Source organism: Chiloscyllium punctatum, chromosome 46 (assembly GCF_047496795.1).
Source record: "Chiloscyllium punctatum isolate Juve2018m chromosome 46, sChiPun1.3, whole genome shotgun sequence".
Taxonomy (NCBI): domain Eukaryota; kingdom Metazoa; phylum Chordata; class Chondrichthyes; order Orectolobiformes; family Hemiscylliidae; genus Chiloscyllium; species Chiloscyllium punctatum.
Genome location: NC_092784.1, coordinates 61799223 through 61943401, shown reverse-complemented (window position 1 = coordinate 61943401; position 144179 = coordinate 61799223). Strand labels below are relative to the sequence as shown.

The 144179-nt window shown below is 43.2% G+C and overlaps 3 protein-coding genes and 1 pseudogene across 5 annotated transcripts; 3 read left to right on the top strand and 1 right to left on the bottom strand.

Annotated features, from left to right (window-relative positions):
* Positions 1-8683: 8683 nt before the first annotated feature.
* LOC140468205 (sphingosine 1-phosphate receptor 1-like) lies at positions 8684-14696 on the top strand. The gene is made up of 2 exons (XM_072564445.1): positions 8684-8896; positions 9191-14696. The coding sequence occupies exon 2, from the start codon at positions 9700-9702 to the stop codon at positions 10825-10827; it is 1128 nt and encodes a 375-aa protein (XP_072420546.1). The 5' UTR covers positions 8684-8896; positions 9191-9699; the 3' UTR covers positions 10828-14696.
* Positions 14697-29642: 14946 nt separating this feature from the next.
* Positions 29643-30491, top strand: LOC140468109 (protein FAM200C-like; annotated as a pseudogene).
* Positions 29688-53688, bottom strand: LOC140468203 (kinetochore protein Spc24-like). Of its 2 annotated transcripts, XM_072564444.1 has the most exons (7): positions 53600-53688; positions 46357-46521; positions 45450-45594; positions 40953-41057; positions 37477-37553; positions 35230-35365; positions 29688-30627 (listed from the first exon to the last, which is right to left on the bottom strand). In XM_072564444.1, exons 2-6 carry the CDS (start codon positions 46517-46519, stop codon positions 35259-35261), a joined length of 597 nt encoding a protein of 198 aa, XP_072420545.1. In that variant the 5' UTR covers positions 46520-46521; positions 53600-53688; the 3' UTR covers positions 29688-30627; positions 35230-35258. The 2 variants fall into 2 exon arrangements, with proteins under 2 accessions (XP_072420545.1, XP_072420544.1); XM_072564443.1 differs by lacking the exon at positions 29688-30627 and having other exon boundaries at positions 34500-35365.
* A 22898-nt stretch (positions 53689-76586) lies between these two features.
* dennd1c (DENN domain containing 1C) lies at positions 76587-143955 on the top strand. 2 transcript variants are annotated; one of them, XM_072564441.1, is made up of 23 exons: positions 76587-76753; positions 95924-95988; positions 102989-103032; positions 106192-106241; positions 108061-108180; positions 111091-111160; positions 111500-111580; positions 112875-112949; positions 114119-114172; positions 115909-116019; positions 116786-116886; positions 117030-117075; positions 117999-118100; positions 121931-122056; positions 123154-123255; positions 124153-124243; positions 124374-124405; positions 129768-129839; positions 133926-133982; positions 138123-138257; positions 139114-139181; positions 139924-140134; positions 141105-143955. In XM_072564441.1, exons 1-23 carry the CDS (start codon positions 76737-76739, stop codon positions 142224-142226), a joined length of 2952 nt encoding a protein of 983 aa, XP_072420542.1. In that variant the 5' UTR covers positions 76587-76736; the 3' UTR covers positions 142227-143955. The 2 variants fall into 2 exon arrangements, with proteins under 2 accessions (XP_072420542.1, XP_072420543.1); XM_072564442.1 differs by lacking the exon at positions 112875-112949.
* Positions 143956-144179: the final 224 nt, after the last annotated feature.

Genomic DNA, 144179 nt, shown 5'->3' with positions numbered 1-144179 from the left:
AACACACCTCTTGAACCTGGGCTTCTCAGTCCAGGAGTAGGGACACTACCACTGTATTACAAGAGAATCCCTCAAGGTATAATGTCATTTTTTATATTTTTTCTTAACAATCCATTTGGTATTCAAAGTTTTGGAGAAGATTTGTAGCTCGGGTGCTCGTTGTTGTGGTTCTGTTCGCCGAGCTGGGAATTTGTCTTGCAAACGTTTCGTCCCCTGTCTAGGTGACATCCTCAGTGCTTGGGAGCCTCCTGTGAAGCGCTTTTGTGCTGTTTCCTCCGGCATTTATAGTGGCCTGTCTCTGCTGCTTCCGGCTGTCAGTTCCAGCTGTCCGCTGTAGTGGCCGGTATATTGGGTCCAGGTCGATGTGGTTGTTGATAGAGTCTGTGGATGAGTGCCATGCCTCTAGGAATTCCCTGGCTGTTCTCTGTTTGGCTTGCCCTATAATGGTAGCGTTGTCCCAGTCGAATTCATGTTGCTTGTCATCTGTGTGTGTGGCTACTAAGGAGAGCTGGTCGTGTCGTTTCGTGGCTAGTTGGTGTTCATGGATACGGATCGTTAGCTGTCTTCCTGTTTGTCCTATGTAGTGTTTTGTGCAATCCTTGCATGGGATTTTGTACACTACATTGGTTTTGCTCATGTTGGGTATCAGGTCCTTCGTTCTGGTGAGTTGTTGTCTGAGAGTGGCTGTTGGTTTGTGTGCTGTTATGAGTCCTAGTGGTCGCAGTAGTCTGGCTGTCTGTTTGGAAATGCTCCTGATCTACGGTAGTGTGGCTAGTCCTTTGGGTTGCGGCATGTCCTCGTTCCGTTGTCTTTCCCTTAGGCATCTGTTGATGAAATTGCGGGGATATCTGTTTTTGGCGAATACATTGTACAGGTGTTCCTCTTCCTCGAACGGAGAATTCACCACAAAGGTTTACAGGAAAGCCACACACACAGACCAATTCCTAAACTATGAAAGCAACCACCCCAACACACACAAACAAAGTTGCATCGAGACACTATTCAAAAGGGCCACAACACACTGCAGTCCACCAGAACTGCAAAAAGAGGAAGAGGAACACCTATACAAGGTATTCGCCAAAAACGGATCCCCTCGCAATTTCATCAACAGATGCCTAAGGGAAAGACAATGGAATGAGGACATGCCGCAACCCAAAGGACTACCCACACTACCATACATCAAGTGCATTTCCGAACTGACAGCCAGACTACTGCGACCACTAGGACTCATAACAGCACACAAACCAACAGCCACTCTCAGACAACAACTCACCAGAACGAAGGACCCAATACCCAACATGAGCAAAACCAATGTAGTGTACAAAATCCCATGCAAGGACTGCACAAAACACTACATAGGACAAACAGGAAGACAGCTAACGATCCGTATCCATGAACACCAACTAGCCACGAAACGACACGACCAGCTATCCTTAGTAGCCACACACAGATGACAAGCAACATGAATTCGACTGGGACAACACTACCATTATAGGGCAAGCCAAACAGAGAACAGCCAGGGAATTCCTAGAGGCATGGCACTCATCCACAGACTCTATCAACAAACACATCGACCTGGACCCAATATACCGGCCACTACAGCGGACAGCTGGAACTGACAGCCGGAAGCAGCAGAGACAAGCCACTATAAATGCCGGAGGAAACAGCACAGAAGCGCTTCACAGGAGGCTCCCAAGCACTGAGGATGTCACCTAGACAGGGGACGAAACGTTTGCAAGACAAATTCCCAGCTCGGCAAACAGAACCACAACAATGTATTTGGTAATATGATTACACACCTGCTGGAGCATGTGGGACTCAAATCTAGGGTCTCCCACTTCAAAGGTGGTGACACTACCACTACACCACAGAACTGTCCATCAGGATACATTATATATGCCTTTACCTAATGACTAACATGTGCTGCATCACCTACTGTTTTGATTTGGTTTTGAACTAGCTTATTGTTATACACTTACTTTCCAATCTTAACTGAATTGGTCATAAAGAAGAGTGTAAACAGGCTTTTCCCACAGTGGCAGCAAAATTTAATCATGAGCAAGTCACCTTTGAAAAATAGAGAAGAAACTGGTTCAATCAAGGCTTCAGGCACAGTATTATTTCTAATTGATAGTCAGGAAAGTAACACCATCTTAACCCAGTTAAAAATCACACATCACCAGGTTATAGTCCAACACGTTTATTTGGAAGCACTGGCTTTCGGAGCACTGCTCATTCATCAGATAGCTCTGAAAGCTAGTGCTTCCAAATAAACTTGTTGGATTATAATCTGGTGTTGTGTGATTTTTAACTTTGTCCACCCCAGTCCAACACCAGCCTGTCCACATCATACCTTAACCCAGATATTTTGAAGTAAAGAAGCACATTGTTAAGGTGATTGAAAAAGATCCAGAAAGACAATTTGAAAATATCTTTCAGGTTTACAATACAAAAAGACATTAGATTTAATAACTACTGATCAGTGGTAATTTACAAATGTAGTTCTAAGCTCTCAATGGCTCACAACTGCAACTGCCTGTCCTACCATTATTACTCCACCTTCTTACACCAACTTCACGACAAAGTTCATGAACAGTAGAGGTAATTTTGAGTATGTTCCAGTAGCACAGAGCATCTCAGACTGAGTTCAACAGGAAGGCATTTTAATAAGACTATCAGAAAAAAGGAACACGATTAGGCTGTCCAGCGTCTCAAGCCGACTCCACCATTCAATAGGATCATGGCTGATCCGACATTCCTCACATCCATTTTCCTGCCCTTGATTTCCTGATTGATCAAGAATCTATCTAACTCAGCCTTATAAATATATACAATACTCTGTCAACGCATCTCTCTGCGGCAAGGAGTTCCAGAGATTCACAATACTCTGAGGAAGAAATTCCTCCTCAAGTCAGCCTGCAATTGGTGCCTCTTTAGTTTGAAACTGTGCAATCTGTTCCTAGACCTGCTCATGAGGGGAAACATCCTTTCAGAATTTACTTTGTCAAATCCCTTAAGATTACTTCTCATTCTTTTAAATTCCAATAATTAAAGTCCTATTGATTTAACAAGGCGGCACAGTGGGCGGCACAGTGGCATAGTGGTTAGCACTGCTGCCGCACAGCGCCAGAGACCCGGGTTCAATTCCCGCCTCAGGAGACTTACTGTGCAGAGTTTGCACATTCTCCCCGTGTCTGCGTGGGTTTCCTCCGGGTGCTCCGGTTTCCTCCCACAATCCAAAGATGTGCAGGTCAGGTGAACTGGCTATGCTAAATTGCCCACAGTGTTAGGGTAAATGTAGGGAAATGGGTCTGGGTAGATTGTGCTTTGGCAGGTCGGTGTGGACTTGTTGGGCTGAAGGGCCGGTTTCTACACTGTAAGTAATCTAATCAAGACAATCCCTATGTACCAGGGGCTAACCCAGTTAAATTTCTCTGAACTGTCTCCAATGACATAATATCTTTGCTTAAGAAAGGAGACCAAAACTGCTGTCAGTACTCCAGATGGTCTCTCCAGCACCTTGTACAGTTGCAGTAAGACCTCCCTGTTTTTATACTCCAACCCCCTTGAAATAAGGGCAAATATTCCATTAGCTTTATGATTATCATTCTGTACTTTGTGCACAAATACCCCCAAGTCCCTTTGGTTGCAGCTTTCCACTGTTTTCCTTCATTTAAATAATACACTATTCTTTTGTTCTCCTTTCAAAACAGTGCTACTGGGAAGGTACATTCTGTATTATCAGTTTGTATTCCTAAAAAGTGCAAAGCAGGATTTATTGTTAAAGATATGTCAAAAATTGTATCTACTTTCTCTGTAAATACAACATTTAAGAATTCCTTGCAATGTTATGTGTTTTAGTGCCACTTATGAAGTTCAATAATGTAGCAATTAAGGGCATGTAGGAGCATATGCATAAATGGTGAAAGGTTGCGTCCATACGTGAATATGTAGAGTTTAAGTACTGAATTCTGAGCATTGTAAGTACTTTCACCATAAACATTACATTAACAATTTCTATAAGAATAAAGCCATTTTAAGAAAGAAGAATATCCTGAAAAATATCAGCATGTGAAATGCTATTTGTGAATTCCTTTTGTTTCTTTGAGTAAATGCTAGCCAGCCCTGCAGTGTTTTCCAGCATTTTGTGTTGTTTTTATGTCAGATTTCTAGCATCTACTATTTTGTTACTTTTATTTTAACCTTCTTCAGCATTTGCTCCTATGGCTTCTGGATAGAGGGAGATAATATCCCTGCTTTCAATTACCTCTTCCTTCCATTCACTGGAGACAGTTGTATTATGAGGGAGATAGCACTTCGTAATGTTAACTCAAAGTATGCAACTTCAATAGGTGCCGGCCTGTTTGCCTCTTTTCACTTCCCTTTTATCAGGGAATTCTTGTGCTGATAATGGCCGTTCAGCTCTCCTTTTAACACGGTAAAAACAATGACTGCAGATGCTGAAAACCAAATACTGGATTAGTGGTGCTGGAAGAGTACAGTAGTTCAGGCAGCATCCAACGAGCAGCGAAATCGACGTTTCGGGCAAAAGCCCTTCATCAGGAATAAAGGCAGTGAGCCTGGAGCGTGGAGAGATAAGCTAGAGGAGGGTGGGAGGGGGGAGAAAGCAGCAGAGAGTACAATAGGTGAGTGGGGGAGGAGATGAAGGTGATAGGTCAAGGAGGAGAGGGTGGAGTGGATAGGTGGAAAAGAAGATAGGCAGGTCAGACAAGTCCGGACAAGTCAAGGAGACAGTTACTGAGCTGGAAGTTTGAAACTAGGATGAGGTGGGGGAAGGGGAAATGAGGAAGCTGTTGAAGTCCACATTGATGCCCTGGGGTTGAAGTGTTCCGAGGCGGAAGATGAGGCGTTCTTCCTCCAGGCGTCTGGTGGTGAGGGAGCGGCGGTGAAGGAGGCCCAGGACCTCCATGTCCTCGGCAGAGTGGGAGGGGGAGTTGAAATGTTGGGCCACGGGGCGGTTTGGTTGATTGGTGCGGGTGTCTCGGAGATGTTCCCTAAAGCGCTCTGTTAAGAGGCACCCAGCCTCCCCAATGTAGAGGAGACCACATCGGGAGCAACGGATACAATAAATGATATTAGTGGATGTGCAGGTGAAACTTTGATGGATGTGGAAGGCTCCTTTAGGGCCTTGGATAGAGGTGAGGGAGGAGGTGTGGGCACAGGTTTTACAGTTCCTGCGGTGGCAGGGGAAAGTGCCAGAATGGGAGGGTGGGTCGTAGGGGGGTGTGGACCTGACCAGGTAGTCACGGAGGGAATGGTCTTTGCGGAAGGCGGAAAGGGGTGGGGAGGGAAATATATCCCTGGTGGTGGGGTCTTTTTGGAGGTGGCGGAAATGTCGGTGGATGATTTGGTTTATGCGAAGGTTGGTAGGGTGGAAGGTGAGAACCAGGGACGTTCTGTCCTTTATACGGTTGGAGGGGTGGGGTCTGAGGGCGGAGGTGCAGGATGTGGACGAGATGCGTTGGAGGGCATCTTTAACCACGTGGGAAGGGAAATTGCGGTCTCTAAAGAAGGAGGCCATCTGGTGTGTTCTATGGTGGAACTGGTCCTCCTGGGAGCAGATACGGCGGAGGCGGAGAAATTGGGAATACGGGATAGCATTTTTGCAAGAGATAGGGTGGGAAGAGGTGTAATCCAGGTACTTATGGGAGTAGGTGGGTTTGCAAAAAAATGTCAGTGTCAAGTCAGTTGTCACTAATGGAGATGGAGAGGTCCAGGAAGGGGAGCAAGGTGTCAGAGATAGTCCAGGTAAATTTAAGGTCAGGGTGGAATGTGTTGGTGAAGTTGATGAATTGCTCAACCTCCTGCGGGAGCATGAGGTGGCGCCAATGCAGTCAGCAATATAGCGGAGGAAGAGGTGGGGAGTGGTGCCGGTGTAATTACGGAAGATCAACTGTTCTACATAGCCAACAAAGAGACAGGCATAGCTGGGGCCCATACGTGTGCCCATGGCTACGCCTTTGGTCTGGAGGAAGTGGGAGGATTCAAAGGAGAAATTGTTAAGGGTGAGGACCAGTTCGGCCAAACGAATGAGAGTGTCAGTGGAAGGGTACTGTTGGGGATGTCTGGAGAGGAAAAAACGGACGGCTTGGAGGCCCTGGTCATGGCGAATGGAGGTGTAGAGGGAATGGATATCCATGGTGAAGATAAGGCGTTGGGGGCCAGGGAAACGGAAGTCTTGGAGCCCGGTTCTACCCCCTTCCCAAGATCCACAAGCCTGACCACCCTGGCTGACCCATTGTCTCAGCATGCTGCTGCCCCACTGAACTCATCTCTACCTACCTTGACACTGTCCTATCCCCCCTAGTCCAGGAACTCCCCACATACGTTCGAGACACCACCCACGCCCTCCACCTCCTCCAAGACTTCCGTTTCCCCGGCCCCCAATGCCTTATCTCCACCATGGATATCCAATCCCTCTACACCTCCATCCGCCAAGACCAGGGCCTCCAAGCCCTCCGTTTTTTCCTCTCCAGACGTCCCCAACAGTACCCTTCCACTGACACTCTCATTCGTTTGGCCGAACTGGTCCTCACCCTTAACAATTTCTCCTTTGAATCCTCCCACTTCCTCCAGACCAAAGGCGTAGCCATGGGCACACATATGGGCCCCAGCTATGCCTGTCTCTTTGTTGGCTATGTAGAACAGTTGATCTTCCGTAATTACACCGGCACCACTCCCCACCTCTTCCTCCGCTACATTGATGACTGCATTGGCGCCACCTCGTGCTCCCGCGAGGAGGTTGAGCAATTCATCAACTTCACCAACACATTCCACCCTGACCTTAAATTTACCTGGACTATCTCTGACACCTTGCTCCCCTTCCTGGACCTCTCCATCTCCATTAGTGACGATCGACTTGACACTGACATTTTTTACAAACCCACCGACTCCCATAAGTATCTGGATTACACCTCTTCCCACCCTATCTCTTGCAAAAATGCTATCCCGTATTCCCAATTTCTCCGCCTCCGCCGTATCTGCTCCCAGGAGGACCAGTTCCACCATAGAACACACCAGATGGCCTCCTTCTTTAGAGACCGCAATTTCCCTTCCCACATGGTTAAAGATGCCCTCCAATGCATCTCGTCCACATCCCGCACCTCCGCCCTCAGACCCCACCCCTCCAACCGTAACAAGGACAGAACGCCCCTGGTGCTCACCTTCCACCCTACAAACCTTCGCATCAACCAAATCATCCGCCGACATTTCTGCCACCTCCAAAAAGACCCCACCACCAGGGATATATTTCCCTCCCCACCCCTTTCCGCCTTCCGCAAAGACCATTCCCTCCGTGACTACCTGGTCAGGTCCACACCCCCCTACGACCCACCCTCCCATTCTGGCACTTTCCCCTGCCACCGCAGGAACTGTAAAACCTGTGCCCACACCTCCTCCCTCACCTCTATCCAAGGCCCTAAAGGAGCCTTCCACATCCATCAAAGTTTCACCTGCACATCCACTAATATCATTTATTGTATCCGTGGCTCCCGATGTGGTCTCCTCTACACTGGGGAGACTGGGTGCCTCCTAACAGAGCGCTTTAGGGAACATCTCCGAGACACCCGCACCAATCAACCAAACCGCCCCGTGGCCCAACATTTCAACTCCCCCTCCCACTCTGCCGAGGACATGGAGGTCCTGGGCCTCCTTCACCGCCGCTCCCTCACCACCAGACGCCTGGAGGAAGAACGCCTCATCTTCCGCCTCGGAACACTTCAACCCCAGGGCATCAATGTGGACTTCAACAGCTTCCTCATTTCCCCTTCCCCCACCTCATCCTAGTTTCAAACTTCCAGCTCAGTAACTGTCTCCTTGACTTGTCCGGACTTGTCTGACCTGCCTATCTTCTTTTCCACCTATCCACTCCACCCTCTCCTCCTTGACCTATCACCTTCATCTCCTCCCCCCCTCACCCATTGTACTCTATCCTACTCTCTCCCTACCCCCACCCTCCTCTAGCTTATCTCTCCATGCTCTCGGCTCACTGCCTTTATTCCTGATGAAGGGCTTTTGCCCGAAACGTCAATTTCGCTTGTCGTTGGATGCTGCCTGAACTGCTGTGCTCTTCCAGCACCACTAATCCAGTATCTCCTTTTAACGCCAATACCCAGCCAGCTACTGTGGGACAGGATATGCGAATATCCTGTAACCAGCCCAAACTGCACAAGGAGTTTGCTGGTCAAACCTTAAATGGCTTCCTCTCACATTCTGCATTGAACGCTGTCGGCAAAGCGATAGCTATTTACTCACGTTCACAATTCCCCACCCTCCCTTCTGGGAATGTTTGCTACCTTATTAACCTTCACTTTTTTTTTCTCTGCAACCGGAATTAACTTTAGCATAGTTTTTGATCCTTTACAGCTCCAGTCTGGAAACAACTTGTCTGCAACTTGACGAACTCCCTCTGAAGAATTGCTTTTACTTGCGCAATTCTCTTCCTGTCTCTTTCGACCTCTTCTATCAATGGACTCCCACCAATCCCCGATAACAAATCTAACCTGTGGTCAAAGTTAAAAATCTCACATCAGGCTATCGTCCAACAGGTTTGGTAGCACACTAGCTTCCAATTAAACCTATTGGACTATAACCTGGTGTTGTGTGATTTTTAACTTTGTACACCCCAGTCTGGTCTGCATTCTAAAGGCTTTTTTGTGCCCCCCCCCGGTGCTGGTCGAGTTACTGCTCGTGCTTATTCTCAGTTCAGGCGGTAACAAAAGCGAACTTGTCCCGCCCAGAAAGTTCGTCGGGCTCGATCCGGCCCATCACTTTAAACTCTGCCAGCTGTTAGCAGCGGCCAGTCCGTGCAGAACGGCTCACACTGAGCTCTCAAGATCAAGGGTTCTGTAACTGCTGTTATAGTTCCTCTTCGATAGTAAGTGTTTTCTAATTGCGATTTTTTTTCCAATATTCAATTGTCGGTGTTTACTGTGCTACTAGAAGTGTCTGTAAATTGGGCTGGAGTTAATTCAGTAACTTTTCAGATTTTCCTACCAGGTCGCATAGTCCGTCTACCACAGAAAAGCTCACTTTCCTCCTGAAATATATTAAATTTGAAATTTTAGAGACTTTCTTTACTTTGTGTAAACCCTTTCAGATTATAAAAACACAGATATTTGATGAGATTTGGTATTAACGACAAGTGTTTTAACTGTTTCTTTTCTCCTAGAATTAGGGCTCTTGCTGATTTTCGGTTGTGGTCGGGAACATGTAATCCACATTATTCCTGGTGATTTTTGTGAACTCCTGCGACATCCTGAACCCTTTACTAACACCTGGTGAATCTATCAAAAGTGCATCGACAATCCTGCACCATACAGGATACTCCACCCATCTCCTCTTTCGCCGGCTCCCTTACCCTGGGATCGCTGCATTCAATGTAAACTGCGGCATCAACTGACCCAAAGGAACAGCCAATCATCAGTCACCCATTCATCAGTTGAACTCCATGAATTTACTCGGGACCATGTCCAGGTGTGTTCTGACCGGCTAGACGTTCTGAGATTCTAAGAAGGACAAGGTTGAAACTTTATCTTACAATCTTATTCCCCACAACCACCTGATGAAGGAGTAGCGCTCAGAAAACTGGTGCTTCCAAATAAACCTGTTGGGCTATAACCTGGTGTGTGATTTTTGACAAGGTTGAAGAAGTAAACATCGGTGACAAGACTACGCAAAATGGATGTAGGGCACACAGCACTTGACACTATACTGAGCCCCAGGTTCAGCGAATACTATAGCAATGAGACAGTTGCCTTGCACTATAATTACACTGGGAAACTGACTTCGAGCAGATACCACACAGGGTTGAGGGTCCATGCGATCGTGTTTATAATAGTTTGTCTTTTTATAATATTGGAGAATTTGCTGGTTCTCATTGCCATCTGGAAGAATAGCAAGTTCCACAAGCCTATGTACTATTTGCTGGCCAACCTGACTCTATCTGATATGTTGGCAGGAGTCGCTTACATGGTCAACATCTTGCTGTCCGGTGCCAACACACTGAAGTTGACCCCGGTCTTGTGGTTCTTGAGAGAGGGGGGTGTTTTTATCACGCTCACAGCCTCCGTTTTCAGTCTCCTGGCCATCGCGGTGGAGAGGCATGTCACTATGGTGAGAATGCAACTATACCATACAGATAAGAAGTGCCGGACACGTCTCTTTGTGGCTGCAGACTGGATTATCTCTGTGTTCCTTGGAAGTCTGCCAATCATGGGGTGGAATTGTATTAGGAACTTGTCAGAATGCTCCACAGTGCTGCCACTGTACTCCAAGAACTATATTCTGGTTTGCATCCTGATCTTAATATTAATCTTGTTTGCAATCGTTATATTATACGTTCGGATTTATCGTTTAGTGAAATGCAACAGCCCCATGGGAGGCACATCGAGAAACATGGTATCCAGAAGTCAGAAATATATGGCGTTACTCAAAACTGTTACCATTGTGGTGGGCACCTTCATCGCCTGCTGGCTGCCGCTCTTCATCGTGCTACTTCTGGATGTTTCATGCGCAGTGGGGACTTGCAGGATTCTTTATAAGGCTGATTATTTCCTCGGGCTGGCCATGATTAATTCAGCACTGAATCCAATCATTTACACTCTGACCAGCAGAGACATGCGCCGGGCCATTGTGCGCCTGTTGTGCCTGACCAAAGACGGAGAACAGGCTAGGTGCTGCGGAATCCTGGTCTCTGAGTGCAGCACCAGTCAGATGGACAGGTCATCTCACAGGCATGAGCCCCTCCATACAACTCTGTCCTCTGGCAACGGACCTCAATCACCTACTCGAACCTCAGTCGCCTGACTTGAATAGCTGCAGTGTCCAGGTTAACACTGATCTCAAACGGGTAGCACCTGTTTGCAGGGGAAACTGCACTCACTTTCTGCGTCTTGCGTTTTAGGGATGACCGGAACTAAATCACCTGCCTGGTGCCCAATTAAGAGAGTGCTGATGCTGTGGCAGGAACAGGAAAAAAAGGACAATTGTGGGCAGCCTGATACCATAAACTGGTTTCCAGTTGCCATTGAAAAACTTTCGCAGGTTTTAACACAGCCTAGAATTTCTAAGAGTTGATGTAACATATCTCCAAAATTGCACTCATGCAGTTTGCTTGGTTTGAAATTTTAAGTAGCTTTTAAAAGAGCAACGTGAGGCTATTTAAAAGCTTTTAATATCAGCAGCAAATAACTCCGCCTACACCTGCGATAATTTAGCCTGGCAACTGGTTCCATGAAATAGAAGGAACCAATTAGGCGCACACATTCAAGAAAAATCCAATTTTAAAAACATAAAAGGAAGTTCATGTGACTCCACCCTCGTGTTGCAAGATACGAAGTTGCATAATAAGTATGGTAAATGCTGAACACAGAATTAGTGCTGGAAGCATAACTTTGTTTTCTGATGTAACCTGCTTTGTTGGAATCCAGTTAGCTCTGCTAAAACAGCACTTTATTCTGAAATATAATCTCCTCCTGATGACAGTTGGAGCCCCGCAGTAAACGCACCACGGGAATTCAGCTCGACTCCAGAATACAGTCTTCGAAGACTGTAACCGAAAGAGGCCTAAACCGATTAAATTTTAAAGGCAACAGCAAGTATTAAACATTTCTGGTAACTGCAGAATAAAGTTGCATTTAACTAACTGGGAAATAATATGCATTGAATGTATTTAAACAGAGATTATGAGTAAATCCTAGTATGGTTCTATTATTGCATTGGCAATGCCATTTGAAATGCTATAGACCTAAACAGTGAAAACAAAATTAACTGCTATGCGCTCAGTACATTGCTAAGCATGTTCTTTAGTAAAAGAAAAGGATTGTGCCAGAGTGTCGCAGTTAAACACACGCACCTGCAAAGTCAAGACAGGCCTTAAATGTGTCACTGCCCTTGCTTCCTCATCACAGATGAAAAGTTCCTGCTGTTTCACACATTTCCACTTTGAACTGTTAAGTCTTTTCCAGGGTTCACCTGGCTGCTGTACTAAAATAGCTGGTTAACAGTAAATCCTGGCTGGTTCTTGGAGTCCCAGAATGTCATCACAAAGTTGTTACCGCAAATATAAGTGGGACTGGAGGAGCACTTCAAGAAATAGCCAGTGCTATCCTGGACTAAAGTATCTTCCCACTGGACCTCTCAGCTTGGTGCAGATGATCTGGGGAAAGTTTCAGTTTCAAATAATTTAAATACATCAGAACTGATCAAGTACCTCTCTTTTTACAGCTAGTTAATTCAAGCAGCAACAAATAGACACCGGTGTAGTTCTTGTCAGATTGCTCTCGAGGAAACTAAGGATAGGTAATAAATTATAGCCCACCTGGTGATGCTCACATTCCAAATTAACTTTAAAAATTACATTAAGCTCCTGTATAATCGAATTAGCTTTATTGTCACATGTATTCAAATGAGTGCAGTGAAAAGCTCATAAGTTGCCACTTATAAACCGCTGAGGGGCAGCACAGTAGCTCAGTGGTTAGCACCGCTATCTCACAGCAGCAGGGACTCGGGCGACTCTCTGTGTAGAGTTTGCACATTCTCTCCGAGCCTGTATGGGTACCCTCCAGGTGTTCCGGTTTCCTCCCACAATCCAAACATGTGCAGGTCAGGTGAATTGGCCATGCTAAATTGCCCATAATATTAGGTGCATTAGTCAGGAGTAAATATAAGGTAGGGGAATAGGTCTGGGTGGGTTACTCTTTGGAGGATCAGTGCAGAATTGTTGAACTTAAGGGCCTGTTTCCATATTGTAGGGAATCTTATTTAACCTTACACTGCCATCTTAGGTACAAAGGTATTCCTTAGAATAGAGAAATGAAGAAAAAACAGGCAGTTTGTGGTACAGAAATGAATTCACCAACTTAAACCTCAACAGTTGGACATGGAGGGTCTGCAAAAAAGATAATTTTTTTGTCACATTACTGTATTGCTGATGTTGATATTTTTGCACTGTATGTTTTTATCCTACTTTGCACTGGCTTCTCCCCTGAAGGTGCTGACTACTTGATGGTTTGGGTCAATGGGTACTGAGAATCCTCCAATAACTCATCCTAAACTTCATTTCTCTTAATGAGTATAGGCAGGTCATTCAATGGCATGAAACATCACAGCCAGCCAATCTCTATCCTTATTTCTACATATATATACTTTTCCGCAGAGATCAGTGGACTGTAATCAGGTTACATGTGTTTCCTTGTAACCAACTTTAGCCTACTTCCAATTGTTCCCCACTCACCCCTCTCCCATCATTCCTTCATCCAACTTTCCATCATCTCCTTTTCTTTTCCCCTTTAACCAACACAGACCAGTAACTGATGATATCTTTCATTTTAGCTGGAATTGCACAAAGTACAGCTTTTCTTTTGCTAATACAATGCATAGCCTGAGATCTTTCCACTTTGAGCATGTTGCACAAGGTACAAAATTACAGGGACATTCTATTGTAGAGTCTGAGAGACAGAATAAAATGTTATTAATGTTGGCCCCTCTAACATTGTGTGCCCCTTGCCTGAACTGGTAGCAATTGAACTTCCCAGACACTCCTGATTGGTCAGGCCAAGCTACTGCGTTAGTGAATCCTTCACATCATCCTACTTATAGTGTAGAAGAGGTTGTTCGATCATAATTGTGTCTCGCACCTTTTTGCTCACTGACAGAAGCAATCCAGCTGGACCAACCAGTAGTATAAACTGGAGATCTGAAAGAGTGAAGGTCAATGACATTGCCCACCCCAAACCCTTTTTGAAATTTTTAAAGGTGTCCAGTTAGGTCCAGTCCACTAATTATTTTCCACTTCGTTTCAACGCTTATCTAAGTAGCACAAACTTCAAGGCAAAAACTAAACATGGTATTCAGGAAGATTGTCTAATGCAGTATATCCACATGGAGCAATGGTTGGATGCAGGGTATGTGGATCAGCTGTGAATTATGCTCCAAGCAACTTATCTAAAGAAAAATTATCTGGAAAAGAAAATCTGAGAAGCAAAGACATTTGCCCCACCTCCCCTTCCAATTTGAAATTAAAATTAGTCTGCAACTTGTGACTTATCTAGATTAGATGGATTTCTAAAATCAACCCATAATTTGGGAGACTATAGACTATATTAATTGTTTGCGACAAGGAGAATCTTGCATACAAATTGACAAAGGCCAAGATACTCTGTGACAAGAACGTTCACAGCTTCAAGGTCATAATTGATTCTTCTACATCTTTGGACTGTGGCTTGAGCCTTGCGTATTCACCTGCAAAAGTCTGAAGGAAAATGTCAAACTCCTCCCATCCCCATCAGGAGTATTAATCATGAAAAACTCATGCTTACAAAATCTCATGTAAATTCAGTTTCCTGAATTTTCCCCTTTGACCATTTACTGGTTAAATTTTAGTAATAACCTAGAATTCATGCAAGAATGATTCTAAGTGGTCTCCCATCTATTGCCCTACACATTAAAGAGCAACTACTAGTAAGCAAATTAAATTCATAAGGACTGGGTACATGGGAAGACCAAGAACTGACTTTCAATCCAGCCTACAAAAATGTAGGGAATATACTGTATAACATGATTTCTGTATAACTGTCCAAGAAAGAATGAACAATTTGAAATTTTCTAAAGCTAATCCTAAATCAAACATGATCAGAGTAATTGAACAGCTATTAGCATTATTTGAGCTGTGAGATTTGTGGATGAAACTGTTTAATTTAAATGCATTGTTCTGAAAGTTTGAATAAAGTTTTATTGTTCAAAAAAAATGTTATTTTCTGCACAATAACATAATAAATATTGAATGTAACAAAGCAATGCAAAGAGAGTCTTGACCATAAAACGTCAGCCATGATTTTCTTCTGCAAATGTAGATCAAGTCATCTACAAACTGAAGGAGAAATTTTACAGACAGGAGAGGCAACAGGTAAGACAGCAATGATTCAATTTTATTTAAAAGTAAAATACTGCTGGGAAAAAACTCAGCAGATCTGGCAGTATCTGTGGCGGGGGAAGAGAGAGACAGTGAGTTAATGTTTCAAGTCTGATATGTGTTTTTCAGATAATTACTTTTAGTACCACAAGCAAACAAGAGGGGAAAAAATCATCCATGAAATCTGCACCACAACAGTATTGAGTGATTCCTGCTGGGAAGTCCCACTATGTTGGTTACAAGTGAGGATACGATCAAGGTTGGGTGTGATGCTCCCTCTTCTAAATCAGCCAGCTGAGATCCACTGTTCAAATTTACACATAAAGGACAATTGTTTTTGAGAAATACTGGCTAGAACCAAACTGTTATATCCATAAGACACGTAAACAGGAAAGGAGAAGTAAGTGGTAGCAAAGGAGAGCAATCACGTTATCATATTTTCAACAAGAAAAAGTACTGATCCAACATCATACTTTGCTTAGTTAAATCAAGACTAAGAATCAAATACAATATGACAAAATTCTTTCTCATAAAAGTTTAAAGAAGCAATAGCTACAACCGGTAGTCCAGGGAATCTGCAGAGAATTTGGTTTCCTTCACTTCAGTTCTCCCCCCCCTAAAATGCATTCCCAATGCAGCTGGAAAACCCTGAGAGATTTTCTCAAGTTGAGTGAATGCCAACTTCCATACTCTTTTACTCTTCACCACGCCATGTCACAAACTCCAGTCTGGCACGTTTCATGTTTTTCAAGGGTTTATTTCTGTCCCAACTGTTACACTGAAATCACCAAGGAAAATCACTTTTGTACATAGTTTAGTGATCACCCAAGGCTGGAATAGAATTCCTCTTTGGTCTCATCCATTGCTTCCACATTTGGGGCATACACATGATGAACGTGATGTACTATTTCTGGAGTCAGCATAAGCCAAAGGAATATGAGGTGATTTCTCACCTATAGAGGGACTCATTGAAGTAATCAACTAGCTTGCTTCCAATGACATAGCCAACCCTATGGAGCTTGTGTTCTACCTCAGATTTTCCCTGATAGACGATGGTGCTACTGCCACCTTAATGAGCTGATCTTCTCCTCTCTAACATGTCTCACACAGGACATCATTGTCAATTTCATCATGCGAGAGTTCCTGAGCTATTACAACAATGCAAAGTTTAGTTCTGTTGCTGGTATGGCTGTCCATGACAGCCCTGATATTTCAAGTCCCAAACTTCATATTGAGGGGGTCGAAGATAGCATTCTGACTACTACATGATCCTGATAAAGCATAATTATTATTAAACAACAGCCTAGACCCACAAACTGTAATGAAATAAATTGTAACATCATGTTTTTAGCCATGCAAGTTGAGAGATAAATATTAACCAGAATTGTGAGAACTCCCCTCCTCTTTTATGGAAATCTTTTACATCCACTGGGCGAAGTCAGTACCTCTGACATTACAACACTCCTTCACTCAATTGTCAGTAGGATGTTTAATGTGAAACTAGAACCCATAGCACTGTACTAAGGTTGGCATTTACTGATGAGAGCACACTCTTCCGGCTACGTATAGTCACAGTGCAAATGTCACCTTCTCCTCCAGTTAATATTTGCAGCAAAAGACTAAACATATTCTCTTTGTGCATATCGTCTTGCTATACAGTCAGCTGAGTGCTTCCTCTCCCGTGCTAGCCATGAACATAAGAATAAATCTGAAAATATTAGAAATAAAAATTTTGGCAGGGGAGCCATTAAATTTTCACAAAATTAATTCCACTGACACATTTAATTTACCTGGGTTGACCGTAGCAATAATGTACAAACAACTGCATTTTTAAACACATTCTGTGCATAGCGATTTTTGAGAAGATTTGTAGCTCAGGTTGATGATAAATATGTAAGTTAGCTCGCTGAGCGGGAAGATTTGTTTTCAGGCATTTTGTCACCATACTAGGTAACATCATCAGCAGTGAACCGGGACTCGCACTGATGATGTTACCTAGTACGGTGACAAAACATCTGAAAACAAATCTTACAGCGAGCTAACTTACAATCATTCTGTGCACAATCTGCTAACATTTTATACATTAATCTGCTTTAATTTTAAAAATGCCAGAGTAAGAAACAAACCCAAGAGTCAAACCTATCAATTCCAAATAATCGTAAGCATTTTGGAAGATATTCTTGCCAACAGCTTTATCTCAAACACAGTTTCATGTTTCTAAATGCTCCTGCAACAACAAACAACAGGTCTGACAGGAATTTGACATTTTCGAAGATATACTGCCAAATAAACTTTACAATATTTGGGTTCTGTTGAAACAAAGGGAATTGTAAATTATTTTAATTGTTTTCCTGATTTACGCCAGCAGGCAAACTCTGCAACTAGACACATGGTGGACATCTCTCATCATTCTTGCCAGGTTTTGAGTAGCTTTGCGGATACAGGGGTTACTGAGCAAGATACCATTTTTAAATATTGGTGTCCCAATTTTAGCTATAAAGTTGGGGAACTGACATCACCAGTGGGTGGCCCAGTACTGCATCAAAGACATTCATCCCACCAACAAAATCCACTGAAATTCTTTGTCCCTCAAGATAAATATAATTTAAAAAACCACAGCAGGGTATAAGAAAACAGTAATTAAACTAATATGTAATCCATCTCAAATCAACATTACCGCACTGCAGTAAATCCCTTACAGCTCCCCTCCCAATTGGCTCAGTGGGTTCATACAACTTGTGGTGTGGCATTGTGCCATATAGACCATAAATGTCCATTCTGAATCTTTGACTGGGCTCAATTCACCAATCTTATATGAGCAGGCTTAGGCTCAACAACCTGGGCGGAGAAATGTCATAGAGTTATAGAGCTGTATAGCATGGAAATAGATCCATCGGTTCAACTCATCCATGCCAACCAGATATCCTAAATTAATCTAGTTCCATTTGCCAGCATTTGGCATATCACTTTAAACCTTTCCTGTTCATACACCCATCCAGGTGCCTTTTAAATGTTGTAACTGTACCAGCCTCCACCCACTTCTTCTGGCAGCTCATTCCATATACGCAGAACACTCTGTGTGAAAAGGTTGCCCCTTAGGTCCTTTTAAACCTTTCCCCTCTCACCTTAAACCTCTGCTCTCTAATTCTGAATTCTGCCACCCCAGGGAAAAGACCTTGGCTATTCACCCTATCCATGCCCCTCATGATTTTATAAACCTCCATAAGGTAACCCCTTAGCCTCTGACACTGCAGGGAAAATATCCCCAGCCCACTAGCCTCTCCCTATAGCTCAAACCCTCCAAACGTGGCAACATCCTTGTAAATCTTTTCTGAACCCTTTCAAGTTTTACAACAACCTTCCTATAGCTACAAGACCAGAACCAAACACAATATTCTACAAGTAGCCTGGTCAATGTCCTGTACAGTCGCAACATGACTTCCCAACTCCTATACTCAAGTACTGATCAATAAAGGCAAACATACTAAATGCCTTCTTCATGATCCTGTCTACCTGTGACTCCACTTTCAAGGAACTATGAACCTGCACTCCAAGGTCTCTTTGTTCAGCAATGTTCCCCAGGGCCTTACCATTATGTACTGCCCTGATTTGTCTTTCCAAAATGCAGTACCTCCCATTTACATAAATTAAACTATTTGCTATTCCTCAGCCCACAAACCCATCTGACAAAGGTCCAATTGTCCTCTGAGGTAACCTTTTTCGCCGTCCACTACACCTCCAATTTTGGTGTCACCTGCAAACTTACCTATGAATATTACTTCCAATCAACTTTTGAAAGTTCTTGCCTAATACTGTCAGAATTGGCCTTCCTCCAATTTAGAACTTTAACTTTCAGATCTGGTCTATCCTTTTCCATCACTATTTTAAAACTAGTAGAATTATGGTCGCTGGCCACAAGCTGCTGCCCAACTGACACCTCAGTCACCTGCCCGGCCTTGTTTTCCAAAAGTACATCAAGTTCAGCTCCTTCTCTAGTAGATATATCCACATACTTGAATCAGATAATTTTCTTGTACACTCCTCTCCATCCAAGCCCTGAACAGTATGACAGTTCCAGTCTATGTTTGGACATTTAAAAGCCCCTACCATTACCACTCTATTATTCTTACAGATAACTGAGATCTCCTTACAAATTTGCTTCTCAATTTCCCGTTGACTGCTGGGGGGAATCTTTCATACAACCCAATAAGGTGATCCTCCCATTCTTATTTCTCAGTTCCAACCACATAACCTCCGTGACCATACTCCCAGGAATATCCTCCCTAATTACAGCCGTAATGTTATCCATAATTTGCTACTCCTGATCATTAATGCCATTCTTTATTCTTATAGTACATTAGCTTAATGCAAAATATCTTTGATATTGGGCCACCTTGATGAATAAGCAGAGTTGTAAACACCTATTCAATTCTACCTTTACACAAGTCACTGTCTTCAGAGTAGTAAGGAAAGAAATGGAAATTAAGAAATCACATGAGCTAATACATATCAGTAACCTATACTGTAAACCTGCATGAGATTGAGATTCTAAGGAAATAATGACAAAATCATGGCATATGCAAAATTCTGCCATTCTGCCCACAAAAGATTTTCAGACAGGGTTATTCTCCCCCAAAACGCATGTCACACTGTACTGCCTTCGTTGCCCAGACACAGTTAAGTCCAAATAGGAGAGAACTGTGGATTTACTAAATCACCAAGTTTTATAATATTCACTTAGGATTCATTTCTTCACTGTCAGCTTGGAACTACATTTAATGTAGAATTGCTAGAAACATTACGGACAAATATTGAAAAAACAATGTAAAGTAATAATATCAGTTACATCTTTAAAAAGGGGGGACTTATTTTGCCTTTTAAGATGTTTGGTATTTTCCTTCCATTAACCTTTGTATTAGTTTCTCTGAATTATGGATTATTAATGGGCAAAACTTGTTAACTCTACAACTGGGTGACCAACCATCCCATATTTTATGTCATTGTCCTGCAATTTAGTTGATTATTCCACATTCCTGTACCTCTTCCTCCTGGGATGCCATTTGTCCCATATTTCTGTGGAAGTGTTTCAGCGACTACCTGATGAGCCATCTTACGTTACTGCCAGCCTAGTATGCGAAATTTCGCTGCTGTGAGGTCAGCCTACTTGGACACAACTCAGGAAGAGATTGCCTGGCGTTCTACAAGTAGGTCACTCAAGCCATTAGGCCTGCTTTGTTATTTAATTCGACCCTAGCTGATCTGAACATGGCCTCTTTTCCACTTTCTGGTTTGCCTGCATCACTCTTAATTTCCTCACTAATAAAGACTATCAAATTCACCCTTGAAAATATTCAATGACTAGCCTCAAATGAATTCCATTAGCTAAATTTTCACAGAAAAGTCAAGGAGTTAAGTGAAGTGGATGTCCAGATAGCCCTGAACTCTGGGGGAATAATTCTCAAGCAGAGAATCCATCAGGAGGCCCAGATGTCAGGTAGGGTATCAAGCAGCCTGACCCCCAAGTGGGGTGGGACAGTTTCATACCTGAAGTGATTGTAATGAGGTCAGCTAGCACAGTATGAGTTCCCTGATTAGAACAGACTAACAGCCCTAATCAGGGAGACCTGGCTGACATAAAAGGATGAATTTCAAAGATATTAAGCCACTGGAATGTCTGACTCTGTGAGAGGCAGGGCTATTATCAAAGGCTATGCATTTGTAAATAAAGGATGATTGATGATGGGATGTCAGCTTCTGAAGAGCTATTTCAGTGGTCATAAGAGCAAAGCATGATCCTGAAGAAACTTGCTCACAGTCATTTTGAAGTTTGGATAAGCATTTTCTTACATAATGTTTCTGTTTGGGAAGGTTGACTATTTCACACCTAACTTTGAGGACTGGGTCCTGTATGTGGAAAGAATGCTTTATTTTTTTCGAGGCAAATGACAATTTCACATATGAAAAATGAGCAATTCTCCTGACCGCCTGTGGAACTGCAGCTTTTTCTGTCATTAGAAGCCTTACTTTTTCTGAGGCACCAGATTCTAAAGTTTTTCAAGAATTGATTGACATGATGCCCAAGCCTTCTTTAATTCTGGGATGCTATTGCTTTTACCCTGCAATTCAAGAACTGGGAAATCCATCTTCAGGGTGGTATTAACTCACAGGTGGCCCACTGGATAGGAATACCCAATAGCTATGCATCCAAGATTTTGGCAAACGTAGAGCATAAATATGCCCAACTAGAAACAGAAGGATTGGTGGTTATATTTAGAGTCAGAAAGTTTCACCTATACCTATATGGACAAAAATTAGTGATAAACTTTGTCATCAACTACAAACCCAACTTGGTCTGCTTAAACAGGAGAAGGGAGTTTTTCAGGTAATGTTTGAGTGGGTTCTAATAATGAGTGCCTATAATTACAAATTAGAACATTGAGTGGGAGGCCGAGTAGTGAATGCGGACGCATTGAGCCACCTTCCATTAGCAGATATACTACCTGTGGTACCCCCAATGGAAGAATTTGTCATGATATTGAATTTTCTGGATACACAACTAGTCACAGCTAACAATATCAGATTTTGGACTTAGAAAAATCCAATCCTTTCCAAACTCAAATAATTGATATTAAGTGAGGGGGAAATGAAAGAGCTGTCATAAACAGAATTAAATCCGTTCTGGGCAGAACAGACTAGCTCGTGGTAGAGGACAATATTTGTTATGGGGAGCGAGAGTGATTGCCCCGAACAAATATTGGCTGAACTCCAATAGGGTCATCCAGGTGTCTCCAAAATGAAGGTGTTGGTGAGAAGTTATGTCTGCCAGCCAGGCTTGGATGCAGACACAGCCACGTTTGTGGGACAGTGCTCAGAGTGTCAACAAGGACAAAAATTACTGCCAGCAGGTTCTCCACATATGTAGGAATGACTGGATAAACCTTGCACTTGGTTGAATGTCAACTATGCAGGTCCTTCCATGGCTTCAATACTTTTTAGTCATTGTGGACACCCAATCAAAGTGGTGGGATGTGCCCATAATCCACTTGTCAAACACTGGAGAGATGAGAGAACAATTGCGTGCTTTTTTTGCAACACATGGAGTCCCGGAGGTATTGGTCACAGATAATGGGTGATCGTTTACCAGCAAGGATTTTAGTTACTTCTTAAAGTTGAATCGGTTTCAGCATAGTAGTTCCATACTACCCCATCATTCAAAGGCCTGGCAGAAAGAGCTGTCCAATTTTTGAAGGCTGGACTGAAGAAATAGCCCATATTCTCACTTGATACCAAATTGTCACAGTTCTTTGTTTGATTACAGGACCAGTCCACTTGCAATTATAGGTATAGCACCAGCAGAGCTGTTTATGGATAAAAGATTCCACACCAAGCTAAGTCTGATCTTCACAGACCTGAAGGGAGGGTGAAACAGCATCAGGAACTCCAATGCCAAAATCAAAGACTGCACAGGAGCTGAACTTGCTCTGCACCTCAAAGCCTTCAGAAATATTTCAGGGACCTGTTGATTCATCCTCTCCATCAAACATTGTTGAATCGCTTGAATCAGAGAGGGACATGATAGAAGTTGCTGCTTCAATGCCTCCGGAAGAAGGAAGTGAAACTCAAATGAAGCACTCAAAACACAACAGGCAAGCTCCCATTCATTTCACACCTCCCATGTTGGATTCAGAGTTCGATGACCCTGACCCAGTGTTAAAAAGCTCGAGGAGGCTCTCAAAGGAATTGGACCACCCAGAGTCCTTGGACTCCGGGGGGAGGGATGTGCTCATTGTAATAAAGTCAGCCAGCTGGACCTCATACAATCGGAGTTTCCTGATTGGACCAGAATACAGCCCCAATCAGGCAGACTCGAAGAGATAAAATGTCAGGGATATGGAGTCCTAGGAATGCCTAACTCAGTAAGAGGAAGAGCTATTGTCAAAGGATGTGCATTTGCCAATTAAGGAGTGATTGGTGATGGCATGCTGGCCTCTGAAGAATTATTTCACCTCTTTTGGAATAGGGAATGAGGATTCTGGCCTGTGGAGAGGTTTCCCCTTCATATTAGTAACTCAGGAGTTGTGACCATTTTTTCATTTTAAGTTATTTAAAATTGCTGATAGGCTTCCAATAGGATGGAATTGCATCCTCTCTTCACTACCTACAATAACAGGCACCTTCAGTGCTAGCTTCCCATTAGACCTTTGGACTTGATTTAATTTGTTGTTATCACATGTACCTAAGTAGTGTAAAGTTTTGTTTTGTGAGCATAACATACAAGGACATACAGATCAGAGAGTGCTTAGATAAGAGAGACATATAACGTCAAAAATAGATTTTAAATTTGAGAGATTCATTCAACATCGAAAAGTGTGGCATTGAAAAAGCACAGCAAGTCAGGCAGCATCCAAGGAGCAGGAGAATCAACATTTCGGGCATAAGCAGATTCTCCTGCTTCTCGAATGCTGCCTGACTTGCTGTGCTTTTCCACTGCCACACATTTTGACTCTGATCTCAAGCATCTGCAGTCCTCACTTTCTCCTAAGTCCATTCAACAGTCTAATAACAGCAGGTCTGTTCTTGAACTCACCGGCACGTGTTCAAGCTTCTATATCTTTCTGCCTGACGGAACAGACTTTAACAGCCACCTTATCCTTAATTGCATGGCAAACACACCCTCCAGTTGATAAATAGTTAATCACAGTAAAATTGCTTTTGATATTCTTTCCCTCCCTCTGGATCAGGAGGCCTGAGTTAAAGTCCCACCTGCTCCAGAGTTGTATAACATCTCTGAACAAGTTGAATAAAAGAAAAATGGACTCCTGTGACCCAGTGGTAGTATCCCTATATCTGAGCCAGGAGTGTGTGATAACATCTCTTTTGTGGTTGACATGTTATTTTAAAACCCAATGGTTGGATGCCTGTTCCCAATACAGTGAAGGATCAGTACTCAACCCAAAAGATAAAATCTTGCCTTATGACTATAGCAACTTTTGTAATGACTGCATCATGCCAAAGTTGGAACAATCAGTACTTCTAGGGCGTAACACCAGGCATGAGATTTGCTTACATTACAATGCAAATGCTGATTAAGGTCACATTCAAGTCAAAACTTTTGTATTAAGGAATAACTGCCATCTGAGTCACATTTTGCACAGTTCCACAACTATTCATATATAAAATACTATAATGTATAATGTAATACTACAACATAGTGGACATGCACACAATCATTGAGTTCCAGGGGTGAATGTTTACTCAAACATTATCATGCTGACTCAATGTGTATTCCTATCATTTTCTGTTTCTTTTATAATACTCTTTCCACTTCTGGGATCTCAAACTCAGTTCTTGTTTATGGTGTGAGTCTCCTCATTCTGCTGATTGTAAAGATCCCAAATTACATAGAAGAAATTCAGCGTAGAACCAGGCCACTTACTGAAATCATCCCACGCTCCACAGGAACCTTTCAGTTAACTTCAGCTATTCTTTCAACAAGCCCTTCAATTTCATTCTCCTTCTTGCACCTATTTAACATTCCCTTAAACTAATCTACAATAAATACAAAGCAACAACTTAGTAAAATATTTTCAATTCTAAATTCTCAACATCACGGAGAATGGTCTTAAAACATGAATAACAAAGTGAATATGCTAGGTTAATGTAGTTAGAATGCTCTTATCAGGTTGAAATTAAAGAATATTGCTAGTACAGAGTAAAGAGTTCCTTAATCTTTATCTGTGCTGCATCTGACCTTGGGTAATAGAGCAGTCAGGTTAAATCATACTCTGCAGCCAACTACTGTTGTGCCTGACATAGAATACATGGAGGCAGACAAGAGCCACAAATGAATCTGGTCTTTTACCTGGGAAATTAAAATTAGAATTCTTATTTGATAGGGTGAGGCTTGTTTATTGTGAGCTTGTGCTGGTAAAGTTGATTCTGATCAGTTTCTGAAGAACTTGTACCAGAAAGTGGTGAGGGCGGAGAACTTAGTGGGTTACTTTAAAGATAATTTTAACCTTATAATAATCTAACTTATGGCTGCTGAATGAGCCAGACCACTTAGAGCTGGTAGGAATAACTGCTAAGTAAACAGTTTTATATTTGAGTGAAATATTATTACCCTATACTTTACTTCTGGAACAGTGTCATGTTTAAGGGAGTGAAGCCAACTAACTTAGGCTTCAGCACAGCCAAGGCGGTGCAGTCAACTTTACTAACCAAGCTCCCATGTGAACATTTTAAGATTCAGTTCAGTGATGCTGGCCAGGAACAGTATATTTGGAAAAGGCATGTTGAAAAGGAGAGAGTGGGGAGCAAAACAGAAAGAAAACTTGAGAAAAAGAATTATTAATGTACAAAAAACAGCAGACTTAAACCATTAATGTGTAGAATGGAGACTCCTGGTGGTGTGAAAAGAGAAGAGCATACAAGGCACTAAAACACCCAAAGGTGCTTCATCCATAGAATCTCTACAATGTGGAAGCAAGTTATTCGACCCATTGAGTCCACATCGACCCCTCCAAAGAGCATTCCACCCAGGCCCACATCACTACGTTATCCCTGTAACCAGGGCAAAACAAATGATGCACCAAAGGAGGATATATTAGGAAGGATGACTAAAATAAGCTGGCCAGACACCTAAATGAAACAGGAATGAAAACAGGACGTGGTCAAGGCTGAAGAGGGATTAGAGAATCATAGTTTAATAGGGAAGGGATGGATAAAACAACTGAACAGATAATGTATATCTTGGTATCTTGTTTTACTTGATGCCATTTACCTGTGGTATCTCCATATCTTTAAGATCCAAAAATCTGTTTTGAATGTACTCAACAACTAGGCTTCCACAGTCCTCTGGGATAGGAACAATTCTGATGTTGTAGGTAGTTCAAATGCAGTGCTGCTGGGAAAAGTTTCAGAAGTTTGAGTGGCGATGCCAAAGGAATAGCAATATAGTTCCAGGTCATGTTGTGGGACTTGGACAGAAACTTACAAGTGCCAGTGTTCCCATTCGTCTCCTGCCTTTCTCTTTCTGGGTGCAGAGGTCGTGGATTTGTAAAGTGCGTTAAAGAAGCCTTGATAGGTTGCTGTAATGCACCTAATACGTGGTATGCTTAGCTGCTACTGTGTATCAGAAGAAGTAAATGTTGTTGGATGGGGTGCCAAGCAAGCAGGCTGCTCTCTCCTGGATAGTGCCAAGCTTCTCGTGTTTTTGGAGCTGCACTCATCCAGGCAAGTGGAGAGTATTCCTTCATACTCCTAGCGTGAGACTTTCAAATGGCAGACAGGATTTGTTGAGACAGGAGATGAGTTACTTGACCCAGAATTCCTAATCTTATGGCCACTGTTTCTATTTGTTTAGATCAATTCAGTTTTTGACAATGCCAGAATGTTGACAGTGGTGGATTCAATGATAGTAAAGCCATGAAATGTCAAGGTTAAATTCTCTCTTGCTAGAGATGGCACAAATATTATTTGGTACTCATCATCTCAGGTCTTGCTGCATCTGGACAGAGTGCTTCAGTGTCAGAGGAGTTGCAAATTGTTCTGCTCATTGCACAGTGAACCCAATTCTAACTTTACTTTGGAGGGAAGGTCACCAATGAAACAACTGAACATAGTTGGGCATCAGAACTAGCCTGAGGAACCTATGCAGTGATGTCTTGGGACTAAGAAGATTGACCTTCAAGGAACCTCCATTGCTTTACTTATGATTGCAACCAGTGGAGTTTAGGAGCAAATGCTGGAATCTGAATACAAAAACAAAAAATGCTCGAGATCAGCGGAAGAGTCATCTAGACTCAAAATGTTAGCTTCCTTTCTCTCCATGGATCCTGCCTGACCGGCTGTGATCTCCATCACGTTTTGTTTTCAGTGGAGAGTTGTGATAGGGCTCCTTGAGTTCACGTACAATCAAATGATGTCTTAACATCAAAGATTCTCACCTTACCTCTAGATTTCAGCTCCTATTCCATTGTTTAGAATAAGGCTGAAATGAAGTCAGTGTCTGAATGGTTGTGATTAAACCCAAACCAAGCTTCAATGAACAGATTGTTGTAGATCAAGCACTATTTATAGCACAGTTGACATCCCCTTCCAATACTGTGCTGATGATCATGAATAGACTGACGAGTCAGCAATCAGCTTAGTCCTGCTTTTTGCAGACATACCAGGGCAATTTTCCATATTGTTGAATAGGTGTGAGCAGTTGATGTATTGGAACAGCTTGGATAGAGGCACAGTTAGTTATGGAGAATAAGTCTTGAGCACTAGTGCTAGAATGTTGCCAGGGCCCATGGCTTTGCAGAGCGCAGTGTTGTCACACATTTTTTGATTAGATGGAGTGAATCAAATTAGTTGAAGAACAGAATTGGATTTGCTGGGAACCTCTGTGCTATGCAGACATAGAGTATTCAATAAGCTGAGTCAGTAGTGGTGCTATCTAACCACTTGGTCAAGACATTGAAGTCTTCCATCCAGCATACAGGTGCCTCAGTGCTTCTTCCACTTCTTTTTTAAACATGGAAAAGTGCTGATTTGTCAGCTGAGGACAGTATGCAATGATCAGCAGGAGGTTCCCTTGCCCATGTCTGATAATGTCGTGAGACCTCAATGTTCAGGACTCCCAAGGCAACTTTCATCAAACTGCATTGTACTGTCCTTCTGACATTGGTAGGTCTGTCCTAGGAGGGGACCCAAAGTATATCCAGGATGGTGACAGTGGTGTCTAGGACATAGACATATTCATGGAATCACATTTCAGAGGTAATGTTGAGTTCAACTGGTCTGAGAGACTGCTTTAAGAATTTTGGCACAAGCATTCATCTCCATAAGAAAGCATTTGCAGGATTGTTAACAGAGAAGTGCAACATCAATGTTGGGTGATCCACATTCGTTCCTTTTATATTTTGCAGCAGTTTTAATAGCTTGCTGGGCCATTTCAGAAAACATTCAATGCTCACCATCTAGGTCTGAAGTTGTCTGTAGGCTAAATCAGGTAAGGATGGCAGATTTCCTTCCCTAAAGTACATTAGTAAACCAACAGTTTTATTTTAAACAGCAGTCTATTGGTGACTATGAAACGATTGTTGACTGCCTTCTAATTCCAGATTTATTATTTGAACTTACATTTAATTTAGCACTTGCTGTGGTGGGATTTCAGTGGCTCAGTGGTTAGCAGTCTTGCCTCACAGTGCCAGGGACCCGGGTTCAATTCGAGCCTCAGGCGACTGTCTGTGTGGAGTTTGCACATTCTCCATGAGTCTGTGTGGATTTCCTCCGGGTGCTCCAGTTTCCTCCCACAGTCCAAAGATATGCAGTTTAGGTGAATTGGCCATTCTAAATTGTCCATAATGTTCAGGGATGTGTAGGTTAAGTGCATTAGTCAGGGTAAATATAAGGTAGGTGAATGGGTCTGGGTGGATTACTTTCAGAGGGTCTATGTGGATTTTCTGGGCTGAAGGACCTGTAGGGATTCATACAGATTATAGGGATTCTGATTGGGACTCATACCACAGAGGAATAGCATGGGCTAGGTACAGCTCTAGTGACATTAGCAGTACATTACCACCTGTATTGAACAAAATAAAACAAGAGGCCACATTTAATTGCCAGTGTTTGTGTCATTATTCATTCTCATTTGTGGTAACAGTTGACCACCAGTGCCCCTGGAGTGAGAAGTGAAAATAGGATGGTCTCATTATTAACACTGCACGTACATTTCTCTCAGTAGTCTCCTCCCGTTACTTGGATCTGTCACTGATTCCACAGACCCAGTTTCAAAATCTTGTCCATATTTAAGCAATGCTACTTCATCCTTCAAGATGAAAATTACTTGCACTTATAGGATATATGTTGGCCTCAGGATATCCAAAACCGTGTAATACTTAACTGTGATTCTGTAGGCAAACATTCAGACCCACTTTACATACATAGGCCCATAAATATCAGGTGAACAAATGGACACACAAAGTGGTATTCCTGCCTCTTTGAGGAATGCAACATAATCATTTACCTCCATTTAGACTTTCTCAACATTATCAAGTATTTTAAGATGCTCGACTAAAAATAGAATTGTATTGCTACTTATCGAGGCTTTGCTGTGGATAAAGTGTATGCTACATGGAATTGTGACAGCATAACGAATAAACTTTAACACACTTTTGCATCATGATCTTGAAAATAAATGCCAAGTGATCTAAAAATACCTTTGTTATGAAAAGCAATTGTGTAGATCAGTGTTTCTCAACAGGGGCGGAAGCGCCCCCTGAGGAGCGTTTGCCTTCTTCAGTGGGCGTTGAAGTCAAAGGGGGCACTGAATGACTTTGTAGAGAGCTTACCAATTACCTTGAAGGACATTGCTGTGTGCAGATGGATAGTCGCAAAACACGAGTCTGTTATTTTCCCTGCACCCATGGAGGCACTCTGATTGGTTGCTGCGCTATTGTTGATAGTCTTCTCTGTGAATGGCAAACCATTTGAACTCGTTCGTAGTTGGCATTGATTCTACTGCCGAGATCAATATCACCTAACTTGTGTCGCATCTAAGAAGACGAAATGCAGCTTTTCAACTGTTCTACCAGGTGGCAGAATGAATACACATTACAGCTATTAGCCAATCAAATTTTGCCACTTGCCTGAGAATCTTAAAATTATTGTGATAAGGTAATACTATTGATTTCATCAGGGTATTCGAGCGAGTATAAAAATGGCCTCATTGAGTAAGAAAAAGTGCAGGCAGTATAGCATGGACTATTTGCGATATGGCTTTATTCAATCCCCATCTAATAAGCAGTTACCACTGTGCTTGTTTTGTGAACAAAGGTTTTCCAACGAGGCCATGAAGCCTTCCCGTATTATTAAACATTTGGAAAAGAAACACAGTGACAAAAAGGACAAAGATTTGGCATATTTTCAAACATTAAAGAAGAAATTCAATCAGCGACCGATTTCCACTGCTTTTTCAAAGATGGGAGCCACAAATGTGGATAGCCTTGTGGCATCATACAACATAGCAAAGCTAATTGCAAAATGTAGTAAACCTCATTCAGTGGGTGAATCGTTGGTCCTTCCAGCTATTGCCGAAGTATTATCAACCATGCTACATCAGGAACCATCGATGACTGAAAAGCGGATTCCTCTTAGCAATGATTCCCTTACAAATTGATGAAAATACTATATGCGGAAATCAAGCTTTACTTTTGGGGTGTGTACGTTTCATCGACAAAAATGAAATACGAGAAGAATTACTTTTTGCTCTGGATCTACCGACAGATCCAAAGGTAAGACTATCTTCGACTGCATCAAGGATTATTTTGATAAAAAGTCTGTTCCCCTCAAAAACATTGTTGCTTGTGCTACGGATGGCGCGCATGCTATGATTGGCCAACATCAGTGATTTGTCGCATTATTAAAGAGAGAAGTGCCACATGTTTTCACAGTACACTGCATTATCCATCAGCAGCATCTGACTGCAAAAACACTTAGTGAAGCTCTCAACCATTCTCTACAAGTGGTGATAGATGTGGTAAATTATATAGAGACATGCTCTGAATGAACGACTTCTCCGCCAATTCTGTAAAGATAATGAAGGTGAATTTCTGCAATTACTGCTACACACAGAAGTGAGATGGCTCTTGAAAGGAAAATGCCTCAATCGTTTCCATGAACTGTTCGCTTCTATCATCGAATTCCTACACAGAAATGAAAACCTTTGTATGAAAGCCGAAACTGTAAAACACGACTGTGCATATCTCGCGGATATATTCGATAAGTGCAATTCGCTGATCATGCAGATACAAGGAGGTAATGTGAGTTTCATAAAAGCAAGGAATGCTGTTACATCTTTTATTACAAAACTTGATCTCTTTCATCGGAGTATCAGTCGCCGTGAGTTTTACCAGTTCCAGAGTTTAAACAATATCGCGGAGGATGTTACTGATGATCAATTACTTATCTACTCAGCTCACACTCGTGTACTGCAGGATGATATGAAAATACGATTTGCAGATCTTATCGAGATGGAGATCCCTACATGGCTGACTGATCCGTTTATCTCATGCACAGAAGAAATGGATATTCGCCTTCAGGAAGAAATGATAGAGCTCCAAAATGACACTGCAATGAAAATTTGGTTTTCACAAATGGGTGAGCCCCTTTTTTGGATTCAAGATGCCACCCGATGTCGTTTCCCTTTAAGCGAAGAGGCAAAGTGGTTTGCACTATCATTTCCTACCTCTTATTTGGTTGAGAAAGGACTCAGTGCTGTTGTCAGAATACAAGATAAGACCCGCAATCACATGGATGCTGTTCAGCGTGGTGACCTGAGATTGCTTTTGACAAAAATTGAACCAGATGTATCTGATTTAGCAAGACAACATGAATCACAAGGATCACATTGACTATTTTGCTATCACAGACTAAACTTTCTACAGTGAGCCAAAAGTAGGTGGACAGTAAGAACAGTAAGAAATGATAATTTATTTTTTGTTGTATATAAAACATATTTTACAAAAAAATTCCGTTTCCAGCACTGCAGTGTATTGCAGTTATATGTGCAAAAACAGACTGGTAATTTGGGGGTGTTGCATGATTTCAAGGATAAGAAGGGGGCATTGAATACGGAAAAGTTGAGAAACACTGGTATAGATCAAATGGTTTGATAGATAGAAAGAGCTAAGTTCAATATCAGTGAGAAAGCCAATAGGGAGTTCAGAAGAACATTCTTTATCCAGGGAGTGGTCAGAACGTGTACTTACTACTATGAGTAGTGGAATGGATAGGATAGATGAATTTAAACGGAGACAAGATAAAGATATGAGGAAGAAATGAATAGTTATGCTGACAGACAAATGAGGCCAAAGGAAGTTCAAGTGCAGCACAAAATGCGGTATGTACTTAATTAGGTTAGATGATGCAACAGTATCTGGTGTCATTTAATACATGGAGAATAAAAGACTACTATGCTTTCTGAATGTTGTTTTTCATGTGACACGAGCATGATTGGGAAGGACAACATTTACTGCTCACTTCTAATTGCCCTAGAGATAGTGTCAAGTTCCTACCTTCTTGAATAACTGCAGTCCATGTAATCGAGACACATGCACAGTGCTATTAGAGTGCAAGTTCCAGAAAGCTGCACTGAAGTGGACATTGCATGCAATGCAGTATTTCAAAAAGCAGGAACGGTAGGTGATGTAGGCTGTGATGTCTACATACATCCATTTCTGTTATTCTTCTAGATGATACAAGTTGTAAATTTGTGTAGCCCTGTTGAAGAAGCTTGGCAAGTTGCACTGTATCACCAAAACATTTTTCAATTAATGAAGTTAGCAATAATTACCAATAAGGACTGATTGGTTCAAATAGCCTATTGCCAAGAAGCCGTTGAGTAAAGTAAAACATAAAATCAAAGAATACATTTTTAATATTTGATATCAGATGAATTGTTCACCCCGTAAAAGTGTAACAATACCAAATCAATTATACAAACACCCAATTTTCTATTAATTTCAAGGTTTCTCACCCAAGATGCAAAATGCATCTTCTGAATAATCAGACAAGGCTAAGAACTTGTCCATTGCTCATTAAGAATCTCTGGCAGATTGTACCATCTTGCATTTTAATACTATTACTCTCCAACTTTAACTGCCTTCAGTATGGGGTCAGTCTCAGGACATAACTCTTAGTAGAGAATCTTTGCTAAATGAAACTGGTATTTATATCCTGAATTGTAATATTTCATGAAAAAACGGCCAAATATAAGTTAATTGTGTCTGTACAATTTAATTTGCCTTATGTACTCACATTTGACCAGTTCGTTTCCTCCAGAAGTCTTATCGTTTACTACATTTCCAAGTTTTCCATCATCTGCAATCTTTGAAATTATGTTCCATATAATCAAGTCCAAGTCACTACTATCAAGAAAAATAATGGTCCTAGAACCAAACCCTACTGCCACTCTATACGTCTCCCTAAACTGAAAAGCAACAATTCATTATTACTTTGTTTGTAGTCCATTAACAAGTTTTGTGTCTCTCCTTTTGTTCCTATGACTTTAACTTTGATAACAAATGTAATTGATCAAATATTTATTTAGTGCAAGTCTACATATGCAACAAATTGCACTGCTCCCAGCAACTCTACTGTAAAGAAAATGTTATAACACAAGTAAACCTTCTCAGATTTAACTAAAGAACACTCTTTTAAATTGTATTTCAAAGAACTATTAAATAGAAATGCAATTGAAATTCTATCAAAAATACATAAATTTTTAATACACTTTGGAATACTGCTGCCATGTAATTTTACATCTCTCCCACTTTATTAAATACTAATGTAGCGTTTTCTGTGTAACACTGTAGTCAGGGTTAAATATTAATGTGCTATCAGAGGATGGGAGATTAGAGTACTTTAATTGCAACAATATGTGCCTATTGCATAGTCATGGCAAGCAACAGAAATGTGGGTGAGAGAATTAAAACTGTATACAGTTCGATTGTAATAGTTGCTGCGTGGAAATGTTTACTTCATTGTTTAAGACCCTTATGTTTTTAAAGCTTTAACTGTTATCCGCCTCCCATTACACTCCAGTTATAACTTTTTCATACCTGCCTCATGAGTGTCTCTTTTTTGCCAGCTTCTATTTGAGCAATTGCCGGGCCTCTCAAGAAATATGTTTGCATCTACTGGTTTTCAATTCTTGTAATAAAACATGCAGGCTAAGCTGAATTCAGTAGGCACAGCAGCTGGAGTTACATGGACTGTATTTTGTCATGGGCTGAAAGATTACTACTGACTGATGTAGTTATGACCCAAGCACTTGCAGTAAGCAGCATAGTCCCACTTTAGACAGACAACCTCTTGTAATGGTTATACCTACTTTCCCTTTGCATAGCAAAATATATTAGATTAGACTGGAATGGATAGGTTTTCTTAGCAATTTGCAGCTGTTCCTGTTATGAAATAATCAAGTTAGTTTATGTACCAATCTAGCTGATGGTTGAACAGATTGTGATGTTCTAATAGATTAGATTCCCTACAGTGTGGGAATGGGCCCTTCAACCCAACCAGTCCACACCGACCCTCCGAAGAGCAACCCACCCAGACCCATTTCCCTCTGACTAATGCACCTAACAGTATGGGCAATATAGCATAGCCAATTCATCTGACCTGCACATCTTTGGACTGTGGGAGGAAACCAGAGCACCCAGAGGAAACCCATGCAGACACGGGGAGAATGTGCAAACTCCACACAGACAGTCACCCAAGGCTGGAATCGAACCTGGGACCCTGGTGCTGTGAGACAGCAGTGCTAACCACTGAGCCACTGTGCCAAATAGGAAGCTATTACCTTATTCATTTCTATTTAATAGTGACTGTTATTGATATAATTGCAGTAAAAGTTAAGGGGCAGCATCTCAATCACAGGTGAAAAGTTTGCACCTTGGTAGAACACACCAATTCCAGTCTTCTTTGCTGATGCAAGGTTCCAACTGTTCAACAAACATTGGTTGCCTACAGTTGTCAAATTGAAGTCCAGAGAAGCAAAAGATTATTCCCACAATTATTAAGGGAATAAACCACTTTATTAGAACTGAAAAATATAACTGAGGTAAGCATAGAAACCAGCTTAGAAAAAGGGGGATACAGTTGCAAATATCACACGCTGAGAGATAAATAGCAGAGTCTCAATATGAGCCATGGTTGCTTATACATGTCACAGTTCTGAAATCAGACATGCACACTTCTAGTGTACTGCATCCAGTTTTTTCAATTTGCTGCACACAATTTTCAGGAAGCCAGCTGTAGTAAAACCTAATATGATCATTTGATGCTTACTAATCTACAATATTACTAAAGAACAGATAATATTTATCCAAAACAAATGAAGAATGAGATTCAAGTGCGCAGTAAACTGGACTCATGAATCAATGCTAGACAAAACAAATGGACCAATCATTTAAATGTTTTTGTAAAAGTTCATATAAACATACTTATTTTGAAAAAAAAAGGAATATAATTTTACAGTATTCTATGATATGGAGTGGTGGCACACAGGTTTATGCTGCAAGTTCTCAAAAGGAACGAATTTCCAGTTTCAGCAATATCATTACTAAAAGCACTGCACATGTTGCCACATGCAAGTCACTCAGGTGATTAGCCTATATTTTGTCAAACACTGCACACTCATGAGTCCACCAGTCAGACTTCCTAAATTACATTTTTCTAGATTGAAGCCATTACTTCAAAAATGTTAGATGTACAAAAACAGCAATTCAAAATGAACAGTTCACCTGTTCTCCATACTTGCTCAGAGAACAATTTACCAATCCGTGCTCAACAGGTTCCACAGATAATCACAGATGAAACTCTCAGAGTGCTTGGTAGAGTCTATGTTAATGGGATGTGCTATATCTGTCCCAAAATGAACTGACATAAATAGTTAAGGAAACCATTGCAAACAAAACAATCTCAACAAATAACATACCACTTTCTTCTACCTGGACAGAGTTTAATAAAAAGGTGGTTTGTGGGTTAAACACAACATCACTTGATGCATTCTGTTTATTACAATCCATCTCAATTTCTGTTACCTCCAACTAAACAAATAATTTTAAATGTCTTGGCTCAATCTAACTATATGATTTTCAGCACTTTCAGTTTTAATCACAGATCAAATTGCTTTTGTGACATTGGTGATTCTTTTCCCATCATTACGAACTATTGCTTTTCACTGATGTGACACTTCTTTCAAATGCTCTCATATCAATATTGTATTTCCACTAAGACTGAAGTAATTAAATTCAATTAATCATCCATGGTTGGAAATAAAGTAGCAAAGGTTTCAGCAGACAAGACAGCCGGTTTGTCAGAATTATTTTACATTTTCATTCCTTCGCTGGCATTTTTGCATTCAATTTAAAGTAAATTCCCACATTTCCTCCACAAAAAGAGAAACTAGGAAATTATAGACCTGTTTATTTAGCATTTGTTACAGGGAAGCTACTGGAATCTATAATTAAGGACAAAGCAACCAAGCACTAGTCTGAGTTGACCAAACAGACAAACAATGGTCTTTAATAAGCAGATATTAAAATGAATTGAGACAGAGTGTAACCAAAGCAGTGGACAGAATACAAATCACATGCACTTCCAGAAGGCATTTGCTAATTCTCCAGGAAAGTGAATGTTAGTTAAAATTAACATTATGGATTAGAGGCAAATTACTGACATGATGAACAGATTGGTCAGACAGAAGGTAGTAGAGATAAAGAATATGTACTCAAAAATAAAGAAAGTGTCTAGAGGTGTTCCACAGGGATCTGATGATTTGGAGATGCCGGTGTTGGACTGGGGTGTACAAAGTTAAAAAAAATCACACAACACCAGGTTATAGTCCAACAGGTTTAATTGGAAGCACACTTGCTTTCGGAGCGACGCTCCTTCATCAGGTGATTGTGGAGGGCTTGATCGTAACACAGAATTTATAGCAAAAATTTGCAGTGTGATGTAACTGAAATTATACATTGAAAAATTGATTGTATAATTTCAGTTACATCACACTGCAAATTTTTGCTATAAATTCTGTGTTACGATCGAGCCCTCCACAATCACCTGATGAAGGAGCATCGCTCTGAAAGCTAGTGTACTTCTAATTAAACCTGTTGGACTATAACCTGGTGTTGTGTGATTTTTAACTATGTACACAGGGATCTGGACTGCGATTTCAACTATTTACTATACTAACAGAGAACCATGAGTAATTCTCATTTGCCAATGCGGAAAATTGGTGGCATAGTAAGTAATGCAAACAGATGTTTTAAATAATGTTGAGATAATAGATTAACCGAAAGTGGCACTGTGTATTAGCCACTTAAAACACCTGTCTAGTAAACGGGGCATCATGAGTTCAAAGTCCAGCAGTGCCTTTGCTCTACCATAGCCTTTCAGTTAGAGCTCTCTTAGGTACAGAGATAGTAATCCTACTCCAGAACCAAGAGACCTGGGTTCAAGCCCCATCTGCTCCAAAGGTGCGTAACTGATTAGAAAAATAAACGTTACTGCTAATGAAGGAACCTAAGAATTGACAACCTTAACACTCAGGAGTGAGATAAGGAAACAAATTATGGGAGAAATATCTAAAAATAGATGTTACTTAATTTTAAATCAGACAATAATTTTTTTTAAAGATAAGCATATTAGGGTATTAGGGAGCTGAGGCAGGTGGACAGAGACAGTCAACATGTGAAAAGGAGCCAGGGAACTGACTTAAGACTGACCATTCAAATCATGTTCCTATAACTCAGCTAACTCCAAGAAACTCTCTCACTTTTGTGCCAAATGCTTTTCCCTCACAGCATTTTACTTTATTGAATTCAAGATTCCTTATACATCATACTTTCAGAGGCTTTATAAAATGAGATTCAACAGTCTTTACATTCATGAAAAGCATGATAATATTAGCTGATTCATCTATCTCTAGTACTAAAGATATTTGAGTTTTCTCTACTTTAATTTCAAAGTCAAAAATCAAAGGATACCACCTTTCACAAGAGATGGATCGCTGTCATAGTCCCAAATGATCTTAGTGACCTTATGGAAAATGTGAGCCAAGTACCTGCATGAAATCATATTTGAATAAAACCAATTTACACAAGTCATGACATGATGCTAATTGACATAAAACAATTTAAATGAGAGTAGCTCAATTGAGGAATGAAGCAGTACACTTTATAACATGTTATATCTTGATTTGATTTGTTATTGTCACAAGTACCATGATACAGTGAAGAGTATTGCTTTCCATACTAACCAAACAAATCATAACTTACATAAGTATGTCAGGGTAATAGAACAGAATACAGAATATAGTGTTACAGCTACAGAGCAGGTGCAGAGAAAGCTCAAACCTATGAGAGGTCAGTCATAAGTCTGATTACAATGGGGAAGAAACTGTTCGCAAATATGTTGATACATGTTTTTCAACTTTTGCATCTGCTGTCCAATGAAAAGGGAGTGGATTCTGGTTTAGTGGCGCTGGAAGAGCATAGCAGTTCAGGCAGCATCCAAGGAGCTTCGAAATCAACGTTTCAGGCAAAAGCCCTTCATCAGGAATAAAGGCAGTGAGCCTGAAGCGTGGAGAGATAAGCTAGAGGAGGGTGGGGTGGGGAAAAAGTAGCATAGAGTACAATGGGTGAGTGGGGGAGGGGATGAAGGTGATAGGTCAGGGAGGAGAGGGTGGAGTGGATAGGTGGAAAAGGAGATAGGCAGGTAGGACAAGTCCGGACAAGTCATGGGGACAGTGCTGAGCTGGAAGTTTAGAACTAGGGTGAGGTGGGGGAAGGGGAAATGAGGAAACTGTTGAAGTCCACATTGATGAAGCAAATGTGACTGTGGTAGCAAGTTTGTTTCACGACATGGTTGAAGAGCTTCAGGGCAGAGGAAATAACCTGGGAGTTGCAGTGGGAGAGAGACTCCCTGAGATTCGAGTGGAAGAGTATAACTGAGGAGGAGGGAGGACTCTTTGATTTTGTTGGCTGCTTTCTTAAGGCAATGTGAGTGTTGACTGAGTCAATGGAGGAAGGCTGGTTGTCGTGATGAACTGGGCTGCGTTCACAACTCTTTGTAATTTCTTGCAGTCTTGGGCAGAGCAGTTGCCAAACCAAGCTGTGATGCTTCCAGATAGGATGCACCATCTTCTATGGTGCATCTATAAAAACTGGTAGGAGTTATTGTGAACATGCCAAATTTCCTTAGCCCTCTAAAGGAAGTAGAGGCTTTGGGACCCTTTTTTGACGTAGTGTCAATGTGGATGAACCAGGTTAGATTTATGGCGATATTTACTCCTAGGAACTTGAAGCTTGTGATTACCTCTACCTCAGTGCCACTGATACAAACAGAGGTGTGTTCTCCACTCCACTTCCTGAAGAATATCAACTCCTTCATTTTGCTGACATTGAAGGAGAGATTGTTGCCCTTACACCATGCCACTAAGCTATCTATCTGCTTCATACACTCAGTCTCATCATTTGAGATCCTGAAAGTTTTGTGTTATAAGGAGAGGCTGGATAGGCTGGGACTTTTTCCCTGGAGCATCAGAGGTTGAGGGGGTGACCTTGTAGAGGTTTATAAAATCTGAGGGACACAGATAAGGTGAACAGCAAAGGACTTTTCCGTTGGGTAGGGGAGTTCAAAACTAAAAAATATTTTTTTCAAGGTGAGAGATGACAAATTTAAAAAGGATTTGAGGGGTAACCTTTTCAAATAGAGGGTGGTTCATATATGGAATGGACTGCCAGACGAGGCAATAGATGCAGGTATAATTACAACATTTAAAAGTCATTTGGACAGGTACATGAATAGTAAAAGATATACAGGGATATGGGCTAAACGCAGGCAAGTGGATCTAGCTTAGTTTGGGAAACTTGGCCGGTACGGACAAATTGGATTGAAGGGTCAGTTTCCATGCTGTATGACTCTGACCCAGTACAGTGATATCATCAGCAAATTTGTAAATGGAGTTAGAGCTGAATCTGACCACACAGTCATAAGCATATAAGGAGTATCGTAAGGGGCTGAGTATACAGTCTTGCGGGGCACTGACTTAATGGATTATTGTGAAGGTAGTGTTGTCACTTAATCTTACCAATTGGGGCCAGCAGGTCAGGGAGTCAATAATCCAGTTGCAAAGTGTGGGGGTGGGGTGGAGCACAGTCCTAGGTCTCAGAGTTTGGAGAAGACTTTTGTTGGAACTATGGTGCTGGAGGGGAAGCTAAAGTCAATAAATAGGAGTCTGAAGTAAATTTCCTTGTTATCCAGATGTTCCGGAGTGAGTGTAGGGCCAGGGATATGGCATCTGCCAAGAACTTATTGTGACAAGAGGCGAATTGAAATGGATCAAGGCAATCTGGGAGCCTGGAGTTGATGTGTACCATTACTAACCTCGCAAAGCACTTCATAATGATGGATGTCAGAACCAGTGGGCGGTAATCATTAAGGCACATCACCTTAATTTTTCTTTGGTACTGGGACAATAGTGGTCTTCTTGAAGCAAGTGGGAACCTTACATAGTAAGGAGAGGTTAAAGACATATGCAAATAATCTCGTCAGCTGGTTCTAGGATCAGAGTGCACAGCCGGGGATTCAATCCAGGCTAGTCGCTTTCTCACAGTGGAATAGGAGAAAATGTATTATCCCATAACAGCAATGTTAGCAAAATAGGTTTTTCTTCTAGATCAGTTTTGTTTTCCAAGCATCAGATGTACCATTGTTCCCTGGGCCAACATTTATTGCCCATGCCCAATTTCCGCTTGGACTCACTGGATTGCCAAAGCCATTTCAGAGGCCAGTTAACACAATTGCTGTGGGTCTGGAATTACATGCAGACCAGATTAGGTAAGGGCAACAAATTTCTTTCCCTTACAAGACATTAGTGAGCCTAACAGGTTTTTACAACAATCAACAATAGTTACATGGTTGCATTAGACTAATTTTTCTTTTTAAAAAATATCAGACTTTGATTAATTTAAATTTCATATGTGCCATGGTGGGACTTGAACCTATGTCTCTAGAGCATTAGTCTGAGTCTCTGAATTGCTAGTCCAGTGATAATGCCACACCAGCAAACAATTCTACATTTCTGCCATCAGTTTCTATGACCCACAATCATAGTGAATGATTTAAGAGCAAGTAGCTTTTCACCTTATCAGTTGCATAGAAGTCATAGACTCAACTGTACAGTACGGAAATAGACACTTAGGTCCAACTCATCCATGGTGACCAGATATCCTCACCTCATCTAGTCTCATTTGGCTCATATCCTTCTAAACCCTTCTTATTCATATACCCATCCAGATGTCTTAAATGTTGGAGGATAATTTTTCCAAATTGCGATGGAGTGAATTCATCTATGCCAAGAAATATCCTGAGAATTCAAGCATTTGATTTTCTACATACAGATTCAGTGTAACAAAACATGAATATTTTAAGTAAACTTATGCATTACTTCAAAGCTTACTTGGTAGAAGGAATAATTACTGTTGTGTCTTCAGCTACCTCTTCCTCTATTTTGGTTATTTCTTTCTCAGTCCTTTCAAGCTCCTCCAGATCTTGCTGTAAAAGTGTGACTTTTGTTTGTTAAGAAAAGAAGCAGTATATAACTGGTTATTATAACAATGCACATGTATGAGCTAGGTACAAAATGTTCCACAAAGGTGAAGGTAAAATTGAGACAATGGATTCACATGGTGGTTCAAGCAACATCAAAATCTGTAAAGCACTTGAGAATTACATTTATATTACAATGGCTTAAATAGGCACAAATTATTCAGAGCAGCAATATGCAACAAACTGATTTTGGATGATAGCTTATCAGAACAATGACACACCACTAACATGTTCAATGCAAATACCAAAATGTTTTGAGCAACAACCTGTAGTGGATAATATTTACTTCAATGTCCAAGTGAAGTTACTCTATTCTGAAACAAACATTATAAACATTACTCTCCAGCAACGAGTTTAATAAAGCAAAGTTGTTTATAGCACAGCGCTTGAGGATTGCTGAAAAAAGACAGATATGCTGTGAAGCTTTTTGTCTTGCACTCATGGACAATTTCAAGTATACCAAATGTCAAAGAAAGCACAATTTATACTGAAAGAGACAAGGGTGCTGATGGATTCGTCGAGCTTTATCAGAGAACACACCAGGTAACAGGGATCTCCCATGTTTTTGTCTAATTTAAGAAGGTGTAATAAGAACGCTTGTGATGCAGCAGTAGTATCACTATCTCTGACGCAGGAGGCCTGGGTTCAAGTTCCACCTGCTCCAGAGGTATGCAATACCATAACTAAGCAGGTTAACCCGGAAACAATCTAAAATGATGCAACAGAGCTCGTGATGCAGTAATAATGTCCTTACCTCTGAACTAGGAGGCCCATATTCAAGTCCTATCTGCTTCAGTGGTCTCTTTATTACATTGTTGAACACGTTAATTAAAAACAACTAATTTTATAAAGAGGTGTAATTTCCTGCCAACATCATTTTGATTTAGGTGATTTGGTAGTGGGAAAAGTTGTGTGAAATAGTACTTCTGGAAATACAAAAGGTTTAAAAAGAGGGATAGGGCTGTTGTGGTGCATTGGTAGTATTCCTACCTATGAGCCAGGCAGCCTGGGTTTCAAGTCCCAATAGTCTGGAAGTGCCTAATAATATCTCTGAAGACTTACTACCTAATTGGTTGTTTCTCAGCCCAACAGTCTTAATTTTCTTGTGATGCATATGAAAGTGTCCCTGCCTCTAAGCCTAGAAGCCCAGGTTCAAGTCCCATTTACTCCAGAGGTGTGTAAAAATTAGTCTGAACAGGTTAATTACATAAGATATTTAAAAATATGCAAATCCTCCGCATGTTCTATTTGCAGAGAATGCATTCACATATATAATTTCTAGCAAGCCCACTGATAACTCTAAATTATCTTAATGCAACATAAGAGAGTGAGGGTCAGTGTGTGACCCTGGGAATGTCAGAGTGTGAAGGACAGTATGTGACCCTGGGAATTGTCAGGGTGTGTGAAGGTCAGTGTGTGACCCTGGCAGTGGTCAGAGAGTGAGGACCAGTGTGTGACCCTAGGAATGTCAGTGTGAAAGTCAGTGCGTGAGGGTCAGTGTGTGACTCTGGGAATTGTCAGAGTGAGGGTCAGTGTGTGACCCTGAGAATTGTCAGTGTGTGTGAAGGTCAGTGGGTGACCCTGGGAGTGGTCAGAGAGTGAGAGTCAGTGTGTGCCCCTGGGAATGTCAGTGTGAAGGTCAGTGTGTGACCCTGGGAGAGGTCAGAGTGAGGGTCAGTCACTGACCCTGAGAATGGTCAGAGAGTGAGGGTCAATGACTGATCCTGGGAGTAGTCAGAGTGTGAGTGTATGTCACTGACCCTGGGATTGGTCAGAGTGAGGGTCAGTCACTGAGGGTCAGTGTGTGACCCTGGGAATGGTCAGAGAGTGAGGGTCAGTGTGTGACCTTGGGAATGGTCAGAGAGTGCGGGTCAGTATGTGACCCTGGGAACGGTCAGAGAGTGAGGGTATGTCACTGACCCCAGGAATGGTCAGATTGAGGGTCAGAGTCCGACCCTGGGAATGGTGAGAGAGTGAGGGTCAGTGTGTGAGCCTGGGAATGGTGAGAGAGTGAGGGTCAGTGACTGACCCTGGGAATGGTCAGAGTGTGTGGGTTAGTCACTGACCCTGGGAATGGTCAGAGAGTGAGGGTCACTGACTGACCCTGGGAATGGTCAGAGAGTGAGGGTTAGTCACTGACCCTGGGAATGGTCAGAGTGTGAGGGTCAGTCACTGACCCTGAAGACTGAGCAGAATGAATACCAGCCACTTACCTTGGCATTGTCACTGAATGGTGACTGGTTACTAATTGGAGCCAGTTACTCATTTGATTATTCAATTGCTTGACTCCGATTGTTCATCTCCAATACGTTTAAGATTTTCCGAACACTTCTGACTCTCTCCAAGCTTCCACCAACTCCCATTTACTTGTTGTCAGATGCTTGGTATATATTCAACCTCCTCTGGCAACCTGTCCGTTTTCCAATTCATCTCCTTCCATGACCACACCATCATAATCTCTGTAATCTCGGCCAAGCCTACAACTCTCATAAGACCTCAGTATTCCTTCATTTCTGCCTCCCTCGCATCCTCAATTTTCATCATAAGCTCAAATAGTCTGATTAAAAACATCTATAAGTACAGGGATATTGCTCAATATACTTAAAGGGTTCTTTGGTTAATTTCAAAGGCATTTTCTAACTGAAAAGAACAACTCTTCTTATTCACTAGCAAAGCCAATCTAATCCATTGTCTGCTGTGACAAAATGCAAACGTGAATACAAGTATGAAAAGTTACTGCTGTTTTTATTAGTGCGAGGGACTTTAGGAGATAATTTAAAGATTAAAAGGATGACACAGAGCTTTTAGAGTTTTGGGGAGTCATGGACCAGGAAACGTATGTTTAAAATTAAATATGAGTTTCTGACTGACAGAAGTATTTTTACATCAAGGGTTTTGAGACTGTGGAAAATACTACCAGAAATTAAAACAGAGATCATTTTGACATTTACAAATAGGTTGAAGGAGGGGAGAGTTATAAACTTATTATCTGACGTTTTTTCTCTACGATGGAAAATTTTAACGTCTTAAACTTTAAGTGAAATAAAAATATTGTGTTTGGAGTACGATTCATTTTGAAGATTTACGCTAACACAGACTGATGAGGTTGAACTGGCTGTTTCCATCCCTTTGGATGTGACGTAATTCTTTTCTCAATCTGATCTTCGTCAGCGTCACGGTGTCTCAGTGGTTTATACTGCAGCCTCACAGCGCCAGGGACCCGGGTTTCATCCCAGCCTCAGGTAACTGTCTGTGCGGAGTTTGCACATTCTCCCCATGTCTGCGTGGGTTTCCCCTGGGTGCTCTGGATTCCCCCCACATTCCAAAGATGTGCAGGTTAGGTGAATTAGCCATGTTAAAATTGCTCATAGTGTTCAGGAATGCATAGGTTAGGTGCATTGGTCAAGGGTAAATAAAGGGTAGGGTAATGGGTTTGGCTGGGTTACTCTTTGGAGGGTTGGTGTGGACTTGTTGGGCTGAAGGACCTGTTTCCATACTGTAGGGATTCTATGATTTCTGAAAACCTTCAAACCATAGACATTTAAAAAAAATATTGAGATAATATTAACTACATGCTTAAATTTACAGCAATATAAGCAGCCAATTGCACTTTCCTTATGTGTATACAATTAATTAATTCAAATGAAGCAGGCTCAAAACTGTGCAATAAAAAAATTATCTATCTTTGTATCACAATTGTTTCCAAAAATTGTAGAACATTGGTAGAACAAAGACATTAGTTAGGCCACTGTTGGAATATTGTATACAATTCTGGTCTCTTTCCTATCAGAAAGATGTTGTGAAACTTGAAAGGTTCAGAAAAGCTTTACAAGGATGTTGCCAGACTTGGAGGATTTCAGCTACAGGGAGAGGTTGAATAGGCTAGGACTGTTTTCCCTGGAGTGTCGGAGGTGGAAGTGTGACCTTATAGAGGTTTACAAAATCATGAAGGGGATGGATAGGATAAAAAGATGAAGTCTTTTCACTGGGATGTGGGAGTCCAGAACTAGAGGACATAGGTTTAGGGTGAGAGGAGAAAGATATAAGAGATCTAAGGGGCAGCTTTTTCACACAGAGGGTGGTACATGTATGGAATGAGCTGCCAAAGGAAGTGGTAGAGGCTGGTACAATTGCAACATTTAAGAGGCATTTGAGGGTTTGGAGGGATATAGGCCAGGTGTTGGCAGTGGGACTAGATTGGGTTGGGATATCTGGTCAGCATGGACGGGTTGGACCGAAGAATCTGTTTCCTTGCTGTACATCTATATGACTCTATGAATCGCTTGCAAAGCCCATTCCTCCCTAATCTAAATAGGCACTTAAAATAAATTTCAGTAGCAAAGGATATTTTAATTCTGCTTCTTTCTGAATGTACTGCTGTTGACTATTTTTCCACTGTTCCTGAATCTTCTGCACCTCCAGAAAGCTTTTCTGTTGTTCTTCTCCAATCTCTATAACTTTCAGTGCCACCTTCTCCCGTGTCTGTTGTATTTCTGAAATCAACATCATGTAATTCTCAAAGGACCTGTATTAGACACAGATGCTTTCAAAAGCTTGTGATTTCTAGCCATTAACATTTTCAAGCAACAGGGAGTTGATTCAAAACTAATTTTAAAGAAGCACAGATCATTCACTGCAAACCCATTAGGTTACTTCGAAAAAAAATTGAATTTGAAACAATCAGCAAAGGTAGACAAACTATGCAGTATAAGTTTGCTCAGCGATAAAGATTCGATTAATGTCTTTTTTTTCAAATCGACCTGTACTCGGGATTTCATTTTCAAGGTACGATTATGAATTCTGCACAAGATGGTTTGACTTCACAGAACCATTAGTGTTGTTTCTTGTTCAGACACCACAGATTGTCGGTGTGCTACCCTCATAGCATCTCTAGTGCTGGAATAATGGTAAAATACTGCGGATGCTGGAAATCTGAACTAAAAGCAGGAAATGCTGGAGAAGCTCAGCACGCCAGGCAGCATAAGGAGAGAGAAATAGTTTCTATTTCAAGTCCAAAACTATTATTTGAAACATGCTAGTTTCCAGAGTCATTTTGCACTCAAAACAATAACTGATTTTCTCTCCAGATGCTGCCAGACTTGTTGAATTTCCACAGATTATTGTGTTTTTATCTTTACTATAATTGCCATTCATATCATCACAGCAGTGTCAGTTTGCAATGTCTTTTTAAATCATCTATGCCAATTTTACAAATGTATGCTCATTCACCCAATTTCTGAATTGTCACATCTTACCTGTAAGCAGTTGCTTCACTGATCTTTCAAATTCCAGGTATCTATTCAAAGTTTTTGCTTTATTCATCATGGCTTTCTGCAACAGCACTTCCCCATGAGAGCCTGAGAGGATAATCGACATTTCTCCAGCTAACGCCTTAAATTCTTGCATCTGGGCCTCCATCTCTATAAGGGGTAAGAAAAACAGAAAATATACACTTTAATTTCTTGTTCCATCATTCAATGAAAAGATGTGCAGTCAATCAGATATCAAGTGTTACAATCCGAGGGAATAAGAGAGGAGATAATTTAAGTTAATGACTGATTTTTGAAGGGGATTCTCAAGTTTTCTATCTCACTCTTGTCTGAATTCACTCGTTCCCACCATTTTTGTTTTACCTCTCTTTTCTACAGGGGTTTATCTCTCACCTTGAATATTCCTCATTTTTTTCTCTCTGTTTCGGTTGTTTTTATCTCTCCTCCCTGAGCTTTTTCTCATTTCACTTTTTCTCTCCTCTCCAGGTCCTGTAATTTCTCCTCTTCACGTTCTTCTTCTGGTGTTTTTCTCTCTAACACTCCTCTCCAAGTGTTTTTATCTCTCTCCCCACTCCAGGTCTTTTTCTTTCTGTCTGTCTCACTACTCCGGGTATTTTTATCTCTGTCTCACTCTCCATTCCAGGTGTTTTTATCTCTCTCTTTCTCTCCTCTGAGTGTTATTATCTCTGTCTCTCTCTCTCATCTCCGGGTGTTTTTATCTCTCTCCCCCCTCTCCAGGTGTTTTTATCCCTCTCTCCCCCCTCTCCGGGTGTTTTTATCTCTCTCTCTCCCCTCTCTCCGGGTGTTTTTATCTCTCTCTCTCCCCTCTCTCCGGGTGTTTTTATCCCTCTCTCCCCCTCTCCGGGTGTTTTTATCTCTCACCCCCCTCTCCGGGTGTTTTTATTCCTCTCTCTCCCCCTCTCCGGGTGTTTTTATCCCTCTCTCTCCCCCCTCTCCGGGTGTTTTTATCTCTCTCTCTCCCCCCTCTCCGGGTGTTTTTATCCCTCTCCTCCCCCCCTCTCCGGGTGTTTTTATCTCTCTCCGGGTGTTTTTATCTCTCTCCAGTGTTTTTATCCCTCTCTCCCCCTTCTCCGGGTGTTTTTATCTCTCTCTCTCTCCCCCCTCTCCCGGTGTTTTTATCCCTCTTCCCCCCCCCGGGTGTTTTTATCTCTCTCTCTCCCCCCTCTCCGGGTGTTTTTATCCCTCTCTCCCCCCTCTCCGGGTGTTTTTATCTCTCTCTCCCGGATGTTTTTATCCCTCTCTCTCCCCCTCTTCGGGTGTTTGTATCCCCCTCTCCGGGTGTTTTATCTCTCTCTCTCTCCCCCCTCTCCGGGTGTTTTTATCTCTCTCTCTCCCCTCTCCGGGTGTTTTTATCTCTCTCTCTCCCCCCTCTCCGGGTGTTTTTATCCCTCTCTCTCCCCCCTCTCCGGGTGTTTTTATCCCTCTCTCTCCCCCCCTCTCCGGGTGTTTTTATCCCTCTCTCTTCCCCCCCCCAGCCGGGTGTTTTTAACTCTCTCTCTCCCCCCTCTCCGGGTGTTTTTATCCCTCTCTCTCCCCCCTCTCCGGGTGTTTTTATCTCTCTCTCTCCCCCCTCTCCAGGTGTTTTTATCCCTCTCTCCCCCCTCTCCGGGTGTTTTTATCTCTCTCTCCCGGATGTTTTTATCCCTCTCTCTCCCCCTCTTCGGGTGTTTGTATCCCCCTCTCCGGGTGTTTTATCTCTCTCTCTCTCCCCCCTCTCCGGGTGTTTTTATCTCTCTCTCTCCCCTCTCCGGGTGTTTTTATATCTCTCTCTCCCCCCTCTCCGGGTGTTTTTATCTCTCTCTCTCCCCTCTCCGGGTGTTTTTATCTCTCTCTCTCTCCCCCCTCTCCGGGTGATTTTATCCCCCTCTCCGGGTGTTTTTATCCCTCTCTCTCCCCCCTCTCCGGGTGTTTTTATCTCTCTCTCTCCCCCCTCTCCAGGTGTTTTTATCCCTCTCTCCCCCCTCTCCGGGTGTTTTTATCTCTCTCTCCCGGATGTTTTTATCCCTCTCTCTCCCCCTCTTCGGGTGTTTGTATCCCCCTCTCCGGGTGTTTTATCTCTCTCTCTCTCCCCCCTCTCCGGGTGTTTTTATCTCTCTCTCTCCCCTCTCCGGGTGTTTTTATATCTCTCTCTCTCCCCTCTCCGGGTATTTTTATCTCTCTCTCTCTCCCCCCTCTCCGGGTGTTTTTATCCCCCTCTCCGGGTGTTTTATCTCTCTCTCTCTCCCCCCTCTCCGGGTGTTTTTATCCCTCTCTCTCCCCTCTCCGGGTGTTTTTATCCCTCTCCCCCCCCCCCCGGGTGTTTTTATCTCTCTCTCTCTCCCCCCTCTCCGGGTGTTTTTATCCCCCTCTCCGGGTGTTTTATCTCTCTCTCTCTCTCTCCCCCCTCTCCGGGTGTTTTTATCTCTCTCTCCCCCCTCTCCGGGTGTTTTTATCCCTCTCTCACCCCCCTCTCCGGGTGTTTTTATCCCTCTCTCTCCCCCCTCTCCGGGTGTTTTTATCCCTCTCTCTCCCCCCTCTCCGGGTGTTTTTATCCCTCTCTCTCCCCCCTCTCCGGGTGTTTTTATCCCTCTCTCTCCCCCCATCTCCGGGTGTTTTTATCCCTCTCTCTCCCCCCCTCTCCGGGTGTTTTTATCCCTCTCTCTCCCCCCCTCTCCGGGTGTTTTTATCCCTCTCTCTCCCCCCCTCTCCGGGTGTTTTTATCCCTCTCTCTCCCCCCTCTCCCGGTGTTTTTATCCCTCTCTCTCCCCCCTCTCCCGGTGTTTTTATCCCTCTTCCCCCCCCCCGGGTGTTTTTATCCCTCTCTCTCCCCCCTCTCCGGGTGTTTTTATCCCTCTCTCTCCCCCCTCTCCAGGTGTTTTTATCCCTCTCTCTCCCCCCTCTCCAGGTGTTTTTATCCCTCTCTCCCCCCCCCCCCTCTCCGGGTGTTTTTATCTCTCTCTCTCCCCCCTCTCCGGGTGTTTTTATCCCTCTCTTCCCCCTCTCCGGGTGTTTTTATCTCTCTCTCCCGGTGTTTTTATCCCTCTCTCTCCCCTCACCGGGTGTTTTTATCTCTCTCTCTCTCCCCACCCCTCTCCGGGTGTTTTTATCTCCCTCTCCGGGTGTTTTATCTCTCTCTCCCCCCCCCTCTCCCGGTGTTTTTATCCCTCTCTCTCCCCTCTCCGGGTGTTTTTATCCCTCTCTCCCCCCCCCCCGGGTGTTTTTAACTCTCTCTCTCCCACCTCTCCGGGTGTTTTTATCCCTCTCTCTCCCCCCTCTCCGGGTGTTTTTATCTCTCTCTCTCCCCCCTCTCCGGGTGTTTTTATCCCTCTCTCCCCCCTCTCCGGGTGTTTTTATCTCTCTCTCCCGGATGTTTTTATCCCTCTCTCTCCCCCTCTTCGGGTGTTTGTATCCCCCTCTCCGGGTGTTTTATCTCTCTCTCTCTCCCCCCTCTCCGGGTGTTTTTATCTCTCTCTCTCCCCTCTCCGAATGTTTTTATCTCTCTCTCTCCCCCCTCTCCGGGTGTTTTTATCTCTCTCTCTCCCCTCTCCGGGTGTTTTTATCTCTCTCTCTCTCCCCCCTCTCCGGGTGTTTTTATCCCCCTCTCCGGGTGTTTTATCTCTCTCTCTCTCCCCCCTCTCCGGGTGTTTTTATCCCTCTCTCTCCCCTCTCCGGGTGTTTTTATCCCTCTCTCCCCCCCCCTCCCCGGGTGTTTTTAACTCTCTCTCTCCCCCCTCTCCGGGTGTTTTTATCCCTCTCTCTCCCCCCTCTCCGGGTGTTTTTATCTCTCTCTCTCCCCCCTCTCCGGGTGTTTTTATTCCTCTCTCCCCCCTCTCCGGGTGTTTTTATCCCCCTCTCCGGGTGTTTTATCTCTCTCTCTCTCCCCCCTCTCCGGGTGTTTTTATCCCTCTCTCTCCCCTCTCCGGGTGTTTTTATCCCTCTCTCCCCCCCCCCTCCCCGGGTGTTTTTAACTCTCTCTCCCCCCTCTCCGGGTGTTTTTATCCCTCTCTCCCCCCTCTCCGGGTGTTTTTATCTCTCTCTCCCGGATGTTTTTATCCCTCTCTCTCCCCCTCTTCGGGTGTTTGTATCCCCCTCTCCGGGTGTTTTATCTCTCTCTCTCTCCCCCCTCTCCGGGTGTTTTTATCTCTCTCTCTCCCCTCTCCGAATGTTTTTATCTCTCTCTCTCCCCCCTCTCCGGGTGTTTTTATCTCTCTCTCTCCCCTCTCCGGGTGTTTTTATCTCTCTCTCTCTCCCCCCTCTCCGGGTGTTTTTATCCCCCTCTCCGGGTGTTTTATCTCTCTCTCTCTCCCCCCTCTCCGGGTGTTTTTATCCCTCTCTCTCCCCTCTCCGGGTGTTTTTATCCCTCTCTCCCCCCCCCTCCCCGGGTGTTTTTAACTCTCTCTCTCCCCCCTCTCCGGGTGTTTTTATCCCTCTCTCTCCCCCCTCTCCGGGTGTTTTTATCTCTCTCTCTCCCCCCTCTCCGGGTGTTTTTATTCCTCTCTCCCCCCTCTCCGGGTGTTTGTATCCCCCTCTCCGGGTGTTTTATCTCTCTCTCTCTCCCCCCTCTCCGGGTGTTTTTATCTCTCTCTCTCCCCTCTCCGAATGTTTTTATCTCTCTCTCTCCCCCCTCTCCGGGTGTTTTTATCTCTCTCTCTCCCCTCTCCGGGTGTTTTTATCTCTCTCTCTCTCCCCCCTCTCCGGGTGTTTTTATCCCCCTCTCCGGGTGTTTTATCTCTCTCTCTCTCCCCCCTCTCCGGGTGTTTTTATCCCTCTCTCTCCCCTCTCCGGGTGTTTTTATCCCTCTCTCCCCCCCCCTCCCCGGGTGTTTTTAACTCTCTCTCTCCCCCCTCTCCGGGTGTTTTTATCCCTCTCTCTCCCCCCTCTCCGGGTGTTTTTATCTCTCTCTCTCCCCCCTCTCCGGGTGTTTTTATTCCTCTCTCCCCCCTCTCCGGGTGTTTTTATCTCTCTCTCTCCCCTCTCCGGGTGTTTTTAACTCTCTCTCTCCCCCCTCTCCGGGTGTTTTTATCTCTCTCTCTCCCCCCTCTCCGGGTGTTTTTATCCCTCTCTCCCCCCTCTCCAGGTGTTTTTATCTCTCTCTCTCCCCTCTCCGGGTGTTTTTATCTCTCTCTCTCCCCTCTCCAGATGTTTTTATCCCTCTCTCTCCCCCTCTTCGGGTGTTTGTATCCCCCTCTGCGGGTGTTTTATCTCTCTCTCTCTCTCCCCTCTCCGGGTGTTTTTATCTCTCTCTCTCCCCCCTCTCCGGGTGTTTTTATCTCTCTCTCTCCCCTCTCCGGGTGTTTTTATCTCTCTCTCTCCCCTCTCTCCGGGTGTTTTTATCTCTCTCTCTCCCCTCTCTCCGGGTGTTTTTATCTCTCTCTCTCCCCTCTCCGGGTGTTTTTATCCCCCTCTCCGGGTGTTTTTATCCCTCTCTCTCCCCCCTCTCCGGGTGTTTTTATCCCCCTCTCCGGGTGTTTTTATCCCTCTCTCTCCCCCCTCTCCGGGTGTTTTTATCCCTCTCTCTCCCCCCTCTCCGGGTGTTTTTATCCCTCTCTCTCCCCCCCTCTCCGGGTGTTTTTATCCCTCTCTCTCCCCCCCTCTCCGGGTGTTTTTATCCCTCTCTCTCCCCCCCTCTCCGGGTGTTTTTATCCCTCTCTCTCCCCCCTCTCCGGGTGTTTTTATCCCCCTCTCCGGGTGTTTTTATCCCTCTCTCTCCCCCCTCTCCGGGTGTTTTTATCCCTCTCTCTCCCCCCTCTCCGGGTGTTTTTATCCCTCTCTCACCCCCCTCTCCGGGTGTTTTTATCCCTCTCTCTCCCCCCTCTCCGGGTGTTTTTATCCCTCTCTCTCCCCCCTCTCCGGGTGTTTTTATCCCTCTCTCTCCCCCCTCTCCCGGTGTTTTTATCCCTCTCTCTCCCCCCTCTCCCGGTGTTTTTATCCCTCTCTCTCCCCCCTCTCCCGGTGTTTTTATCCCTCTCTCTCCCCCCTCTCCCGGTGTTTTTATCCCTCTCTCTCCCCCCTCTCCCGGTGTTTTTATCCCTCTCTCTCTCCCCTCTCCAGGTGTTTTTATCTCTCTCTCTCCCCCTCTCCGGGTGTTTTTATCCCTCTCTCTCCCCCTCTCCGGGTGTTTTTATCCCTCTCTCCCCCTCTCCGGGTGTTTTTATCTCTCTCTCTCTCTCTCCCCCCTCTCCCGGTGTTTTTATCTCTCTCTCTCCCCTCTCCCGGTGTTTTTATCCCTCTCTCTCCCCCCTCTCCCGGTGTTTTTATCCCTCTCTCTCCCCTCTCCGGGTGTTTTTATCTCTCTCCCCACCCTTCTCCGGGTGTTTTTATCCCTCTCTCCGGGTGTTTTTATCCCTCTCTCTCCCCCTCTCCGGGTGTTTTTATCCCTCTCTCTCCCCCTCTCCGGGTGTTTTTATCCCTCTCTCCCCCCTCTCCCGGTGTTTTTATCCCTCTCTCTCCCCTCTCCGGGTGTTTTTATCCCTCTCTCTCCCCCTCTCCGGGTGTTTTTATCCCTCTCTCCCCTCTCCGGGTGTTTTTATCCCTCTCTCTCCCCCTCTCCGGGTGTTTTTATCCCTCTCTCTCCCCCTCTCCGGGTGTTTTTATCACTCTCTCTCCCCTCTCCGGGTGTTTTATCTCTCTCTCACCCCCCTCTCCGGGTGTTTTTATCCCTCTCTCTCCCCCTCTCCGGGTGTTTTTATCACTCTCTCTCCCCTCTCCGGGTGTTTTATCTCTCTCTCTCTCCCCTCTCCGGGTGTTTTTATCCCTCTCTCCCCCCTCTCCGGGTGTTTTTATCCCTCTCTCTCCCCCCTCTCCGGGTGTTTTTATCCCTCTCTCCCCTCTCCGGGTGTTTTTATCCCTCTCTCTCCCCCCTCTCCGGGTGTTTTTATCCCTCTCTCTCCCCCCTCTCCGGGTGTTTTTATCCCTCTCTCTCCCCCTCTCCGGGTGTTTTTATCCCTCTCTCTCCCCTCTCCGGGTGTTTTTATCCCTCTCTCTCCCCCCTCTCCGGGTGTTTTTATCCCTCTCTCCCCCCTCTCCGGGTGTTTTTATCCCTCTCCCCCCCCTTCTCCGGGTGTTTTTATCCCTCTCTCCCCCCTCTCCGGGTGTTTTTATCCCTCTCTCTCCCCTCTCCGGGTGTTTTTATCCCTCTCTCTCCCCCCTCTCCGGGTGTTTTTATCCCTCTCCCCCCCCTTCTCCGGGTGTTTTTATCCCTCTCTCTCCCCTCTCCGGGTGTTTTTACCGGGTATTGTGAATTTTCTCTCGGTTTTCCCGCCTTCCCGCTGTCGGTTTATTCGAAGTTTCCGCTCGAGCCTAACGTCTCCCCAAAGGACCCTGTTGAACTGACTGACGGAACCGCCCGTTCACAACTGAAGTCAATTTTGTACGTTTGAACTCCATTAATCTTTGCAAGGGTATTTTCATATTGAAATAATATTGGTTTATTCATGTTTTATGTCTTAAAATTAAAACCTCTCCTGCACCAGGGACCTGATTCTGCTGGCATATAAATTGGACACCTATAAAACCAACAACGGTTTGCATTTAACTGTCGCCTTTAATGTACCGAAACGATCCCAGGCGGTCTCTATGTGTACAAAGCAGGCAAAATTTATCAAATAGTAGGTTAGGTATATCTTATGATTCTTTACCCTTTGGAAGTTTTCAGGATTGGAAGATTTTATTTTTAATGAAATATATCTTGAGGGGACTTGACAGGTTGATTTCTGAAAGGGTGTTTCAGGAAAGGCTAAAACTAGGGGACACCGTATAAGAATAAAACTAACCTTTTAAGATGGAGATTAGGAAAATCATTTTTTCTCAGTGATTATTGTAGGAGCAGATAGGAAATTAAGGATGAGAGTCCTTCTGGATTAGCCATGATATTAATTAATGATAGAAGAGTCTTGAAGGGTTAAGTGGCTTACTTTTGCTCCTAGTTTGTACATTAGTGTGATGAGTTCCAAGTACTGGGCAAATTTTCAGATCTGGGTCAGAATGCACATCAAATCAATAATCCATGAGGCAGCAGCATCTCAGAAACCAGCCCACCAACCCCTCTCAGAAATAGTTGCTGCATTCTAGTAAGTGAACACATTTTGGACATCCTAAAGCCCGCTGACAGCTGGTGGACAGAGAGTTAGGTTGGTGGGTTGGTCAGGGAGGTAGGGTGACAGTTTGGTGGTGGGGTGGGGTGCCAGGTCAGGAAGCAGAGGTCAGGTGTGTGTGCAGGTACAGGTGCAAGTAAGGTGAGGATTTAGGTTGTCAGGAGGATGGGGATTGCAAAGTGGGTGAGGGGCCAGAATGCTGAGTGAGTGGGCCAGGTAAGAGTGAGAAAGGGTAAAGTGGGTCAGGTTTTGGGTGGACTCTAGTGTTCATAGTTGGGAGGGTCAGGCTGGATGAGTATAGGGTGGTTTAGGTGGGGGACGGTAAGAGTTCAGTGGTTGGAGTGGGCTTTGGCATGATTGTCCATAGGTCAGATGTCAATGCGAAGTGGTTGACAATCCATTTGGGTGAGGCAGGGTGTCCACGTGAGTGAATGGGGATCAGTTTTATCGTTAACAAGAAATTTTAGCAATTAACAATACTTTAACAGTTCTGACTAACTATTCATATAAATGAGTCAATATATCCAACTTTAGGTCAGATTTGGAGACTTTTCAGAGGGTTCCAGACACCAAGTAAGTCCCATAAAGATCTTCGATGTTTTGGTAGCATTGGGTCTCATTCTTCTAAACTCAAATCTCCCAACAGATACAGGCAGCCTAACCCACCTTTCTTCACAATATAACACCCCACTCATCTCAGGAATCAGTTCCATGAGGCTTAGCTCTATTACCGCACAGCACCAGGGAGCCAGGTTCAATTCCAGTTTTCAATGACTGTCTGTGTGGAGTTTGTATGTTCTCTGCATGGGTTTCGCCCAGGTGCTCCAATTTTCTCCCATAGTGCAGATTAGTGGAATGGCCATGGTAAATTGACTGTTGTGTCCAGGATGTGCAGGCTAGGTCGAAAAGCCATGGAAAATGCAGGGTTACAAGAATAAGGTAAGGGGGTGGATCTGGGTCTGAGGATCAGTGTGAGTTGAATGGCCTGTAAAAATTCCATGATTTAGCGCTAAAGGCATCTCACTCATTACTTCCCTGCACCCCCACTCCATAACTCCTCAAATGTAAAATATTAAATGTTTCCTATCCTTTGAGCAGTTTCTCAGCCATTAAAAGAGAATCCCCATCATTTAAATTTAATTAACAGCCTGACGTAGGGAATGAGTTCCACAATGTAATAACTTTCTGCCACTGGAGTGTCATTTTCTCACCGTTAGAGGATCAAGCAGAAGATCAAAAAAATGTTGACTGCTGTTAACTAGGTAATACAGAAGATCCTGATAATTGTTTAGCAAGAATGAACTAATGGATAATGTGGTCCACTGACTCTCACAGCAATTGTCAATGTTTCAGAAATCTATGTCCCAGCCACTCAAAAAAGAATGAAGACCAAAAAAAGATAACTACAGCCAAAAAAACAAAGAACTGTAAACGCTGGAAATCAGAAACAAAACAGAAATTGTTGGAGAAACTCAGCAGGTCTGACATCATCTGTAGAGAAAAGAAGAGTAACATTTTGGATCCAGTGACCCTTCTTCAGAACTGATACTAGCAGAAAAAGAAAGATTATATACTGAAGATGGGGTAGGATGAGGAGTAAATGATAACTGGAGATGGAATCCAGAGAGAGAGAAAAACAGTTGGGCAGAAAAAGGAAGGAGTAAAGGTCAGCCTGAGAGAATGAATTGCTGCTAATGGCGATTATTAGTGGCTGACTATTAGATGTGATGACAAGGTCTGGTGTGTGGGGGTTAGGTGAGGACATGGGAGAAGATGCTCAGGCCCTAAAATTATTGAACTAAATATTGAGTCCAGAGGCTGCAGGGTCCCCAAGCAGAAAATATGCTGTTCTTCCTGCTTTTGAGGAGCTTTGCTGGAGCACTGCAGCATGCCCAAGACAGAGATGTTGGCTAGGGAACACAGTGGTGTGTTGAAATGGCAGGACAATGTCATTTTTGCAGAGAGAATTTAGACGTTCTGCAAAGCTTTTGCCTAGTCTACATTTGTCTCCCCATTTACTGCAGACCACATTGAGAGCAGCGAATACAATAGTCTTGATTGAGTGAAATGCAAATAAGGCACTTCTTCACCTGGGTAGTGAGAAGGAAGAAAGTAAATGGGCATATGTTGTACGTTCTAGGATTGCAATGGAAGGTGTTATGGGGGCATGGGGAGGTGTTGGGAGTGAGGAAGAGCTTACCAAGATGTCCTGGTGAGAATGGTCCCTGTGGAAGCTAACAGGGGAAGGGAGAGGAATGTGGCTGGTGGTGGCATCCTCCTGGATGTGACAGAAATGGTGGCTAATAATCCTTTGGATTTGGATGCTGGTGGGTGATAGCTGAGGACCCAGGGACCCAATTGCTGTTGTGGGAGGAAAGAAAATGGGTGAGGACAAAGTGCAGAAGATAGGTCAGACACAGCTGAAGGCATTGTCAATTATGGTGTTGGAGAATCATTAGCTGTTTGAGGGTAAATCCACATTGGGCATGTGGGAGTATTTCAAACTGCAGTTGATAAGAGTTCAGGAGCAGCACCTTCCTGTGAGAATGAAGGATAGATATGGCAAGTTACATGAACCTTGGATAACCAGGGCTGTTATGACCTTGGTCAAAAAGGAAAAGAAGAAGGAAACAACATGAGGTCTAGGAAGATAGGAACTGACGAAGCCCTTGAAGTATGTAAGGAAAATAGGAAAGAACTTAAGCAAGAAATTAGAAGGGATAAAAGAGAATTTGAAAAGTTGATAGCAAACAGGATTAAGAAGAATCCCAAGGCTTTTTATATATGTATAAAAAGCAAGAGAGCAACCAGGGAAAGGGTTAGCTCACTAAAGGAGGGAAGCTATGTGTGGAACCAGAAGAGGTAGTTGTGTTGGTATTCACCAAAGGGAAAGAATTGGTGCAGGATGATCACAGGGAAGAGAGTATCACATTTCTAAGCCAAGCAACCAATAAAAAGGCAGAGCTGTTGTGCATCCTAAAAAATATTAAGGTAGATAAATCCCCAGGTCCTGTTGGGATCTATCTCAGAATATTGAGGGAGGCGAGAACAAATTGCTGGAGCATTGGCATCATTTTATATCTTTATTGGCCACAGGTGAGGTTCCAGAAGACCAGAAAATAGCCAATGTTGTCCCCAGAAGACTGGAGAATAGTCAATTTAAGAAAGATAGCAGGGATAATCCAGGGAATTACAGGCCTGTAAGCCTCACATTGGTGGTAGGGAAATTATTGGAAAAGATTCTCAAGGACAAGATCTATTTGCATTTAGAAGCAAATGGACTCATTAGCGATGAACAGCGTGGTTTTGTGCAGCGGAGGTCATAGTTCACTAACTTGATCGAGCTTTTTGAGGAGGTGACAAAGATGATTGATGAGGAAAAATCAATTGATGTTGTCTACATGGATCGCAGTAAAACTTTTGACAAGTTCCCTCATGGCAGACTGGTACAAAAGTCATATGGTATCAGGGATGAGCTGGCAAGATAGATACAGAACTGGCTTAGTCATAAGAAAGGGTAGCGGTGGAAGGATGCTTTTCGGAATGGAGGATTATGACTAGTGGTGTTCACAGGGATCGATGATGATACCTCTGCTGTTCGTGGTGTACAAATCATTTGGAGGAAAATATAGCTGTCTAATTAGTTTGGGTTTGAGGACAATACAAAGATTAGTAGAGTTGCAGCTGGTGAGGAGGATTGTCAGAAGATACAGCAGACGTGGATTAGTTGGAGGCATGGGCATAAAAATGTCAGATGGAGTTTAATCCAGACAGATGTGAAATGATGAATTTTTGGAATGTCAAGTACAGATGGAAATTATACAATTAATTGCAGAACCCTTAGGTATATTGATATGTACAGGGAACTGTGAGTGTAGATCTACAGGTCATTGAAGGTGGCAGCGCAGGTAGGTAAGGTAGTTAAAAAAAAGCCTATGGCTTGATTGCTTTCATTGGAAGAGTCATCAAGTGCAAGAATAAGCAAGTTATGCTGCAGCTTTATAGAACTTTAGTTTGGCCGCACTTGGAATATTGTGTACAGGTCTTGTCACCACACTACTATAAGGGTGTGGATGCTTTGGAGAGGGTACAGAAAAGGTTATTGCCTGGTACAGAGATTTTAGCAATGAATAAAGGTTGGACATACTGGGTTTGTTTTCACTGAAATGTAGTAGGTTGAGGGGTGACCTGATAGAAGTTGTTAAGATTGTGAATGTCAGGGATAGAGTAGAAAGTATGAGCTTTTACCCAGGGTGGAGGAGTAAATTAGTAGGGGGCACAGGTTCAAGGTGCGGGAGGGGGGATTTAAAAGAGATGTGCAAGGCAATTTTTTCACAGAAAGGGTAATGAATGCCTGGAATGCGCTGACAGAGGAGGTGGTGGAAGCAGACACAATAGCAACGTTCATGAAGCACCTGGACGAATACATGATTTAGAGGTGAATAAAGGGAGACGGATCCTGTAAGCAAAGACAGTTTTAGTATAGAAGGGCAAAATGTGTTAGCACAGGCTTGGAGGGCCAAACAGCTTGTTCCTGTGCTGATTTGTACTTTGTTTTTTGAGGAAAAAGATGAACATTTCAGAGGCACCCTTGTTGATGCTGTCACCACAGGAACAGATGCAATGGAGACAAATAAACTGGGAAAGTGGAATAGAATCTTTACAGGAAACAGGGTGTGAGGATGTTTAGTCCGGGTAAATGGGTTTGTGGTGGATATTGGTGGCAAGCCTGATGCAAAAAATGGAAACAGATGTTGGAGAAGGGAAGGGAGGAGTCAGAGATGGACCAGGTGAAAGTGAGAGCAGGGTGGAAATCAGAAGCAAAAGTACTAAACCTTTCCAGTTCCGGACAAGGGAGGGAAGCAGCATCCATTATCTCATTGATGTAACTAAAGAGAGAGTTGTGGCTGGAAGCCCAAGTAAGACTAGAAATATAGGTCAGTTAGCTTAACATCACATCAGTAGGATAATGTTAAAAGTATATTATAGAGGATGTAATAGCAGAACATTTAGAAATATTGTATGATTACGCAGCGTCAGCAAGGTTTTGTGAAGAAGAAATCATGTCTGACAAATTTATTAGAATTCTAAGGCAATAATCAGTATCGATAAAGGGAAATCAGTCAATGTAATATATTTTAATGTTCAAAAGCCATTCGATAATTACAGCACATAAGACTACATAATAAAAACCCATAATAAAAGCGAAAGTACTAAACCATTCTGATTCTGGATGAGAGAGGGAAGCAACACCCATGATGCCGTTGATGTAAACAGAGAAAGAGTTGTGGCTGGAGGTGAATAAATTATCAGAAAGATTGCAAGTGACACAAATATAGGTGAAAAAGCAAGTGGTGTGTTTGATGCAAAAGTGCCTGCAGAGGGTTACAGACTGCTTACAGAGAGTGAGTAAAAACCTGACAAATGGAACATAATGTGGGAAAAGCTTATGTTCTTTGTCAGGCAAAATAGAGGAAATGATTTTATTTAAATGGGGAAAGCTGCAATACAGAGGGACTTTGATGTCCCTGTGTATTAATTACATGTAACAAGGAAGGTAAATGGAATGTTGGCCTTTATTTCAAAGGAACTGAGAGTGTAAAATTAGGGAGGTCTTGCTGAAACTGTACAAAGCACTAGTTTGACCCTTTTTGAATACTGTGAACAGTTTTAGACTCATAGATGTTTCTAACACAGAAGAGGGCCATTTAGCCCATCATGTCAACACCAGCCAACAAAGATCTGACTGTACTGATCCTATTTTTCAGCTCCTTGCTCATAGCCCTAGAGGCTATGGCAACACAACTGAATATTTAAATACTGCTTAAATGTTTCTGACTCAACCTACTTTTTCAGGCAGCAAGTTCTGGACTCCCATCAACCTCTGGGTGAAACAAATTATCCTCAATTCTTAGCCTTCAATTTCTTATCTTAAATTTATGCCACCCCCAAGCTATTAACCTCTCTACTAATGAAGGAAGTGCCTTTTACTCTCCACTATCTATGTTCCTAAAAATTATATACACCGCTATCAGGACTCTTCTCTGCTGCTCCAAGAAAACACCCACAGCCTGTCCAATCTTTCCTCATATCTCTGATTTTCTAGACCATGCACCATTCTGGTAAACCTCCTCAGCATCCCCACTAGTGCAATCACATCTTTCCTACAGCATGCTGATCAGAAGTGTTCACAGTACTCTAGCTGTAGCCTAACTCATATTTTGTACAGTTCCAACCTTCCTGTTCTTGTGTTGCATATCCAGGCTAATAAAGTAAGTGTGGCAATTGACCCACATTGGTCCCCTTCTGTAAGAAGAAATATTCTGACATTGAAGGCAGTTCAGAAGAGGTTCGTTCAGTTTATCTTGGGCATGGAGGGATTTTCTTTTGAGGAGCGGTTGAGGAGGTTCAACCTGTACTTTTCACCTTCAAAAGAATGTGGAGTGATCTTATTGAAACATGCAAGATTCTTAGGGGATTTGATAGGGTCAATGCAAGGAGGTTGTTTCCCTTGTGGGAGAATCAGGGATGAGAGGCATAATCTCAAAATAAGGGGTGATACATTTAAGATAGAGATGATGAGTAATTTCTTCTCTTGGAGGGTGGTGAATCTGTATCACCCAATGTTTTTTTTCCTTTGCAGTCTCATTTATAATAAATTAAAAATTTATAAGTTTACTTGGCCATTCACAGGTTGAAGAAGGAAGTTTGTTTATGTTTTCAACTGCAAATGACACTTGTTCAGAATATTGTCGATTTTGAGCTCATCTCCAATTTCATGCCCTAATAAAAAGAATTTGAGAATTTATTAGCAATTCATCTTTGAGTAATTACCCTATTTTTTATATTTGCAAGTCTTTCTTCCTTCTGAAGTTTCAAGGTGCTTTGTCTGAGGAGTTACCCTGTGTTTTTATCTCTTCTCCAGGAACCTCACGCTTCTTTCCAGTCCCTTTGTACTCACGCCACTCAGCAAGGAGGTCAGGCTGCAGTTTTCTTTTTTAAGTTTGATTAGACTCCTTATAGTGTGGAGACAGGCCCTTCGGCCCAACAAGTCCACACCAACCCTTCAAAGAGTAACCCACCCAGACCCATTTCCCTCTGACTAATGCACCTAACACTATGGGCAAGTTAGCAGTGTTGAGTATAAAACAAAGTTCACTATTCCACCCTTCTGAAAATAGCACATCTTTGCTAGATCTTCCGTCATGGTGTTGACCATACTTCATCACAGTTCAACTCTTCAAACGTCAGTATAAACAGTAAGTGCTGATAGACTGGTCCACTGCAGAAGGCCTCACTACTGCCTTCAAAATTTATCCAGTATCTGTAGGAATCACTGATGCAGAAACTCTGTCTGATTTTTTTTTGTTTAGTGTTTATCATTGACTAACTAAGTGGTAGTGAAGCCAGTTCTAAATCCCTCTCGATCCTGTGATGGTGCTCTGTATAAGAATAATGATCCAGTGACAGTAAAAATAACAATACCTAATTCTGATCCTAGCTGATGTTACAACTGGACAAGTCAGATCCCAGATACAATCTGGCCTGATAAATCGTACTTTCTTTTTTGTTAACTTAATGTGGCAGTTTTCCACTGAAACATAAGCACACAAGGGTTCAAGTTTGGTTTTAACTATAAAATAGAAATTCATTACACAAAAGATTTTTTAAATTTATTTTTTTCTTATTTATTAATTTTGTGGGAGTGTTGCAGGTTGGCCAACATTTATTGCCCATTGCTAGTTGCCCTTGAGAAGATGGGGTGAGCTGCTTTCTTGAACTGCTGCAGTTTACCTACTGTGGGTTAACCCACAATGCCATTAGGGAGGGTATTTCAGGATTTTGATCCCGCAACAGTGAAGGAACAGCAATAATTTTCCAAGTCAAATGGTGAGTAGCTTAGAGGGAAACTTGCTGGTGGTGGTTTTCCCATGTGTCTGCTGCCCCTTGTCCTTCTAGATGGAAGTGGTTATGGGTTTGGAAGGTGCTGTCTGAGGATCTTTGGTGAATTTCTGCAGTGAATCTTGTAGATGGTACACACTGTTGCTACTGAGCAGTGGTGGAAGGAGTGAATGTTTGTGGATGTAGTGTCAATCAAGCAGGATGCTTTGTCCTGACAAGTGTTGAGCTTCTTGAACGTTGTTGGGGTTGTACCCATCCAGACAAGTGGGGAGTATTCTATCACACTCCTGACTTGGGCCTTATAGATGGTAGAGGCTTTGGAGAGTCAGGAGATGAGTTAGTCACTGCACAATTCCTCGACTCTGACCTTTTCTTGTAGCCACTGTGTTTATGTGGTGAGTCGAGTTGAGTTTCTGATCAATGATAACTCCGAGAATGTTGGTGGGAATTCAATGATGTCAAGGGGTAGCGGTTCAATTGTTTCTTATTGGTGATGGTAATAGCCTAGTATTTGTGTGGCATGAATGTTACTTGCCACTTGTCAGCTCAAATCTGGATATTGTCCAGATCTTGTTGCATTGGATGTGGACTGCATCAGCATCTGAGGACTTGTGAATGGTGCTCAACAGTGTGCAATCATCGGCGAACGTCCCCACTTTTGACCTTATGATGGAGGGATGGTCATTGATGAAGCATCTGAATATGGTTGGGCCAAGGACACTATCCTGAGGAACTGAGAGATGTCCAAGAGCTGAAATGACTAACCTCCAACAACTATGACCACATTCCTATGTGTCAGGTATTACTCTAACCACCAGAGAGCTTGCCCCCTGATACCCATTGATCCCAGTTTTGCTAGGTCTCCTTGGTGCCACACTCTGTCAAATGCAGCTTGATGTCAAGTCACTCTCACCTCAGCTTTGGAGGTTCTTTTTCAGGTCATCTTTTAACCAAGATTGTAATGAGGTCAGGAGCTGAGTGGCCCTGGCAGAACCCAAACTGGGCATCGCTGAGCAGTTTATTGCTAAGCTTGTGCTACCAGATAGGACTGTTGATGACACCTTCCATCATTTTACTGATGATCGACAGTAGACTAATGGGGCAGGAATTGGCCGAGTTGGTCTTTCCTGCTTTTTATGTACAGGACATTGTCGGGTAGGTACTAGTGTTGTTACTGGAACAGATTGCTCACGGACCAGCAAGGTCTGGAGCACAAACCTTCAGTACTACTGTTGGAATGTTGTCAGGGCCCGTAGCCTTTGCAGTATCCAATGCCTCCAACCGTTTCTTAATATCACATGGAGTGAATCGAATTGGCTGAAGACTGGTATCTGTAAAGCAGGGGACCAGTGGAGGAGGCCAAGATGGATCATCTACTTAGCACTTCTAGCTGAAGATTTGCTGTGAGAGCTTCAGCCTTATCTTTTGCACTGATGTGCTGGGCTCTCCCATCATTGAGGATGGGGATATTTGTGGAGTCTCCTCCTCCAGTGAATTGTTTAATCGTCCAACACCATTCACAATTGGTTGTGGCAGGAGCAGTGTTCCACAGGGATCAGTGCTGGGACCTCTGCAATTATGGTCTACATGAATGATTTAGAGGAAAATATAGCAGGTCTAAATAGTAAGTTTGCAGACAATGCAAAGATTGGCAGTGAGGAGGATTGTCAGGGTATACAACAGGAAATACATCAGTTGGAGGCATGGGCAGAATAATGGCAGATGGAGTTTAATCTGGACAAGTACAAGGTTAAGTGCAGTTGGAACTTATACAGTGAATGGCAGAACCCTTAGGAATATTGATATTCACAGGAATTTGGGTGTGCTGGTCCACAGATCACTAAAGGTGGCAGCACAAGTAGGTAAGGTGGTAAAAAAGGCTTATGGCATGCTTGTCATCATTGGAAGGGGCATTGAGTATAAGGATAGACAAGTTATGCTGCAGCTTTATAGAACTTTAGTCAGGCCACACTCGGAATATTCCATACAGTTCTGGTTACTATACCACCACAAGGATGAGGACGCTTTGGAAAGGATACAGAAAAGGTTTACTAGGACATTGCCTGGTATGGGGAGTTTTGGCTACGAGAAAAGATGGAATACGTTGGGTTTTTTTTACAGGAAGTTCAGGGCAACCTGGTAGAACTTATAAGATTGTGAATAGCATAGATAGAAGAAAGTATGAGGCTTTTCCTAGGTGGAGGGGTTAATTGCTAGGGAACATAGGTTCAAAATGCGATGGGGGAGTTTAAGAGATGTGCAAGGCAATTTTTTCACACAGAGGGTGCTGAGTGCCTGGAATGCGCTGCCAGAGGAGGTGATGGAAGCACACACTCCAGCAGCATTCACAAAGTACCTGGACAAATACATAAATAGAAAGGGTATAGAGAGTTACACATCCTGTTAGTGAAGACTGTTTCAGTATGAAAGGACAAAGTGTGTCAGCACAGGCTTGGAGGGCTGGAGGACCTGTTCCTGTGCTGTTTTGTTCTTTGACTGCAGAGCTTAGATTTGATCCGTTCATTGCGCGATCGCTTAGTTCTGTCAATCGTTTGCTGCTTACACTGCTTGGCGTGCAAGTACTCCTGTTTGGTGGCTTCACTAGATTGACATGCCATCTTCAGATATGACTGGTGCTGCTCCTGGCATGCCCTCCTGCACTCTCCATTGAACCAGGGTTGACCCCCTGGCTTGATGGTAATGGTTGAGTCGGGGATATGCCAGACCATGAGGTTGCAGATTGTGCTAGAGTACAGTTCTGATGTTGATGATGGCCCACAGAGCCTCGTGGGTGCCCAGACTTGAGTTGCTAGATCTGTTCAAAGTCTTTCCCATTTAGCATGGTGATAGTACAGCACAATGGAGTTTATTCTCAATGTGAAAGCAGGACTTTGTCTCAACAAGAACTTAACAATACTATCATGAGTAGATGCATCTGCAGCTGGCAGTTTGATAAGGATGAAGTCAAGTGTTTTTCCTTCTTGTTGGTTCCCTCAGCACCTGCCGCAGACCCAGTCGAGCAACTATGTCCTTTAGGACCCGACCAGCTTAATCAATAGTACTGCTGCTGATCCACTCTTGGTGGTAAATATCGAAATCCCCCACCCAGAGTACATTGTGTGCCCTTGCCATCCTCAGTGCTTCCTCTGAGTGTTATTCAACATGGAGGAATATTGATTCATCAGCTGAGGGAGGATGGTGTGTGGTAATCAGTAGGAGGTTTCCTTGCCCATGTTAAACCTGAAGCCATGAGACTTCATGGGATCCAGAGTCAATGTTGAGGACTCCCAGGGCAATTTCCTCCTGACTGTATCCCACTGTGCTGCCTCCTCTGCTGGGTCTGTCCTGCCAGTGAGATAGGATATGTCCAAGGATGGTGATGGTGGTGGTTGGGATATTGTCTTGAAGGTATAGATTTCCATCCAAATGCTCCTGATCTGGAAACTTCACAAATTATATTCCTTCATTAAGGTGAATAATTTCCCTAAATCCTCCAAACGATCTCTTTGTCTAGTAGACACTATACTTGCTTCAAGTTCCCCTTCAAACTGAACCCAAACACCTTTGAACTAAATTTTTAAAAATCTTGCTCATCCTAGATTCTGCTAAATTAATGTCGTAACTTTTTTTCTCTAGTTGTAAGCCTTCACAATATAAACAAACTTCTATTAACACTCCGGGAGGCTTGCAGACCTGCTTTTTGACAAATACTGGTTTAAAAGTTGTGGTTCTGAAAAGACTGATCTAATTAATTTTTAAACACTTTCAAACATAGACCAACAGCCCAATACTACTAATTTAAAAAATGATAACATGTAAAAATCACAGATCTTCCATCAGAAAATGTCCAAGTCCGGAAATTTGGAAGGGAAAATAAAGATGATGTTGTATACCCAAGATTTCTACCTGTATTGATGGCAGAGGTCACTGAGGGGCTATCAGAGTTTGAGACCTTGCACCATTACAGATTGTAACCATCATACTAACTTCTCAGAGACGGTTGCATTATAGAAGCACATGAACAATGTAATAGCACATACTTTAAACATCTTAACCTAGTTTATCAACTGTTTGGGGTTGAGAGGCTCCTTCTGTGCCCCAATTACTGTTGGATTATAGTCTGAGATTGGCACTTTTGCCAGAAGCAATTGGAAGAATAATACTAAATTCAGAGCATAATTTCTGTTGTTCAAGAAGTCACCTGTACCTGTGGGTGGGATAGCTGTTGTTTGACTCATTCCATATTTTCTCATTTGCCAGCTGGGCAGAATGCCTTTCCCTTTCACATTTGGTACAACATACTCTCAGATATGGTCCTTTCATCAAATCCTCACCCTGTCTATGGTAAGTGGAATTCAGGACACTATGAGGATCTGGCGGGTAGAAGTAAATTGGAAGAGCTGCCCTTTGAGCTAGGCAGTCTCAGGCACATGCTGTATTAATGTAACTGATGTATTGTTTCATGAAAATATACTGCTAACATCATGTTTTCCCTATCAGAGGGTCCCAGTTAGCACTCTGACTCTCAACTGGCTAATTGCAGCCTGCCTGTGTGTGCACTTCAATTTTAGCAGCTGCCCCTTCTGAAAAGAGTCTTATAGTGATTATATCGAGGTCAGTGAGGCCAACCTCATAGAATGAGTTCCCTGATCAGGATTGTAAATTTAGTCCAATCAGGGAGCCCAGGCTGACAGATAGAAACAGAAACAGCAGAGGTTCTATTAACTCTGACAGCTGGCTCTGAGGAAGCCGGACCAGTGTCAAGAACAATGTGCATGTAAATAAAGGGTGACTTGGTGACAGGATACCGGCTTCTGTGGAGTTACTTCAGTGGGAACAAGAGAAAAAAATACAGTTCTGGAGAAATTCTCTCACAGTGGTCATCTTTCAGTTGGGGTAAGCATTTCTGGCGTCATGCCATTATTTGAGAAGTTTGCCATCGAAAAACCAGGCCCAGTATGTAAAAAGAATGCATTTGTTTTCTGGGCAAATGATATTAGAGCAAATGAAAAGCACTGAATAACTCTCCTGATGGTTTGTTGAACTGCAACATTTTTGGCTATTAGGAGCCTAATGTTTCTTGAGGCACCAGATGCTAAAACCTTTCAAGAGCTGATGGATTTAGTTAAGGAATATGATAACCTCACACCTACTCTAATTCTGAGACACTGTTGGTTTTGCTCGGCAATTCGATGACCAGGGGAATCCACTTTGGGATTTTTGACAAGGTTAAGATGACTGGTGGAGGCATATGACTTTGGTTTAACCCTTAATGTGATTCTGAGTGACTGTTTGGTATGTGGGATTAATGATGTACCATGCAAAAGCACCCACTAGCTGAAGCCCAACTGGACTTCAGACAGGCATTGCAACTGGGTTTGTCATTAGAAAATGTGGCAAGTGGATCATATGAGTTACAGGGTATGCTGACAGAAGTGGACACCCTCCCCAGGCCGACTGAGCTTGGGGGAACACCACTTGAATCAAGATCATTGCATATCCACTCAGAACATATTCTGAACAGAGGGACTCTAGGTCAACCCACAGCAATACCCCAAATCAAAGCCGAGCCTTGGTCAAATGGTTAACATTTTCTTCATGATGCGGGCTGGCAAGCCATTGTACAAAAACAGAAGTTGCTGGAAAAGCTCAGCAAGTTTGGAAGCATTTGTGAAGAGAAATCAAAGTTAAAATTTCAGGTTCAGAGATCCTTCCTCAGAAGCCTTTGTAGTTGTTGCTGGTATGCAGACTCGAGACAGCAAAAGAGTTCCATAGGCCTGAATTGAGTAAGAGAACTCATAGGCCAGTAAGGAGGAGAATGTGCATCCTGGAAAGTCTACCTACATCTGGCTTGGAACAGTTAAATTGCTTAGCAACATCCAAATCAGTACCAATCAAAACAAACATCTGGTTAATTAGTCACCTGATTCTAATGGAGGTTGAAACTGGCGCAGCTATATCAGCGTGTGCAAAGCCTGTCTTTAACAAAATTCACTCTAACCCTTAAAGTTACCATAAGACATTGGCCAGACTGAGATCCTGTACTGCGAAGCCTTTATAGTTTAAGGGCACAAATTTGGTTCCAATCTCATAAGAAAAGCAGTTGGTTCAGTTACCACTGATTGGAATAAAAGGCTTGGGCCTAAGCCTGATGTGGCAAAATTGGTTGAGAAAGATTCGCCATGATTGGCTCAGCATTTTGCGATTAGAAAATGGCTACCTGAGTGAAGTCCTAATTAAATACCTTTTTCAGGTTTTTCAGGAAGGTCTAGAAACAATCAGAGGAGCCAAAGCCACCTTGCTTGTTGATCAGGAAGTAATTCCACAATTTTGCCAAGCTCACCCAGTGCCATTTGCCTTACATGCAAAAGTAGAGACAGAAATCAGGAGGCTGGAGAACAAAGGAATTATCAAAACAGTCCAATTTACGGAATGGGCAGCACCAGTCGTATCAATTGTGAAGCCCAACAGGTCGGTTCATCTTTGTGAGGATTTTAAACAAACGGTAAACTGCTTCTCGCAGCTGGATAAATACCCAAGCCTTCACAAAGAGCACTTATACGCAAAGGTTTGTAGCTCAAGTTGAGGTTTAGAGTGTAGGTTTGCTCACTGAGCTGTAGGTTTGATATCCAGACGTTTCATTACCTGGCTACAGTGGCGACCTCCAAGTGAAGCGAAGCTGTTGTCTCCTGCTTTCTATTGATATGTTTGTCCTGGACGGGATTCCTGGGGTTTGTGGTGATGTCATTTCCTGTTCATTTTCTGTGGGGTTGAGAGATGGTATCCAGATCTATGTGTTTGTTTATGGCGCTGTAGTTGGAGTGCCAGGCCTCTAGGAATTCTCTGGCATGTCTTTGCTTAGCCTGTCCCAGGATAGATGTGTTGTCCCAGTCGAAATGGTGTTTTTTTTCCTCCGTGTGTAGGGCTACAAGGGAGGGAGGGTCGTGTCTTTTTATGGCAAACCAAGTCATAACCTTTAGGATAGTGAAGAAGTGGTTATCATCGTTGAAGCGGTTAGCACACTCTGATCCCAAGTGGGATCTAGTGCTGACATGCAAAACAGTAAAAGGTAGTGTTGGCTCACAGATGGTCCAATGGAGAGGAATGTTTGCTTCCTGAACTTTGTCTGATGCAAAGCACAAATATGCCAGATACAGAAGGAAGGTTTGGCAGTCATCTTCAGTATAAGGAAGTTCTACCAAATCCTTTATGGAAGTAAATTGTAATAGTAATGGATCATAAACTCCTGCTAGGGCTACTCAAAAAGTACAAGGCTGTGCTGCCCATTGCTTCATAGCGGTGGGCTGTCATTGTAAGTGCCTACAGTTACAAGCTGGAACACTGTTCGCGATGCCAAGTAGCAAATGCAGGTACCTTGAACCACTTCCCGCTAGCAGATCCACCACAGTGGTGTCACCACTGGAAGAATCATTGTTTTAAACTTTCTGGGCACCCTTTCTGTCACTGCTGACAATATCAGAGTGTAGACACAAAACAATCCCGTCCTGACAAAACTAAAATTGCTGGCAGTGATTGGGAAAACAAAAGGTCCATCCATCTAGAACTGAAGCCTTTCTGGACCTGGTGATACCAGATCACCATAGAGGATGGCTTTTTATTATGGGGAGCAAGAGTATTTGTCCCAAACAAAGATCATCATCAGATATGAGTACTGGCTGTACTCCACCAGGGTCGTCCAGGGGTATCCATTATGAAGCCATTAGTGACAGGTTCTGTCTGGTGGTCAAATTGGATGCAGACATAGCCCATGTCAGTGCCAAGAAGGACAAACATTTCTGACAGCAGCTCCTCCACATTTATGGGAATAGCCAGGTAAATTCTGCACTTGGATACATATTGACCAAACAGTACCTTTCGTAGGCTCAACAGTCATTGTGGACACCCATTCAAAGTGATTGGATGTGCATAGAGTCATTCATCAAACACGAGGACAGCAATAGAAAAGCTGTGAGCATCCTATGCTATACATGGGCTCTCGGAAGTGTTGGTCACAGATAACCAGCAGGGAATTCAAATAAATCCTAAAGTTGAATGGCATTCAGCATGTTAGAATAGCTGCACACCATCCTTCATCCAATGGTCTCGTGAAAAGAGCAGTTCAAACTTCAAAGGCAAGCTTAAAGAAACAGCCTACAGCTTCACTCAGTATGAAACTGTCCCAGTTTCTATTTAATTATCAGTCCACCCCTCATGCAACTACAGGAATAGCTTCAGCAGGTTTTCTAATGGAAAGAAGACTCCGCTTCTGGTTAAATCTGATCTTCCCAGACCTGGGAGGCAGGAGGGTGAAATGGCATCAGGAATTCCATTGGATACAAAATTCATCTAAGCAAGAGAGACAGTTTACTTCAGGGGATGAAGTTTGGTGTCAATGTGGTCCTGCATGAGTAAAAGGTGTGTTTGTTGCAAAGTCAGGTCCTGTGACATGCAAAGTTCAGGTCAGATAGGTGAGGCAGTCCTGAAGCAGATTGACCACATGAAAGCTGCAGATTCGCAAATGAGGCAGGAGCAAAACATACCTGGCCCCTTAGAACATCCAAAAAGACTGTCAGAATCTATGGGTTCTCCCCTCTGTCTAGTCTTGAAGAAACTTTGGAGTCCGAGATGGACACTGCGGATGTTGCAGCCTTGACACCTTGCCGCCTGAAGGACGGGTTGAATTCCTTCCAAGACTCTTCAGGTACTAGAGGCAGGCTCTGGTCTGGTACACAACACCCATATCCGAGGCTGAATTGGAGAAATTGGACCCAGTGCAAAAATGCCCCAGGAGAGGCTACACAAAAATGAACAGGCCCGTATCCCCAGACTTAGAGGAAAGGCATGAAGTGATTGTAACAAAGTCAGCCTGGTGGACATCATGGACTACGAATTCCCTGAAAGGACCAGATTAACAGTCCCAATCAGAAAGCCCTGGCTGACGGTGTGTTGGAGATTCTGTTCATTTTGAGAACTGGCTTTTTGGAAGCCAGACCAGTGCCAAGTTCTACTCATGTGTAAATAAAGGGTACTTGGTAACAGGATACCAGCCTCTGTGGAGTTATTTCACCTCTATCAGAAATCTGGTTACTCTGCATCATACATTCAGGAAATTGATAAACCGCAGTTTCCTACCAGTCAGGAAATGTATAAAGTGACAATACTGTCGGAGGCAGGGTCTAATATTGCTCTCTTGATCTGCTTGTAACACTCTGATTTTAAAGTTTGATTCCCCTAAACATTCAGGTTTGTTTATAATCTCTACAAATGTCAAAACTTGAAAGAGTAACTGGTTCATAATGGCCTGGACATCTTTGATCAGAAATCCATAGTATGTGGCCAATTCAATATTGAGCACAAGATTGGCCTCCTTTTCTCAAAGAATCAATTGCAAGTGTTATTTCTCACAATGTGAGCATTGCTGGTCAGTAAGCAATTATTGTACATCCCAAGTTGCTTGTATGCTGCTTGTAGGCCTTCCCTTTAAATCACTTCAGTTCCAATGGATAGTGCTTCCAACTCCATAATTGTCATCATGATGACTGACTGCTATTGTTAAAACAATGTTAACACACCAGACCTATCTGAACCCAATTGATCAGATTGTAACAGTAAAATATTCCAACTGTTTCATTTTAATTCACCTTTAACTAATGGTTGGGAGGCAGGAAGTTGAGGCCACAGGAGTTGGTGTATTATGGTCAATATGTGCATCTTGCGAATGTGAGCCTATTTGCTGCCATTTCATAAATACTACAGCTACTCCCATCTTCTGCAGGTCAGAATGTAGCTGGTTATAACTGAATTTATAAGGTCATAGCCCTTGGTTATACTGGATATAGTGAGGAATGAGGTAACTGTCTCTAAGGGTTTGAAAGGTCCTCCAGTTCCCTACGATTAGTATGGGAATCCTCTGCTATCAGCAAGATCAGAGAAGAATATTCAGACAGGTGTCCTCACCAATGACACTGAAACTACTGTAGAACCATATAATGCCACATTTGTCAGTTGGCAGGCTTGTAGGGAGTGTAGTGAAAAGCTTCTGCATTGACAGTGTAACTACAGGTCATTTGTTTCCCACTTTAGATCTCAAAGTCCCATAGACCTGATGTGCTAGAGTTTGTAAGGATAGTGGACTGCTTAGTGATTGCATAACAGTAGCCATATTGTACATAGCATTGTCCCAAAGCAGTTTGGCAAGAAGAATAGAAGAATTGAATATTATTTAAATGGGGCAAAACTGCAGAAGGCTGCAGTATGGAGCGATTTGGGGGTTCTAGCCCATAAATCACAGAAAAGCTAACATCCAAATTCAGTGGATAATAGGGAAGGCAAATTAATTGTTAGCCTTTATTTCAAAGGGAATGGAGTATAACAACAGGGAGATCTTGCTTAAACTGTACATAAGGCATTAGTCAGACCACAGCTCAAATACTGTGAATACTTTGGGCCTCTTAAATTAAGAAAGATATATTGACAAGGAAGGCAGTCCAAAGAAGTTTCACTAGGCTGATACCAGGTACAAGGTTAAAAATCACATAACACCAGGTTATAGTCCAACAGGTTTAATTGGAAGCACTAGCTTTCGGAGCGGCGCTCCTTCATCAGGTGGTTGTGGAGGGCACAATTGTAAGGCACAGAATTTATAGCAAGAATTTACAGTGTGATGTGACTGAAATTATACATTGAAAAATACCTTGTTTGTTGAGTCTTTCATCTGTTTGAATACCATGCTCCGAAAGCTAGTGTGCTTCCAATTAAACCTGGTGGACTATAACCTGGTGTTGTGTGATTTTTAACTTTGTGCACCCCAGTCTAAAACCCGCATCTCCAAATCATGACCAGGTACAAGGACTGTCCTATGAGGAGAGGTTGAGCAGATTGGGTCCGTACTCATTGGAATATAGAAGAATGAGAGGAAACCCTATTCTTAGAGAACTTGACAGGGTAAGTGCGGAAAATCTTGTTTTCCCTTCAACCATATTCCTAAAATAGAATTCCTTTTTTGTGGAATTTACCGTAGGCAAACTAGCTAATGCATTCTCTGTCACAACCGTGATTGCATTTTGGAAAAATACCTCATTGACTATGATGTGCTTTGTGATATCCTGAGATCATAAAAGGATGTTTGAAATATGTTTTTCTTTCCTTCACACTTCTGTTTAATATACAGATTGTGGCACTAGGTGTCAGCATACTCCCACAATCTGATTTCCATACAACCTGCAAGTGACTGAGTTACACACAGCAGCAGCTTCCTGACTTAGTCCTAAGCCTACTCTGCTTCAACCTGGTTTGACCTTGGTTAGCAGTTAAGGATGGGCACTACATGTTAGCATTGCCAGTGATGTTCACATTCCTCAGTGCCCGCAGTTCGAGAACACAATGTGCACCTCGCTGGCTGGGCCAGCATTGATCACCCAATCCTAGCTGCCCTTGAGAAGATGGTAGTGAGCTGACTTCTTGAACCGTTGCAATCCATATGTTGTAGGTAGGCCTTAAAGGCCATTAGGGAGGGAATTCCAGGATTTTGACCTAGTGACACGAAAGAAATGGCAATATATTTCCAAATATGAATAGTGAGTGGCTCAGAGGGCCGGTGTTCCCATATATCTCTTTTAGAATCCAAGGATGCAGACAAACAGCTCCAGTGGTTTGTTGTGTTGTAGGTTTCCCAATACTTTTATTTTACTGATATTAATTTTCACTTGTTTTCATCACCGAGATTTACCCTGTATTTTGCGTATGCAACTTGAGCTTTCTACTGTGACGATAGGTACAAATCCAAGGTTATGGCGTAGGCCATTTAAGACTGAGATGAGGAGAAATGTCTTCACCCACAGAGGCGTGAGCCTGTGGAATTCCCGGCCACAGGAAATAGTTGAGGCAAAAACATTGAATGACGCCAAAAAGGAGTTAGATATTCTCTTAGAGCTAAAGGCATCAAGTGGGGAGAAAGGAGGAATAGGGGACTGAGTTAAATGATTGGTGGAGCAGACTCAAAGGACTGAATGGCCTACTACTGTTCTTGTTTCCTATATTTCTGTCTGCTGTACTTGTCCTTCAAGATGTAATTGGCTGTCGGTTTAGAAGGTACTTGGTGAATTACTGTAATGCATCTTGTAGATGCTGCTATTGAATTGGTGGTGAAGGGATTAGGTGTTTGTAGATGTGATGCCAATCCAGCTACTGCTTTGTCCTGGATGGTGTTAAGCTTCTTGAATGTTGTTGGAGCTGCACCCATCCAGGCAAGTGGGGAGTATTGCTGTATCGCCCCCCAGCCTGATTGCAATCCAGTACCACTTTCGTCTGAGCTTTGAGTTTGTGGACAACATTAAGCTGACCTGCTAGTTTCCCATGATCTAAGGGCCTTCTCACATTGATGTCTGTATATACAGATGACCCACTAAGGTGAGATCCTGGAAGAATATATAAATGATTTTATTGTAACATGTATTTTATAGTGAAAAATACCACAAAATACAGGGAAAAGTTTCCACTATTGCCATGATTCTGGTGCCATTTTGAATAGTTAAAGAATAATTTAAAATATAAAAGGACATAGCCAGCTGTCTTTGAAGTCACCGTTCCTCAGGCGCCATTTTTCGCTACTGGCCCTACCTCACCGATGTCACCTCTGCTGATGTAGACAGGCAGCAGGCTGGAAGAACACAGCAAGCCAGGCAGCATCTGGAGGTGTAGAAGTCAATGTTTCGGGTGTAACCCTTCTTCAGAATTCCAGATGCTGCCTGTCTGGCTGTGTTCTTCCAGCTTCCTGCCTGTCTACTTTGGATTCCAACATCTGCAGTTTTTTTGCTTCTGCTGGTGTAGCAGCCGATATGGGTTCTGTGCTCACCTCCTCAATGCTGCTGCGAGAGTCCCACTCCTAGCTTACCAGCCACCAACACGCTGTTGACCCCAATGAAGCTGCCTTCTTAGTCAATGCTGTCACCACCAGTACCGCCATGACTGAGCTCTCCATCGAAGGTAAGTAGAAGCACAAATAAAAAGTGAAAAAGAAAAGGAAAAAAAGAAAAGTGGACAGAGTGGATGAACCCCAGGCAAAGGAGCCCAGATACTGCCTACTATGTCACTGCCGTCTTGAATGCCGCAAGAGGCTGGGTCCCTGTGGAATCATATCTCAGAAATATGTCATTACTTTCACACAGAAACATAGAAAATAGGGGCAGGTGTGGCCATTCAGCCCTTCGAGCCTGCTCCTCTATTCATCCAACTCAGTCCCCTCATCCCACTTTTGCCCGGTACCCTTTATCCCTTTGGTCCAAAAAACTATATCTAACTCCATCTTGAAAACATTAAATGTCAACCACTTTCTGTGGCAGAGCATTCTCACCACTCTCTGGCTGAAGAAATTTCTCCTTATCTCAGTCTCAAATGGCCTACCATACATCTTTAAACTGTGACCCCTGGTTTTAGACTCTCCAGTTGAAGGAACGTTCTTCCCGAGTTTTCCCTGTCGAGGAGAACTAGAGGAGAGAAGGTCAAACAATCCCCTTTCCAACGTTTACAAAAATGCCCACAATCGAATTAATGAAAGATTCCAATTTTGTTCCTTCAAATCTTCAGGTTACAACACCATTCCTCCTTTTACAAAAGCAAAATATTTTGTTCTTCTTCCTGCGTCTACTCACTTATCCTGTGGCATTACTGGTGGAAAGGTGTCCAGTTTATCTACTTCACAGCATGCTGCTCTTAAGGTGGTGCCTGATAGAAATAGATCTGATCCTTTCTGAATTGCTGGTCATTCCCCTCAATAGATGACTATTTGATTTTAGTGAATTTAGTGAAAGGGAGGATGAATTTTTAAACCTCTGCGCACCAGGTTAAAAGGAATCAAGAGGAAACAACTGGCTTTTGTTTTTGAACTTGTACCACTGAAAGTGCGACTGACTTGAAACTTTAATTCTGTGATGGATTTCACATCTTCTTTCATTCCCCTGTTGGGCATTGATCCTACATTGAAATTCTTCAGGACATGTTTACTTTTCCATATCACATACACTATCATGTCTTTATGATTGCTAAAATTGGAATATATTGAAGATTGTTGTAGAGAGAGATTATGGTGCAGAAATCTACATCTCAGCTTGTGGACTGAGCCTGCAGTGTCACTATAGAGTGACTGTGCTCTGAGTGGCACGTCACACATCGTACTTCCTATAGCGTAACGGAAGGATTGCAGCATTATATGCTGGCAGAAAACTGTTAGATCCAATACTAGACACCCATCACCCCTTCCACCCCCCTCCCCTCCCCCATTTCCCCACAATCCCCACCACTTCCTAACTCTATGATTTATCCATATCCAGACCAGGATTCTTTGCAGCTGGGAAGACTGATCATGTAGACAACATGGGATCCAGAATCAAGTAAGAGACTCAATCAGTTCCAATGCGATTACAGGACTGTGATATATTTTTTTAAATTTGCCTGATGAATGCTTTCCTTCTCTAAATTTGTTCTACTCAGCTGGTGCTCAAGTGACAGTTAGGTGTTTGAAGACAAGTAGAGAGTTTGAAAGGAAGGAGCTGAAACCACAGTTTAGCTGATGCTTGAGTTAACAGGTAGTTTTGTATTGTTGACGTACATTTAAGTAATAATTTTAAAACGTTTTTTTTTATATTTCTAAGCTAATGCTTTAGCCTTTGCCAACAAATGTAATTGTTGAGCAAGGATTGGGAGATGGTATTGTCTGTACACCTGAGATTAAGTCTGTACAAGAAATTGAGTATGACAAAATGGTTGCTTGAAAAGGAAGTTGGTGTGAGATTCGTACCTTCTGTGAAGGTTTGTGAACTGATAGATGCAGATCATTCTTGCTGTCATCATGTTGTGCACCCTTAATTTATCATATTTTCTATGTACAATGCAGATTACACTAAAAAAATCTGACAGCTTTTTTTTTCAAACAACAAAACCGTCATTCTCAGAAGTAGTAAGCTTTGAAGTAGCACAGAGAGCAGATGTTAAACTCACTCAACAGAGTAGTTTGTAAGAAGCTATTCCATCCAAGATCGATGGTGCTGTTTGTGCACAGTCCATCTGCTGTATATAATCTCGAGATTTGTTATATTATTCCAGTAAAAGCCAGCTAAATCTCCAAAGGTTGAAAATAAAAGATTCTGAACAGAAGAAACAGAAACATAGAGAAGTTTTCCCTTATACTAAACAAAAAAAACCATTGAAGAACTGTGGATGCTGGAAATCAGAAACAAAAATAGAAATTGCTGGAAAAACACAGTAGGTCTGGCAGCATCTATGGAGAGAAAGCAGAGTTGAGTTTTGGGTTCAGTGATCCTTCTTCATTTTCCATTATCTTGTTCCTTAATAATGCCTGTTCTATTTCAGATGGTGCATTTGTTCCACTCATTAGCAACTATCAACTATCATGAGCAGATTGGATCAATCTGAAGACAAGTCTCTTCTAGTCTGGCCTCCTCCCCTCAGGCCAGAGTGTGATCCCTGAATGGTTCATACTTCATAAAGGGCAAATATCTCTGTTTCTCATTAGATTTGGTTAGTCTATTTATGCCCCATTCCACAAATGTTTTTTCAGATTGATCCCCACTTCCCCCTTATTGTGGGTCATTATTATCATACAAGTTTAACACTAGGACTTAGCTTAAGCTGGCTTCAGAAGTGATCCATCTCCCCACCTTCTTCCTTCATATTGATCATACTTCCTTTCTGTTGAATTATGGTTTCAGTGTTTCTTTCAACGTTGTTTCTAAAAACAGGGTTACCAGTTTTGGTATAGTACTGCAGCTCACAACTAGTGTTGAGTAACAACACTAAACTAAGCAAACAAAACAGTTACATTAAGAGCTAAAAGACATGGTGCACAATACAACTACACATTACAACAAAGCGATCAAATACTCCCTCCTCCTGTCCATCCAGGACTCAAGCACCCTGTCCATCTCCATATTGTTTGTTGTCCTTGAGATTTGTGTGAATTTACCAATTTATTATATATGACTTCTGTCATTAATATAAGTGCCGTGGTGTGGTGACTTATAAAATGTTTCACTGTATATTTCAAATAAAAGTACATATAGAACATAGAACAGTGCAGCACAGTACAGACCCATCGGCCCTCAATGTTATGCCGACCTTTTATCCTAGTCTAAGATCAACTAACCTACATACCCTTTCATTGTACTACCTTCCATGCGCCTATCCAAGAGTCACTTAGATGTATCTGACTCTACTATCACTACTGGCAGTGCATTTCATGCACTCCCACCACTCTCTTTATAAAGAACTGACCTCTGACTTCTCCCCTAAACCTTCCTCCAATCACCTTAAAATTACACCCCCAAGTGACAGCCATTTCTGCTGTTCACTCTATCTATCTCATCATCTTGTACACCTCTTTCAAGTCACCTCTCATCCTTCTTCTCTCCAATGAGAAAAGCCCTAGCTCCTCAACCTTTCTTCAGAAGACTTGCCCTCCAGTCCAGGCAGCATCGTGGTAAATCTCCTCTGCACCCTCTATAAAGCTTCCACATCCTTCCTATAATGAGGCGACTAGAACTGAATACAATATTCCAAGTGTGGTCTAACCAGGGCTGTATAGAGCTGCAGTATAACCTCATTGCTGTTAACTCAATCCCCCTGTGAGTGAAAATCAACACACCATATGCTTTCTTAACAACTCTATCAATTTGAGTGGCAACTTTGAGGGATCTATGGACATGGACCCCAAGATACCTCTGTTCCTTTACACTGCCAACAATCCTGTAATCTGCATTCAACTTTGACCATCCAAGGTGAATCAATTCACATTTTTCCAGTTTGAACTCCATCTGCCACTTATCAGCCTAGTTCTGCATCCTGTCAATGTCCTGTTGCAACCTACAACAGATCTCCACACTACCCACCACTCCACCAACCTTCACATCATCAGCAAACTTACTAATCCACCCTTCCACTCCCTCATTCAAATTATTTATAAAAATCAAAAAGAGCAGAGATCCTAGAACTGATCCCTGTGGAGCACCACTGGTCACCAAGCTCCAGTCTGAATACTTTCCATCACCTACTACCCTCTGTCTTCTATGGGCCAGCCAATTCTGTATCCAGACAGCCAGATTTCCATGTATCCCATGCCTCCTGACTTTATGAATGAGCCTACCATGGGGAACCTTATCAAATGCCTTGCTAAAATCCATGTACACCACATTCACTCCTCTACCTTCATCATTGTGTTTTGTCTCATCCTCAAAGAATTCAATAAGGTTTGTGAGACATGACCTGCCCCTCTCAAAGCCATGCTGACTATTTCTAATCAAACTATGGTTTTCCAAATAATCATAAATCCTGTCTCTCAAGATCCTCTCCAATAATTTGCACACCATTGATGTAAGACTGACTGGCCTGTAATTCCCAGGATTATCCCTATTTCTTTTCTTGAACAAGGGAATAGCATTTCCCACCCTCCAGTCTTCTGATACTACTCCAGTGGACAGTGAAGACACAAAGATCATCACCAAAGGCGCAGCAATCACTTCCCTCACTTCCTGTAGTAACCTTAGGTATATCCTGTCTGGCCCAGGGGAAGTACCTATCCTTACGTTTTTCAAAGTTTTCAGCACATCCTCCTTCTGAAGATCAACCTGTTTGTGCATATCAGTCTGTTTTACACTGTCCTCATAGACGTCAAGCTCCCTCGCAGTAGTGGATACTGAAACAAAGTATTCATTAAAGACCTCTCTTACCTTCACTAACTCCAGACACAAGTTCCCTCCTCTATCCCTGATTGGCCCTACCCTTGGCCTATCCCTGATTGGCCTTGGAGTCTTCCTTATTCCAACCAACTAAGGCTTTTTCATGCCCCCTTCTAGCTCTCTTAAATCCATTCTTCAGTTCCTTCCTGGCTACCTTGTAAACCTCTAAAGCCCTATCTGATCCTTGCCTCCTCAAACTTAAGTCAGCTTCCTTCTTCCTCTTGACTAGGTGTTCCACATCTCATGTCATCCAAGATTCTTTCACCCTCCCATCCCTTCCTTGCCTCAGTAGGACAAACCTGTCCAGCACTATCAGCAAGTGCTCCCTAAACAACCTCCACAATGCCCAGAAAACCCACCAACACACTAAAACAGCAGCTAATAAACTTGAAAGACCCTATACAGCCAACAAGCAAAACTAACGTCATTTACAAAATACCGTGCAAGAACTGTAATAAGCACTACATTGGACAAACAGGCAGAGAACTAGCCACCAGCTTACATAAACACCAACTAGCCACAAAAAGACATGACGCTCTCTCACTAGTATCCTCACATACGGATGAGGAAAGACATCACTTCATCTGGGACAACACATCCATCCTAGGACAAGCCAAACAAAGACACGCACGAGAATTCCTAGAAGCATGGCATTCCAACCAGAACTCTATCAACAAAAAAATTGAGTTAGACCCTATCTACCAACCCCTGAGAAAAGGAACAGAGATGACTTCACCATAGGAAATAACATCACTACAGGAAATGACATCACCAACCCAAAAAAACCCACACATATAAATAGAAAGCAAGAATTTTCAGCATTGCTTCACCTGAGGCCCACTGAAGATGTTACCTAGTAGGGTAACGAAACATCTGGAAATGAACCTTCCAGTTCAGCGAGCAGACCTACATCCAAAACCTCCACATTTCTGTCGTGCATTTCCCCGAGAACATCTGTTCCCAATTTCGCCGCCCCAGTTCCTGCCTAATAGGATTGTAATTGCTTCTCCCCCAATTAAATACTTTCCCATACTGTCTGCTCCTATCCCTCTCCGTAAGTATAGTAAAGGTCAGGGAGTTGTGATCACTATCACCAAAATGCTCTCCCACCGAGAGATCTGATACCTGCCATGGTTTGTTGCCAAGCACCAAATCCAATATGGCCTCCCCTCTACTCGGCCTATATACATATTGAGTCAGGAACCCTTCACGTGACAATAAATTTCTATTCTGTTCTATCCACTCAGTGTTAATGTGGTGGCATGAGAAGCCTTCTCATCTACACAGTCATTGTAGATGTTGTATCTGCCTTCTTATACAATCAATTCACCCAGTTTTTTTATTATGTCAGTGATACAGCAATCACAGTGACAGGAGTTTAACTGCTATATTAACACACTCTCTAGTGCCATTGTGACAAGGACGGACTCTAGGTTTTCGATGGGAAATAGGAGGTTGAGTCTTTTGTAGCCTTCCCTTACTCCGCCAACAAGGATGACAGAGGAGGGGAGCTGGATGCTTCTTCACCTTCTGGACAATTACTAAATGAGGAAAGACCTGGTGGATTAGTTAACAAATAATTAACCACACAGAACACCAGTGTACTGGTTTATTTCAAGTGTTGATTCATCTAATCTTGCCTGACCTGAGGTGATTGGCTCTCACTGTATGAAAAAGAAAAATTTCAGATCTGATACCAGGTCATGACTGAAGGGAAATTCCTGCTCAGCTATGGTTGACGTGGAATGATTCCCCTCAAGCTATAAGCTATGTATCCCTATAACAGAGAGAGATGTCTACCAGCCTTCATGGACAGATGCTAATTATGGACAGTTGGAAGATGCATAGTAGTCAGATGAGAACAGGATTAGGTTTCACTTTAAACCCAACCTACCACATCTCCATGAATGAAGATTGGGCTGATTTAGTAATGAGCAGCTGTCCCCTCTTCCTTCCTTCCAGCAAGAAGTTAACACCTTCAGGTTCATTTCTAAGCTTAACTCAGTCAGCCAATGGGACATGTAGGAGTGATCCTTATTTAACAAAAATGCTAGATAAGAAGAGGAAAGTTTTGGCAGATTATCCAGCGTCTGCTTTCTGACAAATAGCCTCCCCCACTCCTTGGAATGTTTGTAAGCAAGGCAGGAATAGAATGTTTGCTTGAAGGAAGAACCTCACTTGACCAAAGGTCAGTCCATAATTTTAGATGGATGCAAGCAAGTTGAATTTCTGCTGCCGAAATTCCCGCCCTAAATCTGTATGCCTTTTACTTTGCTTACCCTGTAATACCTACCTCTTTAAGCAAGCTTTTGATCATCTAACCTCATAATCTCCTTATATGGCTGAGTATCATGCTTTGTTTTATAATACTGTTGGGAAGCACCTTGGGATGTTTCACTACCTCAACGGCAGAATACAAATCTATCTTGTAGTGAGTTTGTGAAGAATGGAAGTTGTAAGGCTGAAAAGGAGAGAATAAGAAAAACATGTCTTCGGTTGCTACAGGTTTTGTCAGCACAATCCTGAGGGCAACGATAGCCAGCCACAATGGAGCTCGTGGGTATATTAACCATTTTACCAGCTGGGGCTGGATGTAGGGGAGAAATATAGTTCAATGCAGGAATGAGAGATTTTGAAGTTGCTGATCCATGTGGCTGAGCCTTAAGGAGGAGTAAACGCTGGTCATCTACTTGGTGCTAGAAACATACTAACACTCATATTAACACACACACACACTCACTCAGTCAGTCATTCACTCGCTCACACACACAAACACACACACACATATGTTTTCACATTCACAGTCAAGTTCTTAGCAGAGGCAGTAATGCAGAGACTCGAACAAACAGCTCTGCCAACCATTTAGCCCAAACTTTGGGTCCGCTACATGGATGATACCTTCATCAGCACTAAACGAAACAAATTAGAGGAAGCCTTCAAGACCATCAATAATACCCTTACTGGCATAAAGTTCACAAAAGAGGAGGAAGATCACAACAAACTGCCATTCCTAGATGTTAAAGTACAGCAAACAGCCAATGGGGATCTTCAAACTAGCGTCTACAGGAAATCAACACATACGGACTAAATACTGAACTACAGAAGCAATCATCCTCACAATCATTATCCACAAATGAAGCTGCATTAGAACATTATTTCAACAAGCCACCACATACCGCAGCAGAGAGGAACTACGAAGAGCAGAGGAAAATCACGTGTACAGCATATTCAAAAAGAACAGGTACCCAATGAACACAGTCCATTGATTTCTCAGCAACAAACCCAAACACGCAGACAAAACGCGACTCTTCCCTACATCAAAGACATCTCGGAAATGACTGCCAGACTACCCAGACCCCTTGGCATCATGGTAGCCCACAAACCCACCAACAAACTAAAACAGCAGCTAATAAACTTGAAAGACCCCATACAGACAGCAAGCAAAACTAATGTCATTTACAAAATACCTTGCAAGAACTGTAACAAGCACTACATTGGACAAACAGGCAGAAAACTAGCCACCAGGATACATGACCATCAACTAGCCACAAAAAGACATAACCCACTCTCACTAGTATTTTTACATACAGATGAGGAAGGACACCAGTTTGACTATGACAACATATCCATCCTCAGGCAAGCCATACAGAGAATTCCTTGAAGCCTGGCATTCCAACCGGAACTCTATCAACAAACACATCAATTTGGATCCCATGTCCACCCCTGAGAAAAATAACAGGAAATGACATCACCAACCCAAGGAAACCTAAATACACAAATAAAAAGCGGGCCAAACCACCAGTGCTTCATTCGGAGGCTCGCTGATGATGTTATCTAGTATGGTGACGAAACATCTAAAAACAAACCTTCCAGCTCAGTGAGCAAACTTACATCCAGAACCTCAACCTGAGCTACAAATCTTCTCAGACTCGCGAATTCAGAGTCATTGTCAAGTTCATGTACACCCAATTAAACATAGTTTAATTATAACACATAGTTGTTTTTCTGTAATTGAGGGAAAAGAAACTTGATGTGTGTTTTCTTTTAACCTGAATGAGAGAGTTATGTAAAATTGGCCAATTGGTGGTTTAATCAAATGGTTACATTTGTCACAGTGACAGGAACACTGGAGCTTGAGATGTGACATTGTTTGGAGGCACATCGCAGATTTTGTAACAAAGACAATGTAAGATTGGATGTAGAGTTAGAGTAAGTGATAACGGTTAAAAGATTGAACACCAGATTTATACAGACAAAAAGGTGGCACTAGAAGCTGCTAACACAGAAGTGGCAAAGCTGCCTCTGATGAATTTAAAAGCAACCACAATTCACAAGGGCTAAGATATTAGAAATAATTGAAGGACGAGCACAGAATTTGGACTTAATAGAGATCTTGGAGTGATATATTCCATATAGTGAGACATGAGAGTCTGTTCATATTGGAATCAGTTTAAATATGTCGAAGTATTAATGTCACTTGAAATGGAAAAAGAAACTAAGATGCTAGAGATGGCTGAGAAAGATAAGGAAAGCAAGATGGAATTGAAATGAGAAAGATGGAACTAGAGATGCAGGGGAGAAAAAAAGGAATCAAAGCTGAGAATGAAGCATGATGTGGAGATGCTGGTGTTGGACTGGGGTAGACAAAGTCAGAAGTCACATGGCACCAGAACAGTTGCAGGAACAGGTTCCAGGTATTTGACTATTGTTGTAGTGACCAGAGCAATTATTAAAGAAAGTCCATCACCAGAGCTCACAGAAATAACACAAGTGGAAATTAGAGAAGCCACAACCATCCTGAGAGATGGAGATAATTCAAAGGAAGTGTTCAGCAGTGAAAGTATTCTTCATGAACTGAGTCTGAGATCTGGAGTTACATTTTAAGTTAGCACGGATAGCTCATACTGATGCTAAATCTAATGAAGTTCTAGAGTGCCATTAAAAACGGAATTGAAAGTGTGGTGATGGAAAAGCACAGCAGGTCAGGCAGCATCTGAGGAGCAGGCAAATTGACGTTTTGGGCATAAGGCCTTCATCAGGAGCTCCTGCTGTGCTTTTCCAGCACCACACTCTTAACTCTGAATTTCAGAATCTGCATCCTCACTTTCACCTGTTACAAACGGAGCTCTGATGAGGAAGTGGAGACTCTTTGAGAAAGAATAGCTCTAAAGTCCATGTACAGCAGTGTCTTCCACATGTGAAAGTCAGTGTGACAGCACACATTTTTGGAATAATGTATTGCAGAGTCATAGTCATAGAGTCCTACAGCACAGAGACAGGTCCTTTGGCTCAAACTGGTCCAAGCTGACCAAAATGTCCGTCCACGCTAATCCCATTTCAATAGACAATAGACAATAGGTGCAGGAGTAGGCCATTCTGCCCTTCGAGCCAGCACCACCATTCATTATGATCATGGCTGATCATCCTCAATCAGTATCCTGTTCCTGCCTTATCCCCATAACCCTTGATTCCACTATCCTTAAGAGTTCTATCCAATTCTTTCTTGAAAGTATCCAGAGACGTGGCCTCCACAGCCTTCTGGGGCAGAGCATTCCAAATACCCACCACTCTCTGGGTGAAGAAGTTTCTCCTCAAATCTGTTCTAAATGGCCTATCCCTTATTTTTAAGCTGTGTCCTCTGGTTCGGGACTCACCCATCAGCGGAAACATGCTTCCTGCCTCCAGAGTGTCCAATCCTTTAATAATCTTATACGTCTCAATCAGATCCCCTCTCAGCCTTCTAAACTCAAGGGTATACAAGCCCAGTCGCTCCAATCTTTCAGCGTAAGATAGTCCCACCATTCCGGGAATTGACCTCGTGAACCTACACTGCACCCCCTCAACCAAGAATGTCTTTACTCAAATTTGGAGACCAAAACTGCGCACAATATTCCAGATGCGGTCTCACCAGGGCACTGTAGAGCTGCACAAGGACCTCTTTGCTTCTATACTCAAAATTCCTCTTGTTATGAAGGCCAGCATGGTATTAGCTTTCTTCACTGCCTGCTGTACCTGCATGCTTGCTTTCATTGACTGATGTACAAGAACACCTACATCTCGTTGTACTGCTCCTTTAACTAACTTGACTCCATTTAGGTAGTAATCTGCCTTCCTGTTCTTGCCACCAAAGTAGATAACCACACATTTCTCCACATTAAACTGCATCTGCCATGCAACTGTCCACTCACCTAGCCTGTCCAGGTCACCCTGTAATCTCCTAACATGCTCCTCACATTTCACCGTGCCACCCAGCTTTGTGTCATCAGCAAATTTGCTAATATTACTTTTAATACCTTCATCTATATCATTAATGTATTTTGTAAAAAGCTGCGGTCCCAGCACTGATCCCTGCAGTACCCCACTGGTCACCGCCTGCCATTCCGAAAGGGAGCCATTTATCACTACTCTTTGTTTCCTGTCAGCCAACCAATTTTCAATCCATGTCAGTATTTTGCCCCCAATACCATGCACCCTCATTTTGCTCACTAACCTCCTATGTGGGACTTTATCAAAGGCTTTCTGAAAGTCCAGGTATACTATATTCACTGGATTTCCCTTGTCCATCTTCAGAGTTACATCCTCAAAAAATTCCAGAAGATTAGTCAAGCATGATTTCCCCTTCATAAATCCATGCTGACTCTGACCTATCCTGTTACTGTTATCCAGATGTGCCGTAATGTCATCTTTTATAATTGACTCCAGCATTTTTCCCACCACTTAGCTCAGACTAACTGGTCTATAATTCTCTGTTTTCTCTCTCCCTCCTTTCCTAAAAAGTGGGACAACATTAGCCACCCTCCAATCCGCAGGAACTGATCCTGAATCTATAGAACATTGGAAAATGATCACCAATGCATCCACGATTTCTAGAGCCTCTTCCTTCAGTACCCTGGGATGCAGACATTCGGTCCCGGGGACTTATCAACCTTCAGACCTAACAGTCTCTCCAACACTATTTCCTGCCTAATATAAATTCCTTTCAGTTCAGGTCCTTCAGCCACTATTACATCTGGGAGATTGCTCATGTCTTCCTCAGTGAAGACAGATCTAAAATACCAATTCAATTCTTCTGCCATTTCTTTGTTCACTGTAATAAATTCACCTGTTTCTGTCTTCAAGGGCCCAATTTTAGTCTTAACCTTTTTTTTCTTTTCACATACCTAAAATAGCCTTACTATCCTCTTTTATATTTTTGGCCAGTTTACCTTCGTACCTTATTTTTTCTTTGCGTATTTCCTTTTTAGTTATCCTCTGTTGTTCTTTAAAAGCTTCCCAGTCCTCCAGTTTCCCACTCATCTTTTTCCCTTTTGTCTTTATATGGTCCTCATCTAGCCACGGCCACCCCTGCCTCCCCTTAGGATCTTTCTTCCTTTTTGAAATGAACTGATCCTGCATCTTCTGCATTATACCCAGAAATCCCTGCCATTGTTGTTTCTCTGCCATCTCTGCTAGGGTATTGCACCATTGAACTTTGGCCAGCTCCTCCCTCATAGCTCCATAGTTCCCCTTATTCAACTGAAATATTGTTCACTTCCAATTCTACCCTCTCCCTTTCAAGCTGCAGATTGAAGCTTATTGTATTGTGGTCACTGCCTCCTAATGGCTCCTTTACTTCGAGGTCCCTGATCAAATCCGGTTTGTTGCACAACACCAGATCCAGAATTGCTTTCTTCCTGGTAGGTTCCAGCACAAGCTGTTCTAAGAATCCAGCTCGGAGGCACTCCACAAACTTCCTTTGTTGGGGTCCAGTACCATCCTGATTCTCCCAGTCTATCTGTATGTTGAAATCCCCCATAACAACTGTAGTAATATCTTTGCAACAGGCTAATTTCAGCTCCTTATTCAACTTACACACTACATCCAGGCTAATATTTGGGGGCCTGTAGATAACTCCCATTAGGGTCTTTCTACCCTTAGAATTTCTCAGCTCTATCCTTACTGACTCGGCATCCCCTGATTCTAGGTCCCCCCACGCAAGGGACTGAATATTATTCCTTACCAACAGGGCCACCCCACCCTCTCTGCCAGTCAGTCTGTCCTTACGTTAGCACGTATAGCCTTGAATATTCATTTCCCAGGTCCTGTCCACTTGAAGTCACGTCTCCGTTATCCCCACAACGTCGTAACTGCCAATTTCCAAATAAGCCTCAAGCTCATCCACCTTATTTCTAATGCTTCGTGCATTTATATATAATATTTTTAATTTGTTACTCCCCTCACCCTTCCTGTCAATCCCTATTTCACTTGACCTTACAGCATGATCCTTTTTTGAGTTATCTGCCCCATTGATTCCGTTGTCTTTCTTGACTTCTCTTGTTCTAACTTTCCCTTTAACTTCCTTCTTAAACTTCCAGTTTGCCCCCCCCCCCCCCCCGCTACTTAGTTTAAACGTAGCTGTGTTGCAGTGGAAAACCTACCTGCCAGAATATTGGTCCCCCACCTATTAAGGTGCAACCCATCCCTCTTGTATAATTTATCCTTCCCACGAAACATATCCCAGTGATCCAAGAATTTAAATCCTTGCTTCCTGCACCAGTTCCCCAGACACACATTCAAGTCCATTATCTTCCTGTTCCTGTCCTCTCCAGCCTGAGGAACTGGAAGCAAACTGGAGATAACCATCCTGGATGTCCAGCTTTTCAGCCTTCTTCCAAGTTCTCCGAAGTCCAGCTGTAGAATGTCCCTCTTCTTCTTCCCGACGTCATTTGTGCTGACATGCATCACCACGTCTGGCTCTTCACCTTCGCCCTTGAGGATTTCCTGCACTCTGTCTGCGATGTCCTTAATCCTGGCACCAGGAAGGCAACAGACCATCCTCAAATCCCACCTGTTGCCGCAGAAACCCCTTTCAGTTCCTCTCACTATGGAGTCCCCTATTACCATGGCTCTGTGTGATGTCTGACTCCTCGGCTCTGCCTCCATGGCAATTTCTGATTGGCAGACCTGACCGCCTCTCGGACTGGCAGTGACATCTGTTTCCCTGCACTTGACCCCATATCCTTCTAAACCTTTCCTATCCATGTATTTGTCCAAATGCCTTTTAAGTGTTGTCAATGTACCTGCCTCAACCACTTCTGTCAGCAGCTCATTCCATATGCGTACCACCCTCTGTGTTAAAAAGTTTGCCCATCAGGTTCCCTTTTATTCTTTCCCCTCTAACCTTAAACTGATTTCCTCTAGTCCATGATTCCCCAACCCTGGGAAAAAGACTGAGTGCATTCACCCAATCCATGCCTCTCATGATCTTATACACTTCAATAAGATCCCCCCCTCGGTCTCCTACGCTGTAAAGGAAAAAGACCTTGCTTGTCCAACCTCTCCCTATAACTCAGATTGTTGAGTCCTGGCAACACACTTGTAAATTTCTTCTGCACTGTTTTCAGTTAAATGACATCCTTCCTGTAGCAAAAGTGAACACAATACTCCAAGCGCTGCCTCACCAATGTCCTGTATAACTGCAACATAACTTCTCAACTTTGATACTCAGTGCCCTGACTGATGCAGGCCAGTGTGTCAAAAGTCTTCTTCAATGACCTGTCTACCTGTAACTCCACTTTCAGAGAGCCATGCACCTGAATGCCAAGATCCCTCTGTTCCGTACGCTCCTTAAGGCCCTACCATTCACCATGAAACTTCTACCTTAATTGACTTTGCAAAATGCAAGACCTCACACTTATCTATATTAAACTCCATTTGCCATTTCTGGGCCCATATCCCGATGATCAAGGTCCCGCTGCAATTTCTGATAACCTTCCTCAATGTCCATGATACTGCCTATTTTAGTGCCATCTGCAAACTTACTAATCATGCTTTGTTCTTTCTTATCCAAATAAATTATATAAATAACAAACAGTTATGGGCCAAGCATCGACCGCTGAGGTATTCCACTCACAGGCATCCAGTCCGACAATTCCACTATTACTCTCTGTCTCCTACCATCTCATCAATTGTGTTTCCAGTTTGCCAGCTTGACCTGGATTCCATGCAATCTAACCTTCTGGTGCAGTCTACCACATGGAACTTAAAGGCCTTATTGAAACCTATATAGACCACATTTACTGCCCTGCCCTTATCAAATGTTCTGGTCACTTCATCAAAAAACTCCAACAAATTTGTAAGGCACGATCTCTCATGTCTCCTAAATATAGAAGCATGTAAAGATTACTTTTGCTTTGGACTGTGGACTAAAATAGGAAGAGATACTATTTTAAACCAAAGAAACTGTTGAAGACGTTTTGAAAATGAGTAACTGGAACAATTGTGAGTTGTCTCTACAAACAGTGAGGGACAATTCTGGATAGAATAGCACCACCTATGTGTATTCTGGATAGTTTTGCCCAAAAATAGTCTTTTTATTGTTTTTTCAATCAGGACCAATTATTGTGGACACAGAAGAGTTCGGCATAATATAACCACTTGAATGATTCCTAGCCAGGTGACCACAATGAGGGTGTATGCTCAATAAACAAAGAGAATGCATCTAAATCACGCTCTCCCTTCTGTGCAGGAAGTAACAGAGAGTCTCCAGGTAGCTGTTCACCCCGCTATTTGCGCAAAATCTATTCCATCTGCAAATCAACTAATGAAAAGAAAAGGGAATAAACACCTTCAGAGTATCTTGAAGGGAAAATTCTGAACCAGTGAATGAAAAACTGAGAATAACTATAACCTTCCAGACTGAAAATCGCTGTAACCATAACCTTCCAGACTGAGAATCGCTGTAACCATAACCTTCCAGACTGAGAATCGATTAACCATAACCTTCCAGACTGAAAATCGCTGTAACCATAACCTTCCAGACTGAGAATCGATGTAACCATAACCCTCCTGACTGAGAATCAATGTAACCATAACGTTCCAAACTAAGAATTGATGTAACCATAACCTTCTAGATTGTGAATCGATGTAGCCATAACCTTCCAGGCTGAGGATCAATGTAACCATAACCTTCCAAACTCAGAATCAATGTAACCATAACCTTCCAGACTGAGAATCGCTTTAACCATAATCTTCCAGAATGAGAATCGATGTAACGATAAACTTCCAGACTGAGAATCACTGTAATCGTAACCATCCAGACTGAGAGTCGCTGTAACCATAACCTTCCAGACTGAGAATCGATGTAACCATAACTTTCCAGACTGAGAATCGATGTAACCATGACCTTCCAGACTGAGGTTCAATGTAACCATAACCTTCCAGGCTGAGAATCGATGTAACCATAACTTTCCAGACTGAGAATCGATGTAACCATGACCTTCCAGACTGAGGTTCAATGTAACCATAACCTTCCAGACTGAGAATCGATGTAACCATGACCTTCCAGGCTGAGAATCGATGTAACCATGACCTTCCAGACTGAGAATCAATGTAACCTTAACCTTCCAGGCTAAGAATCGAAGTAACCATAACCTTCCAGACTGAGAATCAATGTAACCATAAGCTTCCAGACTGAGAATTGATGTAACCATAACCTTCCAGAATGAGAATTGATGTAACCATGACCTTCCAGACTGAGAATCGATGTAACCATAACCTTCCAGACTGTGAATCGATGTAGCCATAACCTTCCAGACTGAGAATCAATGTAATAATAACCTTCCAAACTCAGAAACAATGTAACCATAGCCTTCCAAATGAGAATCGCTGTAACTGTAACCTTCCAGACTGAGAATCGCTTTAACCATAATCTTCCAGACTAAGAATCAATGTAATCATTACCTTCCAAACTCAGAATCAATTTAAGCATAACCTTCCAGATTGAGAATCGATGTAAACATAACCTTCCAGACTGAGAATCGATGTAATCATAACCTTCCAGACTGTGAATCGATGTAATCATAACCTTCCAGAATGAGATTCAATGTAACCATAAACTTCCAGACTGAGAATTGATGTAACCATAAACTTCCAGACTGATATTCGATGTAATCATAACCTTCCAGACTGAGAATCGATGTAATAATAACCTTCCAAACTCAGAGTCAATGTAACCATAACCTACCAGATGAGAATCGCTGTAACTGTAATCTTCCAGACTGAGAATCACTGTAACTATAATCTTCCAGACTGAGAATCGATGTAACCGTAAACTTTCAGACTGAGAATCGCTGTAATCGTAACCTTCCAGACTGAGAGTTGCTGTGACCATAACCTTCCAGAATGAAAATCGATGTAACCATAACCTTACAGACTGAGAATCGCTGTAACCATAACCTTCCAGAATGAGAATCAATGTAACCATAACTTTCCTGACTGAGAATCGATGTAACCATAAATTTCCAAACTGAGGATCAATGTAACCGTGACCTTCCAGACTGAAAGTCGATGTAACCATAATCTTTCAGGCTGAGAACCAATGTAACCATAACCTTCCAGAATGAGAATCAATGTAACCATAACTTTCCAGACTGAGAATCGATGTAACCATAACCTTACAGACTGAGAATCGCTGTAACCATAACCTTCCAGAATGAGAATCAATGTAACCATAACTTTCCAGACTGAGAATCGATGTAACCATAAATTTCCAAACTGAGGATCAATGTAACCGTGACCTTCCAGACTGAAAGTCGATGTAACCATAATCTTTCAGGCTGAGAACCAATGTAACCATAACCTTCCAGACTGAGATTCGATGTAACCATAACCTTCCAAACTCAGAATCAATTTAGCCATAACCTTCCAGACTCAGAATCAATGTAACCATAACCTTCCAGATGAGAATCGCTGTAACTATAACCTTCCAGACTGAGAATCGCTGTAACTATAATCTTCCAGACTGAGAATCGATGTAACCGTAAACTTCCAGACTGAGAATCGCTGTAATCGTAACTTTCAAGACTGAGAGTCGCTGTAACCATAACCTTCCAGACTGAGAATTGATGTAACCATAACCTTCCAGACTGAGAATCGCTGTAACCATAATCTTCCAGATTGAGAATCGATGTAACCATAACCTTCCAGACTCAAAGTCAATGTAAACATAACTTGACAGACTGAAAATTGATGTAACCATAACTGTCCAAAATGAGAATCAATGTAACCATAACATTCCAGATTGAGAATCGCTGTAACCATAATCTTCCAGACTGAGAATTGATGTAACCATAATCTTCCAGATTGAGAATCAATGTAAACATAACTTTACAGACTGAAAATCGATGTAACCATAACCTTCCAAAATGAGAATCGATGTAACCATAACATTCCAGACTGAGAATTGCTGTAACCATAACCTTCCAGACTGAGAATTGCAGTAACCATAACCTTCCAGACTGAGAATCGATGTAACTATAACCTTCCAGATTGAGAATCGCTGTAACCATAACCTTCCAAACTAATAATTGATGTAACCATAACCTTCTAGTCTGTGAATTGATGTAGCCATAACCTTCCCGACTGAGATTCGATGCAATCATAACTTTCCAAAATCAGAATCAATGTAACCATAACCTTACAGATTGAGAATGGATGTAGACATAACCTTCCAGACTGAGAATCGATGCAACCATAAACTTCCAAACTGAGGATCAATGTAACCATATTCGTCCAGACTGAAAGTCGATGTAACCATAACCTTCCAGAAGGAGAATTGGTGTAACCAAAACCTTCCAGACTGAGAATTGATGTAACCATAAACTTTCAGATTGAGAATCGCTGTAATCGTAACCTTCCAGACTAAGAGTTGCTGTAACCATAACCTTCCAGAATGAAAATCGATGTACCCATAACTTCCAGACTGAGACTTGCTGTAACCATAACCTTCCAGAATGAAAATCGATGTACCCATAACCTTCCAGACTGAGAATCGCTGTAACCATAATCTTCCAGACTGAGAATCGATGTAACCATAAACTTTCAGATTGAGAATCACTGTAATCGTAACCTTCCAGACTAAGAGTTGCTGTAACCATAACCTTCCAGAATGAAAATCGATGTACCCATAACCTTCCAGACTGAGACTCACTGTAACCATAACCTTCCAGACTGAGAATCAATATAACCATAACTTTCCAGACTGAGAATCGATGTAACTATAACCTTCCAAACTAAGAATTGATGTAACCATAACCTTCCAGACTGAGAATTGATGTAACCATAATCTTCCAGGCTGAGGATCATTGTAACCATAACCTTCTAAATTGGGAATCAATGTAACCATAAACTTCCAGACTGAGAATCGCTGTAACCATACCTTCCAGATTGAGAATCGATGTAACCATAACCTTCCAGACTGAGAATCAATGTAACCGTAACCTACCAGATGAGAATCGCTGTAACCATAACCTTCCAGACTGAGAATCGATGTAACCATAACCTTCCAGACTGAGGATCAATGTAACCATAACGTTCCAAATTGGGAATTGATGTAACCATAACCTTCCAGATTGAGAGTCGACGTAGCCATAACCTTCCAGACTGAGAGTTGATGTAACCATAACCTTCCAGACTCAGAATCAATGTAACCATAACCTTTCTGACTCAGAATCAATGTAACCATGACCCAGATTGAGAATAATGTAATCATAACCTTCCAGACTGAGAATTGATGTAACCATAACCTTCCAGACTGAGAATCGATGTAACCATAACCTTCCAGACTCAGAATCAATGTAATCATAACCTTCCAGACTGAGAATCGATGTAACTATAACCTTCCAAACTAAGAATTGATGTAACCATAACCTTCCAGACTGAGAATTGATGTAACCATAACCTTCCAGAGTCAGAATCGATGTAACCATAACCTTTCTGACTCAGAATCAATGTAACCATGACCCAGATTGAGAATAATGTAATCATAACCTTCCAGACTGAGAATCGCTGAAATCATAACCTTCCAGACTGAGAATTGATGTAACCATAACCTTCCAGACTGAGAATCGATGTAACCATAACCTTCCAGACTCAGAATCAATGTAATCATAACCTTCCAGACTGAGAATCAATGTAACCATAACCTTCCAGACTGAGAATCAATATAAGCACAACCTTCCAGACTGAGGATCAGTGTAACCATAATCTTCCAGACTCAGAATCGATGTAACCATAACCTTACAGACTGAGAATCGCTGTAACTATAACCTTACAGACTGAGAATCAATGTAAGCATAACATTCCAGACTGAGAATCGCTGTAACCATAACCTTCCAGACTGAGAATCGATGTAACCATAACCTTCCAGATTGAGAATCGACGTAGCCATAACCTTCCAGACTGAGAATCAATGTAACATTAACCTTTCAGAATGAGAATTGATGTAACGATAATCTTCAGTCATCATTAAAGGATTGATGTGGAGGTCCCGGTGTTGGACAAGATCAGAAGTCACATGACACCAGGTTACAGTCCAACAGGTTTGTTTGAAATCACAACCTTTCAGAGCATAGCCCTTTCATCAGGTGAAGTGACATTTAGCAAATCATTGGTTTAATTAAATTTTCACTTTGTCATGTCTCTGTGATGAGTGGGGCTTGATTTTCAGATTGACTACCCCAGGCAGTCAGGGCTGTCTTTGTGTGTGTGTGAGAGAGAGAAATAGTCTGCATGACTGTGAGTGTGTCTGAGAGACAGTCTGCAAATGTGAGAGTTTGTATGTGTGAGAGACAGAGCAAGAGAAAGTATGTGAGAGTGTGTAAAAATGTGTGGGATGTTCTGAAATATGTCTGAAGTTCATGTACACAAGGCTAAGTTACCATTGGCTGTCAGAAGGCCTCAATACCCAGCTTGAGTCAGTGTTGAGGAGTAAGAGAAGGCTTTTTTATTCCAGATCAAGCTGTGACTTCACTATGTATATTTTTTTTTCAGAGAAAGCCCAGAAAGGACATTCGAGTTATTTATCGAGGCCTCATGTCCAAAATCACCAGATGTTGGTAAGTGAGAAAAATTGTTGAATATAAATCCTGAAAAGTTGTTCTATCTTAAATGTATCTATAAATGTTCTCTTGAGATGGATATAGACAAACGCACTTGGTCCTGTCCACTCAAACTCCTAAATTTGCCTCAACTGCTCATCTTACTTTCTGAATTCCTTTTACCTGCCTCTGATCAAATCCTTTAATACCCTTAGCTTACACAAGTATTTTCAAATAGTTGAATAACTTATTATTAACACTTCTACAGTCTTTAGTGAAGAGAGTTGCACATTTCCCTTTCATTTTGTGTGTTGAAGGGGTGCTTCCAGAATGACCATTGCTCTAGATTCCATCCCTTCTCTCCCCCACCAGTACCATGGGAATAGTTTCTCTATACCTATGGTGTTGAACCTTTAATTAATTTTAAGCACCTCAACCAGATTGTCCCTCAATCTTCTAAACATGTGGGAACAGAAGCCAGATCTATGCAACCTTGTCGTTATCTGTCTAAGCATGTTGGGCCTAACAAGACACACCTTAAAATCATGACAGAGTGACTGAGCTAGTGTGTTGATGTGGTTGAGCAATTACCAAATGCTGCAGGAAACAAGTTTGCACAGTCTCAGCAATCTCTAAACACACTTGTTCCTCTCATACTCACATAAGGGGATTTTGCTTAAGTTTCGTTTTTTTTCGGCACTTAATAATGTCTAATAATGCAAAACTCGTGGCATAGCTGAAAAAAAGGCAGCTCACTGGCAGCATATATTTAACCATATTCTCCTTTCAACATATTCTGTAAGTGCTGCCTATCCTCAGTGACCTTTTCCTTTCACAGAGTCATACACCATAGAAACAGGCCCTTCAGGCCAGCCTGTCTATGCCATCCAGTAAACACCAAACTACACTAATCCCATTTCCCTCCACATGGTCCATAGCCTATAATGCCCTGGCATTTTAAGTGCTCATCCAGATTCTTCCTAAATATTGCAAGACTATCTGCCCCCACCACCCTCTCAAGCTGCATGTTCCATATTTCTACCAGCCTCTTGGGGGAAAAAAACTTTTCCCCAGATCTTCTCACTTTAAACTTCTGCCCTTTGGTCCTAGACCCATCTACCATGACTAAGAGATTTTCATGATCTACTCTGTCTGTGCCTCTCATGATTTTGAAAACCTCAATCAGCCTCCTCTGCTCCAGGGAAAACAAACCCAGCCTATCCAGTCTCTCCTTATAACTGAGAGTTTCTATCCCAGGCAACATCCTGGTGAATCTCCTTTGCATCTTTTCCAGTGCAATCGTGGCCTAATCAATATTTTATGAAGTTGTAACAAGACTTCCTTGTTCTGATATTCTACATCCTGGCGAATGAAGGTGGACATCCCTATGCCTTCTTCACCATCTTACCTACCTGTAGTGACTCCTTCAAGGATCTATGGACTTGCTCACCAAGATCCCTTTGTTCCTCAGTACAGTACTCCCTAAGGACCTACGATTCATTGTGTAAATCCTTCCATTATTAGACCTCCCGAACTGCATCACCTCACACTTATTGAGATTAAATTCCATCTGCCATTCCTCTGCCCAATTTACCAGCTGATCAATATCAGACCACCCTCCTCACTGTCAACAACACCAACAGTTTTCCTGTCATCTGCAAACTTACTAATTATACCTTGTACATTTACATCCAAGTCATTTATATACATGACAAATAGCAAGGGTCCCAGTATCGATTGCTGTGGTTCACTGCTGGTCACATGCTTCCAATTACATTTGTTAAAGTTCACAACCCAAAGTCCTGTCCTGTCCCCACCAGACATCAAAACTTTAAGAAACATAAAACTGGTCCTGTGGAATTCTCCTGTATGTGTTGTAACCCAGTTCTCTGACTCTGAACTAGAGTTTCCTGACTCACTGCAACCATGCAGTTGAAAGGAGACATCAGCCCATGTTCAAATGCAGCAAGATCTGAAGAATATCCAGGTTTGAGCTGACAACTGGTAAGTTTCATTGGCACCTTACAAAAACCAGGCAATGATCAGTTCCAACAAAAGACATTACAACCATTGCCCTTTAACATCCAATGGCATAACCATCACTGAACCCCTCTATCAACATCGTAGAGGTTACCATTGACCCAAAACTGAACTGGAACAGCCTTATAAATACAGTGGCTACAAGAACAAGTCCAGATGTTAGGGTTGCTGCAATGAGTAACTTCCCTCCTGTCTCCCCAAAGCCTGTCCACCATCAACAAGAAACAAGTCAGGAATGTGATGGAATACTCCTCACTTGGCTGGATTAGTGCAGCTCCAACGTCACTGAAGAGGTTTGACACCCTCAAGACAAAGCAACCCCATTTGATTGGCATTATGCACATCCTGTAGAAAAGGTGGTTTCCACTCTCTTTGAGACACTCCCGAAAGCCTCCTTCTTGGTCACCTATTTTAAATTTCCAAGCACAGCCTGATGTCAAATTTTTGTTTGGTATCGCTACTGTGAAGTACCTTGGGTGGTTTTGAAATGTTAAAGATGCTATAACTGTTATTATATACGCTTGTGACTTTTACACATCAGGAAGATCCCAGTTTCAATTTCTCCTCTCGGATCAGTTAAGCTGAGTTCAGCCAGGGTAAGACCAGAGGGCTAGATGATTAACCTTATTTAAAGTGACATAGAAGCCCTGAGCATTGTGATTGGTCTGAGTATATGTATAGACAGAACCTGCTTAGCAATAATGCCTCCCGTGGTCAAATAGCCAGCCATCGCATGTTCAGAAATATGGAATGGCCACCTGAATAGTTGTATATAAGACTGTCACTGGTCAAGCCCAGGGCCCTGGGAGCAGGAAAGGCGAAATCTGAAGGCACTGAAACAGGTGCAGTGGCTCCTGTTGTTGTGGGCTCAGTGTCAGACTGCTTTCGGTCGACTGGACTTTTTAAAAATGTTGTGCTTAAGCCACAAGTTTCCTGCTGAGCTCATTGTTAAGTGAACATGTGAAGGGGATAGAAGTACCCACAAAATATCATCTCCACAACTCAGAAAACACACTTAATGCAGAAAGTATTTGTAGCCAGAGAATTGGTTGTGTGCTGACAGGGGATGGGAAGACAAGGCAAGGTGCTTCAAGCAGACATTTTATATTTAAATAAGCCTGAATCGTGTTCCAGTTCATGAGCTGCCCCATCTTGTATTAAACCACATCCTGTCTGCTAGGAAGCAGGCCCAGCTCTCTGCTGGTCCAGTTCAGGGATTTCTCACAAATGCTCCACTACTGCATGTGGTTTTCTCTCTTTCTTTCCTCCTCTCCTGAAAATGCTGACTCTTGCTGCACACAGATGTGCCTAGACCAATCCCTGATCACAGTTGCAGAAAGAGCAAACAGCATACTATCCACAATCACATTGGAATATTTACTAGGTATGGCAGCCTTTACATCTTTGTGTGCTTTCATGCTTAATTCTCTGAAGTTTGCAGATGAAAGAGACCAATGATAGTTTGAACAGGCTGATTGTGAGCAGTAAAATAATTAAAAAGGGAAATATAGAAAATAGGTACAGTAGGCCTTGTGGCCCTTCGAGCCTGTACCGTCATTCAATATGATCGTGGCTGGTCACAAAATTTCAGAATCCCACTCTTGCCCTCTCCCCATCCCCCTTGATCCCTTCTTGAATATTAGTAATTAGTAATGAACTGGCCCCGACAGCTTCCTGTGGGAAAGCAGTCTGACACTGAGCCCACAACAACAACTCTCTGGGTGAAGAAATTCTTCCTCATCTCAGTCCTGAATAGTTTACCCTTTATTCTTAGACTGTGGCCCCTAGGATTTTCCCAATCTCAGGAACGTTCTTCCCAAATCTAGCCTGTCCAGTCCCCTCAGGATTTTATGTTTCTATGAGACTCCCCCCTCATTATTCTAAATTCCAGTGAGTACAAGCCCAGTCGATCCAGCCTTTCCTCATATGTCAGTCCTGCCATCCCAGGAATCAGTCTGGTGAACCTTTGCTGGACTCCCTCAATAGTGAGAATGTCCTTCTTCAGATTGGGAGACCAAAACTGCACACAATACTCAATGTGTAGCCTCTCCAAGGCCCTATATAACTGCAGCAAGACATCCCTACTCCTATACTCAAATCCTCTTGATATGAAGGCCAGCATGCCATTAGCTTTCGTCACTGCCTGCTACACCTGCATGTCAACCTGAATAACCTCACATTTATCCACATTATATAAATTGAGGTCTCATATTCATTCATTAATCATGAATCAAAGAGCTGTCATTCTCTGTGGATCAACATCATATCGAAGACAAAATTTGAGTGAACTACCATTGCATTCAAATTACAAATCCAGAAAAATGAGATAGGGTGGAGGGATACAATATTCAGGAGACGAGCACAATTGTGGGACAGTTAGAGAGGGAAGCAGGTTAGAGAGATTGCACAATGAAGAGCTGAGGGTGATATAAAGGGGCTGACAATGGGGGAAGAGTTGAATTGAATCGAATTGAATTTGAATTTATTGTCATGTGTACCGAGGCACAGTGAAAAGTTTTGTCATGTGAGCAATACAGGCAGATCACAGGGTTAAGTAACATCGAAAGTAAATAATAGGTAAACAGCAGTAAAAACAAAACCACAAGTACAGGCAAATGTTAAGGGTTTGTGAGTCCATTCAGTATTCTAACAGCAGTAGGGTAGAAACTGTTTAGAAACTGGCTGGTGCGTGTGTTCAGGCTTCTGTACCTTCTCCCGGATGGTAGAGGCTATAGAAAAACAATGCCAGAATCGGATGCATCTTTAAGAATGCTGGCAACCTTCCTTTGACAGCGGGCCTGGTAGGTGGGTTCTGTGGATGGGAGGTTGGCCTTTGTGATTATCCGGGCTGAGTTCACAACTCCCTGTAACCGTCTCCGATCTTGAATGGTACAGTTGCCATGCCAGGTAGTGATACATCCAAACAGAATGCTCTCGATGGCACACCTACAAAGGGTATTCGCCATTATGTCCAATTTCCTCAGCTGCCTGAGGAAGAAGAGACGTTGTTGGGCCTTTGTAACCAGTGCATCCACGTGAGGAGTCCAGGAGCTGCTTGACACTCTCCACTCATTCCACCTCTGAGCTGTTAATGTGTAGAGGGGGGGCATGAGTAACATCCCGCCAAAAGTCAGTAATGAGTTCCTTGGTTTTGCCGGCATTGAGAGCTAGGTTGTTCTCAGTGCACTATTTTTCCAGATCTTCCACCTCCCTTCTGTAGTCTGTTTCATCATCATCTGAGATTCGACCAACTATGGTGGCGTCATCAGTGAACTTGTAAATGGCATTAGTCTGGTATTTGGCGACACAGTCTTAGGTATACAGTGAATACAGTAGGGGGCGAGTACGCACCCCTGGAGGGCTCCAATGCTGAGTATTAGTGAAGATGAAATATTGTCCCCAGTCTTCAGTGATTGTGGCCTGTGGGTCAGGAAACTGAGGATCCAGTTGCAGAGATTGGGGCTCAGTGTGAGATCACTAAGTTTAGTAATCTGTCTCAAGGGGATAATAGTGTTGAAGGCTGCACTGTAGCCAAAGAGTAGGATTCTTACATAGCTGTTCTTGGTGTCAAGATGTTCTAGGGAGAAATGAAGGCCAAGTGACATGGCATCTGATGTGGATCTGTTGGCCAGATAGCCAAAGTGAAGTGGATCAAGAGTAGTGGGGAGGCTGGAGTTGATTAATGCCATGATCAGCCTTTCAAAGCACTTCATGACCACCGAAGTTAGGGCCACTGGGCGGTAGTCATTGCGACATGTTGCATGAGCCTTCTTAGGCACAGGGATGATGTTGGCCTCTTGAAACAGGCAGGGACCGTGGCCTGCTGCAGGGAGAGGTTGAAGATGTCTGAGAAGACCTCTGCCAGTTGATCTGCGCATGCTCTGAGTGCATGGCCTGGTACTCTGTCTAGTCCCATCACTTTCCTTGGATTCACACGAAGGAAAACTGATCTGACCTCTGATGCAGTGACTGTTGAGATTGGTTGAGCAATATATTGGGCAGCCAGAGTCCAGGGTGAGAATATCGTGTTATCAAGGCAGCTAAAGAAAGCCAGACAACTGACACATGTTGAAGTCCTCTGCTAGTGGGATAACCCACAACTGGATGAGTTACTGGACTGCATTATTGAATTCAATTTCACAACGTGGAATTTGAATCCTCACCCTGTGGGTTTCCTATCCAGTACTACATCCATATCATAGTAATCTGTGATTCCTAAAGGAACCATTTGGAGACACTCAGCCTCATATTTCACGTCAATACTAGTGTTTTTGCCATCCGCATGCTGTTAGGCAGATATCAATACTAACAAAGCCAAGCACCCTATCGCCAATCTATATGTACTCTCCAACTATCAAACTCAAGTGAAGAGGGACAGCTTCCAAACAGGCCCTAATGGAGCAATTAGTGAGCATTTTTTATGTTGAGATGTTTCCACAGAAGTTATACTGGACAGCATCATTGCTACTCCGATAAGGATATGCTAAACTCCATCTTGTAGATCGGTCTCACAACTGGAATCGTAGAATGATATAGGATGGAAGGAGGCCACTTGGTCCATCATGGTTATACTATTCAACTTGCTTTGCTGCCTTGTTCCCTGACAGCATATAGGCCATGCACCAATTCTGAAGACATCGCAGAGCTTGTTTGAAGAGATTATATGTCTGTGGGTAATTTTAACCCTTCAAAAATTGGTGATGAGCTCAGTGTGAACTCTGTAACTTGAGCATAATTCCTGTATTTAGCTAAGGTAAACTCCCTGCCCCCCCCCCCCGCCCCAGTCTAGCTCTTCCAAATCAATTCAGTACAGGCTCAACAGACTTTGACTCTGAACTTCCAGTTCACTTTCTTGCAGTAAACCTTGCTGCAAAGTTTGCAGATTAGTACACGACCCAGCATGTCATGAGTAGCCATGAATACAGAGTAGAATTTGAGTGCTGAGACTGATGACTGTTTGTTTGGCTTGCTCTTTCAGACCCTGAAGTGCTTAGGCAGTTTCCTGAAGATTACATTGACCAGGTAAGCAGCATCCTTTCTCTCACTGTGTACTTTGCAGTTTTAGCATCAAACTAACTCATTAGTGAACTGGTTGATGATAGAGTTAAAAATCACACAACACCAGGTTATAGTCCAACAGGTTTAATTGGAAGCACACTAGCTTTCGGAGCGACGCTCCTTCATCAGGTGATTGTGGAGGGCTCAATCGTAACACAGAATTTATAGCAAAAATTTGCAGTGTGACGTAACTGAAATTATATATTGAAAAGTTGATTGTCTGTTAAGCCTTTCATCTGTTAGAATACCGTGATAGTTCAAATCATGGTTGATGATGGACCACCAACTGAAGCAGGGTGCAGGTATCTGCTGAACGTTCATACTAATTCTGAGCTCCTGTTTAAAAGGATGTAAGTTATTTTGGAGTATGAACTGTAATAGGTTTTAATAGATTGTTTCGGGCCTAACATCAATTGTTAGAAAAGTATTGGAATCAATTATTAAGGAAGTTATCGCAGAACATTTGGAAAATCATAATCCAGTCAAGCAGAGTCAGTGTGGATTCAAGAAAGGGAAGTCATATCGGACTAACTTATTCACATTTTCAAGGAAATCTCAACCAGAGTGAATAGAGGGTAACTAGTAGATGTGTTGTGTTTGGAGGAGTGTATTGGCATGGAGAGAGAATTGGCTCATTGGCAGAAAGCAGGAGGTGGGGATAAGCGACTCTTTTTCAGGTTGGCAACCCGTGACCAGTGGGGTTCCACAGGAATCAGTGCTGCTACTGCAACTAGTTATAATATATTAATGACTTGGAGGAAGAGAGTGAATGTAGCCAAATTTGCAGACAACATAAGGACAGGTAGAAAGACAGTATGTGTGAGGGATACAAACAGTTTACAGGAAGATATTTACAGGTTAAATGAGTGGGCAAATGGAGTACAATATGTGAAAATGTGAAGTTGTTCATTTTGGAAAAGAGAACCAAAGAACAGAATATTATTTACTGGAGAGAAACTACAAAAAGCTGCAAAACAGAGGGACTTGGGGGTAGTTGTACATGAAACATAGAAAGCTAGTAGGTGCAGCAGGTAATGAGGAAAGATAATGGAATATTGGCCCTTATTTCAAGGGGGTTAGATTTTAAGAGTAGGAGAATCTTACTGCAACTGTACAAGGTGCTAGGGAGACCACATCTGGAGTACTATGAGCAGTCTTTGTTCTTTTATTTAAGAAAAGATATTATTTTATTGGAGGCAGTTCAGAGAAGGTTCACTCGGATGATCCTGGTTTGGAGGGATTGTCTTATGAGCAAAGGCTGAACAGGTTGGGACTCTACCCACTGGAGTTTAGAAGAATGAGAGATGATCTCATTGAAACTTGTTGAATTCTTAAGAGACTTGACAGGGTACATGCTGAGAGGATGTTTTTCCTCATGGGACAGTCTGGAACCAAAGAGCACAGTCTCAGAATAAAAGGGACACCAGTTAAGACTGAGATGAGGAGGGAGTTCTTCCTTCAGAAGGTTGTGAGTCTTTGCCACAGAGAGCTGTGGGTGCAGAGTCCTTGTGTATATTTAAGGCTGAGCTAGATAGATTCTTAATCAGTCACAGAATCAAGGGTTATGCAGAAAGGGCAGAAAGGGCAGGAATGTGAGGAAGATGAGATCAGCTATGGATTCAGCTTTTGAATCGTGGAGCAAGCTCAGGGTTGTACTGCCTACTCCTGTTCCTATTTCTTATGCTCTCATGGGTCATGTTAAGTATTTATTGATTATAATACTGTTTTGTTATCTTGTGTGTGAATTGTTTGATCATATATGCACACTGCTGAGGGAGTCCTAATACACAACAACTAACCACAGAGTGCCTGGCTGACTGCTGTCTCAGTGCCATCTCCTACTCCTTTACAACATAGTTGCTAAATGGGAATTCTTCACCTTCTTTAGTTTAATCCATTTATCCCTTCATCTTGTTTTCCTCAGTTTACTCATCTGCACGTTTATCTTGAAACCAGGCAGTAAAGGCCCAACTTTAACTCTAAGTGGACATGTTTCGAATGAGTTAAAAACTCATCATGAATTGTCAACAGGTTATGTGACAAGTGAAGACATCACAGTTATAGAGTCAAAGACTTGTACAGCATGGAAACAGATCCATCAGTCCAATTTGTCCATGCCAACCAGATATCCTAAATTAATCGAGTCCCATTTGCCAGCATTTGGCCCATATCCTTCTAAACCCTTCCTATTTGTGTACCCATCCAGATGCCTTTCAGATGTAATTTAAGTGTTACCACCACTTCCTCTGGAGCATCGTTCCAGACACATACCACTCTCCACATGAAAAGGTTACCCCACAGGTCCTTTTTAAATTTTTCCGCTCTCACCTTAAACCTATATTCTCTACTTTTGGGCTCCCCCACCTTAGGAAAAAGACTTTGCCTATTTACCCTATCCATGGGCCCTCATGATTTTATGAACCTCTATAAGGTCATCCGTCAGCCTCCAATGCTCCAGGAAAAGAATCCCCAGCCTATTCAGCTCCTCCCTATCGCTGAAACACTCCAATCACAGCAACATCCTTGTAAATCTTTTCTGCACTCTCTCAAGGTTAACAACATCCTTCCTATAGATGGACGACCAGAAATGTATGCAGTATTCTAAAAGTGCCTCACCAATGTCCAGTACAGCCGCAACTTAACATCCCAACTCCTATACTCAATCTTCTGACTACTAAAGGCAAGCATACCAAACGCCTTCTTCACCACCCTGTCTATTTTCAATTCCAATTTGTAGGGACTATGAATCTGCACCCCTAGGTCTGTTTGTTCAGCAACACCCTTCCAGGGCCCTACCATTAACTGTATAAGTTCTGCCCTGGTTTGACTTACCAAAATGCAACACCTCACATTTATCGAAATTGAACTCCTTGATCCATTGGTCCATTGGCCCATCTGATCAATGCCCCATTGTACACATATTGTCAAATCCTACAATATACATGCAGCCTTCAAAACCAGTGGTCAGTAAACTAGAGTGGGGCCCAGGAATCAAATCCAGGGATGTTTGACTCAGTGTCACAATGACCTGAGCCATCAGAGGCCCAGACACATACACACTAACCTGATATGTTACTGACAGCAGTTCTTAAACATGAATCTATGCCTGCTTTTCTCTCACAGGAATCTCTGCAGAGCCTGCCCAAATTCTGCTTTCCTTTCGATGTGGAAAGGTAAGACTGAACCCTGGGGTTTGGGGCTAAATGTCATGTCCCTAAACCTCCTTAGTCTGAGGTCAGTTTCAGTTCCTCATTGAATCAAGTTGAAGGTTAGGCCTCAGTTCCTGTTGGGTGCAATACCACAAGTCACAGTGACAGGTTAAAGCAGTGTTTAACTTTTTCTTAAATATTCCTTTTTTCACTAAATTGACTCCAAAAGAATTTTAGAGATTATTATTCAACCAGAAGATGTCGAACCCAGGGGTCAACAATTAATATTATCGTGAGGAGAATGAGTGTGAGAGGGAGAGAAGGAAACAGCTCGTTATTGTTGGAATCCTTTACTACACGGAGTAGCTGAGACTTGGGGCCATTATTGAATTTACTGGAGAGTTCATGCCAAGGAAGATGCAGAGCTTTAGGAAGAGGATCAGAATGTGGGCAAAATGTCAAATGACTGTAGCAAAGATCCTCCATGGACAGGATGAACTGAATAACCATTTCCAATGCTGGAAACTGCTCTGGTAACATCAAACCCATAAAAAGGCAATCTGAGAAAAGACAAGCACCATTGGGCTGGTGGCAGGGGAACTGGGAAGCCAATAGTGTTACAGAGTGTGTGCTTCAGGTGTTTAGATACACAAGCTTTATTCTGCACCTACCTTAGACAAACTGAGAATGTTTGGAATTCTGTGCCACTAGGGCTGTGGAAGCTCAGTCTTTGAGGTAGAGTTTGATAGATTTCTGATTACAATAGTGTAAAGAATTATGGTGATAGTGTGGGTAAAAAGCATTGAAGTGTTTGATCAATTATAATCGTATTAAATGACAGAGCAGGTTCAATGGGCCGAATGGCCCACTTCTGGTCCTATGTTCCAAAGTTTGTTAGAGCACTTGAAAAACTGGTTATTTCCACAGCACTGCCAGCAATCTCTGTGTAATATGTTATGAAACGACATACCAACAAGGTAACAAGAAAGTCTGAGTTTTTCTGCAAGTTCTGCTAATTCAACATCAAGTGTGCAAAAGACTGGGAGTTAGTGGGGTAGCATTTTTTAGACACATACCGTAATTGCTAAACATCAGTTTGTATAGTGTGTTCGTGAGATAACTTGTTTACTGCAAAGGGCACTCATACTGGGACCAAGATTACAGTTTGACTCTGGATTGTGTATATCTTAAAGTTAATTCTTTTTCTCCATTCCTGGGTTAAAAACAATGCTGTTTCTATGACTAAGACTAAGGTAACTATTTCCGTGAGGGCTGATTAAATTTTATTGTCTTTTTGTCTTGCTTCCGTCCTGTTATAAAGTTGACCCTGATGTTGAGTGATGTTCATAGGTTGGAGAATATTGTCGTTATTATTCTTTGAGCCACATTCACCCAGTGCTGATTCACCCCTTTGGGGGCATTCGTTTTGGGTAAACTCTTTATTCATATCCAAATCAGGACCCAAAGCACACTCTGACAGACACTGACTGTGAACACTGGAAGGATATTTAACGATGGGGCGTTATAGCCCAGGCATCCTGTCTTTGTCCAAAGCACACACAGACTAATTTTGCTGTAGCAGTCATCAGGTGTGTCCATATAACTCCCAATGGCGAGTGTCCTGATCTGCCAGCTAACTGGCCAAATGTGCTGACAATTGAGTGGATCTTTAGTGTGTATGTAATGGTAGTTTAATCCTGACTTTGCAATGAGAGCATAAAGTAATATTTGCATAGACTGCATGAAGTCCTCTGCTGAGTTGATTACTGGGTTACAAATCTGAATCTGGATGGTCATATGTGAACTGACTGTATGAGCTGTCAATCATGTTTGTATTTGGCAGGCTGTGGGAGAGCTCAGTGGTCCAGCAGTTCACCTTCGTGCTGACAGATCTAAATGGAAACCAACGATTTGGCTTCTGCCGGCTGACTGGAGGATCAAAGACCTGCGTCTGCATCCTCAGGTAGGACCCTCAAAAAAGCACAAACAACCAGCTAATCTGTTTCAGTGCTGCTGTACTGTTACAGTGACATCAAAGATTGAGATGGGTTGAAAGTTGGAACAAGACAGTAACTTAATGGAGGCACAGGACAATTCTTGGACCAACTGCCTCTCTGAGCATTGATGGTTTTACGCAGTTACTTATTTGGCAATCATGTTGATATGTGCATTTTCTTTATCCAATGACTACAAACTATTACAGTACTTTACATTTCTTTGTGAAACTGGATGAATCTCCAGTTGATGCCTTTTACAATGACCACATCCTTTGTATGGCTAATTAATCCTCTGTGATCGTGTTTCTTAGTGTTTGAAAACAAATTTCCACCCTGTCAGTTTACAGGTTTCAGTTTTAAGTTAAATCTGTCTCAAACTGTTAGCTATGTGTCACCCCTTCTATATGGCAGGCTAGCAATGTTTGCACTGGTATCTCCCGCGGTGTCATTGTTTTTTCCAGGAATATGAGCACGATGAGGCAACACCCCTCTCAGTCCCTTCAAATAGGGAATCTCTGCCACATTGATATCGAGATGTGAGATTCCAGTTTCACAATTCTGGCAAAGTGTCACTGGATTTGAAACATTAACTCTGTTTTGCTCTCAGCAGATGTGGCCAGGCCTGCTGAGTTTTTCCAGGACTTTCTGTTCTTGTCCCAGTTTCACATCCTGTCCAAAATAAAGGCCTCAGCAATAATTTATTGGTGTCAGGAGAGCTAGTTTAAACCACAAATCATCTCATATGCACTGATACTATGTCAGAATATACCCATCACATCCCTGGGGAGAGAGGAGTGTGAGAGACTTGTCCCTGAGGGAGAGAGGGGTGTGAGAGACATCCCTGGGGAGAGTGGGGTGTGAGAGACACATCCCTGGGGAGAGAGGGGTGTGAGAGACTCTTCCCTGGGGAGAGAGGGGTGTGAGAGACACATCCCTGGGGAGAGAGGAGTGTGAGAGACTCTTCCCTGGGGGAGAGAGGAGTGTGAGAGACTTGTCCCTGGGGGAGAGAGGAGTGTGAGAGACTTGTCCCTGGGGGAGAGAGGAGTGTGAGAGACGTGTCCCTGAGGGAGAGGGGGGGTGTGAGAGACGTGTCCCTGAGGGAGAGGGGGGGTGTGAAAGACTCATCCCTGGGGAGAGAGGGATGTGAGAGACTTATCCCCTGGGGAGAGAGGAGTATGAGAGACACATCCCTGGGGGAGAGAGGGGTGTGAGAGACATGTCCCTGAGGGAGAGAGGAGTGTGTGAGACTCATCCCTCGGGGAGAGAGGGATGTGAGAGACTCATGCCTGGGGAGACAGGACTGTGAGAGACTTGTCCCTGGGGAGAGAGGAGTATGAGAGACACATCCCTGGGGGAGAGAGGGGTGTGAGAGACATGTCCCTGAGGGAGAGAGGAGTGTGTGAGACTCATCCCTCGGGGAGAGAGGGATGTGAGAGACTCATGCCTGGGGAGACAGGACTGTGAGAGACTTGTCCCTGGGGAGGGAGGAGTGTGAGAGACTCATCCCCTGGGGAGACAGGACTGTGAGAGACTTGTCCCTGGGGAAGGAGGAGTTTGAGAGACTCATCCCCTGGGGAGAGAGGACTGTGAGAGCCTCACCCCTGGGGGAGAGAGGTGTGTGAGAGACTCATGCCCTGTGGATAGAGGACTGTGAGAGACTTGTCCATGGAGAGAGAGGAGTGTGAGAGTCTCATCCCTGGGGAGAGAGGAGTGTGAGAGACACATCCCTGGGGAGAGAGGGGTGTGAGAGACTCATGCCCTGTGGATAGAGGACTGTGAGAGACTTGTCCATGGAGAGAGAGGAGTGTGAGAGTCTCATCCCTGGGGAGAGAGGAGTGTGAGAGACACATCCCTGGGGAGAGAGGGGTGTGAGAGACACATCCCTGGGGAGAGAGGGGTGTGAGAGACACATCCCTGGGGAGAGAGGAATGTGAGAGACTTATCCCCTGGGGAGAGAGGGGTGTGAGAGACACATCCCTGGGGAGAGAGGGGTGTGAGAGACACATCCCTGGGGAGAGAGGGGTGTGAGAGACTTATCCCCTGGAGAGAGAGAAGTGTGAGAGACACATCCCTGGGGAGAGAGGAGTGTGAGAGACACATCCCTGGGGAGAAAGGGGTGTGAGAGACCCGTCCCTGGGGGAGCGAGGAGTGTGAGAGACCCACCCCTGGGGGAAGAGAGGAATGCGAGAGATGCATCACTGGGGAGAGAGGGGTGTGAGAGACCCATCCCTAGGGGAGAGAGAAGTGCGAGAGACCCATCCCTGGGGAGAGAGGAGTGTGAGACCCTCTGTAAGATGTTGAAGGCAGGTCAGATTAATTTAAAAGTAAGTGTTTGCTGACTCTCAGTATCTAGGCTCACACCTGAACAGTGAGTATGAATTCAAGATGCTGAAGGACAGACAGTAGCTCTCAGTTCATGCCCAGCGAGACAGGAACACTTTCTGGGAAGCATTTCCAGAGAAGATCAATGAATGGATACAAATAGACAATAATGTCAGAGACATTGGAATATAATGAAGATATTAAAGGGAATATAAACCTGGAGTAGTCATTGGCAAAGTATGCAACATAGAGTCATAGAGATGTACAGCATAGAAACAGCCCTTTGGTCCAATTCATCCACGCCGGCCAGATATTTCAACCCAATCTAGTCCCACCTGCCAGCACCCAGCCCATACCCCTCCAAACCCTTCCTATTCATAAACCTATCCAAATGCTTTTTAAATGTTGCAATTGTGCCAGCCTCCACCATTTCATATAATAATTATTTTAAAATAGGGATAAATTAAATGAAATCTCTTAACTGAACTGGGACAGCTTTTCTTTTGTAACTGGGTCCTTGCAACCTTTTATTTATTGCTCCATTTGTTTCCTAGTTTCTTGCCCTGGTTTGAAGTTTTCTACAAGCTTCTAAATAATATCGCTGACTGCCTGGCAAAAGGACAGGTAAATATTACAATGTGTAAAATTATAACCTCAGTCAATCTACTGTATCACACATGTTAATGTGAGTTTGTTTGAGTTTTGAGTTCTGCTGCTCTGATGCACTTTGGATGGTATGATGTGCCTGTAAACCACACAAAACACCTTTCAATGTATCTTGGTACATGTGACAACAATAAATCAAACTCCTAATATGATGGAAATTCACCCAACCTGTACCCCTTCCCTTTAGAACGCTTCCAACCTTACCACGTGCTGATGTTTTTGAGAGTTTGCTCCTTTGCCTCAGTGCACTGGCCACCTCTTTGTGTGTTATAATAAGTTTTGTTTTCATTTCTGCAGGACAATGAAGTGAAAGAACTCTTAAGAATCCTGTATATTCACCCACCTCCCCAACCAGACTCTCCACTCAAACTTGAACTTGTAAGTTAAAAAGACGAAAGAGACTCCATTTATTTAGCATCTTTCACAACCTCAGGACATCCACAATCATTTCATACTGTCCCCATTCCCACTTTCTGGGCTGTGCACTATAGGCCTGTTAAAAAAGCAAAGCGATGTTCATTTTGTATACCTTCGATTAATAGGAATTTTGACTTGGTCAGTATACCATCTTTGGATAGAGTCATAGAGTCACACAGTATGGAAACAGACTCTTTGGTCCAATTAGTCCATGCATAACATATTCTCAAACTAAAGCAGTCTCACCTGCCTACTCCTAGCCCTTGTCCCTCCAAACCTTCCCTATTCATGGACTTATCCAAATGTCTTTTAAATGTTGTAACTGTACCTGCAACCACTACGTCCTCTGCAGTTCATTCCACACATGAAACACTCTCTCTGTAAAAAAACTGCTCGTCATGTACTTTTTAAATCTTTCTCTGTCATCAAACAAACCAGCAAAACTGCCATAAATCCCTGAGATAAACTAGGGTACAGTACAATGGGTGGTTTTAGTAATCCTAGGTGGGGAGCATCTAAAATTGGCCATTTAGTTTCGTTGGAAAGTACATCTGCCCCATTTATAAAAATAGCCAGAGGTTATTTACAATCCAGATTGAAATAGGGTCAACAGAGTGAATATTTCAGGTTGATAATGTTTTGTGATGGAGAAAGTGAGGACTGCAGATGCTGGAGATCAGAGCTGAAAATGTGTTGCTGGAAAAGCACAGCAGGTCAGGCAGCATCTAAGGAGCAGGAGAATCGACGTTTCGAGCATGAGCCCTTCTTCAGGAATGTTTTGTGATATAAAGTACCTTCGAAGAGTAGTTGCTGTCATAATTCGAGCAACACAACAGCCAATTTTCAGAGCAACAGCTCCCACAAACAGCAATGTGACAATGATGAGATGATCTGCTTTTGAAATGCTGGTTGGTTAATTATTGACCAGGGCACTGGAGAGAACTCCCCAGCTCTTCTTTGAAAGGATGCCATGGAATTATATACACCCAAGAGGCCAGCAGTCTGATCTGGAAGACAGTGCCTCTGACAATACAGCCTTTCCTCAGCACTGCACTCAGAGTGTCTGCCTGGATTATGTGCTGATATCTATGGAGTGGGACAAGGGCTCCCAGGTTCTGACTCAGTGAGAGCACTGCCTACTGATCCGTAGCTCACCTCAGCAAGTGCAGCATTTTGTTTAACATAAAGTTGGTAGTGTGTACATTGTCATGTGATATTTTAGAATGAAAAATAATACATAATACTGTTTCACAAGGCCCAGAAGCTGGGAGTTACAACAGGACGGTTTCTGAAAGATCAGAAGAGGGATCCTAGTAGTGGTATGCTATCGGTGAGTCGGGTGAAACCCGATAACCAAAGCCACTATACTGGAATTGACCAGATTAACCCAAACAGCACCTAACTTCAATCTAATTTACCTCAAGCAGCACCCCATGCATGCTGGCCAACTTAACTAGCAACCTGTGCTCCTGTTGTGTAAAAAATGTGCTGTCTGCAGGCTAACGTACTCTAATTATGCAGATTGTCAATCTTTCTTTTGTTAACAATGGTTTCCTAGTTTGCAAATATAACTCTACAATTCAGTCTTTATAATCCAAAGGATAGAAGCCTAGTAACTATGGAGTCAGTTTGCATGGTGGAGACCCCAAGGGAGATCCTGATGGGGAGATCCTGAGGTGGAGAACCTGAAAGGGAGCCCCTGAGGGTGGAGATTCTGAGGCAGAGATCCTAAGGGGGTTATCTAGATGGGAGATGTGAAAGACAGACCATGTTCTCTCTGGCTCAGCTTGGGAGCAACAGGCCATACAGGACAGAGCAGTCCGTTTCGGACTGTGTGAGGCAACCATTGGATACTTTCCCCTCCAGGTATCCCACAGGCTGCACTCCATCTCCCTTACAGATCAATCATCATGGTTTCCCTATTGTTCAGTCTGATATTTCTTCCTTGGAGACGAAGGGAAGTTGACAGCCTGAAGGCTATGAATCAGCCTCTATTGCAGGTAGGCATGAGTCCCAGTGTTGGCAATATTAGCTGTAACCAGGTTTCAGAAAGACATTGGGACATTTCTTATTGGGAAACAGTAAATCATTGCTGGAACATCAGGTCCTTTAGGCCTGACCAGTGTCTCCATCACCTTATTAAACTGCTGCTGTAGGCTTCCTTTCAAGGTGGGTGGGGGATGGATTAAAATGGGTTGGGAGAAAAGGGGGAGAGGGGATACAGGAGACATGGGGAGAGAGAAGAGAAGGAGAGGGGAGGAACCAGGAGGGGGAAGATGTCAGTCTCCAGCATTATTAAGCATCACAAAATACTTCTTATTTCAATCCTTTTGCCTTGCACCTCTGTTAACTGCCTCAATTTTCTCATTAATGCCTTGTGGGAACTACATTCCTGAAAATTAATCTCATTGCGACAAACACTGAGCAATGACACTCTGCAAACTGTATGTTTTATAACTTCAAATACAAACATAACTTTTTGATCTCTTCTCCTTCCAGCTTTCTTATTTTATTGCCCCCGACAACAACAGCTTACCTACTATACCAGAGAGTGTAAGTATGACAGAGTGTTGAGGGGCAGTGGTGGACTGCCTGACTGGGGCAGTGATCATCCCAGTGGGAAATCTGCTTGGCCGATGTTTTGCAAACTACCTGCAGGAACCCATTCAATTTATATCAGGCACAGCCAGTGGAGAATGGTAATATCACCGATCTGGTAATCCAGGGCTAATGCTTTGGGAATACGTGTTGGAATCCGATAATGGCTGCTAATGGAATTTAAATTTGATCAGTAAATGTGGAAGTGACGGTTGTAAAAATGTATCTGCTTCACTAATGTCCTCAAGGGACAGAAGCAAAACTGCTGTCCTCTGGTTTGGACCATAACTGGACCACATTGACACTCAACTGTCCTCTGAAATGGCCACTCATATCCAGGGCAATCAGGAATCAGCAAGAAGTGGCTTCTAGGTCTTGGGAAAGAATGCAAAATACACTCAAAATAGATTTGTACATTGACACACGCGTACACAGATCTGTCCAATTCACTTTCCAACAAATCTCGCCAAATAACAACCAGCCAGAGCTCCCATTACTATGAACCCCGCTGGAGATGTTATGTGTGAATATCGCTGATGTCAGGCAGAAAGAACATTGAACAATGCATAGAACTCATAGAACACTTATTAGACATTGTTCAGGATTTTACAGATGGTGGTGTTTACTGCCTATTGCTTAAAAGATACTGAAATTCACCCTGACTCAGGCGATCTGCCCCATAGGCAGTTAATGCTCTGGGGAGCCCCACCAGTCTAGTTGGCATCAGCTTCCTAGTCTCTCCCTGAAGAGTTGTGAACCCTCTGCTGGAACAGCACCCAGTTCCTGCAGGATAAGTAAGAGCTGGTCAGCAGGGAGGTTATTTGAAGGTGGCAAGGGCCAGGATAGGAAGCTCAGAGAATTGGGATTGGGAAGGCCTGTGCTTTTCAGGGTCAGAGCACAGGGAGAGGATATCTGGGTGGGGGCATCCATTTGGGAAAAGAAACCTGAAAAGAGGTCTTGATATTGGAGTAGGAGCTGATAATGTCACATCTATTCACACACCAGAATTTTACACTCAATCTATAAACAGTCATAGGGCCTGTGAAATTCTAGTTTATGAGTTTAAGGTGCTGTTTTTTGGTAAGGTTACTGGGAGGTTCAGAGGCCTATTAAGAGTGACATTGTATAGCCGTCTTTCTATAAATACCTCATATCACTGCAAAATGTACACAGCAAGCCTTCACTGAATGTTTTGCGTGAAGGAGTTAGAGTTGGCTGAACTACAATATATTTCTATCAGAATCAAGAATCATAATCACAATGAGCATTGATTGCTGCATTCTCCATACATTATTATCCCAAATCCTCCCTGCACCCCCCTCACCCTAACAGTCAACCCATGTAGGAAAAGATATTCCAGATTGATCACAGCTCCTGCTTCTGTTCAGAAATCTGCCCTGTCTAGTTCCTTTGCATTTTTGATGAGTCTCTGAGTGTCTCACAAACCAGGCAGTAGCAGTATGTCTTACGGGGAGAGAGAACAGAGACATAAAAGGAAGTTGATCTGAATTAATGATTTTGTGCAATGACACAAAACTGAAGAAGATTTTACTCAGTTACAAAAATAAGTGAGGGATTATTGAGTGCTGTATTGATATTGATTCAGTTTTTCTCATATGATATTGCTCAATTTTGCATAATTCATTTCCTGTTTGTTGGCCAGTTTTGTATAAATGTTTTTTGGCTTACAGAGGAACCTGACAGAATATGTGGTTGCTGTGGATGTGAACAACATGCTGCACCTCTATGCCAGTATGCTACATGAGAGACGCATCATTATCACCTGCAGCAAGCTCAGCACGGTGAGTGACAGCTTAGACTGCTGTCATTCTTCAATCTCTATCCCTTCCCAATTCTCTTCCAGCACTCAGCTTCAACCATCTATCTCTACAGAGTACAGCGGTGATTGTATCTACAGGGTTAGCTGGGACAGTCTATATCTAAAGAGTTCATGGATTCTTGAACTGAGATGCCCTAACAGAACATTCAGCTTTCTTTGATCCATTCAGAGTTGTCTAATCTCACCCCAGATCAACAAAGTGGCTAGAATTTAAGACGAGACACTCAGGAGAATTCTATTGCTCCTCAGCCTTGTCAGTGGAGAGCTGTTGGAAGGTGCCTCTGTATAGGTGTTCCTGGACAATCCCAATTACATTACCTGCATTCAGAGAATGTTTGTACTGTGGGTGTGGTATAGAGGAACATCTGGTCACTCTGAACCACACAAACCTACTGGACAGAGGTTGGCATTGGGAAAGGTAAAAACTTCCTCAACAATTTCCCTTCTTCCCAGTCAGAACACTCACACCGGTGTTCACTGGCACTTTGCTGTGGTGATGAGCACCATCAATATTTCTCAATCATTAGCACCATGCTTTTTAGACTCTCACATGTTGTTCTCCTTTAATCCCTGCTTAATCTTCAAGCCTCCATTGTCTTCTTCCTCCAGTATTGGGGAAGACATTCCCCTCAATTTGTCAGAAGGTGGCCACAGGTTGTAGTCAGGAGCTTGAGTCATTCTCTGTGATTTATCTATTTGTACATTGCTATTTGTTTTCTGTTCCACAGTTAACTGCTTGTGTACACGGCTCAACCTCGATGCTGTATCCCATGTACTGGCAGCATATCTACATCCCTGTGCTCCCTCCACATCTCCTTGATTACTGCTGGTAAGAAATCCTTTCATTTACTGTTACTTGGAGAGGGAGAGCTGATAAACAGTAGGCATCTCAGTAATGGTTGAAGTTTAGTGCAGATGCTGGAGGTGAAAGGTCAGCATATTAACCCTTTCTCTTGTCTGTTATACTTCCAGTGCTCCAATGCCTTACATCATAGGGATCCACTCAAGTTTGATGGAGGTGAGTGGGTCAGTGTGTTTCACTATCTCACTCTTCAGTAGTGCTGACAAATGCCATTCCTCAAAGTTTGTTTCTTTTTTCCCACCAAGCTTCATATTCTGACCACAGCCAAGGAACAAACTTTGACCTTTGACAACTGTTCAATGTCTCTGTCATCTCCTGTAGAAACACACTCTTATCCTGACACTTGCTTTGCTTTCTCCCACTGTTGCAACAGGATAAAAGTCCAGATAAAATAGATACATGCAGAATAATGTTCAGAAGAAACAATAACAGAAGGACAAGATTGTGAGTTCAAACCACATTCCAGAAATTCAGAATGCAATCGAGTGGTTCAGATAGATATTAAAGATCTCATGGTACTTCACAATAGAGTAACAAATTCTCCCAGTATCTGATCCAATAAACCTCCACCCAAAACATAACCTGTTTTCAGAACCTTTCAGTATATATTATGGCCACCACACCAAGTTACATAATAATAGTCACTGAATTTCAAAATCCAAATACAGAATGAAGCATTTTTGAGGTGTTTTGAGGTGACAAGGCACTGAACATTTCCCAATCTATCACAATTGGTTTTCCAGTCACGAGTCTCATTGATATGAGGGTTAGGGAATGATCTAGTGGGTATGGTCACACAGACTGAAGTATCCGAACTGACTGTGGAGAAGACAGTGAATGCAGCACTGCTGAATGGGTTTACTCTGAGACATTCCTGATGAAGGGCTTATGCTCAAAATGTCGACTCTCCTGCTCCTCGGATGCTGCCTGATCGGCTGTGTTTTTCCAGCACCACACTTTTTGACTCTGATCTCCAGCATCAGCAGTCCTAACTTTATCTCAGATCCCTATCTTTCCCAAAGTAAATGCGAATGAGAGAAATGAAAGTTTGTTCCTTCAGATATCCCTTTCTTTTGCAGAAAGTCCGAAGCAGAGCTCTGGAGGATGTGGTTATATTAAATGTTGACTCAAACACACTGGAATCACCATTCAATGATCTGGATAAGTTGCCGCCAGATGTGGTGAGTTCACAGTGACAAAGTTAGCCATGACATTCCACTGCAAACGAGAGTGACTGAAGGGAAATAGCAGTATGGCAGTCTTGTCATTGAATTAGTAATCCAGAGGTTATGCTAAACCCTGGGCACAGAGGTTCCTTCACACCAGCTGGTGAAATCTGAATTCAGGGAACAGACTTAGAATTGAAGACTACATTGATCGTAAAATTATTGTCAGTTGTCATAAAAACTCATTTAGATCACTACTATCCATAGGGAACTATGATTTGGAGATGCCGGTGTTGGACTGGGGTGTACAAAGTTAAAAATCACACAACACCAGGTTATAGTCCAACAGGTTTAATTGGAAGCACTAGCTTTCGGAGCGACGCTCCTTCATCAGGTGATCACCTGATCGCTCCGAAAGCTAGTGTGCTTCCAATTAAACCTGTTGGACTATAACCTGGTATTGTGTGATTTTCAACATAGGGAACTAGGTTTGCTGATCTCACTCAATCTGCATGTAACTTCAGACCCACAGTGAAGTGATTAATTCTTAATGGTCTTTGATTTGGCCGAGCAAGCCACGCAGTTACATTAAATTGCTTTGAATTCTAAAAAGAATGAAAACGAGTAAACCTTACCACTTCAATCACCCAGGCAGCAGGTACAACAAGGGCAAACACTGTCTGATCAACACTGTCAAGTCCTCTTTGCTAATGTGTGGGGACCAATGTTCTGCACAGATGCTGCTTTGAAGGCCTATGCAATGCCAATCAGCATTCTGACGCCATTCCTAGCGTTGGCTTATCATTTCAGAAATCACTGCTGCATACCTGCAGAAGAAACCAAAATTAGAGGGAATGTAGCTGGAGTCTAGTGCCAAATATGGGAGAGCTAAATCTGACAGAGCAGTCAAGCAACAATCTGACATAGTTACGTACAGAATCAGATCTTATACATAATGTCTCAGATACCACTATCACTATCTCTGAATATTGTCTGTCCCACTGCCAGGATAGTCCCAGCCTAGGTGACAACAGAGTAATATATAGGAAGGAAGGAGTTCCTCTAGGAATCTTCCACATTGACACCAGAACTCATGAGGTCTCATTGCATTAAGTCATGGACACATATTTGCCCCCACGTCTTTTTTAAAAGTCTATCTCCTCTCACTGTAAAAATATGCCCCTTGCTTTGAAATGCCACATCCTAGGGAAAAGACACCCTACCATTAACTCTATCTATATCTCTCATTAATTTATAGACTTTGATAAAGCCATCTCTCAACCTCCTACACTTCAGTGAAAAAGGTCTCAGCCTATCCAGCCTTTCTCTATAACTCAAACCAACCTCTTGCTTGTCACCTCACCTCTCACTACTTGTTCCCCACCCTTGGCTGATCAGTCAGTTCCATTCCATGTTGAACATCACTTGGAGTGGGACCAGAGGTGGCTCGAATGGTGGAGGAATGGTGGAGGCCTCTAGGTGGAGGACTTCAATGTCCACTACTAGGAGTGACTTGGCAGCACTACTATGGACTGAACTGGCTGACTTCTAAAGGAAATTGCTACCAGGCTGAATCTGCAACATGTTATAAAGGAACCAACAAGAGGGAAAACCAGATGTGACCTCAGTCTCACCAGTCTCCCTAGCACAGATGCACAGATCCATTATAGCAAGAGTGATCGGTACACTCCATGTGGAGACAAAGTGCAGCTTCATTTTGAGGGTACTCTTATCGTCTTGTGTAGTTATAGAGTCATAGAGATGTACAACACGGAAACAGACCCTTCAGTCCTACTCATCCATGCCGACCAGATTTTCTAAGTTAATCTAGTCCCATTTGCAAGCACTTGGCCCATATCCCTCTAAACTCTTCCTTTTCATATACCCATCCAGATGCCTTTTATATGTTGTAATTGTACCAGCCTCCACCACTTCCTGTGGCAGCTCATTCCATACACAGACCACCCTCTGCATGAAAACGTTGCCCCTTAGGTTCCTTTTAAATCTTTCCCCTCTCACCTTAAACCTATGCCCCCTAGTTCTGGAATCCCCCAACCCAGGGGAAAAGACCTTGTCTATTTACCCCAGCTATGCCCCTCCTGATTTTATAAATCTCTATAACGTCACCCCTCAGCCTCCAACGCTCCAGGGAGGACATGCTGAATAGATTCAAACAGATCTGGCAATTCAACACTGAATATCAATGAGGACCGTCAGTAGCAGCAGAGGTGTATTCAGCCACTTTCTGTTACCTTACGGTCTGGTATATCTCCCACTCTATTATTACTATCATGGCTGGATCAACCCGAGTTTAATGAAGAAGATAGGAGACCATGCCGGAACAGCACTGGCTGGAACTGAAAATGGGTGTCAACCTGGTGAAACAATAAAACAGGATTACTTGCATGCCAAATTGTAGAAGTAACAAGGGATAGACACAATCAACATATCACATTTAAGCTCTGTAGTCCTGTCACATCTAGTTATGAATGGTGGTGGATAATTAAACATTCCTGATGAAGGGCTTATGCCCGAAATGTCAACTTTCCTGCTCCTCAGATGCTGCCTGACCTGTTGTGCTTTTCCAGCGCCACACTTATCAACTCTCTCTCACCAGCATCTGCAGTCTTCACTTTCTCTGTGTGGATAATTAAACAACCAACAAAGAGAGAAAACTCCATAAATGTCCCCATCCTCAACAATGGGAGAGCCCAGCACACCAGTTTTAAAAGATAAGGCTATAGCATTTGCAGACATCAAAGAAATTTGCACCCTTCCTTCCTTGCACACTAAAACTAGATGATTGTTGTTGAAAGTCAGTCATCTCAATCCCAGATTGTAACTTCAAGAGTTCCTCAACATAATGCTCTACCCAACCATCTTCAGCTGTTCCGTCAGTGACCTTCCATCCATCATTAGAACAGAATGAGAATATTAATTGATGATTGTACAATGTTCAGCACCAATCATGACTCCTCTGATACTCAAGCAGCCCACTCCTTGATGTTCAATGATTTTACGTCATTGAATACCCCACTATCAGCAGCCTGAGGTTGCCATTGATGAGAAACTGAATTGAACCAATCATATAAATACTGTGGCTACAAGGAGGGAGGTGGTGGGGTAATGGTAATCTCACTGAACCAGTAGACCTGAACACCAGGCTAATGTTCTGGGTCATATATTTGAATTCAATCATGGCAGATGGTGAAATTTGAAATCAATGTTATCAAGAATGGAATTTTAAAACCTCTTCTAACGACAGCCATCTAACAATTGTCAGTGTCACAAAGATCCATCTGGGTCACCACTGTCCTTTCGGAAAGGAAATCTGCTATCCTTACCTAATCTGGCCAACATGTGATCCAGACCTACAACAATATAACTGATTCTGAACTGTCCTCTGGATCTTTGGGGATGGTGAATAAATGCTGGCCTAGCCAGAGATGCTGGATTAGTGGTGCTGGAAAAGCTCAGCAGTTCAGGCAGCATCCAACCAGCAGCGAAATCGACGTTTTGGGGAAAAGCCCTTCATCAGGAATCCTGATTCCTGATGAAGGGCTTTTGCCCGAAATGTCAATTTCGCTGCTGGTTGGATGCTGCCTGAACTGCTGAGCTCTTCCAGCACCACTAATCCAGTATTTGCTCTCCAGCATCTGCAGTCATTGTTTTTACCTTGCCAGAGATGCCCACATTCCATGATTCTGAAAAGGGCAGGTTAAAGGCTAGGATTTCAGCCAAGAGTAATTCATCTGTGGAGAAGAATTGGGAGGGGGTGAGAGTATAAATGGGAAATGTTGGTGGCTGCCCTCGATGACCGCTGACCTTTTGTTTGTTTGTTTCAGGTGTCCGTTCTGAAAATGAAGTTGAAGAAGCAGTCCGCAGTTACTGGCGATGTGGTGGCAAGAGCCTTTCTCAGGGCACAGGCTGCAATCTTTGGAAGCTATCAGGATGCTCTTAAATTTAACTCTGTGAGTGTCCACGCTCACTCAGACCCAACCCCATCTCTTCCACCTGTATCCTGACAACTTAGACTTGAAGACTCAGTGTTCAATAAGGAGGCATCTTTCCCAAACTCACCAATGGTTGGAGACAGCAATTTTTACCTTTACTCTGAGGACCTTGAAAATATCAGGAAGGGGCATATAAATCTTACTGTGAGACAGCAAATAATTAGAGAGAGAATGAAATTAATTTGAATGTACAGTTATCATTTGATTGGACAGAGGTTATATGTTGTTGAGGAAAGATACATTTTGACAAAGCTTTCCATTTTGAACTCATTAGGACAACTGCCAAGAATATAAATTCTGGAGGAAAATGTACACTTCATTTACAGTGCTAATTACATGGCAAGATTGACAGTTAACAGCCAGGCGCTGTTTAAATGTAAACTTGCATTAGTGTTACTGTAGGAACATTCAGAGGTTATTGGCCAGAGGTCCGTTGTTAAAATAGAAAGAAACAAGAAAGGATATGATGGGCAGAGTGTTCGACCATAAATTTTTTCCTACATATTAATGTTAAATGTGAGACCACTTTCCCAAGAGATTGAGTAAAATGACAAAAATTATAGAAATGTAATTATTTACTCATTAATTTGTACGTGGGGTTAATGTAGTTTCCTTGAGAGCTTAATGTTTTGGCTGTCACGTGGCATGACATGATGGTGTCCAAACTGCCACAGCCCAGAAACCTGATCTCGAGAGGGACAATTGTTGCTGATTTCTACAACAGAAAGAGTTCCTGCCCCTGATCATTACTTGTCTGTTGTCCATTGGACAAGGGAAGGGTCGCGGATAATGAAGAGCTAGGCACAGAATGGCACTGGAAACAGATTCAAAACAGACTTTTTATGTAAGTTGGATAAATACTTAAAGAGGAAGCATCTGCTGAGCTTTGGGGAAAGAACAGGGTAGTGAGACTAATCAGATAGCTCTTTGACAATGGGCCAAATGGCATCTTTTAATGCAGATTAATTCAATGATTGGTAACAGTTCAAGGAACCTAGGAAAACAATGGGAAAGAAGAGAAGCTATTAATGGAGTCTGTTTTCCTTTATGCTTAGGATGAATCAGTCACATTTAGTGAGGAGATATTTTTGAATCACAAACCTGCCTGGATGAAGGATTTCCTGCAACATGCAGTACATCTTCAGCTCTTCAAACAGGTGAGACTTGGCAAGATGGCAACATATATTAGGATGAACCCAGCATTTGGTGGGGTTCACTACTCAACATTAAGACTCTCAATCTGATGAGTAATTTCTTAATACAATGACTAAGGGTCCCAAGTTCCTCTTCCACTCAGCATTCCAAATGAAAAACACCTTTGAATTTTACAACAAAGAAAGTGCACATTGAGCCCATCATAGCCCATCATGAAGAAGGGCTGATGCCCGAAACGTCGATTCTCCTGTTCCTTGGATGCTGCCTGACCTGCTGTGCTTTTCCAGCAACACATTTTCAGCCCATCATAGACATTCCAAGTCTATGCCACAACAATTGCAAACTCATCTCCCACTGCTCAACCCCTCCCCGTGGTCCTGTATCATCCTAAACACCCTGCCCACACTCTCCCCAAAGCTCTCTATTAATCCCACTGCCCCATTCTCTCCCCTTAGCCCTGTATCAATTCCAAACTAACCCTTCTGCCCCACACTCTCCCTACACTCTCCCCATAGCCATGTATCAATTCCAAGCTAACTCTCCTGCCTCACACTTTCCACACTCTCTCTCCATAGCCCTGTATCAATTCCAAACTAACTCTCCTGCCCCACACTGTCCCCACTCTCTCCCCATAACTGTGTATCAATTTCCAAATAAATCCCTGCCCCACTCTCAACACACAGTCTCTGATGGAATGCTGTTTCCTATATTTCCCTTGAAAAATATATTGATTTCTTCCTTAGACAATCCCTGTTGGGAAGTAAAGCAACTCTGACTTTAACATATAAAGAAATTAATTCCTGCGCTCTCTGAACTCTTCATAACCATTTTAAATGACTGGCCTACCCCAGCCCAATCAGAGATAAGAGCAGTTAAATTCTCCTCTGTTTTGGATTCAGTTTATAGACAATCGACTGGAAAAACTTAATCAAGGGAAAGAATTGACTGATATATTCGAAGAGGAAGTCAATCTAGGTGGCTTTTCATCAGGTAAGAGCTGTTAATCTTGAGTTTACTCTTACATTATCAAACATAGACACAAGCTGCCTCTCCCTACAATACTCTACTTTGCTGAATAGCATGACGCTATCTCTTTTCTCTCTCTCTCTCCCTATCCCAGGCTACTCCAAGTTGTGGATTCAAAACTTTAAGGTAAGTCAAACAAACTTTTCAGTTTAGTTATAAAGCCATTGAAGGCCAAATTTCAGGATACAAGTAGGGCTGGTGAGAGGTTTGAGAGAAGACATGAACAATAACACCAAGATTGGGTGTGAAAAGCCAACAGATTCTAGATGGAAGAGAGAAATGTGAAACGGGGCAGATCAACAAATGGAAGGGAACTAGGCAAATGAGTTGGAGAAACACAATTATATTTTGTTTAAAACTATGGAGGATTCCGAGGAAAGAAGAGGGACGGAACTTGGCTGGAGTGAAGGGAAGAGGGGGATAAAGAGAGGGCAAAACAGATGGAGGACAAAGAGATGGGGAATTATGTAGGGAGAAGTGCGGAAGGGGAAGAGTGTGGAGGGAACTGGGAGAGAGGGTGGGCTTTAGGGATAAGGGAGAGAGGACATTCAAAGATGAATTTTGAATGTCACGTGATAGTGTTGGACTATCTGACAGGTCAGTATTGCACTGTCTGATAGTTAAAAATCACACAACACCAGGTTATAGTCCAACAGGTTTAATTGGAAGCACACTAGCTTTCGGAGCGTCGCTCCTTCATCAGGTGATAGTGGAGGGCTCAATCCCAACACACAGAATTTATAGCAAAAATTTGCAGTGTGATGTTACTGAAATTATACATTGAAAAATTGATTGTTAAGTCTTTCATCTGTTAGAATACCATGATAGTTTCACTTCTTTCATGTGTAAATCACCAGACCTTTTTTTAAAAGTTGCATTCTCAGGTTAGCTGTTAACAATGGGTGATAGCTAGACAATATATTGAAGGTGTTAACCCCCTGTGTTCTCTGTCTATGCCATGATGTTTAGATTGATTCTCATCTAAAAAGTGAGATAACAGAGTTTTACATGAATGCATTTAGTTTTTGAGCAAAGTACAATGTACCCCTGCAAGTACAAATTCACCCCACAAAATATATGTTTGCATGTGGGTCCGTGTCTGTCTGTGTCCGTCTTGGTTGGGGGTTGTGAGTGTGAGGAAGTGTATGTATGTGTGTGTGTAGTGAGTGCCGAGTGTCTTAAGTCTGTGAAGGGGTGCATGTAAGCGTGGGAGTGTGTGGGTGTCTGTGTGCGCGTCTGTGTATATGTGTGTCCGTGTGTATGTGTGTATAGGAGTGCCTGTGTGTGTGTGAGAGAGAGAGTGTGTGTGTAGTGCAGTGGTGGTCCCCTGTAATGTGACATGAACCCAAGGTCCTGGTTGAGGCCCTCCCTATGGGTACCGAACTTAGCTAACAGCCTCTGCTTGGCCACGTTTCGCCACTGCCTATCCTGAAGTCCACCTTGGAGGATGGTCACCCGAAGGTCCGAGGCTGAATGTCCTGGACCACTGAAGTGTTCCCCAACTGGGAGGGAACCCTCCTGTCTGTTGATTATTGTGCGGTGCCCATTCATCCGTTGTCGTAGCCTTTGCTCGGTTTCCCCAATGTACCATGCCCCAGGGCATCCTTGCCTGTAACGTATAAGATAGACAATGTTGGCCGAGTCACATGAGTACCTGCCCTGTACAAGGTGGGAGGTGTCCCCACGCCTAATGGTGGTACCTATGTCCACACTCTGACACGTCTTGCAGCGTCTACCATGACAGGGTTGTATAGAGTTGTCCTGAGAGCCGGGCAGTTTGCTCGAACAACGATCTGTTTGAGGTTTGGCGGTTGTTTAAAGGCAAGTAGTGGAGGTGTGGGGAAGGTCTTGGTGAGGTGCTCATCCTCATTGATAATGTGTTGCAGGTCACGAAGAACATGGCATAGATTTTCAGCTCCTGGGAAATACTGAACAACGAAGGGTACCCTGTCAGTTGCAGCACGTGTCTGAGCAGATCCAGTGTACGCGTAGGGCTTGTCCATAGTTTTAATATGTCATGGTGAGATTGATGACCATAGACTACTCTCGACTGTCTGTCTCATTCTTGGACACATGCATCTCCATCAAGGATGGACACCTCAGCACCACACTCCATCGCAAACCCACAGACAACCTCACAATGCTACACTTCTCCAGCTTCCACCCAAAACATATTAAAACAGTCATCCCCTATGGACAAGCCCTACACATACACCGGATCTGCTCAGATAAGGAGGGACGTGATGGACACCTGGAAGTACTCAGGGATGCCCTCACAAGAACGGGTTACGATGCCCAACTCATCGACTGCCAGTTTCGATGTGCCACAGCAAGGAACTGTAATGACCTCCTCAGGAGACAGACACGTACTGCAACTGACAGGGGACCCTTCGTTGTTCAGTATTTCCCAGGGGCTGAAAATCTATGCCATGTTCTTCGTGACCTGCAACACATTATCAATGAGGATGAGCACCTCACCAAGACCTTCCCCACACCTCCACTATTTGCCTTTAAACAACCGCCAAACCTCAAACAGATCGTTGTTCGTAGCAAGCTGCCCGGCTCTCAGGACAACTCCATACAACCCTGTCACGGTAGACGCTGCAAGACGTGTCAGAGTGTGGACATAGATACCACCATTATGCTTGGGGACACCTCCCACCTTGTACATGGCAGGTACTCATGTGACTCAGCCAACGTTGTCTATCTTATACGTTACAGGCAAGGTTGCCCTGGGGCATGGTACATTGGGGAAACCGAGCAAAGGCTACGACAACGGATGAATGGGCACCGCACAACAATCAACAGACAGGAGGGTTCCCTCCCAGTTGGGGAACACTTCAGTGGGCCAGGACATTCAGCCTCCGACCTTCGGGTGACCATCCTCCAAGGTGGACTTCGGGACAGGCAGCAGAGGAAAGTGGCCGAGCAGAGGCTGATAGCTAAGTGCAGTCCCCATAGGGAGGGCCTCAACGGGGACCTTGGGTTCATGTCACATTGCAGGTGAACACCATTGCACTACACACACACACACACACACACACACACACTCACAACCCCCAACCCAGACACACACACACAGACAGACATAGACCCACATACACACACATATATTTTGTGGGGTGAATTTGTACTTGCAGGGGTACATTGTACTTTGCTCAAAAACTGCATGCATTCATGTAAAACTCTGTTATCTCACTTTTTAGATTAGAATCAATCTAAACATCATGGCATAGACAGAGAACACAGGGGGGCCAACACCTTCAACATATTGTCTAGCTATCGCTCATTGTTAACAGCTAACCTGAGAATGCAACTTTTAAAAAAGGTCTGGTGATTTACACATGAAAGAAGTGAAACTATCATGGTATTCTAACAGATGAAAGACTTAACAATCAATTTTTCAATGTATAATTACAGTTACATCACACTGTAAATTTTTGCTATAAATTCTGTGTGTTAGGATTGAGCCCTCCAATACCACCTGATGAAGGAACGACGCTCCGAAAGCTAGTGTGCTTCCAATTAAACCTGTTGGACTATAACCTGGTGTTGTGTGATTTTTAACTTTGTACAACCCAGTCCAACACCAGCATCTCCAAATCATGACTGTTTGACAGTGACAGTGTTGGACTGTCTGACAGTGATGGTGTTTCTGACAATGACAGTGTTGCACTGTCTGGCACTGATCATGTTGTATAGTCTAACGATGATGGTGTTGGACTGTCTGACAATGACGATGTTGGACTGTCTGACGGTGATGGTGTTGGACTGACAGTGACGGTGTTGGACTGTCTGACGGTGATGGTATTGGATTGTCTGATAGTGACAGTGTAGGACTCTCTGATGGTGATGGTGTTGGACTGTCTGATGGTGATGGCGTTGGACTGTCTGATGGTGATGGTGTTGGACTGTCTGACAGTGCCAATGTTGGATTGTTTGATGATAATGGTATTGGACTAACGGTATTGGACATTCTGATGGTGGTGGACTGTCTGATGGTGATGGTGTTGGACTGTCTGATGGTGACGGTGATGGACTGTCTGACGGTGATCGTGTTGTACTGTCTAACGGTGATGGTGTTGGACTATCTGACAGCGACAATGTTGGACTGTCTGGCTGTGATGGTGTCAGACAGTCTGGAGGTATCTGTGTTGCACTGTCTGACAGTGATGGTGTTTGACTTTCTAGCAGTGACAGTGTTCAACTGCCTGACGGTGACAGTATTGGACTGTCTGATGGTGACAGTATTGGACTGTCTGATGGTGACAGTATTGGACTGTCTGATGGTGACAGTGTTGGACTGTGTGATGGTGATAGTATTGGACTGTCTGATGGTGACAGTATTGGACTGTCTGATGGTGACAGTGTTGGACTGTCTGATGGTGACAGTATTGGACTGTCTGATGGTGACAGTGTTGGACTGTCTAATGGTGACAGTGATGGACTATCTGATGGTGATGGATTGTCTGACGGTGACGATGTCGAGCTGTCTGACAGTGATGGTTTTGGACTGTCGGACGGTGACAGTGTTGAAGTGGCAGTGACAGTGTTGGACAGTCTGACAATGATGGTATTTCTGACAATGACAGTGTTGCACTGTCTGGCACTGATCATATTGTACAGTCTTACGGTGATGGTGTTGGACTGTCTGACAATGACGATGTTGGACAGTCTAGCGGTGACGGTGATGGACTTTCTGATGGTGTTGGACTGTCTGATGGTGACGGTAATGGACTGTCTGATGGTGATGGATTGTCTGACGGTGACGATGTTGAACTGTCTGACAGTGATGATTTTGGACTGTCTGGCGGTAACCGTGTTGAAGTGGCAGTGACAGTGTTGGACAGTCTGACGGTGATGGTGTTTCTGACAATGACAGTGTTGCACTGTCTGGCAATGATCATGTTGTACAGTCTGGCGGTGATGGTGTTGGACTGTCTGACAGTGCGGGTGTTAAAGAGTCTGACAGTGACAGTGTTGCACTGTTTGGCAGTGATGGTGTCAATCTGTCTGGCACTGAAGCTGTTGGACTGTCTGGCACTGGAGATGTTGGACCGTGTGGCAGTGATGATGTTAGAATGCCTGATGGTGATGGTGTTGGACTGTTTGATGATAATGGTCTTTCTGACCGTGACGGTGTCAGACTGTCTGACCGTGATAGTGTTGGACTGTCTGATGGTGATGGTGATGGCCTGTCTGATGGTGATGGTGTCAGACTCTCTGATGGTGTCAGACTGTCTGATGGTGATGGTGTTGGACTGTCTGACGGTGATGGTGATGGTGTTAGACTGTCTGACGGTGATGGTGTTGGCCTGTCTGACGGTGATGGTGTTGGATTGTCTGATGGTGATGGTGTTGGTCTGTCTGACAATGACAATATTGGTCTGTTTGGCGGTTACGGTGATGGACTATCTGATGTGATGGTGATGGTGACAATGACGGTGTGGGCCTGTGTGATGTTGTGATTTTTTTTCTCTGTTTGCAGAAAGGTGGTGGAGCTCTGATTCACACAGTGAGATCCAAGACCAATCCAGCCATGAAGAATATGTATAAATATGTAAGTTCAGAGTTAATGGTCACACCATTCACTATTGGGGTAGTGTGATCCTTGAAGCTGTGTAGACTGATTGCCAAGTTAGCTATGGTCTGAACATGGAGCTCTGAGAATGATAACAACTGGTGAAACTGAAACAATTCAGCTCTAATTGAAACATCTGTCACTCTTACCTAAACGTTACAAATATGAAATAACTCATGCTGGGATCTCACTTCCGGTCCACAATCCCTCTGATCCTACTTACGCATCTTTGTAGCTTATTGTCCAATCAAAGCCACCTATCTTTCACTTTATTTGTATCACATGGATTCACCCTTTGTGTTCTCTAACCCATGTCCAAACCTACAGTGCTGTGTGGTCTCTGCTCTCCTCCTCTCTAACCCTGCTGCGTATCTCTGATTTAATTTTTATTTCAAAAATAAACTTCATTCATAAAAATATCTTAAAGCACCTGTAAAGTTATTACAGCAGTTCGGTTCTGTACAGTAGCATATGGAGAAACAAACAAACATTGGAGTTTGACTCTCTGCAGCAAATAAACCAAAAACATTTCTCATTTGTGCAAGGTTATATTTACATATATTTGAGGCACCAGGAGGAACTGGTAACTGAACGGATTCCCATTTACCTTGGGCAGGAAGTCCTCAGACGGTGGTCTGTCCCCACTGCACCTTGGCGGCAGCTGCTCTAAGCTTCAGTGTGTCCCTCAGCACATAGACCTGGACCTTGGGATGTGCCCGTCTGCAACACTCGGTCAGGGTCAGCTCCTTGCTTGGGAAGACCAGTTAGTTTCGGGCAGAGCAAAGATTGTCTTTCACTGAGTTAAAGGTCCTCCAGGCACAGTTGATGTTTGTTCCTGAGGTGTGGACATAGAGAGCATAGAGCACAAACACCTCTGTCAGAGAACTGCTTGAGATGAATTTCAACAAACACCATTGCAACTCTCTCCAGACTTCCTTTGCAAAGGCATATTCCAACAGGAGATTTGTGAGAGTCTGCAAGGGCAGTGTGCAATGACGAGGACAGACGAGGCATGCATAATGGGATCTCCCAAGTAGTGCCTTTCTCCCCACCAGCCAGGTGATGTCTTGGTGCTTGTTGGAAAGTTCTGGTGATGAGGCATTCTGCCAAATGGCTTTGACAGTCTGCTCAGGGAACAACCTAAAAGGAACCACCCTCTCCTTTTCTCTCAGGATCTCGAGGACACTACATGCTGACCACTTCTTGATGGACTAGTGGTCAAAGGGGTTTTTCTTTGCAAATGTCTCCATGAGGGTGATAGGAAATAGTTGAACTACTTGGAGTGTTCTGTGGCTCCGAGATCTGGCCAATCCCTCGCAACAGCAGGGACAGGTAGAATCTCAGTACGTGGTGACACTTGGTGTTTATGTACCTAGGGTCTATGCACACAGGATAAGGGCTACATTAGGTATGTTCTTCCACCCTCCCAGAGTTTTGTACATGGTGTTCCTGCAGACACGGTCCATCTTAGACCTCCAGATGAAGGGGAAGATGGCTGAGGTGACTGAAACAGACCCATTCTGGGCCACACCTGCCCAGGTACAACACCACAGAGACAGTACCTTACACCTGATAACCAGGTTTTTACCCGCAGTAGAGAGGAAGCAGTGCTCCCAAAAGTCCAGTTTCTGCTTCACCTTGGCGACGCACTCCTCCCACGATTTTGGGAAAGGCCTGGCCCCGCCAAACCATATTCCCAGCACCTTTAGGTAATCTGTCCTGACAGTGAAGGGGATAAAGGATCAGTTGGCCCAGTCCCTAAAGCACGTGGCCTCACTGTTCCCTCAATTTACTTTGGCTCCCAAGGCCAGTTCAAACTGGTCACAGATACTCATGGGTCTGTTCACTGACATTGGATCCGAGTAGAAAACAGCAACACCATCCATGTACAGCAAGGCTTAGGCCTACAGGCTTCCCCTGCCTGGAATAGTCACCCATCTCAGGCTCACATCCTTCCTGATGAACTCAGCAAAAGACTATCTGCTTGGAATCAACAGCAATCCAGGAGGACTCACTTCACATAGAGGGTCGGGTTGACTGGTATGTTCTTCACAGTTATCCTGACTGTATTGTGAACCCCCTGGTCTGAGGTGTGGGCACTGGCAAAGGCTGTCGTTCTGTTTGGCTGGTTACTGAATTGGTGGTAGGCTGAAGCCCACATAAAGATCCACCAATTTCAGCTCAGCTCAATCAACCGCCCTCCAAGTTCCACTCACAATCACAATCCAGCAACAACTGAAGATGGGGATGAAGGTTCTCAGCTCAGACCTATCCTGGAGAACCACATTCTGGATCATGGTGTGTCCCTACTACAATCTCTGGTTTTACACACACTGCCAACAAGATTCTCACCCTTCACCTCTCCATGCTCTACTTCCACCTTCATGGTCCTCCTTGAAAACTATCTCTTTGACCAAGCTTTACTACCTCACCTGCCTAAATATTAAATGTTGTCTGCAAAACTCTTGGGAAAAAATCTTTGAGGAGAAAGTGAGGACTGCAGATGCTGGAGATCAGAGCTGAAAATGTGTTGCTGGTAAAGCGCAGCAGGTCAGGCAGCATCCAAGGAACAGGAGAATCGATGTTTCGGGCATAAGCCCTTCTTCAGGAATGAGGAATGTGTGTCCAGCAGGCTAAGATAAAAGGTAGGGAGGAGGGACTTGGGGGAGGGGAGTTGGAAATGCAATAGGTGGAAGGAGGTCAAGGTGAGAGTGATAGGCTGGAATGGGGTGGGGACGGAGAGGTTAGGAAGAAGATTGCGGGTTAGGAAGGCGGTGCTGAGTTCAAGGGATTTGACTGACACAATGTGGGGGGAGGGAAAATGAGGAAACTGGAGAAATCTGAGTTCATCCTTTGTGGTTGGAGGGTTCCTAGGCGGAAGATGAGGCACTCTTCCTCCAACCGTCGTGTTGCTCTGGTCTGGCGATGGAGGAGTCCAAGGACCTGCATGTCCTTGGTGGAGTGGGAGGGGGAGTTGAAGTGTTGAGCCACAGGGTGGTTGGGTTGGTTGGTCCGGGTGTCCCAGAGGTGTTCTCTGAAACGTTCCGCAAGAAGGCAGCCTGTCTCTCCAATATAGAGGAGGCCACATCGGGTGCAGCTGATGCAGTGAATGATGTGTGTGGAGGTGCAGGTGAATTTGTGGTGGATATGGAAGGATCCCTTGGGGTCTTGGAGGGAAGTGAGGGGGGAAGTTTGGGCGCAAGTTTTGCATTTCTTGCGGTTGCAGGGGAAGGTGCCGGGAGTGGAGGTTGGGTTGGTGGGGGGTGTAGACCTGACGAGGGAGTCACAGAGAGAGTGGTCTTTTCAGAACGCTGATAGGGGAGGGGAGGGAAATATATCCCTGGTGGTGGGGTCCGTTTGGAGGTGGCGGAAATGACGGCGGATGATACGCTGTATATGGAGGTGGGTGAGGTGGTAGGTGAGGACCAGAGGGGTTCTGTCCTGGTGGCAGTTGTAGGGGCGGGGCTCAAGGGCAGAGCAGCGGGAAGTGGAGGAGATGCAGTGGAGGGCATCGTCGATCACGTCTGGGGGGAAATTGTGGTCTTTGAAGAAGGAGGCCATCTGGGTTGTACGGTTTTGGAACTGGTCCTTCTGGGAGCAGATGCGGCAGAGACGAAGGAATTGGGAATATGGGATGGCGTTTTTACAGGGGGCAGGGTAGGAGGAGGTGTAGTCTAGGTAGCTGTGGGAGTCGGTCAGTTTATAGTAAATGTCCATGTGTTGAGTCGGTCGCCCGAGATAGAAATGGAAAGGTCAAGGAAGGGGAGGGAGGAGTCTGAGACGGTCCAGGTGAATTTGAGGTCAGGGTGGAAGGTGTTGGTAAAGTGGATGAACCGTTCAACCTCCTCGTGGGAGCACGAGGCAGCGCCGATACAGTCATCGATGTAGCGGAGGAAAAGGTGGGGGAAAACTCTTGGGAAGCATAGGACATTTTATAAATTTTAAATGTTGTTGAGTCTCACTGAGCCTAAACCAAAGAAAGGTAGAGATTTAAGTGAGAGTGGGCAGGGGGTTATGTTTCAAGATGCAGAAAACTCACCTGTTTTGATGATCTTTCATTTCCAGGCTAAAGGTCAAGCTAAATTGGGACTGAAGGATTTGAAAAGTCGACTGAAACACAAGGTACTGACTGTTTCTTTCAGCTTTAACTTTCACTTTGTTCTCCAATAGTCTGAATTATTCAGAGCAATTAGAATTAGATAAGGGAGGGTGTCGAATGCATCAAATAAACCCTAATTTAACCAGATTAAATAAACCCTAACATAACCCAATTTAATAACCCCTAATCTAACCCGATCAAATAGACCCTAACCTAACCTGATCAAATATACTCTAACCTAACCCGATTTAATAAACCCAAATCTAACCTGATCAAATAGACCCTAACCTAACCTGATCAAATATACTCTAACCTAACCTGATTTAATAAACCCAAATCTAACCCGAACAAATAAACCCTAACCTAACCCGATTTAATAAATCCTAACCAAACTTGATCAAATAAACCCTAACATAATCCGATCAAATAAACCCTAACCTAACCAATTTAATAAAACCTAACCAAACTTGATCAAATAAACCCTAACCCAATCAAATAAAACCGTAACCTAACTCAATCAAATAAAACCCTAACCTAACCTGATCAAATTAAAAAGCCTAACGTGATCAAATAAACCCTAACCCAATCGAGTAAACCCTAACCTAATCCAATCAAATGGACCCTGACGTAATCCAACCAAATAGATCTTAACCCTAATCCTGTCCAATAGCCCCTAACCCTAATCTTATCCAATAGCCCCTAACCCTAATCCTATCCAATAGCCCCTAACCCTAATCTTATCCAATAGCCCCTAACCCTAATCCTATCCAATAGCCCCTAAACCTACTCCTATCCAATAGCCCCTAACCCAAATCCTATCCAATAGCCCCTAACCCTAATCCTATCCAATAGCCCCTAACCTTAAATCCATCCAATAGCCCCTAACCCTAATCCTATCCAATAGCCTCAACCCTAATCCTATCCAATAGCCCCAACCCTAATCTTATCCAATAACCCCTAAATCTAATCCTATCCAATAGCCCCAACCCTAATCCTATCCAATAGCCCCTTACCCTAATCTTATCCAATAGCCCCTAACCCTAATCTTATCCAATAACCCCTAAATCTAATCCTATCCAATAGCCCCAACCCTAATCCTATCCAATAGCCCCTAACCCAAATGTTATCCAACAGCCCCTAACCCTAATCCTATCCAATTGCCCCGAACCCTAACTCTGGAACAGCAGTCAGCAAATTCCTAAATAGATTCATAGAGATTTACAGCATGGAAACAGACCCTTTGGTCCAATCTGTCCATGCCGACCAGATATCCCAACCCAATCTTGTCCCACCTGCCAGCAGCTGACCCATATCCCTCCAAACCCTTCCTAATCATATACCCATCCAAATGCCTCTTAAATGTTGCAATTGGACCAGCCTCCACCACTTCTTCTGGCAGTCAGATTTTCACAAGTCCAAGACTCTTTCTAAGTGAGGGCTGAATGAATATTAGGGTAGGCAGGGATGTGGAGTAATTAAATCAGCTGTGATGTGAGTGAATGGGTCTACTCCTGCTCCTCATTCTTATGTTCATATGGGACACATTGAGAAACCTTGGGAAGACGATGCATCTAGCTCAAAGTTTGCCAACTCTCTCGGGATATTTTCCAGGAAGAATCATCACGTGAACTTCTATCTTCAGTGGCCCATTGCAGCTTCTGATTGGGCAAACCATTGCATGGGAAGATCCAGCCCTACCTTTAGCTGCTCCAGGGACATCCATTGTCAAGGGACATTCTGTTTAGTGAGTCAAAGGAAGAGTGACCCCTGTTCATGGGCCGTATCATTAGCCTCTTTATACAGTGTATTGAGTATAGGGAGTTGGGAGGTCATGTTACGGCTGTACAGGTTAGGCCACTTTTGGAATAATGCACGCATTTCTGGTCTCCCTACAAGAGAAAGGATGTTGTGAAACTTGGAAGGTTGCAGAAAAGATTTACAAGGATGTTGCCAGGGTTAGAGGATTTGAGCTATAAGGAGAGGTTGAATAGGCTGGGGCTGTTTACCCTGGAGCGTCAAAGGCTGAGGGGTGAACTTATAGAAGTTTATAAAATCATGAGGGGCATGGATAGGGTAAATAGACAAAGTCTCTTCCCTGGGGTGGGAGTGTCTAAAACTAAACAGCCTAGGTTTCGGGTGAGGGAGGAAATATATAAAGGAGACCTAAGGGGCAACTTTTTCACACAGAGGGTGGTATGTGTATGGAATGAGCTGCCAGAGGAAGTGGTGGAAGCATTTAAAAGGCATCTGGATGGGTATATGAATAGGAAGGGTTTAGAGGGATATGGGTCAAATGCTGGCAAGTGGGACTAGATTAATTGAGGATATCTGGTCGGCATGGGTAAGTTGGACCGAAGGGTCTGTTTCCATGCTGTACATTTCTATGACTCTATGACCTGCAGTCTCTTTCTTAGCTAATATGCAGCAATAAAGGTTGTCCTCTATCTACCACAGTACAGCCCAGACTAGTCTGTTTGCTGTGTTACCACACACTGTATATAACATTCTTCACTGTTTATAGAATCTCACTGAAACTCATTTACAAAACATGCTTCAGTCTGTAGGTTGTATATTACAAACTGACCTACCCCATAATGTATGTCAACACAACACAGAAGGCATGTGCAGGGGTAAAGTTGCTTTATTAAGTCAGGAGTAAAATAAGAAGGATAGCAAAGCTCTGATTTCCAAGAAATCCGACCTTTTGCATCAGTCTTTTAACATGGTGAGAGTAAGTGAACTGCATCACGACTTTTTGAAATCAACGTGAAGTCCTGGTGCACTTCATTCACAATTACAGCTTACACAGGGGAGCTCACTCACAGGTTTCCCCATCTAGGTGGGAGTGAGAAGTGGAGTGGAGCTGGGGAGAGGGGTTTTTAAAAGCTCTAGTTTTCTTCAGTCCAGTTTTATAGATTGTGGGGCAGCACTGTGAATTTGATGCTGTGAGCTTAAAGATGTTGGCAGCCAAGAAAAAGATGGGGGAGGCTAGTACCTGCTACAGTGACAGGTGTTTAGTCGTGATGCTGAGCTTTATAACATAGGAGTTCACACAGCGCAGAAGAGTTTGCATCAATTATAGAATTGTTTTATCGGTGTGATAAAAGGGACAGGGACTCTGGGGAGAAAGTGTAGACAGAGGGTAATACTGTGTGAAAGCTAAAGAAACAAGTGAAATATGTACATTTGAGCCAATAGGAGAAAGTATACAGGTTTCTGGGCCTTCCGAGAAAAACTGAGAGGGTCACAGCAAAACAGGATGTCTGTTCACCACATAAATAAATAACTCTGGAATTTACTTTCCACCTGCCCAGAGTCAATTCAAGAATGTTATCACTTTGAGAAAGACTTCCTGGACTACGCTGAAATATTGTATTAAATCGATTTCCCAAAACTGACATGTTATTTGGAATTAGATTTCAGACGGACCTCTTCCCTATCCTTATTGATTGTTCTTAAACCCTTTCTAAGTTGCTGCAGTTAAGGACTAAAATATTTAAGGTTGTTATGCTTTTGATATCCAGGAGTAGGGATCTCACCTTAAATATTAAGCTATACGTTTTAGTGAGTTTTGTAATATTTCCTATGTAGTATTGCAGAGACTACAGCCTTGATACTCTATAATGTTGAAGCAAATTCCTGTAGATGCTGGAATCTGTACTGAACTCAAAAAATACTGTACATCACTGTGATTTCCAGCATTTTTTGTTTTCAGTACTCTGTAATGCTATTGGTTTTATTTAAATTGCTTCCTCAGTCACATCCCCTTCAACCCATCCCCCATCTAATCCTACCTATCCACTCCCCTCCCCAACTCTCTCTCTCTCTCTGTTTCGCTCTATCTCCTCCCCAACCCAGTAAGTGGCGTTTCTTTCACTTCCTCCTGCCATTCTGGATCCTGATTCATTTTGTCCATAATCCCCTGCCTTCTCCACCTTACCCTCACCTCCCCTCCCCACCATCCATCCCCTCACATAAACAAATAAACCTGTTGGACTATAACCTGGTGTCATGTGACTTCTGAGTTTGTCTACATCAGTCCAATATGGAAGGTGAGTGTGAGTGTGACTGCAATGCAGTATGTAGGCACAGTGAAGCCTGGTCCGGCCTGGCCTTTCTCGTTGGGTATTGCAGTCAAGTGATGCATGGTGTTTCACTTCCAGGAGTTGAGTGTGGAGCGAGGGGTTCAGCGCGGGGGCTCCCTGAGGTGTGAGTCCATAGGAGGCTCCTCCCATCAAAGGCGTATGCAGTCGGAGAGTTTACAGAATCGCCTGCCCATCACCCAGCACTTTGGCCAGGTAAGGAGCAGCCTTGGCGACTGGCTAGGTATTCCGAACAGGCATGGGGTATCTGCACCCTTGCTGCTCATCTCTAGCCTGGCACATGGACTGTCCCACTGCTACCCTACCCCAGCCATGCCCTGCGCACTATGGACACAATGTTATTTAACCCGAGACTGTCTTTAACTGAGTGTAATCCTGACCGACACCATGTAGAGCTCGGCAGGGGTGGTAATTAACAGAGAATAACTCTGGCTGTTTTCTCCTCCCCCCACTGTCCCAGCTTCCCTGAAGCCCTACACCAGGTTACCTTTAGAGAGATTAGGGGAAAGTGAGGACTGCCCATGCTGGAAATCAGAACCAAAAAATGTGCTGCTGGAAAAGCGCAGCAGGTCAGGCAGCATCTGAAGAACAAGAGAGTTGACATTTTGGGTATTCTCGATTCTCTTGCTCCACTGCCTGTTATGTTTTTCCAGCACCACACTTTTTAGTGACCTTTAGAGAGAGCCAGGTTCTGGTAGCCATGGCTATATCACATGGAGGAGCAGTAAGGGGAGCATCAGCTCGAAGCAAGGACCTTCATGGTCAAACAGGAGTAGTCTACATTACACAAACAGCTGTCCCACTATCACTGGTCTCAGTCATGTCAAACAAAATGCCCACTTTCTCAACCTTAGAACAAAATGCCCTTTTCTTATTTTATGGAGGGTTTATAGGAGAGTGACAGGAGTGGGCTGAGCTGGGGAAGATGGGGGTTGAGAGTGTGAAGTTGGTTCTGGGTTGGGATATCTGGTCATCATGAATAAGTTGGACCTAAGGGTCTGTTTCCATGCTGTACATCTCTATGACTCGATGTTCACTGTTTTCCCTCCAGTCTCGTCCTCGGCGACCAGCTCCTCGCTCCACCAATGCAGATGCTGCGCTGCCCCCTGGGACAGACAGGTAACAATTTCAATGGCAGATACAATCCCCATCCTGACTCCCTACCACTGGGACCCTGACTACACCCACCCTGTCTACCTGTTCCTGACACACTCCCCTTTAATGGCACTTTCCCATCCCATAATCATATGTAGGAGTGACACCACCCCCTCTCCCTCCCTGTGTGGGGTATTAACCCCTTGTCTATCCCTGTGAGGAGTATTAACCCCCTCCCTATTCCTGTGTGGGTATTAACCCCCTCTGTATCCCTGTGAGGGGTATTAACTCCCTCCTTATCCCTGTATGGGTTATTAACCCCTACTCCCTCCCTGTATGGGGTATTAACCCCCTCCAACCCCCACCCCGTGAAGGGTATTAACCTCCTCCCTATCCCTGTGAGGGGTATTAACCCTCTTCCCCTCCCTGTGTGGAGTATTTACCCCCCTCCCCTTTCCTGTGTGGGGTATTAGTGACCCCACCAACCCCAGCACCTCTCTTGTTTCCTCTCACAGCTCCCCCTTTGTATATCCGCTCAACATTAGGAATGTTAACACCTCCCAGGCCACAGATCCTGTCACCCTGGGCTCCAACCGACTGAACTCTCATGGAAAGACCACTCTATCTCTTTTTGTTTTGACATTTCCTTTGTAAATGCCCGGTGAGGTTTTTATGTCCCAGTATAGGATCTGCAACCTGAGCCCATTCCAGTTGTGGTCCATCTGATTTCTATTTTGCCTGTAATTTATGAGCCTGTCTTGTGCAGATCCAACAGTAGAGAGCTGGGGCTGGAGAGCTCACTGGACACCATTGAAGATGAGCTTCTAGATTGTAACCTTCTGCAGGATGAGGATATGGATCTACTTGGTGAGATCTTTGACACTCTCAGCACACGGACAGTACACGACAAGGGTCTTCTGTATGGTACTCGCAGCCTTGATTTCTACAACTTGGATTCAATGGAGGATATCCGTAGGGTGAGAAATCCTGCAACATCGATCATTCTTTGTCTGCTCATTCCTGTCCAGTCAGTCCCTTATCTCGCAAAACAGCTTCAAAGTCTCCAGTCCACCGAACCCATGTCTATTTCTGACGTAATGTTGCCTCCCTGGGACATGGGTTTCAAACATCATGCCAGAAACCCAGATCCCGAATCCACAGTGCAGTGTTGAGGGAGTGCTGCATTCTCAAAGCTTTTAACTTAATTCCCCATTTGCCCTCTGAGGTGCATGATAAAGATCCCAGAGTCAATGCTAACCAATGTTTATCCCTGCACCATCACCCAGATTAACAAGCCATTTTAAAAATACATTCACACCCTGGAAGTGAACAAGACTGACAGATGGAGCCCACATCCAGTCACCCTGAGGTGGTCATCTGTGCAAAACAATTAAAAATAAATAAAAATAAAAATAAAATTCTGTAGTGACAGCTTCAAAAAGTAGTTAAGAAGCGAGTGTCCAAATGCTGGAGCTGAAAAATGTGTTGCTGGAAAAGCGCAGCAGGTCAGGCAGCATCCAGGGAGCAGGAGAATCGACATTTCGGGCAAAAGCCCTTCTTATGCCCGAAACGTCAATTCTTCTGCTCCTTGGATGCTGCCTGACCTGCTGTGCTTTTCCAGCAACACATTTTTCAGCTCCGATCTCCAGCATCTGCAGTCCTCACTTTCTCCAAATGCTGGAGCCAGTAAGGACAGCGTAAGTGTGCTAAATCTCAGTGATATGTAAGATCTGTTTGAACATACCTCTCTCTGGCTCATATTTAATTTTATTTGTGACAATATGGAGAAGACATTGTCTGGGACCAGGAAAAGCCTGACACTGCAACCTGGGGTCACAGTATCTTATTATCACGACGACATGCATTCCTTATCCAGAAGTCTGCACTAAACAGTTGTTTCAATGTATTATCGATAAAACTGCTCATTTGTCTTTCTCATGTTTGCAGGTTAAAGACATCAATCCCAGTGAGGAAAACCTCAACTGCAATAGTCGGAGGGAGTCTGTACCAGTTCAACCTGGCAGTTGGGGTTTGGACGGTTCTGCAGAGTGTGTGAAGTCCCTGTCAGCTTCTCTGGATGAATCGTCAGGCCTATCGTCAGTGTCCAATAGCCAGCCAGACCTCAGAGATTCTGGCAGTCTCTCCAGCAGCAGTCATGAAGAAAACATACCAGCTCCCAAAGCAGAGACGTTGAAATGCAATTCTCTGATCAACAACAACACAACAGATCCTGGATCAACAGAGGAGCCTTCATCCAACTCCCTGTCTGGCAAAGCTAATGATAAATGTACAGGGATTCACTGGGATAAAGGATCTTCACTAGCCCAGTTCAACGAAACATTGGCTGAAAATGGAGATTCTCAGCTGGAGGTGAGCAAGATTAGAGGTGAAGTGCAAACTGAGACTGTAGGGCTCGGTGAACTGAAACTATCTGAAGGTGAATTGAAGCAGCACCATGGACAAGAAGCAGCAGGGGATCATGTTGAGAATGCAGTCGTGTCCACAGAGATTATACCTGACCAGACCAAGAACACTGAAAAACTTCCACCACCAACTGCTCCTAAAACATCAACCATGGGCCGGAGAGCAAGGCTGACTGCCCAGGCCAACAAAGGATTAGATGGCAGTGATACAAAGGAGGAGAGTTCCAATGGCCAGGAGATGGGATCCAAGGAGCCAGTTTCACACACCGAGTTCCCTCTGTCTGCTCCTGCAGGCATGCCCACTGGTGGGGAGGAAACAACTCCCCCCATACAGTCTGCCCTCTCTTATTTCAAGGCTCGCTCAGGGGAACAAAAGGCTGATTCCGTGAGAGGGAAGGTGCACCAGTCAACAGTATCAGCAGGGGGGAGCATGGGCAGAAGTGGCAAAGCCGAGTGTAAAGAGGACCTTAATGCAGGAAAGGCCGTCTCTGAGCTCACCACCTCAAATAATGGGAGGCCAGGCAAAAGTTCACCATCTCCAGAGAGCGAGAAACAGAGACCTGAACCAGCAACACCTAGTGATAAAGATTCTGACATTACACCTCCCAAAAAAGTTTCAGAGCTAAAGAAGAGATTTGAATCCTAGCAAACAACAGAATTTCTAATTGACTTTTTCCAAGGTTGGGGCATGTGTTTTCCTAACTGAATATTGGATATGTTGGGTTTCTGATCTTTGCTTTGCGGCTGTGTGGCATGTCACACATTAGTTTCCAGGTCAGTGACCAGAATTTTTTTTTTACTTATATCGAAGAACTGAGCTGAAGCCTTGAAAGCTGTCCATTGTAAACTGGAAGAGCAATTTTTAATCTTTCCATTAACTTCTTCCACTCAGTAACTGTTTTAAGAAATGGCTTCCTGAACAACGACTCAAGCTCCAGAAATGTCCAGAGGAGGGATGGGGCCTGGTATTTAGAAAGTAAGCCAATATGTTTTCAGAGTTTTCTATATTTAAAAGAGCAATGTGCAGCATAGGGGCTGCAAACAGGTTCTCACACAATTGGCTTTGTGACAGGACAAGAAATATGTTATTAGTTGTGTGAAGTAGAGTCAAATCTGAGACAACTTGTTCAACATCCTGCAAATTTGCTTGAAGTGCAGGGGATACCTAAACAAAGCAAATCTTTGTCTTAAATCTTCATTTTGTGAGTCATAAAGAGGTGAAATATTGAGATTTCAGACCACAAGATGTCAGAACAGAAGTGGGTCATTCACTCTATCCATGAGATCACAGCTGATCCTTAACTCCACTTCCTGGCTTTATCGCCATAACTCCTCCTTACACTTTAAAAATCTGCCTGTCTCAGCCTTGAATATTGTTAATGACTCAGGTAAAGAATCCCACAGATTCACTACACTCGAACTCAATAAATTCCTTCTCATTTCTGTCTTAAACACTTACTCTGAGATGATGTCCTCTGGTCCTACACTCTCCCATGACGGGCAATAACATCTCAGTATCTTCTCTGTCGTGACCCCTGAAATCTTTTATGTTTCAAAAGGATCTCCTGTTATTCTTCAAAATTCCAAAGGGTACAGCCCAACCCACTTAATATGAAACTCCCTCCATATCCAACCTAATAAGGTTTCTCTGGACTGCCTCCAGTGCCAGTAAATCTTTTGTTATGTAAGGGAATCAGAAATGTTCATTGTATTCCAGCTGTGGTCTGACTTGTGCTATGTATAGTTTTTGCAAGACCTCTCAATTGTTATCCACTATCCCCATTGGAATGAAGACCAACATTCTAATTGCTTTTCTTCATTCCTACTGAATTTGGATGCTTGCTTTTTGTGATTCATACACAAGGATCCCCAAATTCCTCTGTTCAGTAGCTTTCTGCAGTTTTTCTCAGATGAAATAATATCATCTCCTGTAGTTTCCTATCAAAGTACATAGCCTCACATTTTATTCCATCTGCTAAGTTTTTGCCCATTCACTTAATCTGTCCAGACCCCTCTACAGAATCTTTGTACACCCTCAACACTTGCTTTCCCACCTGTTTTCATCTCATCAGCAAACTTGACAATATAGCATTAATTTCCGTCATGCAAGTTATTAATATACATGATCAATAATTATGGCCCCAGCACTGATCCCTGTAGCACTCCACTCATTACTGCTGTATTCTGAAAATGCCACCCTTTAGCTGTACTCTGTCTTCTACTAGTTAGCCTGTCCTCTAACCATGCTTATGGTTAGAGGACAGGCCTGATGGCCTGCATCCCAGGGTACTGAAGGAGGTGGCTCGGGAAATCGTGGATGCGCTGGTGATTATTTTCCAGAGTTCAATAGAATCGGGGTCGGTTCCTGAGGATTGGAGGGCGGCTAATGTTGTGCCACTTTTTAAGAAGGGTGGGCGGGAGAAAGCAGGAAATTATAGACCAGTTAGTCTGACCTCAGTGGTGGGAAAGATGCTGGAGTCTATTATAAAGGATGAAATTACGGCACATCTGGATAATAGTAACAGGATAGGACAGAGTCAGCATGGATTTATGAAGGGGAAATCATGCTTGACTAATCTTCTTAAATTTTTTGAGGATG

Coding starts and splice junctions, on each gene's coding strand:
- LOC140468205 (XM_072564445.1), top strand. CDS start 9,700: ATGGATGTAGGGCACACAGCACTTGACACTATACTGAGCCCCAGGTTC.
- LOC140468203 (XM_072564444.1), bottom strand. CDS start 46,519: ATGGAGGCCCAGATGCAAGAATTTAAGGCGTTAGCTGGAGAAATGTCG. Junction 37,554..40,952: donor GTAATTATTCCTTCTACCAA/GTAAGCTTTGAA, acceptor GATTTCATGCAG/GTACTTGGCTCACATTTTCC. Junction 35,366..37,476: donor TCCATCTCTTGTGAAAGGTG/GTATCCTTTGAT, acceptor TATTTATGTCAG/TTCATTTTGGGACAGATATA.
- dennd1c (XM_072564441.1), top strand. Junction 124,244..124,373: donor TCTAGGTGGCTTTTCATCAG/GTAAGAGCTGTT, acceptor TCCCTATCCCAG/GCTACTCCAAGTTGTGGATT. Junction 138,258..139,113: donor TCACCCAGCACTTTGGCCAG/GTAAGGAGCAGC, acceptor TTTTCCCTCCAG/TCTCGTCCTCGGCGACCAGC.